Source organism: Sturnus vulgaris, chromosome 8, assembly GCF_052056855.1.
Source record: "Sturnus vulgaris isolate bStuVul1 chromosome 8, bStuVul1.hap1, whole genome shotgun sequence".
NCBI classification, from domain to species: Eukaryota; Metazoa; Chordata; class Aves; order Passeriformes; family Sturnidae; genus Sturnus; species Sturnus vulgaris.
In genome coordinates this window covers 30,332,894-30,463,881 of record NC_142250.1, presented here as the reverse complement: position 1 = coordinate 30,463,881, position 130,988 = coordinate 30,332,894, and the positions used below count along the sequence as shown (strand labels likewise).

General features: G+C 46.2%; 3 protein-coding genes across 10 annotated transcripts; 1 reads left to right on the top strand and 2 right to left on the bottom strand.

Moving 5' to 3' along the window:
* Positions 1-13,020: 13,020 nt before the first annotated feature.
* Positions 13,021-78,492, top strand: AFAP1L2 (actin filament associated protein 1 like 2). Of its 7 annotated transcripts, none has more exons than XM_088169358.1 (20): positions 13,021-13,121; positions 52,952-53,080; positions 53,609-53,686; positions 56,662-56,753; positions 60,829-60,919; positions 64,272-64,355; positions 66,635-66,837; positions 67,393-67,572; positions 68,152-68,241; positions 69,012-69,096; positions 69,739-69,843; positions 70,371-70,582; positions 72,281-72,426; positions 72,957-73,068; positions 73,730-73,966; positions 74,055-74,232; positions 74,446-74,610; positions 74,884-75,065; positions 75,674-75,802; positions 76,161-78,492. In XM_088169358.1, exons 1-20 carry the CDS (start codon positions 13,106-13,108, stop codon positions 76,185-76,187), a joined length of 2,541 nt encoding a protein of 846 aa, XP_088025484.1. In that variant the 5' UTR covers positions 13,021-13,105; the 3' UTR covers positions 76,188-78,492. The 7 variants fall into 7 exon arrangements, with proteins under 7 accessions (XP_088025484.1, XP_088025483.1, XP_088025482.1 ...); XM_088169357.1 differs by having other exon boundaries at positions 66,632-66,837; positions 74,449-74,610; XM_088169356.1 differs by having other exon boundaries at positions 66,632-66,837.
* A 2,604-nt stretch (positions 78,493-81,096) lies between these two features.
* VWA2 (von Willebrand factor A domain containing 2) lies at positions 81,097-110,185 on the bottom strand. 2 transcript variants are annotated; one of them, XM_088169355.1, is made up of 14 exons: positions 109,988-110,185; positions 105,200-105,416; positions 104,526-104,600; positions 102,464-102,597; positions 101,047-101,156; positions 91,951-92,145; positions 91,008-91,138; positions 90,211-90,343; positions 89,721-89,776; positions 88,772-88,879; positions 87,410-87,991; positions 86,538-87,089; positions 83,442-83,564; positions 81,097-82,726 (listed from the first exon to the last, which is right to left on the bottom strand). In XM_088169355.1, exons 2-14 carry the CDS (start codon positions 105,246-105,248, stop codon positions 82,590-82,592), a joined length of 2,385 nt encoding a protein of 794 aa, XP_088025481.1. In that variant the 5' UTR covers positions 105,249-105,416; positions 109,988-110,185; the 3' UTR covers positions 81,097-82,589. The 2 variants fall into 2 exon arrangements, with proteins under 2 accessions (XP_088025481.1, XP_014727939.2); XM_014872453.2 differs by having other exon boundaries at positions 105,200-105,411.
* A 1,373-nt stretch (positions 110,186-111,558) lies between these two features.
* TDRD1 (tudor domain containing 1) lies at positions 111,559-128,602 on the bottom strand. Its single transcript, XM_088169354.1, has 22 exons — positions 128,459-128,602; positions 127,210-127,328; positions 126,030-126,094; positions 125,686-125,833; positions 125,192-125,297; positions 124,836-124,875; positions 123,194-123,242; positions 121,625-121,705; positions 121,125-121,301; positions 120,522-120,629; positions 119,850-120,020; positions 119,351-119,599; positions 117,841-117,963; positions 116,846-116,956; positions 116,496-116,666; positions 115,339-115,584; positions 114,712-114,828; positions 114,389-114,499; positions 113,965-114,132; positions 113,413-113,634; positions 113,194-113,240; positions 111,559-112,601 (listed from the first exon to the last, which is right to left on the bottom strand). The coding sequence occupies exons 2-22, from the start codon at positions 127,277-127,279 to the stop codon at positions 112,509-112,511; spliced, it is 2,673 nt and encodes an 890-aa protein (XP_088025480.1). The 5' UTR covers positions 127,280-127,328; positions 128,459-128,602; the 3' UTR covers positions 111,559-112,508.
* Between the last annotated feature and the right edge of the window lie 2,386 nt (positions 128,603-130,988).

Sequence of the window (130,988 nt, the reverse complement as noted above, 5' to 3'; positions counted from 1 at the left end):
TCAAGAAGAGAGCTCTCGGAGAGGTGAGATAAGTGATCAGAGCAAGACAGCTGACATTTACAGGTTTGAAAATTGTCACAAAGCTTCTTGTAGCTAAACCACTAGAAATAGATATTAATGCAAACCACATAGAAGTGTTAGTTTTGTTGTCTGTTGTGGTTTAAAATTACTTGAGATGCCAGCAAGGTCAAATGGACCATGCTGTTGTGCCAGCATCAAAGGCTGAATTGTTTCCTTTCTTGATCTTTGTAAATTCAGCTAAAACGTTAGTCCCCATCTCGAAAATGTTTTATATTTTAAGTTAGGTGTTGGCTTAATCATCTGGAGTTTAAACCAGCCCAGCCTTGGTGTGGGTGTAGAAGGTGGGGGCTGATGCCACCCAAGGAAATTGGGTGTTCATCACACCCATCATGTGCTGAACTCCTGGGGGCCAGCAGACCATGGTGGCAGCAGAATTAAGCGCACAGCACCTCCGAGGATGCACAAACCCTGCACAGTCCTTGAGCCTCCAGAAAACCCCTGCAACACCCTGCAGATACCAGGTTCTCCATCTTCTCTCCCACTCCTCAAGCCTCTGAGACTCCCCCCTTTGACCTACCTTGATATTCTACACAGGTTCTCTCTCGTGACAAAGGTAAAGCTTCCCCAGGGTTTTACTTCAATGTGCTGAGAGTGTTTAATGGCTGAGTCTCAGATGAGATGAAGACTCAGGTTCCTGCTTGGAGAGTAACAGCTGGGGAATTTGATAGCACTGGGAAGTTATCCCTTAGCAAGGTTCATATCTGCCCTATCCACTTCCCAGACCGTGCCTGGATTTTTGCTGTGTTGGGTGTGTGCTGTGACTTGCACAAGAGAAACTTCCCTCTGAACAAATCCAGCAAAACAAGCTGGTGGTAGTTAGAGGTGTCCTTTCTTTGGATTGCAACTCTGGGCATCTCTTGTTAACTTCTCTGGGCATCTTCACTCCTTTAGGAAGTAAGGAAGGTCTGTGCATGAAGCACCTGCTTAAAAAAACACAAGTGTAGGTCTGTGATTTGGCCTTGGAACTTCTCTTGAAAGTTTCCCAAACACAGAAAAAACACAAAACCCAAAGTCTCCCTTCTGAGTCACTCAGTCTCTTAAAAGTCCACCAGCTGGCAGTCAGCTCCCTCCCTGCAGCTGCAGTGCAGTGCCAGCCCTGGGACATGTCCTGCCAGCCCAAGCTCTGGAGATCCCAAGCAGCAATCCCCTGCTGGGGATCACTGACCTGGCAGTGTTATGGAGCAGTTGCTCCATTGCAGCCTCCCCCAGACCAGAGCATTGGGAAAATTATCCCTGATTGCACTTCTCTGTGTAGAGCAAATTCACAAGGATCCGTTCCAGTCATCAGCCCCACAGTTTGACAGTGCCAGCCTGCCTAAGCACGTTTTTAATTTCTCTCTTGTTAAATACACAAGGCCACTGAAATCTAAGTCTAGGATTGCTTTTTCCTTTTTTTAATAGTTAGCCCATTTCCCCCTGCTCCCCTCCTCCCCACAAGTAATGTGAAGTTTATGACCCCTGAGTAATGACTGTGGAATGCTCTGCATCCTACAGCCATCTCGAGGCATCTGGCAATGGGAATCTTCACAGCATGTAAAAAATACACAGATAATACCATTGTAAATAACTCAGATCAAAACGAGTCAAATGTCAATGCTAATTTGCTGTCAAGTATAGCCCAAGACCACTTCCTCCTGCAAGAAGAGAGACCCAGTTCCCAAGTGTTTCTTGCTCTCCACCAAAAGAAGCTTATTCTCCACCAAAAATCTCCCCAAACTCTGAATTAACAAGAGTGGAGTTCTTTCCCTTTGCTGTTTTATTTTTTCTTTAGCTTTTGTGCTTGTCTGCTGCAGAGTCCAAGGCTGGAAAATGAAACTTCAGTTTTGCCTGACATTTTTCTATTGTAAAAAAGGACTCTTGGGAGAGATATTTACTGTTTTCTATGGCTCAGTCAGAGGGCAAGAGAGAAAAGTTGTTCCAGGAGTCGCCATTACAAAGCATTTGTTCACTTAGGCTCACTTTTATTTTTTAAAGGCTGGGAGATTAAAGAGCCGGCAGCCCTGGAACAGGAAGTTTGCTGTACATCCAAGGGTCAGGTGGGTCTCAGACAGCCACTGCTTCCAGCTCTTTTATATACACACTGCAGATTAAAATGTACATCCCAGGCTGGATGTAGCCATGGCAGTGATGGGGGCCCAAGGTTTGGGGGGAAAGGAAGAGAGGAGAAGCAGGAAAACAGCAGAGCACAGCCTCTCCTCAGGCTGGGATTTCATAAGACAAAGCACTGGGTGGCTGTTCAGCCAGCTTAAGGTATTCCCACGCCCCCACAGCTTTTTCCTGCCATCAGATATTCAGCATGACTGCTTGTGGGGTCACTCTCAGTGACATTTGGAAACTGATCCTTCTTAAAAAAACATGTTTTACTTTTTATTTCATTGCACAGCGTTTTTGGGGTTTTTTTAAAAAATCTTTTTAAACTGAGTCAGTTCCCTGCTTTGAGTTAACCTCTCGGAATTATTGTGCTGGGCACAAAAAATGGGGTGGGCACAAGTGAAGAGTGGTGTCTGAAGAAAAAGCAGAGCACAATAAACTGCCAGTGATACTGCACTCTGTGTGTCATGAAATGTCTCAAGTCCGTGGCAGAGAGGGCAGCTGGTGGCATTCCCTTTGTCCCTCCAATTCCAGCAGTACCACCCCACCTTCTGTGACTGTCCATTTAGAAGGGTGGCATTGTCTCCAAGACCTTTGAGGGTGACACTGCTGGAGTCAGGTATTTGTGCAAAGTCATGAGTGTTTCAGCTGTTGCCCCAGCATGAAGGAGGGGAAGGAGGGAAAGAAGGGGGTGGACTAAATCCCACCTTCAATGTTCACCAGATCAGGGTTCAAAGACATTGATGGGAGCTCCATAAACATCCTGAATTCCTGCCAGTACTCCCACCAGGTGCAGACCCTGAGAGCTGCATGGACTGTGCTGGGTTGGTGTTTGGGGCAGAAGCTGGGATAGAGCCTTGCCAGGCACACTCACTTTGTATTAAAATGTCTTTGCTGAAACTGTGGCAGAACTCTTTGGACATAGGTCAGGAGAAGATGATCTCTGCAAGGTTGAGTTCCTCTTAGTGAAATTCCCAGCCTTCAAAGTTGGCAAGAGTAAGGGGCTGGATGTAAATTAATAGTGCATCCCATGGCAGCCAGTGGAGAAGCATCAAAAGGTGAGCCAGGTCTGGCAGGAGCAGGCTGACAGATTTGGAGGCTGATTTTGCTGCTTGGGGTCTCCACACTTGGAGTCATCTATTTCCCATAATTTGGGCTATCCCAGCCCCCACACCTCCAGGCCAGTGGAGAGAAGAGTCGATGGCAGAACCAAACCTCTCTGCAGGAATAGCCCAGTAAGGCTGCCAGAGGGAAACAGGGCTCCCCCTTGGCTGCCTCTCCTGGATTTAGGCTAGATACTGCAGAGGAGACAAAATGCAGCTGACGCCATTCAAGGAATTCATTGACACAGGCTCTGAGGCTTTATGTGAACCAAAGTGATTGCTGTGAAACAGGAGACAAGGTAATAATTGAATCAGGGCACACAATGAATGAACTGCTGCTGAGAAATGCCTACTTTACAGCCTTGATATACTCGGGATGTTCAATGACTGCCAGGAGCAAACTCTGTGGTATCTCAGTTAGCTCTTACCCTAATTACCACAGAGGAGTTGCTAGATGAATGAAGACTGCAACAGAAAGGATTTTAGTAAGATTTATTGATGAGACTACATGAATAATTCCCTTTGCAATGATGCATTTAAGACCACAGATATCGTGGGAGGAGGAAAGCCAGTGTTTGATATTTTGAGTGATTTTAAAGTGTGTGCTTTATTTTTATGTTTCAGCTATTGCGATTCTAAAAAAAAAATTCTCCTGCCACCTAGGTTTGTGAAACAATAGTAGGTAATTGAAAATCGGTTTCTTCTGAGGCCAGTAAATATTGGATCATATGAATGATTCTATGATAATTGGTCTGCCATGGTGCTCAGGCAGCCCAGAGCATAACACTTCAATGCTCTGATGTTGCTCTGACCTCTTGGCACTCAGAGTTTGGGTTTTCCGTAACTAACTAATTGTTCAGCTTCCTGTAAATCACGTTTGTGCCCTTTCTCCCTTGGGAGCAATCCTAACAGAGGACCCTTTGGAGAATTTTCCTGGGCCTGGCCAGTTTGAGTGAATGCAGAGATACCACCAGGGCAGATCACCTGGGGGGTAAAACTGGCTGGAAAATTGACCCTGTGAAGAAAAAGCAAGTAACATTTAATCACATCAGCAAGCCTGTCAGCCTCCACATGCAGCCAGCCCATTGCCCATGCTGACATGAGGGAAGGGATGAGGAAAGGCATTACCACTCTGTGGCAAGTTTCACCAAAGCAGAATTGACCCCCCTGCAGATCCCAGGATTTGACTTCTTCTCCTCATGGGGACACCCCAAATTAACTGAACTTAAATAAACCAAATTTACTAATCATCACCCCAAATGCCTTTAATTAGATTAGCTCACTGTGGAATGGATTTTAAGACACTTGAAGTCTTAGTTTGGTAGGATGTTCTGCAGGTCTCTTGTGAGATACTAAAGCTGGCTCACCAGTTCACCTCCCCTCCTCTGCTGTGTCACCTCCTACAGCTGCAGCACTGATGATGTGAACACTGTGTGCAAACACTTGCAGGTCACTTCAAGAAATGTTTCTTGGTGGTGCTGTGGCTTAGTGTTGAAAATTAAGTGCCACAACAATAACAGTATTTGGTGGGTGAGAAGCAAGTAGGGGACAGAACAGGCAGATCTCTTGAAACAGCTTCACTTCTGAGAATTGCCAACCAGCAGAAACCTCTTTCACTAGCAGGAACCCACAAGTCCCCTTCTATGTCTGTCTGTGGGAAGACCAGAAATGTGTCCAGGCTGGACCATGTGCACCTGTACAGTCACCTCCTCTCCCACACAGTGTTGTGGCTGCAGCCCTCTGCTCCCTGGGGATGGGCAGATGATGGATTGAGTGTGCAGGGGCTCAGGCACTGCAGGACACTCTTCCCTCCTGCCACTTGTGCACGAGGTGATGCACACACCCTTGCCCAGTGCAGCCCTAATGGCCCATGGTCCTGGGCCACTCTCCCAGTTGCTCCTCTCCTCCAAAAAAACCATTTCTGGGCACCTGGCCTGCAGTGTGAAACAGCCTTTGTGTGATATTTTGTCAGCTACAAATAATTGAAAAAGGCCTACATAAAGTCCTAATTGTGTCACAGAACAGGCTCTTCAGTCATCTATCTTTCTATTAAACTTGTGAATTTCAGCTACTCAGCCCTGTTGGAGTTATTTTCCCCTTCCCCTCCTTCCTCTTTTAAGCTTCTATTTATATTCTCTCAGTTGTCTCTGCCAGAAGATCTCATGTGGATACATTAGGCCTTTTCAAAAGGAAAGTTGGATTACAGCGATTTTTCTCCCCGTAGGACACAACAGCTTCATCATTCATAACAGAGCAATACACTATAACTTCATTATAGATGGCATGAAGCTGGCCTATTTAAACAGAATACTTAATGATGGTTGGGAAGGCAGGAGAAATTCAGCTCCACAGCTCCATGTGTGAAAAGAGAAGCTGCATTTTTTGGTATTTACCATGATAGATTTCTTAATTCTTGATTAAATCTCTTTTCACGGGAACAAAAGAAAAAAAAAAAAAAGTGGAAGATTCAGCTGACATGGGTGAAACTTATTTATTACCTGGTAGTTAATTCCACTTTGGCAAGTAGTTTGGCATACCCTAACATCTAATGTTTATAGCAGGAAAGGAAACCTGGACTCCTCCATAATGCTCAGCCTCCACTGAATCAAACTGCAGTTTATTGGTGCTGTACGACCACAGGCTCTCATTCTTTCCCCTTGCCCACCTCAGCAGTGCTGACCACAGAAGCTCTGCTCCTTGACTTGGACTGAGTAGAACTGGTTAAAGCCTAAAGAAAAGTTGCAGACTGAAAAACACTTTTTTTGGGAAAGTGCCAGAATAAATAGCCTTCTGCAAGCTCACAGCTGACATCAGACCACAGTGATGATGGGGGAGGCTTAAAAAATCCCAGTGAAAATGTAGCAAGACATAAAAATTAATGTTTTCCCATATTTTGATAAAATTAGTTTTTCTTCTTACCCAGGTAAGCTTTCCTGGTGATGAAAGGTGCCAAGAGTTCACCTCTGTTCAGGCAAGTCCTCCATCTACAGCTTGAGAGTCCGCACTGATTTTTTTTCCTGTAACTTGGGAGAGATTTTGGTCAATGCTGGTTTACTGGTGAAACCTATAAAAGTGGATGAAGTCTCTAACTCAGCTGAAAGCCATGATTTCCTATCCTATCCCCTCAAAAATAGCACCATGTTGTCATGAATGAAAGTTTTGGTCACCTAAAAAATCACCAGGAAAGGCATCAGCAAAAGTAGGTTTAATATGGAAGAGAAAGTGCAACAAAGTTCACTGACAAGGTTTACTCTAGTAGTTCCTAGGTTATTAAAGCATACAGAGAAAAAGCAGACTAAAATCTGAGGTCAATTAATCTAAAATCAAAATCCATTCCAAAATTATCCATGTGGAGCCTGGGAGGAGGGGATGGGGAAAGTGTAAGGATAGGAAAGGGTAAGGATAAAAAGGAATAAGGGGCACCCTCCCATTGAGCCACAAGGTTCACAGTGCACCCCCTTGCCAAAATGAGCCCCAGAATTCACCAGAGGTTTAGGCTTAAAGGTTTAACAGCATTTAAACTTAGTATCACTTAATCAATAGCTCAAGTTAAACAATTTAACAAAGCATTCTTATAGAATTTACTGTAAGCACAAAAGCAACTCACAGGCCTAGCTTGCTTAAAAATCTAAAGAGTCTAGGACAGCAACATTCCCAGTACATTTGCTATGGCATATTCCCACTTACACACACACAGGTCTAAAGGAGTCTGTACAAGGTGTATCCCTGTGAAAAATTCCCCTTGAATTCAGGGAAGCACTCACGTTGGCTGCCTTTGCATCTTTTGAACAGGTGAGGGGTTGAGCCTCGAGGATTTGGGGGATCAGCCTGGGATTTGCTGGTGTCTGGTGCTGGTCCTCCAAGAACCTCAAATGTGGGAATTTGTGGCTCTGAGAGGCCCCACTACAAGGGAGGTGTTGGGGCAGCCACTGTGCTCCAGGAGAGCTCAAAGGGCCTCCCTTTGCACTGCTGCTTGCAGGGTCACAAGAGTTGGCTTTCAGTCATATTCCATCCTGGCTGCAATTCAGGCCAGTGGCTTTCTTTGAAAGTTCAATTATAAAAATGCTGTTCCACTTGGGCTGTTATTCAGGCAAGAAAAATAAGTTTCCAAGGCTGTTTGTAAAAGACAGGAGCTCTTAGACAGCACTGATTCCTGGGAGCAGACAGGGACTCTGATAAGCTCCAGAGGAGCTCAGCCCAGCTGTTCCTCAAGACCAAGACCTAAGGAACATTTCTGAGATCATAGGGGGTGCATGGGGGGATGATGCACCACCACACAGGGCTAAATACACATCAGAACCTTATATCAGAAACTCCTGGGGAGCTGCTGGCCATGTCCTGAGGTGCCTGGGAGTGCTACAAGCTGCAACACAGTGCACTGATAACGGGGGAGGTCTGCTGGTGTGAGCATCCCCATGTGGAGTTTGCAGGGAAGGGGAACAAAGGATGCTTTGGACTCCTTTAACTGATATTGAACATTGTCAAAGGAAAGCTGAGGGGCTTCTCTGGAGTGGGTAGAGAGTCTGGGGTAGTAAAAAAGTACGAGGAGGAAATAGCTTCAGGAGGAACAAATGCTGTGGCTGTTGAGCACACTGGTCAGCATGCCTCATCCTTGGCCACAAGAAGGTATTCTATCTATCAAGGGAAAGAAAACAATTCAAGCTATTAGGACTCCCTGTAATTTGGCCTACAAGCAGTTTGGACTTAACAACTGAAAAGGAAATGTCAAAGAATGGGAAGCCAAGAGAAGCTCATCAAAAAGACATCTGGTCCTGCTGTCCTTAATGGGAAATCCCCCCCTCCCTCCAGCCACCCTCTTCCCAGCCACGCTCTTTTGAAACAGTTAATGTCTGAGAGAATCCAAAACATTGCTGGAATGTATCAGTGATGAAGCTTTTGTATAGCTGAGCAGCTAAACAGCTCTGGTTTTGTTTGTGTTAGGGTTGATCGTCTTGCCTTTCATCGGTGAAAGTCAGAAATGGCTGGACAGAAGTCAGTGGAGCAACAGTGGTCTAAGACCAGCTTCAGCTTCAGCTGGGGGAGAATTTTATGGCTGGAGTCATGAAATGCTTCACAGAGAAGCAAAAATACCTCAAAAGAGGCACCCATGGCAGCATACTTGCAAATCTGCCGAGGTGAAGGATTCATCCTCTCCAAAAGAGAATTTAAGTGAGCAGCTTTGCTTGGCACAACCGTGCTGTCCTAGTGACCCATCTGCCTCTCTGTTTCGTCTGGCCCTTTTTTCACTGACTGAACCCTGGCAGGCTGCCAGTGCCTTCCTGGAACCAAGGAACCAGTCTGGTCTGCAGTAAGGCACCCACAGGGATTACTTGTGGGGAAAGATTGCTGTTCATGCTCCTGAGTGGGTAGCCCAGGATCTTTAACATGTTTCTGCACTCAGCCACGTGGCAATGCCATTTATCACAGCCCCTCGCAGAAAATCATGTTCCCAGGGCCTGGGTGGCTCAGAGTTTCAGCATGGGGTGCAGAATGTTTGATCACATCAATCAGGACAGCTGGCAGAGTCCAGCTATTTAGACCTCCTTAGGGAATATGCAGAGGACTCCACTCAAACTCCCAAAACCAACTATTCCCTTCATCCCTTAAATAAAAAAATCTGGAAAACCAGCAGGATTCACCAGATCAGGGTTCAGAGACATTGATGGAAGCTCCATAAACATCCTGAACTCCTGCCAGTTCTCCCACCTAAAAAGAAGACTGGGGGGACTTTCAAAGACACAGCTGAGTTGTGCTGATGATCGCTCTTATTTAGTCCCAGCTGTGTGTTCCCAGATGCTCAGTGGTCTCCTCCTTCCATCCAGCTGCAGGTGCTTCCCATTTACCTGGTGCTGTCCCAAACCTGCCTGGCTCTACTGCAATCCAACTGATCCTCCACAGGTGTGACAAGAATATGCCATTTTAATTTTCTGTCATTTCAGCATGGAAGTTGGCCCAATAACTGGGAAAATGGCACTAGGAAGAAAAAGATAATTTGGCCAGAAGCAGGGGGAGGACAGAGATTTCTCCCTGTCAGAGACAGCAGTGTTGTTTTGCTGCCTCAGCTGTCCCTAGGTCCACAGGCTTTGCTGCTGTCCAGAGGGATCCACAAATGGACAAAAGGAATTCTCCCACCTCAGATTATTGGCAGCATTACAGCCCAGTATTGCAGCCAGGGACTCCAAAGTGAAGAAGTCTTTGGCTTCCTCATTTCTTGGCATTTTGTCAGCTTTAATCTCAGCTCAGATCTGCCACAAAACCCACCTCTGCTCAAATCTCTCTGAAAAAGTTTTATGTCTGCTTGACCACAACTGTCCACTACTACACCCTTATCTAAGTAGGTATCCAGGTGATATTTGGAAGGAAAGACACAATTGCAATACCACTGATCTGAGATCTCCCTGCTAACCTCAGGCTGCCAAGCCATCTTATTCCTCCATCTGTCCTTCTGTACAGGTCCCTGTACAAGTGGAGTATTTGACACAACTTCCCATCTTTCAGCAGCTTAACAAAACCAAGTTAACTCTACCTCCGACTGAACTTGGTCTTGTTGAGTAAACTCCTGAACTAGGTTTCTACAGCATTGATAAGTGCATGGGCAAGAGAGAAAGAAAAACCTCATGAAACAACATACACAGTTCAAGTGTGGAGGAAATTCCTCCCTTTTGTTCTGCCAGATGGAATATGTTCCCTGAAGAAAGGAAGAAGTCTGACCACTAGGGACTGCTGCAACTGGAATGAGCAATATCTGAGAGAAAATACCCCAGAGAGCAGCTCTGACACTGGGTCAGGTGTGATTTTTCCTGACAGTCTCCATCAAGCACAACTCCCCTGAAGTCAGTGGGGGGCACCTGCACAGAAGTTCTCTTGGCAGGGTTCCCTCTAGCTTTCACCATGGAGAGGTCAATAACTTTCACCATACTTTGAGACATGCTTAAACCAGGAAAAAAGCAAAATAAATGCAAGAAAGAGAAGAAAGTCATGGCAAAGATTTAGACAAATATAGACGTTAAAGACTTTGCTAATGCAAAAGTAGGTGTAAAAATCAATAATAATAATCAACAACATTAATGAAACAATATACACCTGCTTTGTGTACTTAGGGAACAAAGAAAAGTGTTTAGCATGGCCAGTGGAGAAAAGAGAGGATCAGCATCATGCTACTACAGAAGGTATTTAGCAAATCATTGTAATTGTTCATAGAGTTTGTTTAGGCTTCTTAATTTATTCTTCATTCCTGCTCTGTTTCACAGGAAGCAAAAGAACTTAAAGGCAGTAAGTCCAGAGAAGCAGAATGACATCAGCTGAAAGCCACAGCATGGTACAGGAAAACTTTAGCTAAAGTGCCAGTTTCATTAGCAGACAGACTGCCTATCAATGCAGCAGGAATATGCAGGGGAAAAGGGATCAAAACATGTCAACTATAGTATGAACCTCTGCACAGAAGGATGTCAGCTACATAAAAAAGGAATTAAAACAAGATGAGCTTCACCCTCCAGGCTTTTCACACCTGAGTCATCATTAATGATAATAATCATCATCATTAATAAGCATCACTAATAATAAGAAGGAAAAAGGCAAGGAATACATGGGTGTACAGGCAAATGGCTGTTATTTTATTGGCTTCAAGAAGCTCCACCAGGAAAACCAGTTTGCAAGTGTTTGCTCTACTTGAGCACAGTGGTAAACATTGATATTTCAGCACCAACGCTGGGAACATTAATTCCTCATTCTAAGCAAGGTCTGAGTATTTCCCAGTTTTATTAAACCCCAGAACACAACAGCCTGTTTGAAAAAGAACACTCCAAAGTATTTTAGGTACTTCCTACGGCAGGAGGAAGAGGACAAACAGGAAGAACTTGTATTCCTCTGGCATTACTATTTGTCCCATTGTCACTTGTCCAGCAATTGCCATGGGACTAACCAGCAGTCCTGGAATTCCAGAGCATCCTTATCGTGGGAGGGGAAGGAAGGGACAAGCAGGGAATGTAAAGGCTCTGGGTCCTGAAGACAGGAATCACAGGTATCTGATGTTTTGATCTTTCAAATCATCTTTAATTAGTTTGTGTAACTGGTATTATCCTTAATTAGCCTTGCTCAGTTCAGAATGCCTGCTCACCTGCTTCAAGATAGAGGCACACCTCAAAGGTTTGCAAGACCAAGGCCTACCTTGCTAGATTTTGAAAGCTATAGCCAAGAAGCAGCTGGGAAGAGCTCTAAGAGAAGTGTTCCTACATGGCAGGCATATTTATTTATTTTTCTCTGGTTATTGTAGACTGCTATCTGCTTGCTGGATTTGGTGGTTCAGGCACTTGGCTTGCCTGTCTCTGTGTGGTGGGTATGCACTGGCAAGAGGTGAGAGATGCTCCAGCCTCATCTTCCTTGAGTGGCAAGAGCTCTTTATCCAACGTTTTTCTCGTATAGAGAGTTCCCATGTGCACAGGTCACCTTCTGGCTCCACAGAGATCGTCTGAGAGGTGCCACCCCTGCCAAGCACTGCCTGGGAGGGTGGGAACAGGAGGGGCACACAGGACCCAAAGAGTGTCAGGACATTGCTCTTCCATCCAGCCTGGCTGCCTGCTTTCCATGTGAGCCAAGAGAACCTGCTTATTGCTATTTTCAGAAAATGTAAGGAAGGCCATATGATGGAGGCTTAAGGTTTTTTCTACACCAGTGACATTTTCTACAGCAGTGACATTCCAGGCTACCTTGGACCATGGATGTCAATGGTTTGTGGGCTGACAAGTCCAAAAACTGGGAAATACGGATTCTGTGAGCCATCTGTTGGCTTTATCTAACAGGGACCAAGGAGAGCAGCTCATTTTCTAGGTACTGGTTACATATCTTTCCACAGTAACAATAAAGCTGCACACCCAGGTCAGGCACTCAGCCTCAGCTCTTGCTATAAAGGCCCTGTAATAGGCAGGTATGGCTCCCTTGTCCCCACACCAATGCTACTTTTGAAAAGAAAATTTCTCCTATAACCCTCACGGACTTTGCCGTTTGTTACTTTCAAGGTTCTCATTCTTGATATACACATTAAATTCCTTCAGTGTCTCCAGAACTTTAGCCTGAGGACAGATTGTCACCTGTGCCTCATATTGAGGTCAGACTGGATGCCCACTTCTCCACGTGTGACTATTCGTGCACTTTGGACATGATAGTTCTGGCTGCCATGTATTCAGACAAAAATGTCACTGCAAACCAAGGAGAGGGACACATTCCTGTGAGACTGGCTCTGTCCAGGAGCCAGGTCCTATCAGGAAGCTTTAATGAAAAAATCACTGGGAAGCAGAGTGCACTTTCAGTGGCTCCGGGATACAGTCACCCCGGGCTGGAAGGAGAACCCAACTTTCCAGCCTGCCAGCAGCAGGGAGGACGTGGGTCTCTGGCACTCCCACCTGGGTTCATGGCACCGGGACCACACACGGCTATCCCGGGATAACCAGGGCTTTTCTCCCAACGCGCCCAAACCCTCCCTGCAGCCCGAGATCACCATCCCAAACACCGGGCACCCCCGAGCATCCCCAGGAGCCGCCCCCCGCCTCGCCCCAGCGCCCTCCTCCCCTGCCCCCGGGCTTCTCCCGGGGATCCCCGCCGAGGGAGGGTCCGCCCGGCACTCCCAGCTTTCCATGGCAGCTCCAGGTCCCGCTCCCAGCCCGGGGCCGATCCCGGCCGGCTCCGCGGCTCCGGGGCGGGGCGGTGCGGGCGGGGCGGGCCGGCCGGGGCAGCCGGCGCTGCTGGAATTGGAGGCTGCGGAGCCGAGCCCGCTGCGGGCAGCGTCGTGTCCCGGAGCCCTCGGCAGTCGCTGGGCTGCGGCTCCGCTCATCGCCATGGAGAAGTACAAAGGTGAGGGGAGCGGGGCGTCACGCGTGTCTGTGTCCCGGGACAGCCTCGCTGGGGACCGCCGGGGGACACTGGGGACCCGCGGGGACGGCGGTCTTTGGGGAGTGACAGACACGATGGCACGGCGGTCTTTGGGAGGGTGACGGTCTTTGGGGGGGGGTGACAGACCCCGTGGCACGGCGGTCTTTGGGAGGGTGACAGACCCCGTGGCACGGCGGTCTTTGGGGGGTGACAGACCCCGTGGCACGGAGGTCTTTGGGGGGTGACAGACCCGCTGTCCCCCCGCGTGGGAAAGCGGCGGTGGGATGCGGGGGTGCCTCCCGAGGCGATGTTTCCCGAGAGTGGGAGTGGGATCAGCCGCGGGGAAGGGGGTCCCTGCGAGCCCGGTTCCTGGGAACGGGAGGTTGGGATTGTCCCGGTCCCACTCCTCCCGCGGAGGAGAAGGCGGGTGGATAATGGGGACAGGAACTGGCTCCAGGGAGGTGATCTCCGCGAGTGGGGCCAGGGATCGGGGTCCCCGCGAGAGAGGCCGGGGTCAGCTCGGGAATGGAGGGGAAGCGATGCCCGCGAGTGGCGCCGGATGGGGGGAGCGATGGGGATGGTCCCAGCCGGGGATGTGGGACAGAGCGTGTAGGTCCTGCTCGGGGATGTGAAGTCCCTGCGTACCTGCACCGGGTAGGAAGGGAAGGAGAAAGAGGGAGATGTGGAAAAATTTCGCGTTTTACCCGATCCGGAGATCGGGACCTCTTTTGCCACTTAAAAGCAGCGTCTTGATGGGTTTTCTGCAGCCGCTCAGTTGTCTGACATTGCCCGCTCCGTCTTTCGTCCTAAGCCGCCCATCTGCGTGGGCTCCCCACCCTCCCAGGCTGAACAGGCACACCGAGTGTCCTGTTTTCTAAACGCAAATAGTTCTGGTGGTTAGGAGAGGGTAGGTGAGCAGCTCCCAGCTTTCTCCCTGGCAGATCTCATCCGGGCTGGCTGTCACCCACAGCCCATTTATTTCCCCTCAATCAATGGCTCTGGCGCTTCCTATGTGATGCTGCTTGGTCATGAACACCGAGACTGGCACATCTCAGGTCCGTGCTGCTATGGGCACTCTTGGACACTTATCAAACATGAGCTGTCCTTGCCAGCCGAGAGGAAGGAGGTGGGATGAGGTGCCCGGGCACGGAGCACTCGGATGTGTGCGGCTGCTCTGTCATTTCTGCTGCTGCTGGTGTGTAAAAACCTCCCCTGGAGGAGGCGGATCCACCACCTGTGTAGCACAGAGTAAGTGCGGTTAATTTTACCTGTTGAGAGGAAATGGGACTCTCCTGGTAACTGCTGTCCTCCTCACGGAACTCGGACGTTTAAGTGGGGAACTTGGTACTAAACAAATGTATTTCTGCCAGAGCCCGTTTGCACTTATTACTGTCATACCAGAAAGGTTTGCTTAGACCTCATAGATGCATTTGAGCTAATAGTTCATTTCCTAATCCTGCTTTGATGGGGGCTTCATATGCTGAGGTATCATACTGTGTGAAGTTAACTTTTGCCAGGACTGTGTGTTTTTTTTTCCATCGTGCAATACTTCAGCATTCTGGCAGGGCTGGCACTCCGCTGCCTGTTGCGTTTTGATCCTTTTCCTCCTTACAACTGGTGCTTTACAGGCCTGATAAGCACCATAATGACACACTGCAAAAACGATCTTGAGGATTATATTACAAGTCAAATATTGTGTAGTTGGTTCGGGTTTTTTTCCCATCCTGGCAGGGTCTGCACAATTCCATTCAGTTCCAGTAGCAAAGCAGTAGATTCATTAAGATTCAGCTATGTTTTGTATATTGTCTTTTTAAATATGCACAGTGCTCCCTCGGAGCAGCGGGGATGTTCTGCACATGTGTGATGAATAAATAGCGAGCAGGACTGATGGCGGAGCCCTGCCAGAGCTTTTTTGTGTCGGTGCTGATGGAGCGGGGGTGGTAATGAGGCACCGCCAGCCCTGCGGGGCAGCCACAGGTGACGGTGACACAGGTGTCCCCAGGGTGGGGGTGACTGCACTCACCTGGAGCTGCTGAGGTGTGGGGGAAGGGAGTTGGGAGCCCTGAGGAGCAGCTGGAGAGGGCAGACAAGTGGGTTGTTATTAATAAGCACGGGGGATATGTGCCCGTTCTGGTGGGGATAACTTGTTGATGCCTTGCTATGGGAAGTCTTCATCCTTATCACTAGCCAGGCAGAGTGCTTGTGCAGGGACATTCTGTAATGATAGAGGTGTAATGGGCTCAAAGAGGGCTGTTGAGCAATGAATTGGTGTTCTGGGGAAACGAATTTGACTATAAGATCTGTCCTACTAATGAAATTAAGTTTGCAAGCATCAACAAACAGCAGCATCTTTCCTTTAAACACAGGTAGGGATGTGCAATAACCCAGGATCTAAGGTGGCACATGCAAGTGTCTCTCTTTCAATGGCAGCTGAAGCAGCCACAGGAATCTGGCTGGGTGGAGCCTGCAGAGCCAGGTGGGCTGGGAGGCTGGGGCTGGTGGCTGGCAGGGTGGCACCGATGGAGCGGGAAGAGCTTGGGCTGTTGGACTTGCATGGTGGGAAGTGAAGGAAGAGATTGTGAAACTCTCCTGGGAATGGATTTCCTTTCCCAGCCGCTGCAAATGAGGTTGCAAGGCCAGCTGCATAGGAGGACACTGCCTCTTGACTCCTCTTAGGCCGTTGAAGCTCTGATGTGCAAGAGGGTTGGGGTTTTTTTCTGCCAGACTGCCCTAAAGACTGTCTGCTGTTGGTGAAGATGCTGTTTAAAAAGGCACCTTCTCCCTGTGATTAGGGAGCGTGTGTGAGGCATAAAGAGAAACAGACCCTACAGGACAAGGGGTGAAGAGGGAGACCTGCAGAGAGCAGGTGTGACCGAGGGTGGTCACTGTTCCCACAGCCGAATAGTGACAAGGACAGAGCTGCTGGTCTCTTGCTCTTGCTCCTCTATTTCCTGTGAGTGCTCTCGCCCCCTTCCCATGTTTCCCTTTAAATATGGCAACTATCCTAACTTGTGCTCCCTGTTCTGGAGGCATTATGACTTCTTGCCTACTCCTACCACGCTTGTCAGACATGGCTGGCTGTCCATGAGCAACCATCTGCAGATCCTGGGAGGGGAAGGGGTGCTGAGTGCACTGTTACTGGTGAGGGATGTGTTGGTGACACCTTCATTTACCCACCATCTCTGTCAAGTCCTCTCAGACTGACACCCTTGTCACTGCAGTCATCTATGCTCATAGTGTAAAATGTCAAGTGATGTGAGCCTGGAGAGTTTTGTAAGATTATTACTGTATTTTAAATGTGTTAGAGGTCTGTAATGGAAATCAGAGCAACTTCCAGCCCAGTTCTTCAAAGAGAAGTGTTTGGCATTCATGTTTTACTATCTCAGTTGAGCAAAGATTCAAGCTTCACCTTCCTTATCAGAGGGTCCTTGCAAGTGTTTGCAGTGCTCCCCCAAGGAGATGAACATTGTTTGCCCATGAAGGAGAGGTTGTCTCTTAACAGAAACCATCAGGTGAGTGTTGATAAGGAGTAAAATGGTGACTTGGTAGAAAGAAGTGTTTGCTTGCTAAGTTAATGTGTTTTAACTGAGAGGGGGAAGGGGATGGATCTGTTTAGGACTGGGGCATGTGTTCTTCTCCACATGTTCTTGCACATACAAAGGGATATGCTTGGGGTTATACTGAAAAGTGGAGACATGAATGAGAGACATAAGCCCTGGTAACAATCTGAGGTGCTTTTATAAATTGTTAATCAGAGCTGGATATGAATTGATTCATATGAACAAAGTCTGGGCTCTCTGCAGACATATGTGGTTTCTCCTCAGCTGATTGTCCACACAGCTGTTGTGTTTAACTCATTGTCTTGGTGTGGCAACTGGAGAAAGCAGGGCAGTGTACTGCTCTGTGCCAAATCCACTACAACTTTCAGCTGCTGGGCTGAGCCTTCTCTTAAATGCAGATGAGAATTAGTGTCATACATAACATACACAGAAACTCTCACTTCTGTGAGAGGGACCTTGGTTAATTTTGGATAATGAAACTGACTGGGAAATAGGCAGCAGGAGTGCAGAGTTATTTACCCTGCAGGGCTTGAAGACATGAAACATTTTTTTCTGTGACTGAAGCCACAGCCTGTCTCAAACATCTGCCATGCCCACCCTTCCAAGCCATCCCACCTGTGCCAGCATAGTACTTCTGTCTCTTCTAGCACAGCTGCATTTCTTGTTTAAACAGGGCACGTGAGGGTGCTCTGAGTTGAATTACACACACACAAGGCTCTCCAGTGCTCTCCACAGCAGGACAGGCTCCCTGCAGATGGGCTGTAGGGATGCTGGCTTCAGCCCCATTTCAGGAGCAGTGATGGCCCTTGGGAGGTGTGTGTGTGACTGCCAGGTTTGGGGTGCTCCTTTTGCTACCCCCAGAACTATCACTGGGGCTGGCTCCATCTCTTGACAGTAAGGGGCAGAGATCCATGCAGTGAAGGGCAGGGGAGCCCTGCTGCTCTGGGGTCTGTGCCCCGTCTGTGTCATTACCAAAATTGCCAAGAGCCCTGCTCCTAAAGCCAGGAGAGATGCTTTCTTCCTAAAAGAAGGAAGAAAAATAGGAAAAAAGCTAGCTCCCAAACTCTGAGCCTTTGGGCATCTGCTTTTGGAATGCACTGGACAGGGCACGAGCCCTTCCTTTAGCTTTGTGTGTAAGCAAGTCTTGCTCCCCTTCCTCCCCACACCTTCACCTCTGCTCGAAGCTGGCTCTGTGTGCCTGACTGGGGACTGGAGACACTGCCTGAATGAGTTTATTGTTCCTGGGTTCTCACTGATAGCTTTCACTGAACGCCCACAGCCAGGAACACAGGGAGTGTCTATGCAAAAATGCTTGTACTACTTTATGCTTTCAGCTCCCAGCAGCAATGGTGGGCTGGGGGCAAGCAGGGAATTGGGCAGCTCATTTCACCCAGGCTGTGCAGGGCTGTGCACCAAAGCAATACAGGCTTTAAAATCTGAATTCTGGTCACCTGCTCAGTTGCATACTTGTTCCTTAATGTTTCCATCTCAACATACAGAACACATGAAGCATTTAGTGACTTGACTGAATCCTTTAAGATTTCATGGCAAATTCATGATGTGAATCCCAAGCTCCTTCAGCAATGGCCAATGCTGTCCTTGGAACCATCCTCCCTAGATCATGGGAAATTAGGGATGCTGTTCTTTTGAGAAGTCTTTGTAAACTCTAATTTGCTGTGCCCTCTGGAAAGGCAGGATTCATGTAATGCAGGGAAGTGCATCTTCAGGCAATAGCCTGAGAGAGCCAGAGAGCCCTGAGCTGTAGGGGACATCTTGGGGAACCAAAAATAAGAGGTGCACCTGTCATCAAAGGGGATGCAGAGCATGTGCACCCAGGGCATGGGTGTTCCTCTTTGAAGGTATTTGGCTGAAGCACAGATCCAGACCCAACAGGTGAATTAGGATCCTACAGTCACACAGCCAGTTTGATGACCTGCATATTATTGTTTACTTCATCTTGGAAGTTGAGTCATTTGTGCTTTTCTTTTGGGTCAACAGACAAGACAGACTGGTCCAGTCTGTGCTGCAGCCTGTCAGCACAGCTCTGTGGGTCAGAGATGTGTCTGACAGGGCCTTGTTCCAAGGAACTGCTGGTGCTGGTACAGCCTTTCTGGGCTGGAGCTGCTGGGCTGGTGGTGGATTGGGAAGAATTGTCAGTGAACTGGCGAATTCCCTGGCAGTAGCTGAGAGGAGGAATTTCCATTGTAAGAGCTATGCTGCCCTGTGAAGAAGAGGGGTTAAATTTGGGAACTTCTTGCTGTGTGCCACGGTGCATGGCTGAAACCCTTGTGTGAACTGGAGGAATGACTGTAGAAGTTTGCAAACGAAAAATCTGTTCAGAAGCGTTCAGTAGGAGGCCACCAATCTCCTGGTACCCGACGTTCTTATTAAAAAAATAAAATAAAATTACTAAATTTACTTGAATCCAGGGAGCAGAGCTTTAGGAGGGAAAAGCCTCCAAAACAAACAGGAGTTGCTAAGGGTGGCCAGAGGAGCTGAAGCTCAGCAGTGCTGGAGCTGTGCCTGCCTGCACCCCTTGAGTGGGGCTGAGCCCTCTCTCCAAACCCAGCTCCTCACTCCAGATTTGGGAACTCCAGGGCTACAGCAACCCAGAAATGTGCTGGGTTGGTCTGAAGTTGAAAGGACAAGGGCCAAGGCTTATTAAAATACATTTCTCCTCTGCCCCTCCACTGACCTGTCGCTTTCTTCATGGGCAAAATTCCATAGAAAGCAAGCCTGAGGATGGTTTGGAGCATGGCAGCTCTACCATTGGTTGTAAACAGCTCTGTCTGGAAGTAAATATCTCAGAATTACGGGATCAGACTGAAACTCCCACGTAACATACAGACTTGGCCACTTGAAATTTAATGAAAGTATTTCCCCTCCTTGGGTGGACTGTGTTCTGTGTTGCATAAAGTTTTTCTGCTGTTTTTCTTTCTTCTTCTTCTTTTTTTTTTTTTTTTTTACACTTTGGATCTGCTTATGATAAAAGTATAGCACACAAAGCTTAGCAAAAGCCTGGGAAATAGGGATTCATAAGACTTAGTTGGCAGTTTAGCCTGTGGGCTTCTAATTTCTGAGTGTAGGAGTCTCTTCCAGAGGTAACCAGGAGTAGTAGCTCCCCCAGCACTGGTGTGATGCACGTGGCATTTTTTTACTTCCTTTTCTGTTGCAGAAGACTGAATCTTTTAAAAAATATCTTTAGATTCCCAATCTTGCTAATAATTAATGAGGCTTTCCAGAGCTGGCACAGAGTTTGGGGTGTAGAGGTGGCAGCTAAAGCAGTTGGGATGCTTTTTGAAGAAGTTTGCATAACACTTTGGCAGCAGTGCTTTGAAAGAGGTGGGTCTGAGCCAAGAGATTTTTACATTTTGTGCTCAAGTTGTGGTCCGAGCCCTTCCCTCTTGCACTGGGTGAGATGGGGAGCAAATCTTGGTCTGCTGCAAGGGGGGGGGAATCTCTGTCCTGCAGCCTCTGTGTGTTCTGGGGCAGCCAGCCCAGGCAGATGGTGAGGGGAAGTGTGTGCAGCTCCTGTGAGATAAGGTATCTGCAAAGAGATCTCAGATCCAAAGTCACTCTGCAGATCTCATCATTGCTATTTGTCACTGCAGAGCTCGACAACTGTTAAGGCTGGGAAGAAAGAGCTGGCTCACAGAGAACCTGAGTTGCACAAGGTTATGTGATGTCACAAGTGGCTTTTGCTGAAAGTCCTCCACAAGTGTATGTGAAATTTGGGGCTTTCTTCTGCTGAGGAATGCAACCGAGCCAGCTGCAGCCCCACAGCCCTCCAGTAGCACTGTCAGTTTGTCATCTCTGGAAGGAACCCATGTATTTGTTCAGACAGTCCCAGTGCCAAACAGCTCTGACTTCTGATGGTCCTGCTGTGAACGAGCTGAAATCACTGAAATGCAGAGAGATGTTTTGATGCCTGCTGGTAGCAGGTAATTGCAGCAGTTAGGGGGCCAACATTTGTGGTAGCAAATTTATCACAAGTCTGGAAGTTGGGGCTGACTTTAAAAGTGGAGATGTGTCCTGCCCAGACTTGTGCAGTAGCCTGTGACAGCTGGAGGCCGTCTGCTCCATCCATCCCATCAGCAGCTTCATCCAGGCTGCTTGGCTGGGGAGCACATCCCGTCTCCTTTGTATAAATCCAGCATCCTCAAGGATCTTTTGTGTCCTACTAGTCTCTAAAAATGTGCCACGTAGTCTTGAATGGTGGGAACGTCTGCTTTTTTTATTGTCATGCTTTTCAGACTTCTCCGTGGCTCTGGGGAATACAGCATCAGGCAGAGAGCTGAGATTGTAGTGTGCAGTTCCACATCTGCTAAAGGATTGCCTGATCATGATAGCTACTGAATGTAATAAAGAAGAAGAGAACAATCTGACAAATTGAGCTCAGTTAGCAAAGCAGCTGAGCTGTCTTTACTTGCTGTGGTAGAGGGATGGGATGTGCATTCGTGTCACCCAACCACAGCCAGGTTTTTAGTCCCTGTTGGGAATTCAGTACACCTGCACAGGGGTGCATCTCTTTTGCTAAGGTATGAGCTGTGTGTGAAGTTGTATAAACTAGGTCTGGGTGGAGATGCCAGGCAAGCCTGGTGGTCAGGAGCCCTTCTCCCCTAGCCTGAGGTCACAGGCAGCTGGGGACATGCTGGACAGGCTGCCTCTGGCTTCACCATCCACTGCTGCAGGGTCTGGAATCTACTGGGCAGCACGGTGACTACGTGCTTTTTCTCTTGGATTTTTTCAGTCCATGTGGGTTGTTTACCTCATCTGGGACACGTTGCCCTTGGTGCCTGGGGCTCTAGGTGTAGCCAGTGCTGAGCCTGCAGGTGCTTTTGGAGTTCAGCAGCCTCACCTGTCTGGTGGGAAGATGGTCACACGTGCCCCAGAGCTGTGCAGTCACCAGTGAAATGTGCATGTGACATTTTGTTTTGGGTGCTTTTGGCTTTCCCCCACACCAGTATTTGTGCTGCACACTTACTTGTGTCTTGCTCCTCTGAGCAATGTGTTAGAACTGAATATACTGGTGAGCCTGTGCAGGGTCACAGTGACCTAAAAGCCAGTGACCTCTGGAATAAGTCAGTCATGTCTGCAGAGCAGCTTCCTCACCCTTCACCCTCCAGATCATCCAGCAATAGCTCCTCCAGCCAGGCTGTGAGAAAGCTGTAGGAAGGCATGAGGACTAAACTTCTCATGATAGCCCTAATCAAGGGTTACTGGATTCTGTCTATAACTTAAGTAGTCAGAACACTAAGGAGTTAATAATATAATCAATTTCTGCTAGCTAGGGCCTGTTTTGTTTCAATGGTAGTCAGCTACCAAGCTATTTAGCTAAGCAACACTTGTAAATGATTTATTCTTGAGTTAAGCATGGTATTATTTTATATAAACACAGGTTTTTATTACTGCTTCAACTTTATTCCATTTTCTCTCTACTAGTCGTGTTACAGGATACACAGAAATATCCATGCACAGTCTCTTGCCTTTCTCAAATGAGCAGTACTAGCTGATGTTATCTAGTTGCCTACATGTCACATCAGGTTAATTTGCTATAGCTAGAGCTTTGAAATTGTCCCCCTCATGAGATGATGCTTCTTGAAAACTAGATTGTCTTCTAGGTGTTGAAAGGAATTATTGACTTGTTTGGAGCTGGCTGCCCTAATGCTGTTCTGTGCAGACCCTGTAACTGATTAAAGCATGTCAGAGAATTATCAATGCTCCAAGTGTGGTTTGGCTTATGTTTGAATCTGTGTGAACTCCAAGGTCTGATTCTAGGAAAATTCACCAGTAAATCAATCACAAAGCATATTAATTATGCCAACATATACTCTTGATTTCTGGGATATTGAACTGTAATTCTGTCTCTGAGTGTAATCCACAGCTCTGGAGACACTGTTGATGTAGTCTGTCATCTGAGCACTTGGATCATGGTAGCTTGTCACACTCTCAGCTCAACGGGCTCTTGCTTTAATCACCAATATATGCCAAAATACTGATGGATGCTCTTTATATGGGTTACACTGGTTATACTGAGCCAGCATAAACTGGCAATGTGTGAAGCAGAGCAGACCTGGGCGAGGATGCAGATGCTTGAAGCCTGTGCCTGTTGGCATCCTGCACTAGTTAACTTCTGTGAGTGTAGTTTTCCTATCAGGTTGTTCAAACAGATGCTCTCTAAGCGTAGAAGAGATCTATTTCTGGAAATTGAAGTGGGAGTTGGCAGAGTGGGGGAAAGTGAAATGGCAATCAAAATTCCCATACTTTATCCTAAAGGCTGAATTCCCACGTCTGGCTGAGAGGAGAAACAAATGCTTTCTAGACCCAGGAGGCTCCACATTCCCCGAAACAGAATGATTTATTTTTAATTCTGATAGTTCACTGGAGCTCTTAAACCAAAAGAGCAGTGACAGTTTTATTATACTACTTAGAAATAAAGGCAGCAGGCTCTGGGCAGTGCTGAGGTTGGAAAACTTGGAGTGTTGTAGGAAGGGGAGGGCAGGTTCATTCAGACATTTGACCCCTGCTATGTCCAGCCCAGTCAGAGCATGGCCTGAATTGCAGGGGCAGCACCCAGAGGCAAGGTTTGACTCTGGCTGGAAATCTGTGTTCAACAGCACAGGATTTCACATTAGTGTTTCTTTGGATTGGCTGCGTCAGCCTTCCTTCAATTCTTTGGCCTAAATAATGGCATCCCCTAAGCTTATATGCTGGGTTTGGGTTTTTTTTTCAGTGTTGTTTTTTTTTTTTTTTCGTTTGCTGCTGATACCATTTCAGCTATAGTCAGTCTTTTATCCTTGTGATGGTCACAGGAATGCCAAAGCCATGGGGCCTGAAAGGAGCACAGGTGGGTGTTGAGCACAAAGAATGGTACTTGTGTGAGAGGGACTGAAGATTATAAACAGGGTGTCCTATTAGTGCTATTCAGGATAAAATGGACCATCCTTGCAGTTAAAGTAGGCTGTTGGCTGTCCCTTTGAAGCTGGCATTGCCCCAAAATCAGGATAAGAGCCATGGACTGTTGGGTACCACTTCCAGGTCACACATTCTTACACCTTTGGCTGCTCGGTGTCTCCATTAAAAAACGTGTAGGTCTGGGTGATGCTCCAATGCTTTCTTAAAGGTTTCTAACATTTAACCTGATCAGACAATCTTACTCTGACACTCCTGATCAGCTACACAATCTTTGTAGTTTGCTTTTGTTCCCATGCTGGATTGAAGTTTTTGTTGGAAATGCTCTGTTTCCAGCATATGTTCTTGTTTTTCCTGCTAAACATGCATGTCTGTTGGCCCACATTTAGATGAGGTGGGAAGGGCCAAATTAATCCCTGGTGTCATTCCAGCACAGTCAATGGGCTGACCACAAAGATCAAAGTGGGTCTAAGATTTGCACTGGATTGATTGCAAGTTTTACCAATTTTTACTAATATGTTACCTAACTGTATTTCTGGTGCAATTGATAAAAATGCCTTTGGATTTAATATAATTAAAGCTGGTTTGTGGTAGAGGAGGGATGTAGAGCTGACAGCTCCTTGGCCAAGCAGACATGCTCAGAATTCCAGGTGCTAATAGCACTGATGTGGTTGACCCTTATTCCAGACCAGGGTCTGGACTGTGTTAGTTATTTGGACCATGAATGATGAGGAAATTCTACCACACTGGAGACATGCTTTATGAAAATGCAGCCACATCATCTGTGGACACTTCAGCCAGCACATCTTCACCTTCTCTGATCCTCTAGGCTGAAGTCTTTCCAGCTTCTGATGAAATGGTGCTCCTGGGAATGCTTGCTTATCTCAGATTCTGGGATGGAATTTCAAATTTTCTCTCACGTGTTGATCATACAATTTCCTCATTCATGCAGTTGCTTTTTGTTGGTTATTCACAAATGTGCAGGCCTGCTCTGCCGTCACACTGACAGAAGGAAGGGAAATGTTCCATTTTGAATATGGAAAGGGAGTTGCTGCTTAGTACAGACAGAACTGGCTTCTAGATGAAAGAGTCAAATACCAAACTGTTTTGTTTCAGTTTGAGCAGGACAGGCTTTGATCTAGAGGAGATGACTCAGTCAGTAGCAGGGAGCAATTCTTTATAGTGCGTTTAGAAATAAAACCTGAAGATTTAGGCTATGATGGCTTTGACACGTCAGTCATAGCATAGATTATGTGAAAATGAAAACCATAAACATCTGAAATGAAGTGTGGAGGCTTTTCTGAGAGGGAAAGAAAACATTTCTGATACTAGTTGCCAAGAGTTTTCTTCAAGTCAGAAAGGACTGGGTGTGGGGTAAGATCATTCCTACTGAGATAGGAATAATGAGCAGTGTGGACAAAGCAGGAAGGGGAAAGACTTCCTGCAGTGCAGCTCAAGCCAGAGGTGGGGCCAGGATGAAAATTGGGATCTGCTGGCCTCAAGTCAGGCTCCATAATCCATCTGTGCTGCCCACTCTTCACCCTGCCTCGATGCATCCTCCCCTCTGTCACCTCTCACAGCGCTCTGGATCAGAAGGCGCCGAGGTCAGACCCCGCTCGGTCCCTGGGCTGGCTGCAGTTGCACAGAGCAGGGATGGCCAGATTCCTGCTCCTGAGCTGCTTTTATCTGGAGCCAGGTGACCGGCCCTGGTCAGTGCAGCTGTGTTTTGTGGCACTGCAGCTGGCCAAACAAGCACAGCTGGAGCGCGGCTGGGTCTCTGCTGCACACACGCGTGGAGTGAGAGCCCTGTGGCGTGGCCAGTGTCCTGGGGACGTGGTGAAACACATCTGGCTCCACACAACGGGCTGCTGGCAGTCCCCAGTGTGAAAGCCAAGTGTCACTGGTGCTCATTATTTCTGCAGCTTTATTGTACATCCAGCCCCGACCGTCATTTTGTTCTGTGCCACTGTCCTGTATAGGCTAAGAACAAATGGGTCTCTACCTGAAGAATGTTTCTTGGTTCTTTTTGGTGGCTGCATGCAGGAGGTGATGGGGGCTTTTTTGGCACAGTTTTGGCAGAGTCTGATTAGGTGGCCCAAGCTGTGCAGGTTTGGAGGTGACATACCTCCTCCTGGAGAGTGAAAACATCCTTGAAGTCATCTAGTTCATCCTATGGTCTGGAGAGTTTGCATCTTCTGGTGTTCTCCCCATTTAAATGCAAAATATTCCCAATGAGGTGACTTGCCTCGGTTCTTCTAAGGATTATTCCATGGTCTGGAAGGTCCTGTTACTCTTATAGGTGTGATGTATAAGGGCATCAGATTACTCAGATTGGATGGATATAAGGGAAGAATCAGATAATTTCCTTGCTTGGCATGGCAAACAAAAAGCCATTTTCACTGATGCCAGAGAACAGCCAGAGCTGTGATGTGAGAGTAGAGACAGTGTGTCTGTACCAGGAGATTTGCTGAGGATGGAGCTACCCACATTCCATGGTGTCACCAAATCAGAGCTGTCCTGGCTCTGGGTCACAGCCAGCCTGCACTCAGCAGTGGCTGTCCCACTCTCATGTCACCATGCAATTTGTCAGGCTGGTGTGAGAGTGAGACCAGAGCTTGTGCTTGGAGAGGGGTCAGAAGCTCAAGGCTGGAAAACAGGAAGTGTTGAGAGTGTGGCTGGAGGGCAGCAGGGTGCTGGCCAGGCTCTGGCTGAGCTTCAGGCAGGCACCAGGGCTCACCCGTGACAGGAGGGCTCTCTGCTCCCTGCAGCTCCTGGGGATGCATCCAGGGCAGCCCCAGCAGCCTCTGCTGGGTGTGCAGGTGAGGGACTGACCTCTGGCAGCTGTGGAACAGGGCTGGAGGATTGTGCCCCTTCCTTGAGGAGAAAGGAGCAGGGTTACAGGTGCTTTCATCCTGGGCTGTGTGGGAGGGAGGTGGCACCTGCTGTCCACCCTGCAGTGGAGAGGGCTCAGAGCTCCCAGATGTCATCACATCCTTCTCTTCCTCTCCAGCTTCCCATTGCACATACCATTATGATGATTTGTTTTGCTGATGCGTTTCCAGGAACTAACACCCATTTTCAAAGACCTGCAGAGGCAGAAGGAGTTCCTTTCTGTGAAGGAGCAGATGGTTAATTTTGTATTTTAATAGTCTTACTGTGGGCAGTGGTTCTCCTGCCACAGAAAAGACTTCTTCAACCCAGGAATCTTTCTTTTAGATTGTCTTTCCCCTAAATCCCAGTTTTTTCAATAGAATATTTTAAAATGTGGTTTTGATGTTGCTTTATTCCAGTTTTCTCCTGTCTTGAGTGCATAGAACTGCCTTTGTTATAAAAGAAGATTGTGAAAATTAATGGCTTTACCCAGTGGCATTGCATGAATGTTAAAGGAGAAACATTTTCTTGTGAGTAGCACTGGCAATGTATATGTTCTCAAAGAGACTGGAAATGTGGGCTCCAGTCCTCCAGGAAATGGACTGAACCAGAGGTGTTGCTGGGTGTTTTCTGAGTGAAGCTGCTGAGGGACCATGGGAGTTTTACAGATTCTCTCTGTTGGGTGGGATGCATGCAGTGAAAATTTTCACCTACAGTCATAAAACTATAACCTTTACAATCAGCTGGGGTTTTTGGACAACATTCAGATCTCATAAAACTGATGCTTATGAATTATAAATAACATTAAATGTACCTAAAGGCTTGGGTGCCATTATGGTTGTTAGCTAATCTTAATGTATGTTGTAACAGAATGTAATCTCTCAGCAGAATTGGAGGCAATCCTTGAAGCTATAGGAGTGTCCATACTGCAGTATGGTCATGGAGGTCTCTTGGATGGAAGGAGACTAATGGGATAAACATATCAGGAAACAAAAACCTAAAGAATCTCTAGGAATTTCTGCTTGCAGCAAAGGCCATACTTTCTAAGCATAGGACAAAGAGATAATAAATTATAAATTCAGTAGGGAACAAGGAAGTCATGTAGCAACTGCAAAAGATCCAAACATATGGAAAATTCAATTCTGTAGAGAGTTAAGTCACTATTATGTAATCAGGATCAATGGAAATGAGCTGATGTCAGTATTGGACTGGCTTAATGCATGGGTGGAAAATTGTGTTGTCTCAGAGAGGCCTGCTAATAGGAGTGGCAGCTCCATGTATGTCACATGTCCATTAGCTGTTGTTTTTTTTTACCTAGGAAGGGCCTGATCCAAACCCAGCAGAAGTAAATAAGCTTTCCACTAACCTGAATTTCATTTGGGATCTAGAGGCAGATGTATGAGGTGGCAAACAGTAGGACCCTGGGATGCACATGTACCTCATACTGGTTGATCAGGGTGAAACTTACCCCCTTTTTTTCCATCTGTGTGAACCTTTTGCACTGCAGGTTACCTGTCTGTCCCTCCAGGCTGAACCACAGTGGCCTTACAGCCTTGCCCAGGTGGGGGCTCAAACCCCCCAGCTGGACTGGAAGGGGCTGTACCTGCAGGAGGAGAGAGAGGGGTGTCCTCTGTGCCCAGGGCAGGGGACTACAGAAGTGTTGGACACTGACAGAATTGCAAAACTACCCAAAGACCCTCCTGACCATCCAGTGGCATGTCTGTGACCCTGTGAGATGCAGCGTGTGGTGGGGAATGGATGCAGAGCAGAAGAAGGGCTCCTGGAGGAGGGCAGGCAGCCAAAGCACCTGGCAGGGTCCTGTGCTTGATGTTCTGTTGTGACAGGGCTTGGCAGCAGCAGCAGCAGCTGAGCCTGGAGCTTGTCCCTGAAAAGCAGCCATCATTAGCCTGGCAGCTGTGCAGGGAACAGCAGAACCTGCTCCTTGCCATGAGCGTGCTCTGGTTGGTGACTGTCCTTGGGAAGGAGGGGCAGCAGTGCACGGTCCTGGCTGTGCACACGTGTGCACAATTGGCAGCACAGCAGTGCACCCTGCCAGAGAGCTTCCCTCCTGGAAAAGCTGCCTGGGCTCAGCAGGAACAGTCCTCCCTTGGCCACTGCTGTCGGCCACTTTGCTGGTCCTGAGAGCCCAGCCGAGCATTCTTGCTGCTGGTTTGAGAGCCAGGAGGAAATTCTGGGGAGGTTCTGAGTGTGGTGGTTTTGTGGGGATGTTTTTATGGTTGGTTGGTTGGGTTTTGATGGCTTTCTTTTCCGGCTTGTACATGAGGTTAATGGGGAGAACAGAGCCTGTAAGGGTTTAGTGAGAAGTGCTCTGGGTACCTTGGACACTGTGGCAGTGATCAGGACACTGCACTAGGACTTAGGAAGGTGTGTTTGAGTGATGGGCATCAGGCACATTTAACTAGAAGAGACCTGCTGCTGGGAAGCAATGGGCTTCATGGGAGACTTTTCCCCACATGAAATAGGTTTGATGTTCTGGAGTGTTTCTGTGTGTAAAAACATGTCTCTGAGACAACAGATTAGGGAAAAATGTCAGCTGTTAAATGTTAGTGGATGGAGCTGTCACATGAACTGAGTGTGTGGGTGGTTTCAAATTAAGAGATGCCAGAGGTAGGGAGAGTAATGAGATAAAAAGTGGTGGGAAAGTCTGACCTTGACAGTTTCCAGTCCAGTGAGAGCCTGAAGGGCAGGTTGAAGCGAGTGAGGTTTCTAAGTGGGTCATCAGAGTGCAGGACCCGAGTTGCCAAACACTTGTGAAGCGCTGGAAAGGGGAGCTGCAGTACCTGCTCTCCCCTTGCCAGCCACTGCTGCTGATTGTTCTGTGCTGGCTCTGACAGTCAGACCACCCTCTGAGCTGATTCATCTGGCCAGCCTGATGGGGGAAAAAACACCCACGAAACAAACCAAAACCCAAATCCTTTTGTTGCTGCATATATTTTCCCCTGAATGGGAATTGATGAGGCTCATCCTCAGCTCATGGGGGACACCACTGTAAGTGCAAGGAAGGGCTGAAGCCCTGTAACCAAAGGCAGGGAAAAGGAAGAGGACAGAGTAGCACATGGATCTCAGTAGCTCTATGGCTTCCTTATTTGGAAGGTTTACGAGTCTGTGAAATGACCTTGATATTTCCCAAAGTGAATTTATTGAAAAGATACAGAGAGAACTACAACGTGAAGAGAGCAAACAGTTCCTTGGATATTTCTTTTGCATTTCTAGAAGGCCTGTTTATCTTAACTCAAGAAATATTCTCTGTGATATGGAATAATCCCTCCTAAAATTAAGTTAGAGAGGTGAAGACACCCCTGACTTTTTTAACAGGGTTTAAGTGATAGTGTCTACTTGCTGCCCAGCAGCTTTGCAGGTTCATCGAAAGTGTCCAGTGTCTTTCCTGAGAAACAGCTGCTTAGAAATTTGGGAGGAAAAAATATTTTATTCCTCACATGTTGGTGGATTTGAGGATCACCAGCTGGTGGAGAAGCCTGCCAAGGCTCCTCACTGTTGTGGAAATGTACAGTAACTGGGCATAAGTAGCTCTAAGCCCTTTTTGGACTGAGGGGTGAAAATGTCTTATTAATTCTGGGAAGCTGTTGAATGTCTTTTTCAATGTAGAAATAAATCAGAAGGGAATTGTGCTGCCTTTGCCAGCAAATAAACTCATTTTGGGGAATTTACTGTCCCTGTTTCCACAGGGCCTCTTATGCTCTGCCCATCGGCTGAAGCTGTCCAAGCCCTCCAAGGACCTCATGATGTTAATGTCTGTGTTTGAAATACAATTTTCAACCTGAAAAACTGCTTCTTAATTTTTTTTTTTGACTGATTGTATACGTAATCTCTGTTATTGCCATCTGAGAACCAAATTCTCAGAATGTTGATGAAAGTCTCTTACTCACTTCAGGGAAACTGGGCCCTAGATTTATCAGTCTGGGTTAAACCAGGAAAGACAAACAGAAGATCTCTGTCAAAATGACTTTGTGCTAGAAAATGCAATTTCTGTGTTTCCCTGAGTAAACTATTCTGATTTGCTCTTTTCCAGCTCTCTTCCTACCCACAACATGGAGAGAAGTTCATATGAAGTATTTTGACCACTGTATAGCAAGGATTTTGTTAGTTTTGTTGTTAGTTAATTGAAAATAAATATGTTTGCCTCGGTCTTAAAGCTTGTTTTTGGATGGAAAAATGAATATTTCCTGGCTTAGGATGCAGTGGGGGTTCTCAGCCATGGGGAAGGTCTTGTCCAGCTCAGATATGTGCCCAGACTGGGATGTTATGGTCCAAGGGGGTGGGCTGGCAGATAGGTGAGGAACTGCCTAATTTTGGGGCTGAAGAATAAAAAAGATTGTGGTTTGTGTTCTACCTGAACTCCTGGCTTCGGGGTGTGCAGGAAGGGGGGAATGGCTGGAGGCCATGTGAGCTGTGCTCAGCCCTTCTGTGAGTCCTGCCTGCACACCAAGCCTGCTCTAACTTGTCACCAGGAGCTGCTCGTGTGTGGCTCTCACAGTGGGACAGAGATTGTGGGGGCTGTCAGAATAGCCAGAGTTCTCCAAGCTGACTTCCTTCCTCTGGTTGCAGCAGGTCAGTCTGCTGGTAGCAGCCCTGTCCATCGGTGAAACTCAGATCAAGGCTTCTTTAATGTGGAGTGGATTGTTCTCTTGGGATGAAGCTCAGGCAAGAGGCCAAGAGCCCAAGACTTTAACAAAGAAGCATCAACCTGTTTGTATGATTTTTTGTATACACTATACAAATCATCTGAACAAGATGTTCTTCTAACCCCATGAAAAGGAAGGCCAAGAGAGAAGGTCTGAGGCATTCAGATGCTGCCAAAATGGTGTGATGTAACTTGACACAGTGCCAGTGTTTCTGCTGTAAACTGAATGCAGGTGAATGCTGATTAAAATGAGCCTGCACAGTATCTATCTACAGCATCTGTTGTTTGGTTTGAGGCAGCATCTAGAAATACAGGTGAGGGAGCCAGATTCTGTCTATCTGATGATACATGGGTATTCTTATCTCTGCATTTTCATCCTGAAACAGAAATACAAACAACCCACAGATACACGATGTTGCTCGCTCTAAATAACCTAAACACACCTTACTACTTATGTTTGGGTTTTGATGAGTAGAGAGCTCAGGAAAATGTTGGTTTTATTTGTTACACCTCATTGTGTCACAATCTTGATGTGTGTAAAACTCCAACAACAAGCTTGGTAAATGAAGAGAGAGCAGTGGGTGTTTATTGACTTTATTTCAACACTCTCCTGTAACATGCTCCTAGGCAAACTGGTGAAGTAAAAGCCAAGTAGTGGATGGTGAGGTGAGGCAAAAACTGGCTGAGCTGCCATGCTCAATGGATTGTGGCTGGAGACACAAAATGCAGCTGGAAGCCTGTCACTTCTCCTGCATTGATGACCTGGTTGAAGGGACAGTTTTGTAGATAGCACCAAAATAATAGGAGTGGTTCATGCACCAGATGGTTGTGCTGCTGTTAGGAAGGGCCTCACTAGCCTGAAGGAAGGAGCCAACAGGGATCTCCTGGAGTTCCAGAAAGAAGGGCAAAGTCCTGCCCTTGAGAAGGGATCACCCCAGGGATAAGGTGCTGGGCCAACCAGCTGGAGTGCACCTTGGCAAAAAGCCTCTTGGTGGGCACCAAGATGTGCATGAACCAGCAGTGTGCCCTCATGGCAGCAGGACAACAGCCCCAGGAGAGGATTTGTTAATCTGGGAGCACACATTAGTCCAGTCCTAACACATGCTGGTGTTTGATACACCCTTGGTAACTGAGGAGGAATTTTTAAACAAATTTGGCACAAGCCATCCTCCAGTGCTTCTCCATGGTGGCACAATCTGTGTCAGTCAAGGAGTTTTAGCTTCTTGGAGCAGGGCCTGAGTTCCTGTAACACATGGCACAGCTGCGTGGATGAACAGCCATCCCATTCTGCTGGATCTGCTTTTGAAACACTCCAGGTATCTGTGAATTTGTGTCTAAAGCTATTCTACAGATGAAAATCTTGAGTGCTGGCAGTTTGCTGTCAGGGCTGGAAGATGAGGCTTTTCTGTGCTAATGGATTTACTGCCTCCCTGATTTTCTCAAAGTACTGCTAAATGTGTCATGCAGAAAGGTGATTTCCTTAGCAGTTCTGCTTGGCTGGGGGAAAACCACTCTCTTTATTTGGTTGGTTCAGCATGAAGTGTCTCTTGGCAGGTCAGTCCCTTCCCAGGCCCTCCCAAGCTGCTCTTTTCCATTCCTGTGCTGTGAACAAAAGGTGAGCTCCCACCCCTGGCCAGCTGTGGCTGATGTGGGCAGAGCTGCTGGCCAGGTTAGCTCCAGTCCAGCCCAGCACAGTGTTTGCCATGGCGATCCTCCTTGGCTGCCCTCTGCTTTTGTAGGTCTGGAAGTGTCCCTGGGATGCTCCTCACTAGAAGATCTGGCACATTAGGTCTCCTACACACTCTGGAGAAGGGAGGACTTCTAGTGGAAAGGAACATCTGTTATTCCTTAAGTGTGACCACTGTCAAGCTTTCCATCCCTCCAGTGAAGCAGTTCTTAGCCAAAGGCCTGGTAATCTCTGACTTTTTTTCAGGAGGAGAAGGAAAGTAAATCTTCAGGACGATTTTTTTTTTCAGCTGAAGAGATGAGTTTTGTTTTAAATTACGGTATATTGAGTCAGTGTCTTTGACACCCACAGCTGCTGAAGGGCCTGGCCAGGCAGGACCCTCGTGTCTGCTGTAGCTTTGTGCAGGATGCACCTTGCAAGGCTTGCACAGCCACTCCTGGAGGATGATCCATGCTCAGCTTTGCTTCTCCAGCTGGAGCATTCCTGCTGGAGGCCGTGATTGTGCCCAGCAAAACAAATGACATTGTTTTCACATGGTGTAAAACCACTCCCTGCACCTTCCCCTGCACCACTGCCCGTGTCCTGGCTGTAAGTCCTGAGGGGAAGCAGGGCTGAGTCATCTGGCCCTGGGTGTATTTATAAATCAGAAAGGCTGGAGCACTGCAGAGTAAGGAGAGGCCAGCACTTGGAAGATCTTGGCCAGTGACAGTGGGTTCCCCCCAGGCCACATTCCTGTCCTCAGGCTTGGTTATTGACCCAGATCACCAGGTTTGGGCAGTGAGGGGATCAGTAGGAGCTGCTTCAAGGAAACCATCGATGTGGCATCAAACTGCTGAGCTAATTTGCTTTCTTTACAAAACCTCACACGTGAGCTCAGGGCAGAAACAGAAGAGTGGAAGGAAAAAGGCTTGCACAGGGGGAGAGCTTTGAAGATTTGCAATGCTCAGAGCTAAGTTGAGCTGGCTGGTTGCACTCACCCTACAGCACCCAAGGATGCCTGTGCAGTTCTGGCCATTCTGGCTGGTTCTTGCCTTGGCTACACCTGCAGCAAGGTGATTTTGATCTCACTTGCATGAGAGAGCACCAGGGCTGCTCCTGGGGGCACTTTGGAGTGGAGTAGCCTGTGCTGTGGCACAGAGGGGCTGAGCTCAGCCTGGTTCTGTGCTCAGGGTTAAGTGGTTGTTTTTCAGCCTCTTCACATTCCCTTCCATCCCCTTTTCCCCAGAATAACAACATCAGAGCAGGGAGGATTGTGGGTCTCTCCTTTGTCCACCTGCTGTGGCAGCTGATCTCCTCTTAATGAGCAAAGTTGCCTGGGGATGCCATTTACCCAGGGGAGGCACAATTGGATTGATTTTTTTTTTTGTGCAAACTGCACGTCCAGCCTTGCTTGCGGGTGCTGTTAATTCTGTCCGTGCCTTCCCTGGAAAAGCTGATTTTCGACAGAAGGTCTGTGTTTGCAAATCTTCCCCCTTCCTGGAAGGAGCAGGGTGGAACAGTTCATGATCCTGATACTGTGTGATGGAGAAGTAGAGACAGTAGAGGGGGGAAGTACAGAGGGGAGGGATTGCTCCTTCCCTCTCCATACATCCCACACACACTGTGAGAACAGGGAGTTTGCAGCTGAAACAAATGGGCAGGAAATGGGAAGGGAATAAAGGACAGGGCTCCTTCACGTGCTGTGAGTGTGACTGTGGGACGTGGTGCTCAGGCCAAAGGATTCCTGCTGGTAACCTTGCTGGTGAAAAGGGCTGGCTACCTGGATGTCACCTCAGTCTGCCTGAGCTCAAAGCAGACAGTCTGAATCATGCCTTCCTTGTGACTGGGCAGAATCACCTGCACATTGTGCTGTGCTGAGACCCCAAAATGCAGACCCTGTGCCTTTCTTGGCTGTTCCAGAGGTGCTGCCTGTGAATCCACTCTTCTGTGGAGCACCAGGTATTGACTCAGGTTTGCTGGTTTCCACCACTGCTGCATTTCTCTGGCTCCTCAGGGTCCTGGTTGGGGATTTGAGGCCAGGGGATTTCTGTTTGTTTGTTTAAGAATGTTATATTAATAAATTCCTAATCACATTCAGTTCTCATCATTGCTTAGGCTGTGACTTTCAGCTATCTTGAAATGAAAAGAAAATACATGTTTGTCTTCCAGCACCTTGGGAGCCAAGGGAAGCCTTAACCAGAGCCAAGATGTAACGTGGCAGTACAAACACCAATATCTGATGTTCCCCCAGATTTGTAATTAAAAGCTGATGATTTTCCCAAGGTTACCAGAAGGACACCAGCCTACAGGACCCAGTTGTCTGGCTGCCATAACACTAAACCTGTTCCTATGGCAATGAGCTGATTGCTGTTGGGGTTTGTGCTGATTTTTAGGCCTTTTTTTCAGAGTGTATTTTTTGTTTTTTGAATGAGTGCTGCTGCACATCTCCCTTCTTCCTGGTGCAGCCAGGATCTCAGCACGATTTCTTGGCACTGCAGCATCATCCCACAAGGGCTGCAGGCAGTGCCAGGCACTCTGCAGGGATGTCATGAGAAGCAGCCCTGTTCCCAGGGGACCCTGAGTCCTGATACCATCCCGGAGATGAACGGGGCCAGTGCAGCTCCAGTGGCTTTTGCAGGGGTTTGGGGCTGCCTCTAGGTCCTTTTTTCTCATAGTATTTTTGTGGAGGAATGCACCTCCTGACCCACTGCTTGCAGCACTGCCTGGGAGAGCAGAGTGCTGGGACAGGGCCAGCAGTGTTCCAGCTGTGAGTCTCCAAGCTGCTCCTATTTTGGGAATGGCTGGGTGTTTCCAGGTCCCCTGGGTACTGCTCAGTTTTCCTTCTTGCCTTTGTTAGTGCTGCTTGGACAATAATGAAGACCTGGAAACCAGCTGATTTATGATCTTTTTATTAGGTAAGAAAGAGACAAAATACAAAGCAAGAGATCCAGATCTCCCCTTTTTGCAGAAAGAATGCCTGTTTGAATGGGAAGTGTGCAGGGTGGGCTGTCTTGGTGCAAGTACCAGCTGTTTTTTTCACCTGGTTTGTGCTCCTAAGCCACCCATTGTATAGCAAGGGAAAGAAAAGATAGTTTTGTCCTGTGGAAAATTTGGATCCTGCTTCCTGCCTGTACTGGAAGGTGAAATATGCTAGGAATGAGCACTGTGTACATCTCAGGAGCTCCTCTCCTCTCTGTAGCTGGGTTGGATGTTTTAGGAGGTTTTAAACTGACTAAGCACAGGCATGCTCCTGCCTGCTCTGCTGCTGAGACATCCCTCCCCCAGCCTGACATGGTCTCAGAACCCACCACAGACTTGCTCTAGAGTGGATTCAAGGATGTGCTGTGTAGGGATGGAGATAAGATGTCAAGCACATGGTTTAGTTGGAGCAGGGCCATCAGGAAGTCAATCACTCCAGTGCTTTGTACAGGTCTGCCCTTCTGAGTTGCCAAAAGATGGAATTTTAGTGATGGATTAGGGGAAATAGATGAGTTGAACACAGCCTTCACATCACCCACCCACTGTACTTGGTACATGCAGGGGCTAGAGGACTGTGCTTCGAGTTATGTCCAAGTCCCTGCTGAGCAGTAATACCCATGAGAATTCTCCTTTTGGGGCTCTCTAACTCTGTCTCTTCATCTGGCTCAAAGACTGTCCCAGGCTCCTCATTTCCCACTTCTTGTGGCATTCTGAAAAGTTTTAGTCCAGCACAGCTCCCAGCTGAAGTCTTTCTGGAAACCAGATGTGTCAGCTCAGCAAGACATCCTGCCTAAATATTTCCAAAAAAGAAGTTCAAGGTTGCCTTGTGATTCTTGGTTTGGGTGTTGTTTGTTTTTCAGCACTGGTTTTCAGTCTTGTGGCTGTGCCTCGTAATTCCCAGCTGCTTAGGGCTTTTTGGGCTAATGCAAAAGGGCCATAAACTCAGTCTGCTAGTGCAGTTAACAGGAGCTGCAGGGCTTTGTAGCACCCCTCCAGGATGGAGTTGCTGGAGCTGCCCTGATGAATCTCACCCAGGGAAACTCTACTGCCACGGAGAATTCTGATCCTGGTATTCTCTCACACAGCAAGTAGAAGATTTTTCTGCATCCTGACCTATCAGGACAGTGATTTTGTTTTTATTATTTTTTCTTAGTGAAGCTGCACAGAAGTATTTTTCATGAAAGTTCCTCGGGTCCTGGCTGGTATATCTGATCAAAAATAGCCTTTGTGGTGATGGTAGTGTCCAGGAAAGCCAGGTCCCCAGGCCTGAGCCTCAGAGGTCACCAATTGTGTTTTGCAGGGACTCCTACCCCGAGGAGCACTAGCAGCATGTATACATGTGTGTATAGGGAGTTACTGAAATGAGAGGAAATGGGAGAGAGCAGCTCCAGAGGAGCTGGTGTTAAGTGTGCAGAGGAGTTGCCTGTGGTGCTGTCCAATGTGAGTTTGGTTTTGGTCCTCAGTCCCTCCCACCCTTGAGGAGGGCTCTGCTAGCCTGGTGAGGTTTATTGTTCAAAACAAACAGAATCCCAAAGTTTGGGCTTCCCATTGAACATGGAGTGGTTTGCGGTTTCCTGTTTCAATCAAGTGCAGCTTTCATTTGTTTTGCTTTCATCTTGGTTTTTCTCTGGTGTTTTGGAATCCCCAGAGCTGGACATCTGCATCTAATGTGAACTGGGAAATTTCTGCATTGTCCATTTGTTCCTTCATAAACCTGGAGTTTCCATATCTGGGCTTAAATTCAAACTCTAGTAAGCTTCAGTGGGGCTGCACAGATCTATATGAGATGAAGGTGTAGCACCAGTAGATATCTGTGGTGGTTGCACAGCAATACTTGTGTATCTTCCTTTCTGTGTTCTCAAAGGAGTGTTCCTTTCATATTCTAAATACAACCTTCCAACTTCAGTGCAAGTGCAAGAGCCCAGGAGGACCAGCTCAGCCCATTGAGCTGACACCCAAATCCTGGCACTGACTGCAGAGGTGAGCAGGAGGACCTGTGTGTCCAATTGCCTTTGATTCATGGCTCAAACACCCACCTGGCTGCCTCTGCATGGGCCAGGCTCATGGTATCACTGATACCTCCTGGAGCAAATTTTGAAGTGGTGTCTTCACTTCCATAGCAAGAAGCTTTGCCAGTCTGTTGCTATGTCCCAAAATATGGTATTGTAGACCTTCTTGTGAGGAGTAGCTGCATTTGTACAAATATTGTTATTTTTCCCTCGAAATTGAGTCAGGAGTTTGGGAAGGAAAGTCCCCATGAGATCTGTGGGTGTAAGTGACATCATAGGATGAAAACTTTTATTCCTTTGAGATTATGGTTGCACCCACAAGCCTGAGGCAGATGGAATCCAACACAGCTTGAACTAAATACATAAAGAACATTTGAATGCCGAGACAATTTTCAGTAAATATGTTGTGTTATGACATCCTGTGAGCTTCCTCACAGTGTTACTGGAAGCCTGTTTAAGCTTGCCAAAATCCCAGCAATTTTTTTTTCCTTGCCCACTTGATAGATGAGCAATTTGAGAGCCTTAACTGCAGTGACCCACTGAGGAATGGAGCAGCCAGCAGTGCCAGGTGCTGCTGCTGGAGCTCATTCCTCCAACCTGACTCACCTCATCTCCCCTGCACCTGGTACCTGAGACAGCAGAGCTCTGTCTGTCTCTGTTGACTCAGTTGTCTCTGTCACTGTCTGAATATGAACTGTTGAGTCTCTACTGTAGGGAAAAAGTTCAAGAAAATGGACACTGATGTCTTCAGGTGGAGAATAGATGCTGGGAAGAAATGAGTCTGGTGGAGCACCAGCTTTGGCTTCACTCCAATGCTGCTCCCCTTCTTCTGCCCCTGGATTTTATTGCAGACCTCTAGCTTTGGCCTTTGCTTTCCCAGAAGTGTTGAGATCTCCTGGTAGAAGGGGCTAAATGCTGAGTTTGTTGTGAGCTGCTTCAGCTTTTTGGGGAAAACCAGAACAAACATTTCTGCTGTGGCTTTGCTGTTGCAGCCTCACATTTGTTTGAATCACCAGTTCAAAGCCTCCATAGCAGAGATCTCAAAGCAGCAGAAATTTAGCAATGATCCTTGGTGACTGGAAACCACCGAGTTCTGTGTGCAGTTAGATCTCTGACTAACATCACACCTCTCCAGTTGGAGCAGTGCTCTTGACCTGGCAGGTCACTCACCAGCAGAGCAGACATCAGTGCTCACTGACCCTGCAAGCCTTTGAAGCCTTTGCTTGAAAAAAAAAAAAAATTAACTCTTCGATGAAGGAAGATAAACTGTGCTGTATACAAAACCCCTTGTCTAAGAAATGTCTTGTCTCTGAGGAGTTTGAAGAAACTCTCTCCTCTTTGGAAGTGATGAAAGCAAGACTGCTATTAATAAGCTGGAAAGAGAAATGGGAGCAGGAGGCATCTAGCTTTTGATGGTGGCATCTTTCTCGTGTTTTCAGCAACTGCAAGGGTTTTCTGTAAAAATGTTTTGAGACAGATACTCATGAAACTGCATTTCTAATGTGGGCTAGAGAGAGCTGGGAAAGCTAAAGAAACTTTTTTGGCATCAGTTCATCTTTCATAGCCTAGTGTACTTGTCCAATCTGTGTCCCTTTTAAATTCTAATTACTTCCTCAGGCACCACAAACACTCTGGCCTTGTCACTTCTCCTTTTGAAGTTTGCTTCTCATAATGCAGCCTCTTCTGAAGTGCTCATGCTGTCGGTCAGCTAACTAGTCCAAAACATTCCACTGCTTCAAAACCACTTAATTCTTCTTCAAGTACAAAGAACGTCTTTCTTTGTTGCTGCCTGCTGACTCATGCGAGAAAGGTAGTGTGCCTTGTGTCAGCCAGGAGAGCAAGTTCCTGCAGGCACCTCACAGAGGCAGAGAATGTGCAAAGTGTGGTGGCCAAGGTGGCAAGCAGAGGTCTGGATGCCCAGAGGTGTGTTAAGGGAAAATACATCTTGGTGAAAGCAGTCTGAGCATCAGTGAGTGCTGAGCGTGTATCTTTGCCAAGGCTTAGGTGATCATCCCCACCTCTGCAGTCATGTGCTTTGGCATAAAAGGCTGCCTGTGATGAAGGGCAGATGAAGAGAGTGGACTTTTGTAAAACCTCTGGAATATTTAATGCACAGTAGCCTTTTCAGGTTTGCAGGACAAACTTCCCAAGCGTTGCCCGAGGTGAGTGTGCAGTTTTATGGGGATCCTTGCATGGCAGAGAGGCAGAGCTCCTGAGCACTGTGCTGTCCTGAGATGCTGTTCACAGCACCCTGGCATGGTCTCTGCATGGTGCTGCATTGTGTGAGCACAGCAGGGCAAGGTGGATGATGTGGCACTGAGGGATACAGCTGTCAAAGGAATTTTTCTTGTCTGATCTTTCCTTCCACTCCCTTTATTCCCATTACATCTGCCTGCACCTAGCTAGGGATGGGCTCTCTGGTCCTCATTGAGGGCTCTTGGCCTGTGCCAGGGATTTAACTTCTGCTGCTTTATACCAGCACCCAACACTCAGCCTCAAATGCCCCTTTGATGTGCTACTCGAAGCCAGGCACACAAAGGATGTGGGTGAAATGTGCTGGAGCACTGCCTCCAGAGAGCTCTGGATAAGGATGAATAAACATGGGCAGGGAAAATGAAATGTATTATTTTGTTACTGAGAGGGTCCTATAGGTCCAGTTTGTTTTCTACAGTTTCCTTCACTTTCCTTGCCCTTCAGGAGGGCGAATATGTAAAAGCATAAATCGGCGTGTCCCACATGGAAATTTCAGACAGGTGTTACTCAAAATGGAGAGGAAATTTAGAGTGCACGTTTCATGACGAAGGAGTTGATGGCCTGAACAGCCCTTGAGAGCTTGGCAGTTTTGTGCCTGTGTTTTGTGTGTGCAGTTTGTGCAGTGTATGACCTGCTCAGCAGCTTGCCCAGGTGGCAGTGGCAGATGTCCCTGCTGGAGGCTGGGATGGAGCTGATCACTGCTCCCTGCCCTTCCCACCTGCCTGCCAGGCCAGGCACTTTTCCCCTTTGGGTGGTTTTTCACACAGGTGAGTGTGGGATGGTAGCAAACTTCTCCTGGTGTCAGTGTGAGAGAAATTGCTGTTCTGGGGTGAGTGCCTTAAAGAAACCTCTTTTTGGGAGAAAAAAAAGGTTGTCTGTTTTTCTTTGTAACCAAAGGTAAGTGATGGTCCCACAACACATAGAAGATTTTCAGTGGAACCAAAAGAGACTTGGTAGTTACATCCCAATTGATGTTTGATTTTCTGATGGGAGAGCTGGAGCTTTTTACCCCCTGTGGCAACATAAGTAGGTGAAGCAGCCTCCAGAGAAGATGAATTCAAATCCCTTTGGTTAAGGATCCACTAAGGATGAGAGGACTGCCCCAGGGATCTAGCCTCCTCCTGCCCCCTCTATTTTTTGTCTCTTTTCCAGAAACAAAGGAGGTAAATCAATAGTACTGGTACTTTATCTTAAAAATACCCAGCTTTTTGTTGTCTTCACTGCCTTCTGCAACAAAATATGCCTGGTGCTAGAAATGGGGAGTGTTTTACTTAGTCATTTATCTTTCCTTCACCTGCCTGTTTCTTTCTTAGAAAGGCTGGGCAAACAGATAACAGTAAAGCAAAGGAAATTGCAACAAACCACAACAGAAGCAATCATTGTGGTTTTCTTAAGCCAAGAAGAGTGAAAGGTTCTGTGTCTTTGCCTTTGGGGCTGGGGCTCAAGCTCAGAATTGGTGGAAGGAAAGACAAAAGGTTGAGTAGGGGTTTGCAGTGGCAGCCTGTGATCTCTCTTGAGCCATGTCCAAGATGTACTGCTCCTCTCTCTCTGGGCTCTCAAGTTGAATGGCCAGCAGTTTTCTCTGCAAAGCAGGGAGGCTGGCTGTGCCTTACCAGCAGGTTTTGCTGAGGATGTGCATCTCATATGCCTGTGAGTACTAGAAAACTGTCTGGAGGGCAGTTGCTGCCTGCAGGATGCTCCTTGTGTCCTGACTGAATTGCTTCCAGCACTGCAGGCAGAGTGGTGGATTAGCCAGGCTGCACTTAGCACTGTGTAAACACAGAGTTCCTTCGAGTTATTACTCTCATTAAAGGTTATTAATTCACTATGCCAAGGCTGAACTATATTCCATTCATTTTCTGGATGGAAAGCACAACAGTGTGGTTTGGAGTGAGGGTGGTGTGGCCTGCCCAGCCACAGGGAGCCAGGCATGAGCTGCTCATCCCAAACCACTGCTCCACAAATGATCCTCGGGTGCCAAGGATGCCAGAAGTGTTTATTAGCATGTAATGCTGGGAAAAGAGAAATGCCAGCCTGGATAGGTTATAGCCAAGCTGCAGGGATGCCTCCAAAGTGTCTTAAGAGGGGCATGAAAGAGTCAAAAGTGCATTTAGAAAAGCTCCAAGGAAGCTGAATTTGCTGGAAAGACTTGAACTCATTCATCAGCAGTTTCTTGTCAAAAATTTTCTGCTGAGATGGTAAATGAAAATACTGATCTCATTTTTAAATCTGTGATAGGATTAATGATACCTTTGGCATATTTATGCATGGGTTTCAGAGGTTTAATTCAGAGTATTGTTCCCAGTCTGGATAACTGGCTCTCATTCATGTAAACAAAGTGCAAGCAAGACAAAGTAAAATCTTTTTTTGTCCTGTAAATGGTTTTGCTGTTTAAGAGCTGTCTTCCACTTCCCATGCCTCACAGTCAGGATAGAAAGGGAGAAGTTTTCCAATTCACATGGAAAAAAAAAGAAACGCAGGTCTTTGTCCTGGTTTTTCCACTGCATCAGCCCCCCTGGGCTCCTGCCAGGCTCTGCTGGGCAGGGTGGCAGAGGTGCCATGGGGTGGTTTTGTCCTGAGCCTCCTTTTCCCCCAGGACATCTCTGTGAGCCTGACTTGCTGCTGCTTGGAGATGAGCTCAAGTTCAGGGTGCAGATGATAGATCAAGGTTTATTGCTCAGTCTTGGCAGAATTTTGGGTGTTTACCTCTACATTACCTTATAAGAGGATCCCCCATGCAGTAAAGCATCCATGGGCAGTGTGGCACAGCTGTCACCATGAGTCAAACCAGGAGCCCTCCGTCTGGCCACGGCTGAAGTTGTTCATCTCAGTAGGTAAATGTCTGTGGCTTCTCTGATGTGTGCTCCATTAGCCAGATCACACCATGTGGGGCTGGATCTGTACGGAGACAAGTGGAGCTCATGTGTCTCCTCCTGTCACTTGTGGTGACAGCTCCCCTGCTCTCCAAGTAATGACAATTCTGTTTTAGCAGGACACATTGCTGGCACATGGATGGGCTTCTGAGATTAATGTGTGTGCAGCCATTGCATAAATTGGGTGGCCTGGGAGAGCTTCTCTTCTCTTTCTCTTCCCTCTCCTCTCCTCTCCTCTCCTCTCCTCTCCTCTCCTCTCCTCTCCTCTCCTCTCCTCTCCTCTCCTCTCCATGAGCAACACTTGTTTTTCCCAAGGCCACCAATATTTGTTTTCATGAGTATTGGACACAGAACCTCCACAAAGAAAATGTATTTGGCAGTTTCTCGGCAACAGGAATTAATAACACAGATGATAAATGGCACCAAAGACTCGAATCCCATTTGAAAACCTGTCGAGTGATGAAAGTGATGTGTGGGGTGTGAAGCAGGGCAGAGCCTCTCTTTCTCTGGGCATCACTGCAGCATTAGGACAAGACTGGTGTTTCCTAACAGGGCACACGTGTCTTGAAGCAGCTCATGTGGTGCCCAGCTGCTTTGTTAATCCATAGCAAACAGGGGAGCTGCCTGTTCCTGGGAGGCTGCTCTGCCACTGTGACCTAGTGAAATATCATTTTGGAGGTGTGGGAGAGGAATGAATGTGGCATCTCTTGAATACAAGAGTGAGGAATGTCCTCAGGTCACCTGGCAGGTGTGCCTTCCCCTCACACGTGGGACAGTGGTGCGTGGGAGCTCCTTTGGTGGCAGATGTTGGATCCCTGTTGGGAGGTACTCACTGAGCAGTGGTGACTCATGGCAGGAGAGGGTTTGTGATTTGACCTCTTTGCAGTATTACTAAAGCTTTCTATGCTTCTTAATCCTAATTTGAAGTGTAGTGAGCACTGATTTGCTTTGAATCTTGCTGGGAAGGTCCTTACTGATGTCTGTAGATGGGGGAATTTGAGGGGGGGAGGGGAAGATTTTTTTCTGTGTAGAGCATTGGTATTGGGGATTTTAGCACTTTTCTCTGCTGGTGATTAAACACCAGATTTCCAGAGAAAAAAAATCTCAGGTCTGTACATTGCTGCATCAGCACTGCTCAGTGACTCAGCTGCATGATCTTCCCTCTTGGTGTTTAGGCTTCCAGATTACCTTGAGGAAGATGGATAAGGACTGCATGCAGTGTCTGGACAAGGAATTGAGCAAGATTATTAAGAAAGAAATCTAGCAATCAATAATGATGTTGTTGCAGGCTCTGCCAGCCTACTCTGATACACTCAGGATAATTAAAAAACCTGTTCTACCCCTGCACTAGTGCAATAGCCTGGTGTGGTCATTCTGCTTTTCAGCTGTAGGCACGGAGCTCCAGCCCTGGCTCTTGTGGGTGGTGTGGCTCAAAAAGCCCTTTCTAGAGAGGAAACAGCAAGGAAAGACTCGGGACTCCAGGGCTATGTGTCTGTCTTTCTGACCCCAGAGCTCTTGCTTTTGCTTTCTCAAACATAATTGCTTTCCCCTTCTGCTGTGTTCCTATTGTTCATTGGAGAAATGATGCCATTAAATCAACAGAGAATGGTGGGAAAATGCTTTGATATGAGGCCTTGGGAGGGCGTGTGCATGTGTGTGTGTCTGCTTGTCCTCTCTCAGAAAAAACAGCACAACCTTATGTGTATCTGGCAGCTTCCTTTAATTTGTGTCTTGCCTGTGAGAGAGAAATCCATCTCAAAATATATTTGGCAGTTAACCTCCTTTATTTGTATTGAAGTGGCACAAACTGTGGGTGTTGTTCCAGGGCTGTCATTCCCCATCATTGTGATAGTTAATCTCTCCAGGACCTTGCATTTTCTCGCTCGTTGTTTTGGGAATGAGGTATCCCAGCCTTCCTTTTTCCATGGGAAAGAGGGAGTCCCGTGGCTGTGGGCTCAGCAGGCATTAGGGACTGTTGTGTGCCTCTGTTCTGCTGCTGCTCTGTAGTGTGGATAGGGATGGAAACGTGCTTTCCTCTGGATGCAGCCGCGTGGAGTGATGAGCAGGGATGAGGCAAAGTCTGCCACAACATTTTGACTAAAACCGTGCTCCAGGAGCCTTGGCAAAGACCTGAGGTGAGGTGCAGGGAGCACGTTGCCTCATCCCTGGAGCAGAGACTGCATGAAGGCAGAGGAGGGCAAGGCTGTGCTGAGCAGGCAGCTGAGGATGCCTTCTTGCACGAGGTTCCAGCAGCAGAGCCCTGTGTATTTGTGGTGTTGGTTGAGTGTTTGGGGTGTTTATTTTTCTTGAAGGCAGCTGTTCCATTTGATCAGCCACCTCTTGGTAGCCCCTTCCTGGGTACAGCTGTGCATTGCATTGGGCAGCAAACAGCAGATGTGCTTTAAGTTGTAGGTCAGATGGTCACCAACCCCTCCAGTGAAGTCAGCCCCAGAGAGTGCTGGAGAGGAGAGCAAGCCTTCACAAGGCAGAAGAATCCCAAACCAGCCTATCTTAGCTGGAAGCTGAAGGAGTAAGGGGAAAAGTAGCAGAAAAGACTGTGGGGACAGAAGGGAATTAGTGCTGGCAGCTTCTCAGGAAACAGTGTCTCTGTCGTGCCACTCTAGGATTCAGCTCTGGGGCTTGGCAGCAAACGTGATTTCTGCTTTGTAAAAATTCTTGGGATTGTTTTTCTCCCCACTGGGAAAGTAGCCCACCAGGTCCTGTTCTTGGGGATATTTACCTTAAAAACCGTGTTTTCTTAAATGTCCTGCCCTGTCTGACTTGGTCCAACTTTTTTTAACTGACGTCTTAATTTGGACTGATCATTACTTTCCCTCTTGACTACTGCACTGATGTTTCTTTGGTTCCTTTCTGTTTTCCTAGCTGGGTTCTGTCCCAGCTGGAGTTACTGTGTGTGACCTGGTGCCCTGCACACTGAGGATGTGGCACTTTTCTGATCCACCCCAGGTCCCAGAATGGTTTTCCATGGCTCTCTGTGATATGTTCCCATCTGCTGAGGCTATGAGCATCACTGAGCACCTGAGCACAGACCTGCAGTTTGTAGGTTAGACCAGCTTTGGGGATCTTGTGGGCTTGATGGGCAGTCTGCTAATGTGGTCTGCTCCAAAGGAAGGGGTGCCAGCATCTCTTGGATGTGATCCCACAAATTTGCTTGGCAGTGGGGGACCTCCAGTGACTCACCACTTGGTCTGTCATGGAAAGGCTGAGACCCTTTGCAAAGAAACACATCACTGTGTTGCCCATGAAGTGTCAAACATACACCCTCCATTGCATACCAGATGATCTTTAAGGTCCTTTCCAACTCAAACTCTTTTATGATATAATAGAGCAGTATGGCACTAAAATGCAAGAGTGCTCAGTAAAATCTCCTTGTGACATGGTAATTTTCATGTTTTGCTTCTCTTCTCTCTTCCTTCTTTTTTTTTTTCTTAATTTTTCTTGGATGCTGTTTCCCACCTTCCAGTGGAGGGAGGAGGAGTCTGTTGTTTGCTCAGCTAACTGAAAAAAGCTTTGTGTGCATTTTCTGCTGCCGTTTTGTTAAAGTTCAGAGTTCCTGGGTTAGAGCTGCCACTTCTCAATACGAGTCTTGTTGGAACTTCCAGAGCAGCCCACGCAGAGCTGCTTGGGTTCATCTGTGCAGTTCACAGCCCACAGCCAGCCAAACACATTGTTTGCCTCTGTCCTTCCATGAATCATATTTTGCAACAAAGACCAGCCTAGTGCTCCCAGCCAGAGTGTGAATCCAAGCGGTGCTGGGTTTTAGGTACATTAATAGAACAGTCTGGGTGGGGATTTTTTATTTCTTTCTTCCCTGTGAGCACTCATTGTGTCTGAAAATCAGACAGCTTTGTGACAGTGGTTATAACTGTCTGACACTTGTCTGGCTTATTAGGAAAACTCTGATAGGAGTTCTCCAGTTGTACAGTTTTCTTATTTTGAGGGATTTTAGCTTGTCTCAGGATTATGAATTTCGCTTTTTGTTTTGTTTAATCTAGCAGTGATTCTCCAATGAGAAAGTTCATTGTTTGCCAGAAACTTAGAGGGGGTTTTTGTGGGTTTTCCTTTGATAAACACAGCACTTCTCATTTTGCTGTGGGGAGATTTCTTTTTTCTACAATTATTTATATATTCATAATTATTTTTCTGTGGGAAAAAAGAAGTTTTCAACTGGACAACAGTGGGTTGGGCTTTTTATTCTCTTCCCATGAAAAGCAAGAAGATGGAAGGCTGGCCAGTTATTGCAGGTGCAAGTGTGAGAAGTAAATCATTGTTTCTGATGGTCAAAACCAAGGTGGTAAACCTGGTCTCACTCAGTCTGAGTGCCTTGGTCTGCACTTCATTTATATGAGGTTTGTTCTGCTCATCACCCTGGGTGAATGCTGATGGAGTTTCAGTGTGATGGGGATGCTTTTCACAGGAGCAGCTTTCTGTGATTCACCAGAGATGTTGATGCTTCTCAGTGTTTTTGGATGAACCATCTACCACCTGTCTTCCCCTGCACTGCATTGCCAAAGCCAGCAGCATCTGGAGCAGGGCAGAGGAGCTGCATCCACTGCAGAGGAGCCAAAGCATTGCTGTTCCCTTTTCTTCTCTGCTCCTCTGCAGCCGGCAGGGTGAGGAGGGTTGGTTTGTCTGGGGAAGGATCTGCTTAGCTGTTCTGGAAGGTGTCCCGGTGTGGGGGTCATCCAGCTGTTACAGCTGTCACCATCCACACATCTGCCTTTCCTCACAGCTGGGGAGAATGGCCTTCTCTAACTGTAACCGTGGGTGACTTTTCCCTCTTGCAAAGCCCAACTGTTACTGTAAGACTCCAAATTAGCCAAGGAGGCCTGGGCTGGGTCCTGCTGCTCTTCTGACAGCACTTGCTATTCAGCAGCCTGAATGCTGCCTCTGTGCCCGCCTGTCCTCTCTGCACGCTCCTCAGCTGCCCTATTCATTCCACGCAGCGAATAAAGAAAGAAAGCAGGGCTAGAAAGGAACTTCTTTCTGCCAAAGCAGAAAGCAGCCCCTGGGGAATCCCAGTGCTGCCAGCCAGGGCTGGGCAGTAGGAATGGGGGCTGAAAGGCTGCCATGGGATGTAGTGCAGGGTGGAGGCAGTCTGGGTGGGGGCAGGTACCTCAAGATACTCCTCAGGAACCCCTCTGCTCCTGGGGGCTGGCTGTTTCATGATTCACAATGCTGTTACCAGTTCTGCTATCTCTGGAGTTTCCAAGATTTTTGAAGCAAGAAGCTTGGCATGGCACAGACTGCAGGTATTTATTTGGTGCCTGAATGGAGCTGTTTGTCAGCAGCTAAGCCTAGCTCCTTCTAGGAAGGAAGGGTGAAGCCAAAAGTACCAAACCCAGAATCTGCTTTGGGCAGGAGGGTAGAATATCTCTCAGCACTTCGGGATACATGGTTGGAGAGTTGGAAACAAAATCTCCAGGCTAGGATGTGGGAAAGCTAGTTTATATTCCTGATCTGCTGAAGAATATGCCCATATCCCTGGACAAATCACTTAATCTCCCAATGCCTTAGTTTCCCGTTAGCAAATGATACTCCTTATCTTTCACCTCTCATCTCAGCAGAGGAAAGAGTTTGTCTTTTAGTATATATCTCATTACAGTTCTTTGTCCGGTGGTTGGGGCCCCTCTACCTTGATAAAATAAGTAATTGAATTTAGATTAAATGGTCTAATACAATCCTGCCCAGTGGTTACTGAAACACTTGAATGAAAGTTCATTCAGAGCCTGTCTTCCCATTTCCTCATAAGGCCAAGACATGAAGTAATTAGATGTAGACATAGGTTGTTATTGTAGCACAATGACAGAGATCGGTGGTTATTGGTAGGAATGGCTTTTATAATCTAGTTTAATGGTCATTTACCTTTCAGTGACCTTGGTGTCAGGCAAAATTGGCAGCTCTTTTGCAAGGAATGTGCTTCCTCAATGAAGGCTTTGCAAGCTGTTTCATTTTTGGCTCTAGCTTCGCATGAGCTAGGATAGACACTGCTGCAATGCAAGAGACTTTCAGCCTGCAAAGAAAGGCACAGACTCCTGCCAAAAGAAGCCCTTTCAGTGCTGTCCTGCTGCCACTGGATTGCTGTTGGAACAGATCAGTCGTGTTTAAAGCATCTCTTTGCTTATTGCTGTGACCAGTGTAGCAGCCTTCAAACTGAGAGAGCCTGTGCTGGTCAGGGCAGCCCAGGAGTTTCTGTAAAATGGGTTGCCTTGTCTTGGAGTAAAAGAAGGGAGAACATATCTCATCATCCAGTTAAGTGTGTGCAAGAAGAAGGAGCTGGTGATTCTGACTGTAACTCCCACCCTGAAAGCCCTTATTACATCAGTAAAGATGTGATATTTCTATATATTTCAAAGTACCATCTTTTCAGTGATGATCATCCACTCAGTGAAGATGCAAATCACTCAAGTTTCCCATTGGCTGTGATGCTCCTATACCTCTCTCCATCATGTATTGAGAAATTCCTACAGGTTTTAACCAGTTACTGATGTCTGTTACCATGGAGAAGAACATGACATGAGCTGTGCTGTGATTTCTAGTGGTACCCCAGGTCTGTGGCCGTGCTTTTAGGGAACTGGAGTAGGTCATGTCCTGGTGCTTGAGGGGACTGGATTCAATGCAGGTATTCACAGTGACCTTGGCCAAGCCTCTTAATTTTTCTGACAATCTACACCTTGGAGGTAATCCCTGTTTTCTGTGTAGGGGGCTGAATTTTTGTAAGATCTGTGAAGCTCTTTGTTTGAGGTAGTGCCAGAAATATTACTTGAGTCACAAAGAAGTGCTGTGAGAGCTGAGAAGAGCAATACGGCAGTGGAAAAAAGTTTTAGAAAAGCATCTGAGAATTTCTCTGCCTTATGCAGGCTTAGGATTCTGTCTACTTCTCATCCTGCTGCTTACAGCCATACGATTTTTCAAATACTTTCCTTGCATCTGTAAGTATTGCCCTGCAGAGCAGGAATAATTTCTTTATGTGCTCTCATTTTTGGACTGCTAAGATAAGGAGAGTAAAAGCATGCAGCTGGGAGGGAGAAGCGTTTGCCTCAGGCTGCTTTGAAAAGCCTCCAACCTGGTTTTACCATGAGCGTGTTCCATACATCACCAGCACAGCATGATAGGTCTGTAGCTGAGACCAAGCAGTGACTTCCAGCACTCAGAATGCTGAGATGGTTTAATGTACAAGGGCTCTCAATTGTTTTTAGTCCTATTGACCTGCTGGGACCTGCTGTGATAGTGGCTTGATCGGAGGATCTTACAGACCCTCATGGTATTAATTCGTTTTACTTCTCACATTCATCAGTCTCTGGTAAGCATTAGCTTGTTCTCCCTCTGATGGGAGAGAATGAATGGTGAGTGGAGGGTTTTTTTTGCAGGTATCAGGTTTGGATTGGGAATGCCCAGCTGAGATCAGAGAGATACTTGCATAGAAGCAGATGGTTTATATACTGCTTCTTGCAGAAGAAGAGCAAAACTAATTTCTCTTGTGTCCCTGAAGTCTGAATCCATTGAGGTCTGACAGAGTCTTTCCACTGACCTCTGTGCCCCAGGATCACATCCTAAATGAGCTGCTTTGAGTCACTGGAAGCCTGAGTTCAGCTTTGGTGGGCTGGAAAATGTAACCTACTGTATGGGCTGTGCTGTTCATAAGCGCTCAGCCCTGTGTGTGTGCTAGCTGTGGATGCCTGGGAGAAGAATAAAGTCATTTTCTGCAGTCTGGGGGTGGAGGAGGGAATGGGAATTGTACCCCTGTCCCTGCAAACCCACTGTAATGACAACTATGTGGGCAGCTGTTGGGAGCTGTCCTGCTTCTGGAGCTTCAGATTAAGGTTAGATGTCCTTGGTGCTGTTTTTTCTGATATCATCCCTGACACATGAATGTCCTGTGCAGCTGGCCTGACCAGCAGGGCTTTACCTCAGTTTGAATTTTCTGAAGTAGGCCACTGAAGCAGATGAGTATAGCAAGTCTGTGGTTTACCCTGGGGGGTTTCCTTAAACTTGGAAGAAACAGGGTCCCTGAAGCTTTAGAGAAGTGTGTTGTGAGTAGGTTTGACACAATTCATTGCTTATTGGCATCCAGTATTATTATCTGCAAATGCTACCTGTTTCCTCATAGCTTATGGAAAAAAAAGCTGCAGTTTCATGAAGTGATTCTTGTTTTCTCTGGGCAAAACAGAAGCTAGCAAAGACATTTGAGTTAACACAGCATGATGAAGGTATTTTCCATTCCCTACTGGTCCTAAATCAGACCAGAAGAGATTTAATCTGGTGTAGAGGGTATAGAATGATGTGTGAATAGCTACAAGTTGATTGGTTCCTCTGGAGCTGTTATTGATTGATCTGGAGTCATTAGGCTGTTTTACAGTCAGGTCTGGTGAAGATTAATTCCATTTGAGAGCAGTAGCATGTTTTTTTCAATTAACGGCTAGCTACATAAACCTTTACAGTGTAATTTATTTATCGATCTTCTAACATGTATTTACTCCAGGAAGGTTGCCTGGTGGCTAAAGATAGGTGAGTAGGAAGGTGATGGCTTTCTCCTCCTTTGAAAAGGTCTTTGTGATCTTAAATTTAGTAGCTCTGAACTGCTCAGATGCTTTGTATTATGAATCCAAAACGTTAACACTTTCCTAGTTCATGGGTGTGAACTGTGACTCACAGGAGTTCCATGAGATCCCCCAGTGTGGGAACGCTGTAAGGAAAGGGAAGGGAGGTTTGGAAAGGAAGCTCAGGTTATCCCTGGGTTCCCTGGTGGAGTGCTAAGGAGTCACTGCCTGGTTGCAGGGTGGTGGTGGCAAACCCAAGCTTCACTGCCCATCTCCTCTGCAGATCCTCAGCCCCAGGGAGTGATGGAGAGGGGCAGCAGGGGAGCCTCCAAGGGGCAGGAACAGTCCCAGTTGGCTTTGGCACGTTTTCCCTACACACTGTCATTCTTGTGTGGCGCTTCCTCTCTCCACATAATACTCTGTTATTTCCTCCTCCTGCCCCTGCTGCTAATTAGGCCACGATAAACTCTGGTGTGAACAAAAGCAAGCAATTAAGAGTCTGCTGCTCCAGCGTGAGCCCTGTCAGAGCAGTGATTTGTTGGTGGCAGGGCTGTGCAGCACGTCCTGGGCAGGAAAACAAACCCATTAGCCTGGCTCAGCTGCTGGTGCTGCCAGTGACGTGTCCCCCTGCTTGCTTTGGGGATGCAGGGATGCTTTGGGTGCAGCAGGGCTGCCTGAGGCACTGGGAGATGCTGCTCAGTCTTGTGCCTTCAGTTGCACGGGATACAGTGGTCTGTGTGGTCACTGCCCAAGCATGGTGGCTTGAGAAGTTACTGAATTGTGATTCATGTATGTGAGGAGGTGATGGTTTTTGTGTTTTGTTTTTTGTTTTTTTTTTTCTTTTTGGAATGCACACATAAACATTTTCAAATTAATACAGACAGAGAAATAATGGTAGAATGAAACATAAAATTGTTGAGTGGTTTGTGCTGGAGGGGACCTTAGAGATCATTTAGTTCCAACTTCCTTCCCATGGGCAAGGACATGTCCCACTAGACCAGATTGCCAGGGCCCCATCTCTCCCCAATAAGGAGGAGGCTTAAAAGGAGGAAGCAAAAAGCAGGAGTTTTGTTGGTCCCAAGCCAAATGAGGTTTGAATGATATTTGCCAGGACTCAAGGTGCATATATCAAGACCTTGCAAGATGCTTTCATGTAATCTCAGCCCTAATGCTCAAAATCTCCTCAGGTTGTCTTTGCTTGAGCAAGAAGTCCTAATGGAAGAAGAAAAGGTATTTACACGGGATTTCACTGATGTGTGAACAGACTAAGGGAAGTTGGAGATTTTTTGGTTTGAGACTCATTTTCTTTCCAGAGCTAGAGGCAGGGTTCAAGCTGGAAAATTAAATATGAACTATTCCTGGGCAGAAAAAGCAAAGGACTTTGGAAAGTATGGAATTAACATCCGTCCTCTTGTGACACACCACCCAGCTGCTTTTCCAACACTTGTCTCTGTTTCTGTTGTAGCTCTTGAGCAGCTGCTCACTGAACTTGAAGATTTTCTGAGGATACTGGACAAGGAGAACTTGAGCAGCACTGCTGTGGTGAAGAAGAGCTTCCTGTCTGACCTTCTGAAAGTCTACACCAAGTCCAGTGGTACAGATGAGGAAAACCAAGGATGGGGTGGTGGGCTGTTATGGGAATTGCTATGGGGTCTTGGAGCAACATTTTCCTGGCAGCTGGTGGGAAGAGGAGACATGAAAATTAGCAGGAGAAAATGAAACTGAGTTTATTTTTGCAGTGAACTCTAATTGTTTATGTAAAATCACTATAGTTATGTGTCCAGCTTTACAAGCAAAGGATTCCCAAGATTCCTGATCCTTTCTGTTTTCTTTATTAAACCTTAAGTTTATTTAATCCACTTTGTAAGATACACAGGATGTACTGTTTGGCCAAGTTAATGTTTAAGTAGAAATTTTAACTTACGGAATTTCCTGACCATAAAGCACTTAATTTTTCTGCTTTTTATTATTGCTTGGGATTTTTCCTGCACATTGCCTCAACCAAAGTGCTCTCTCCAAATGTGCTCAGCAGAGACACTTTTTACATCTGCCTTTGTGGAAAAACTTAGCGGTGTGAAAGCAGTGTGTGGGTAAAGAGTTCACTTTTCCCTTTGTTTTGCAGGTGGTGATGAGGAGTATATTTATATGAACAAAGTGACAGTCCATAAACAGCAGGGTGACCAAGAGAAACAAGACAAAGGTAGGGAGCTGAAGATTAATGGTTTCATCGTGTCTCAGGGGATGATGAAGGCACACAAGGTTAGAGCCTTGCTCTGGCAGCTCTGAGGGCTGAAGCAGCTGCTGGTTGTGGAAGGGCCATTTTCATAACATTCCCTTGGAAATAGTAGTCCTTGCCAACACTGTGAGCTTATTCCTGGAAGTAGCACTTTGGAGGTCTTTATTTTGGGATAAAAATGTTGCCTTCTAAGGCTTGAAGCTCCAGTGGCTGAAATATTCAAGGAAGCCTTCATGCTTTCTTTGGCCACAAAACAAGTCACTTTTTGCATCTTTGAGACCTTGAAAGTGTATTTCTGGTTAGCTGTGTTGCTCTGCTCTGGCCCAGAGGGTCTGTGTTGTCACAGTCTTGCAGAGTGAGTTTGCAGGGCTCAGCCCTCACCATCTGCATGGGGCAGAGCACCTTCATCTCCCAGAGATGTGAGAGTTCTGCAGAGTAAAAAGCCGAGAAATCAAACCTAGATAAAATATTCATTTCCAATTGAGTTTTCCCAGGTTTTGAATTTGTAACACGGCAAAGAACATAATTGTCTAAAAATGTTCTTCCTCTTTGAAGTTCACCATGAAAGAGGTTGCTGATGATGGCATGGAGTGAGGGTGTTAGTGACACACATTTTTTAAATGCACACCTAGTCAGGGGCTGATCCTACCCCAGAGTTTCCAGTGCAGAGGGATGAGACAAGGACTCATCAGTGCAGCCTGCTGCTGATGTGCTGGTCCTGCAATAGTTGGGATTGTTCCACTTCCACAGTTGTTTGTTTTGGTTTTCTTTCTTTGTAGGGTGTTTTGTTTATTTGGTTTGATTGGTTCTTTAAACTACCTGCAGCCAAACCTGGCCTAACATCAAATGCCTCTGAAGACAGGATGTCCTCCCAGATTACACGTGCAGCCCCAGTGTGACCTCCAGACAGGGCCCTCTGGGTGATGCTGTAACGCTCTATAATAAGATCACACAGCCTCCCAGTAGCTCCCAGCAGCTGAACAGCAACAGAAACATCTCTTTATATAAGCTCTCATTTGGGTGGATAAAGCAAAGCTTGCACTGATCCACCATGCTCAAACACAGGGAAAATTTCAGACAATTTATTTTTAGAGGTGGCTTTTTTATTTCAGACTTTTCCCTATCAAGGCCATGACCCTGCCCACTCAGTCACTCCCTGTGGGACCTGGCACTTCTCTCTTTCTGTTTTCAACAACCTCCCTATTCCAAGTAAAACTTCTGAGTTATTTGGAAATGCTGAAGTCGGTGAGACACATGTGTGGGATCTTAGCCACAGCTGCAGCTGGGTGTGGAGCCCTGATCCTGCCTCTGGAACTGGATGGGGAGGTGCCTGCAGGTTCAGCTTTAGCAGATGGAGGGGCCCAAGTGCCCACTGGTGTGATATTGATCTTCCAGTGATTGTGCAACTCCCTCTGTCCCTTTTATCTGCTGCGATTCCATGCCTGTAGTGGGACTGGGGACCACACTTTCGTGGCTGAGCTGACAGGACCTCTGGTGCTCTGCAGAGCTTCTTCCCCACAACAGCTGTGCTCAAGTGTGCTCCAGCAGCACAGGGTGAAATGCTTTCCAAAGTCCATCAGCTCCAAAAATCACCCCTCCAAACTTTAAAATACGTAATATCTGCACAAAAATGTATTTCCTGCTCCTTGTATCTACTTGCAATTTCAGCGGTAAGGATTTAAGCAGAGCAGACACTGCTTTTGAGATGCCTTCCTGTGGCTCAGTAATTGAATTCCCTGCACTGGGTGATGAAGGCACCATCATTTGCTGGATCTCATTCACCTGAGAGATGGAGCAAGTCCCTGTCCTGCAAGTCCACGGGGCTCTTCAGTGAGCCAAATGCCATCTCCTTCTGGAAGTCAGCACAAAGGGGCGGGAGTCTGGGCAGTGGGACTGACATGAAGGGATCCTGGTGTGGCCACTGCAATCCTCTTAGCCCAAATACCAGGTGACATTCACTTCTACAAGGAACAGAGAGTAATAGTTAGATGTGGATTTCAGCAGGATTTGGGATGGTTTTTCTTTTTTCTTCCTTCTTCTAAATCCTCTTCAAACTGCAGGTTTTAGAGAGGCATCTTTATCAGAGGACACCTGCAAAATGTTAACGCTTGTCCAGAGAAAAATATTCCTTCCCTCCCACCCCAGTAAGGAGACAGTCTGTGCTTTGTGATGCTGGCGTGTGTAGCTGGAGAAGGAAAGGGTTTATCCATCACTGCACTATCTCAGAGGTCATGGGATTTGGGCACTCTTTGAGGCCACCCAGGAGTTCTGTGGTAGGAGAAGGAGGACTGAGCACAAGTTTTCTGAGCCTGCAATGTACCCTCCAGATACTAAATCACTCTGCATTCAGCTGCTTGGAAAATCTAACTTTACAGAAGCAGACAGATCACTGGAGCACTTCTGCTGCCTTATGCCCATACACGTTTGGCTTGGGCTGCTTCAAGAACAGCCTTCCCCTGAGCAGTGATTACACTGCTAATCATGGCTGGCTCTGATAAGCCACCGTGCACTTAGCTAAGCAGCCCCCTTTGCTAGATCCATTTTTTGGGAAAGGTGGCAGAGGAGCAGACAGTCACTGACAGCAGCAGGGATCAGAGCTAGCAAGGACTAAAATGCCATGGGTTTCTAGACACTGTGAAGTGTCTGCCCATGCTGCTTCTCAAGACCCTTTAAAGTCTCAGCACTGGGCTACCCTTCCCAGTTTTCCCTCCAAAAGGAAAAACATGCCCTAAAACCAGAGGTCAGCTCTTCTGCTTGGTCACCCAGTGCCACGTTCCTGGCTATGGCCTGAAATGACACGGTGGCCCTGCAGCCCTGCCTGTAATTGTCACTCTGCTCCCCACTGAAATAGCATCTTGCTGCTCCAGCACAGCCCAGGGCAGCAAGTGCTCTGCTGGGAGATGCCACATGTCATCTGTGTAATTGTGTCTGCCTCGCAGTGCTGGATCAGAAGGACTCCCTGACCAATGGAGACTCAGGACTGCATTTGTCACCTCCTCAGAAGAGCCTGCCAGACCTCCCCCCTCCAAAGGTAAGTTTTTCACACCCTTTGCTTTTCACTACCTCAGCTTGGGCCTCTTAACCCCTTGAGGCTTCGCTTTTGTCAGGTCCTGTGCAACATGGCTGAATGGAAAGACCTCTGCCTGTGTATGTTAGTGAGACAAAGAATCCTGTTGATCTTTATTTTAAAAATTATAACACTGCAATGGGGATTTCCAGCTATATGTTTCATGTTTACTAAGACTGTAGGTCAGTGTGTGGTTGGTGCTGCTGGATGGTGGCCTGGGGTGGCTGGACACCCAGGAACCCCTGTGGTTCCAAAAGCTGGTGCACAGGTGGAGCAGGCAGCTGTGGGAGCTCCTCCTGACTGTGCAAATAGGGCTGTGCTCCCTGCCAGGGAGATCCACACCCACAATGGCCCTCCAGGCTCAAGGACAGAAAAGTGAGGTTTTCAAAGAAAGAGAGGTGGTGATGACTCTCAGCTGTTACTTTGGAAATCTCTCCTGAGTTGTAAATCAACTGTGCCTGGGCTGCTGACATGACCTTAGAAAAGCCAGGAATCCCTCAGCTGCAGGGTGGTGGGGAGGTGCCTGGGCAGTACCAAGACCTCCCTTGCTGCCAGGGCCTTTCTCATTTTGGCCATTACCAGAGGTTTGCTCACAGCTGGAGCACCTGGTGTTGTTTGTGCTCTAGGTGCTGGTGTTGTTCTGGTTGTGCAGCCCACGGGTCTGTGAGGAGGAGTTGCTGGCTCTGTAGATTTTACTGTAGGGCAGCTCTGAGTCAGTTAAACACTATCAGCTCTCAGTGGGATGGTGTCTGTGTGTCAGCAAGCCAGCCCAGCTGTCCTAGACACAGGTCATCCTCGAGACCCTGAATGTTGCTGTTTAGTAGTTGATGCAATGTGGGAATTGCTGTTAGCTGGGGTTTCAGGATGTGAAAGGAAAGAAGGGCAGGGAGCATGCATGGGGAGGAGGAGGAGGAGGCATGGAGGAGGATGGAGTGGTGCATCCATCAACCACGAAGGGGGATCTGTTATTTTCCCAGGAAGGAGGATGCAGGGTGAGGCCCCAGGACTTTTGCCCAGGGATCTGTGTGGCTCAGCTGGAGTTAGCTGGAGGAGCTGGGAAATCAAGGGGTAGGATGGGATGCAGCTGGCAAACCCTTGGATGCAGTGTGATTGTCTGCTGGGAGCTACTCCAGCCCCAGAGGGCTCTGCCCATGCAGATGCTGGAGCTGGAGTGCCTGGGAGCAGTGGCCGGAGCAGGAATCTCTGTATTTCATTAAATCTCTGTTTAGCTCTGTACTTCACGGTAGGCAGGAGGTAGAATGAAGGCACCACTGGAGAAGCAGGAGCTGGGTGTCCCCAGGACATTTCTCTTGGGCTTGGTGCAGCCCAGCTTTCTGACTGGTCAATCAGGAAGTTAAATGAGGAAATTTGAAAAAAAATATTCTTAGATTTTAGCTGAGAAGGGCACCTGTCTTCTCCCAGACCTGTGCTGGGAATTTCTTCTGCCACCTGCTTACCACTGGAGTTAACCTCCCTTGGGTGCAGCAGTCAAGTGTCTCCTCACTGTGAGCATCTGAGTGTCAGTGAGCTTTTGGCAGCAAAGATATCCGAGTGTCCTTCAAGGAGCAGGGCTGGGAAGAGCTTTAATGAGTAGAAATTGCTGTTAGGGGGAAATGGATCTTCCCTGTCTGCATTTGTAGCTCCCAGTGCAGGCAGGACCCACAGCCAGCTGGGCAGTGAAGGGTGGAGCACAACTCCTGGCACAGAAACTGGGAAGTTAGGGGAGGAATTCAGATTAGATCTGTTTTAGCTCTGCAGAGTTTTCTGTGGTTTGGTGACACTCAGGCATCCTGTGGTGTTGCTCTACACTTGCCTTTTGAGGCACAGGAGAAATATGGTGATAAAGCTCTGCACAGCAGATTGTCCCTGGCACACACAGACACCAGCAGTCACTGGGCAACCCAACAGGGGTGGCCCACCTGGGTCCACTGATTCGTTTGGATTTGTCCCAAAACAACCTTTAAACAATGAGTTCTGCAGGCCATGGCAGAACACTGGTGACCTCTCCTCTGCTGCAGCCCTGGCAGCTCTGCCTCTTCCTGCAGTCACCCACAGGGAAGGTCCTGTGGTATGGATGCAGATGCTCAAGGTGATTACATTTGCATGCTCGTTGTGCTGTAATGCAGCAGGCAAATGTTCTGCAAGGGCCAGTGTGGTTAAATAATAATATATAGCCTTTGACTTCAGTTAGAGAATAAACCACTCCACACCCCTAGGGAAAGAGGAGGCAAAACAAATACCTTCTGGGGCAGCCAAGGTGCACCCTGTTGGCTTTCATTGTCTGTAGGAAACAAAACAGAGCAGCCCCTTTCCCTGACAGTTGTGGGATGGTGTCAAAAAAACCCACAGCATTTCTTTGTGTAGGCAATTTGTTTATGGTCACAGCACAAAGTAAGCAGGAGGCCACCACAGATGGCAATTACAGGCATATTTCCTAGCCAGGAAGGGGATTAAGTAAAGCCCTGGAGTGCCTGGGTTTGTTTTTGTTTCTTTAATATAACACATTGGGACAAGAAGTTCCTAAACCTTTTAAGTGTTTGGAAGGCAAGTATTTTCCAGCAGTGTTCTAGGTGCCTCTGGAAGGAAAGTTCAGTGTGCTCACAGCATCTGGCAGACCCATGTAAGGAGGAGTTTTAGCACTGGAGAAGTCTGGGAGGTTGGCAGAGCCATGGGCAGCTCGCCCAAATGGGAACAGACTCGTGACTTTGGTGTGGTCAGGGTTCCTCACTCCCACAGGCCCAGCAGCTTCCCTTTGTGGGCAGCTCTTGGCCAGAAAATCTTTTCCTTCAAAGCTTCCTTTCTGCTTCTGGGCATCAGTAGCTGCTGGTGGAAGCATCCAGGGCAGGATGGGCAGTCCAGCTTTGCACCTGCATTTGGTGGTGTTGGCATGACCTGCACATGGACTGATCTTGCCTTAGGCTGCTCTGCTCTGCTGATGCACAAGTGGCCCCTCTAGCCCAGGGAGCAATCCTGGGCTGGCACGATGCAGGATTTGTGACCTTCAACATCCCTGTCTCTGCAGAGAGACCTGATTTTGTGCCCCTCCTCCTGGGGGGAGTGGGGCTTTAACCCTGGGCATCCTGTCAGGGTTTGCACAGCCCCAGCCGGGTCAGGTGAGGCACTGCAAGACAAAACATCCTGGTGTCAGATGGCTGGTGAGATGGTTTGACCTTGGTGAGGAGTAGGGACACCTCACTGGGGAACAGGAGAATGTCAGGTCAGGGTGGGAGATGGGATGGCAGGGATTTGGGGAGAACATAAGCTCTGTGCTTGTCCTACTGATCTGCTCATGCTGCTGCTCTGCTGTCTCATGTCCCACATCTGTGTGAATCACCTGAAAAGTAAAAAGTTTGTTTTTTGACTTAATTTTTTTTTTTTCCTCATGTATTGATATTTCTAAAGGATCAAGGCATGTTTTTCCTGCCAGCCCTTGCTTGTGTTTAGGGAGGGGTTTGGCAGGCGCCACAGGGATTTTCCAGCACTTGGACTCTTTTCAAAGGCTTATTTTCCATTGGTGTTGTTTATCCATTTCCTTCATTTTTTATGTTAAGAGCACAATTAAAGATTCCCAATATAGTTCCTAAAGCAGAGATTTTTAGCTGTTAGTTTCTATCAGTCATAGACTTGGAGACATGACCAGAGATTGCTCAGGTTAAGTTTTCAGTGTGAAGCCAGGGTTGCACCAATTGTCTCCCTTCTGGTTCCCTGATAAGATAATGCATAGCACAGAGGACCATCCCCAGTTAGGATGGGCAGCTTAGGAGGGCAGCAGGCAGAAATCTCAGTTCAAGGTAAGGCTGATGGGTTGCAGTTGTTGCTATGAGTTGATCCTCCCAGGACTTTCAGCAACATGAAATAAAGTAACATGATGCAATTATACAGTAATTTCAATTTATATTTGAGCTAACTGTACCACATCTGAAAGATTCCATCCACTGGGATGCACTTGAGTGCTAAAAAAAGAGAAAAGGATGTCCTGTTGTTTTGGAGGATCTCTTTTTACCTTAAATCATGTTTCTTTTATGTTTTTATTCTGCAGATTCTGGAAACAAAACAACCTCCGATCCCCAAGATTGAATCCCCAGAGGGATATTACGAAGAGGCTGAGCCCTATGACATCTCTGTCAATGGTATATCCCAGCTAACCCTTGGGGGGGCTTCATGTGGGAGATGGAGGGCTTGAGGTTTATGAGAATCACTAAATGAAAGCACAGATATTTCATACGGCTTTTGGGACAAATTTGTTTTCTGCTGCTCATCACACTTGATATTACAGACCTAATGCTAGCTGGAAATCAAAGATTACTGAATTACTCCAATTTTTACTTTCCTGTAGAAGTTAGTGATATGCTGGGGTCAATATAGCATCAGTGCAAAATATCAGAAACTATTGTGGGTTCTCTTTGGTGGTTTTCTTGCAGATAGACTGCAGTCAAACACAAGTTTCTATTCAGGACTGAGTGGTGACTTGCCTTCGTGTCCTAGCGCTCTAATTGTCCCCCTGGGGCTCAAAACCCATGGTTCTGCTGGTCTGTTAGGAGTGATAACCATTTTTATAATTGGCTCTTTATTCAGCTCAGTCTCTTGTGGCGGTTGAACCATCTGTAAACTTGATTAGAAAGCTGTGCTTCGTGTGAGGGGAAAGCGTGTGGGTTCCCTTGCAGCCCCTGCCATGTCCTGGAGCAGTGCCACCCGTGCCTGTCCCCTGGGGGATCCCCACCCCTCTGGGAGGAGGCTGCTGCATGCTGAGCTCATTCTCAGCGTCCTTTTGCTGAACACCCTTCCCTGAGAGATTGCCTTCCTCTGATCTGATAGCAGAGCTGATCTTGTCATCACTTTATAATCCATTTAAGCCCATAAAAGATAGATCGTATCAGCCCACTGCAGAAGCAGATCTCTGTTATCAGCCTTGGCTGCAGCAGTGTGTGGCATGGGCAGAGCTGAGTGGCAAGAGTCCAGGCAAGCAAAGCAGTGAGAGTTGAGGGTGAAAGATTTGTATCTAAACCCTTGGCTGTTGAATCTGAGCTTCATCTGGGAGAAGCTGGGTCCTCTCCAGCCCAGTGTGAACTACTGGGCTTTGAAGCTCTGTGTCAGTGACCAGGAAGATGGTGCCCAACTCAGATAGGAAAAGGTTCAGGCTCATTGTGGCCAGGGTGAAAGGTGCTGTTCAGTGCAGAGCAGAGGCCCCTCCAGCTCTGCCCTGTGTTTTCCTGAAAGGCTCAGGGTCATTTGGCTGAGGTGGGGGCTGTGATGCCCTGTGAAGCCCTGCTGCAGCTGGGGCAGCCCACAGTGCTGCAGCCGCACCCCCTTGCCTGCAATGTAAGATAAAGGAGATTTCTTTTCCCCCTGCAGCACACCGGGAAAGTGGATAAATTGTTAAGAGCCATGGCATAAAAAGGCATATGGTGGATTAGCTGGAATACAGCCATGGATCCATGTGCTGAGATACCCAGCTTGTGTTATCCAGGCAGCTCCATGAACTCGCCCTCAGTTCAGAGACTTGGCTGGCAGGAATGATAAATGCACACCCAGCTCCCACATCTCCTTTTCCTTGGTAACCTGCTGCTCTGAGATGCAAATACACCCACCACCTTCTGAAATCTAGGTCAATCAGGTGCCTAAGGAAATGAGAGATCAGAGCTCTGCAAAAAGAGAAAAGCACAAATGATGGGAGCACTGTCCAAATGAGGCAGCTCTGGGTGCCTGGGCGGCTGCTGTGATCAGCTGTTGTGTTTTGCTGAGCACTATCACAGCTCTGAGTGGAGATAGAAGCCTGTGAAGTCTGCAGAGATAGGACAGAGGATTCCAGTGATTCCTCACCACTGAGGTGTGTAATGCCTTTGCATCCTGTGAGTGCTCAGCCACTGGTCCCTTCTACAGACCCCAGCACATCCCTTATACACAAACCTCCTGGTGTGCTACGAAGCATGTTCTGTGTGAGGAGGAAGGAAGCATCATGAGAATCTCTGTGCTCTTTGGCGAACTCATGTTGGAGGTGTTTCCTTTTGGGGTGAGCCAGAAGGAGCCAGAGAGGTGTAGAGCAGCAGGTATATGGCAGGAGAGGCTGTGGGGGCTCAGGAGAAGGTGAAGTGTGCTGTGCAGAGGGGAGCTGGGCAGTGATGCTGGTGCCCTGGTTTGCCTCAAGAGATCAGGCTGCAGCACGTGGGCAAACCTGCAGGTCCCTATCCTGCCCTTTGTTTCAACAAGCACGGGCTCCCCATTCTTCCTCCTTCTCTGTGCCCTGTCAGATGTCAGTAGTACTTTGTACCCATCCTGCACAGTGATGCTCACTGCTAGCAAATGATCTGGGGCCTTGGTGTGACTGCTACTGCTAAAGGGCAGTCTGGACATGCATGGCTTTGCCCTGGCCAAAGGTGCTAAAGCCTGGCCCAGTAACCCTCCAAGCCCTCTATGCCTTTCTCACAAGCTGCATAGGGAGGGGCTGGCAGTCCAGGAAGCTGCTGATGGTCTTTCACAGTATCATGGAATGGCCTGGTTCCTTTAGAAACCATCTCGTTCCAACCCCCCTGCAGTGTACAGGAACACCTTTCATTAGACCAGGTTGCTCAGAGCTCCAGCCAGCTTTGCCTTGAGCACTCCAGGGCTGGGGCATCCACAGCCTCTCTGAGCAACTTGTGCCAGATCCTCATCATGTTTGCAGTAAATATTTTCCTAAAATCTAAGCTAAAACGTGTCTCAGTTTGAATCCATTTCCCCTTGTCCTGTCACTGTAAGCTCCTGTGCAAAGTCCCTCTGCAATACTGTTTCTGACAGCGCTACAGCATGAGCCTTGGAAGACACCCATGTGTCCCCAAACAAATGGGTGTAGCGAAATCAGACAAAAATAGCAACACCACAAAAATAAGTGGGTGCACTGCCAAGAAAGGACATCAAAGCAAGCCTCCAGATGGGCTGGGGAGATAGAGGTTTGCACCAGCAGAGGTGGGACTGCGAGGCACTGCAGCCATCCGTGGGTGAATTAATTAAAACGAAGCAAGCGGGCGAGTGTGCTGGGTCTTGGGTCCGTCTTTCAGCAGCACCATTCCCACCCCTCCGTTGGGGATGCTCTGCTTTTCATTTCCCAGCTCCAGCAGAGGCTGCTGCTTCCCTTCCCTCTTGGGCTGAAATGTGTTAAACCCTTATCAGCAGCCTTTGCATAATTGGAGGGTGGGATAAGGATTGGAGTGAAAACTCGAGAGGGGTGGCGTGGCTGCCAGCTGAGCAATAATTATTCTGGCTGAAACAGCTCCTCAGCCCTGGCTGCTTTTAATTACGATGACAAAGATTCTGTTTTAAAGGGAATTGCCTTGTTTGAGGGGATGGGTTGTAAATGCTGTCCCTGTTTGAAGTCTCAGACTAGGTGTGGCATGCAGGCATGGGACAGCCTCACTGGCCAAGGGGATTGATGCCCTTGTTCTCTGCATTTGCTCATCTGTGGCTTTCTCTCTTTGTCTCCCTTTCTCTTTCTTTTTGACTGTGCAGGTGTTTTTGGTAGGCTTGCTGCGGCTGGACCCAGGCCAGGGTTGCAGGTTACTGAGGGCGTTATTTATGCCACAATAACTATGGGTATGGCATGCTTTCCAAACCTGAAGTGCCTTTTTTAAACAGCAACCAAAAAAAACCCCTAAAATACCCCCAAACCCTCAGTTTTAGCAGATTATCAGGTACCTCCCCCTGGATTTGCCTGTTACATGCATGGAGGTAACCACTTCTCCCTGTCTGTTCTGCACAAAGCATTATTTTTGTGGCTTTCCCTGTGCTCAGGATGACGATGAAGAGGACTTCCCTAGCTTTTATCCCCCTGGTTCTGTCCCTGGTGTGGAGCTGATGGGTGGTAATGTTGGCTGTATTAACAAGTCTGGTGAATGATTGAAGGTGCTCTAGAGGCAAAGGCAGAGTGGGAGGATAAAATGGTCTGATCTCCCTGCATCATGGTATTGATTTAGCTCCCTGGGAGCTCATGGGAAGACCCAGAGGAAAGCAGAGGTGGATTTAGATAAAGATATCCACGACTGTGGATGCCACCAATGCCTGAGCTTTACGATTTGGGAGCCTTAGTGGTGAGCACAGGCTTGTCACAAGCCACCAGGCAAGGCTTGTCCCAGTTTGCCAGCTGCACAGCCTGGTAAATGCCTTTCCTTCGTGAGGCTGTGGCAGTGTCACCAAGCCAACAGTTGCTGCAGCTCCTCAAGTAGGGAAGAGCTCATCTCATGAGGAACCACACTTGTGGTTGTGGCTGATGCACAAAAGAGCATCCCGGGCTTCCCAGGAGTAAGGTGGCAGCCTGAGACCTACTGGTTAAGTGGGTGCATCAGACTTCCAAAAAAGGCCAGAGGGATGGTTAGTGATCCCCATGTGGATAAGGAGGGAGTTTTGAAAGATGAGGCTCCCTTAGGCATCCTTGCTGCTGCATATGGAAAGGTCCTGTAGCAGTGCAGAGGTTCTGCTTCTTGGTGTTTGTAGGGTTGAGAAACGCCTACACTTCTGCTCCATCTGAATTTCTGCACAGGGTGCCTATGGACAAAATCTGCACAGTGAGAATGCACTGAGGGGGGTAAAGTTTTTCCATAAAAGATGGACAGTTTGATATGTTGAGGGCATGGAGATGGTGAGGCAGTAGTGTGCTCCATTCAGGGACTTTGAAAGCGAGTACTTGATTTTTAAAAAGCTTGTTTAATTGGTGCAGTTTTGATCTCTTGAGGGAGGCTGTAGAATGAAATTTCACTGGGAGTAAGAGTGTAGTTTTGTTACTGCATTTCAGTTCCTTTTATTTAAAGAATAAATAAACCCAAGTAAAATGTTCTTCAGTGAAGCTCCTAATGTGCCTTTTTCTTTCTCTTTTTTGACTGCTTTTCTTCTTTTAATTTGCACCAATCTGATAATGTTATTTTTATGTAGATAGTAGGATTTTGTGAGAATCCAAATTAGATTAAATTCCAGTGAGAGAAACTTAACAATATTTCCTCCATGCTGTTTTGGTAGAAGAATGTCAAACCCTTGCAACCACAAATGTTTCCCCAATCTTACCATCTTGCTCTGTGAGCTTATCTTGTGACTTAAATGCCAGCAGAGCATTGCAAATCCCCCTGCAGTCAGGAATAAAATTTTCAGTGTTTTTGATGAGCCTGGTATCAGCTGAAAACTCCAATAATCTGCAATGCCTTAGAGCTGAGTATTGAAAATTCTAGCTCATCCTAGTAACATAGCAATCCATTTAAGGGTGGACATAAAAAATGTTGTTACTGCTCCTCACATTTGCCACTTAGGACTAATTTTTGGTGCTGCAAAGTGTATTACTTCAAAGCCCCATGGTGTCCCTTAGATGCTGAGCAGAGACAGAGGGACCTGTTAGACCAGAGAGGGAAAGTGAATGACATCTCAAATACAATAGATCATTGCTTGCTGCATGGCCTTGCAAATACCATTTTTACTTCTGGCATTTAGAGGACAAGGGCTGATTGTAGCTTGCTCTTGCCTTAAAAATTGTGCGTGTTTGGCTTGAAGTGGAAAGTAGTAAAAGCATCTTTGGGGGGAAAGCAGCAAACATCAGGAAATGTCTAAGGGAATGTTCTCAGAGTTGTGGTTAACTGAGAAGTGTCTTTTGAGTGTTTGCTAACAGAGGCTATTAGGCACAAAATATTGCAATGAGATTTGTATTGGGCTAGAAAGAAAAAAGGATCTCGGAGGGTAATTTTCCTATTAATTATCCTCCTGTAGGAGAGCCTCAAAAGACACGTCCCTGCACTGGAAGCTTGTGCATGTGTGAGCATGGCTGAGGGAAGCATTTGGCTCAGAGTTATTCTAAAAATGGATTTAATGACAGAGCTTTGCATTTGTTATAGAAGATGGTGAAGCTGTTAGTAGTTCCTACGAGTCCTACGATGAGGAAGAGAGCAGCAAAGGCAAGTCAGCAACCCATCAGTGGCCATCCCCAGAGGCCACCATTGAGCTGATGAAGGATGCCCGCATCTGTGCCTTCCTGTGGAGAAAGAAGTGGCTGGGACAGTGGGCAAAACAGCTGTGTGTTATCAAGGACACCAGGTTGCTGGTGAGCAGATCCTCTCTGTCTAAAATAATCTGGTTTTATGAGCTGAGGAAGGAAGTGGCACCTCAGACCATGTTAATGAGCTGACAAAAAATGAAGTACCCCTTGAAGCAGTGCTTCAAAAATTATGTCCTGGAGATTTGGGGATCTTATTCCATTTTCAGAAGAAACGTGGGCATGGGATTTCTGAAGGGCGCACAAGGACACATTTGTGACCAAAATCCCAATCCCCAAAAATGTCTAGGGATACTTTTTGGGGAAACTTTTTGAGGTGGTTGGGCAGAAGGGGTATTTATCCCAGAGCTAACCACATAATTGATCCTGTGTCAGTAACAGGTAATTCAGACTATATATGCATGCAGTCCAGTGTATGTGTTCCTGTACATACAGGGATCTCCTGTGTGTAGACTGTGCAGACTTTTTAGAACTGTAGGACCTTCTTGTGTTCAGTGCACTTAATGCATGTGGCTGCATGAGTCACTTATGGGGCTGAGCTCATGCCAGTGAGCAGGAAGGTTCCTCCTCTGCCTCTCACCTGTTCCCATCTTCCTTCTCCAGTGCTACAAGAGCTCCAAAGACCACAACCCCCAGCTCGATGTGAATTTGCTGGGCTGCACTGTCATTCACAAGGAGAAGCAAGTGAAGAAGAAAGAGCACAAGCTGAAGATCATCCCCACAAATGCTGATGTCATCGTGCTGGGGCTGCAGAGCAAAGACCAGGCAGAGCAGTGGCTCAGGGTCAGTGACACCTTCAGGACTTGTCCCACTGGTGCTGCCATGCTTTGCTGGGAGACCAGGTCTTATCTCAGCCCTGTCCTTGTATGCTCTGGCTCCCTTCCTCACTGCAAGCCTTTATACAAATATACCACTTCATTTTCATGTCCTGGGAGAGATTCTTCCTGCAGCTCCCTGCTGCCTTCAGTGTGCTGGAGGCCACATGGGGACCTGGTAGCCGAGCTGCTGTGGCTGGGGGAGGAAATATCTGGGGTGGATCCCCAGCATGAATTGGCTGAGGGCAGGGGTAAATGTAGCCCTTCCCCCGAGACATCAGCAGGAGGAGGAGCCTCCTGGAGCCCAGGACAGCCAGGGGGGCTGTGAGACGCCAGGGCTGCCTTTGCTGGCAGCCTCTCCTTGTGACTTGGAGCCAGCAGTTTCTGCTGGATGCCTGATGCAACACCAGGACAGTCCCCAGGGTCACAGGGACAGTAAACCATGGGTCTCCCACGCTGATGTGGTTTTGCCTGTCCTAGTTGAGGTAGATGAATTGATCCTCTTACTGCAGCTCTCTCACAGGCTTTGCCGTCCCCTTCTGCACAGGTAATCCAAGAGACCAGTGGTCTGCTCTGTGAAGGAGGCAGTGAAGGCAACCAGTACATCCCAGACTCACAGCGTCTCAGTTACCCAAAGGTACATCTTGTCTCTACAGACAAAACTAGCACTCAGGCTTTCCAGCCCTATTCCTTCAATAGATAGTATGTAGGTGCCTTAATTTTAGGTAAGCAGACTGATATGAGTGTAACCAGACCCCTGTGCTGCTGAAAAGGAGCATTCTTGGAACCACCTTAATTTTCCTTTACATCTTAATTTTGTTGCCATATCTTCCCTCCCAGACTAGCTCAGCATTTGGCTACCCACTGTCCAGGGCAGCAGCTGCTCTCTCATCCAATGGGATGGTTGTGTTCACCAAGAGCTTGGGGAGTGACATAGACCCTTGGATGCTCGGGCTTGGGCCATTTCTAGCCCAGATTTAGGTGACAGTCCCCTGGGAGCAGCTTGTTCCAGAACAGTGGGAGGACAAAGATACTTTGCTAAGTCTCTGGTGGACACCCAAAATTGACCTGTTGGGGCACCTGGCTGGTTCCTCTGCTCATGGCCCCTACAGGGACTGTCAAATGTCCCCACCAGCCAGGCTGCAGGGTTCGAGGCCATAGGGTGGCACCAGTGGTGCCACTGTGTCCCCTCAGAGGTGAGCCCAGCTGGGGTGGGGCATGTTCAGGATCAATGGGAAGGGCACAGTGTGAGTGAGCTGGCTGGGGATGTCTGGGTGAAAGCATCTGCTGCAGAGAGAGTGGGACCTCATAATATGAGAGAAGGGGAAAAAGGTCCTTGCAGCATGTTCTGGCTGGAAGAATGAGTCACCTGCATCTGTGGAGCTTGTGCCTGGTGCTTGTTGACAGGTGGAGGTGTCCGAGAGATACTCTGCAGCCTCCGAGAGTGGGAGCAGCACCGACGGCCACACTGACACAGCTGAGACAAAAGATGGTAAAACTTTGCCCTGGGAATGACAGAGAACACGGGGCCTTGACCCTGCATGGGGCCAGGGCTTCTGTAGCTCCTGCCAGTGCCACCTCAGACCTGATGGAAGTTGTGTGTGCATTCATTGCCTGGGAATTTGATATTCTTACCAGGATTACCTGTTGGTTCCATGAGCTTATTCACACACTGACTGATGGGAGAATGTTGAAGAGGCCCTTTGGACACAAACTTTCCCCCCTCCCACTTTGTGTCCCTGTTTTAGAGAGGAAAAGACTTGAATACACTAAATATTTATGGGTAATGGTTCTTAATTAAATTGTTCATGGTGTAAGAAAGTGAAGGGAGGTTGGTACCTGTCCAGCAAGAGCTATGCAAGTAACTCCCACTGCTCCTGCAGTGACTGGCCTTGGGTCAGAGCCAGCCCACGTGTAAAGCAATACAGATTAGCATCTTCCACAAATCTCTAACTGATCTTACTGGTGCCATCTTGCTCCTGAACACCCTGGGCTTTGCACTTTTCCAGCCTGTCCCTGAGTTGCAGATTTGCCCTCTGCAAGGGATGTATGTGAGATGGGGGCAGGACCCTCAGCTGGGACAGCAGGCTGGGAGCTGGGAAAGCCACACAGGTGTCTTTTTCATTTCTGGTAGTTAAGAAGAAGGGCACAACTGGCCTGAAACTGAGCAACCTGATGAACCTCGGGAGGAAGAAGTCCAGCTCCATGGATAGCCCAGAGAGATCCCTGGAGACTTCAAGTAAGTGGCAGCATGAGCCCCTCTGCAGGATTTGTTTCAGGGCTGGATCTCAGTGTGCAGGGCAGGATGAGCACCAGGCATCCTCCTCCTCAAACGTGCCCGTGCTAGGTTGTCCTGCCAGTAAATCCATGCGGATTGTGGTGCCTCTGGCTCTCAGGGTGACCCAAGAAGAACAGTGGGTAATACCAGACATGCCCACACAGGGCATTTGTGCTGCCCAGGGTGTGGGAGCCTGCAGGGAGAGTTCTGAGGGTCCGCTTGTATTTACCACATGGAACCAACTTTGTCCAATCACCTCTAGCCAGCTTGCTGCTCCAAACCTATCCCGAATTTCAAGGGTCTCATTTTCAAGGTTTTTACCTGTTTTGTATGGATAGGACGGCTTGTCTTTGTCTTTTGGTGTTTTTTGGTGCCTGTGGCTTTGCATTGTGTGGTGATCTCATAACTTACTCATTAGAAATCCCCAGGCACACAAATTCATATGTATTAAATGGAAAATGTGTCTAAGCAAGCTGTGCTTACTGCAGGTTACCTGAATGTGCTGGTGAACAGCCAGTGGAAGTCACGGTGGTGTCAGATAAAGGATGGGCACCTCCATTTCTACCAGGACAAGAACAGGAGCAAACTGGCTCAGCAGCCCCTGAGTTTGGCAGGCTGTGAAATCATCCCCGAGCCGAGCCCTGACCATCTTTACTCCTTCCGCATCCTGCACAACGGGGAGGAAAGGGTTGTTTTGGAGGTAAGGTGTATATCTCTGAGAAGGCTCTGCCTAAAATCATCAGCTTGGGTACCTTGGGAAGTCTGAATGCCAGTGAGTTCCTCCAGAGGAGCCTCAGTCCAGCAAAGCAGAACCTGAAGAGAGGGACTTGAGTTCATCTGCCTGTGGTCATCTGCAATGTGTCCCACCTCGCTGGTAATCCAGGCTGTGTCTGATGCTGGCACTTACTCACATTCAGCCTCCATCTTAGGCACTTACATTAGGGTGGGACATGGGGTCCTCTGGACATTCCCATCTCTCTCCCCTGACTGCAGGATAACCTTGGATAATTAAGTTCTGTGGAGGGCATTGCAGATGGTTAATGTTAGATGAGCAGAATGCCACTTTAGGGATTTAAGGCTGTGGTTAGGAGGAACAGAGAACTTCATCTTTTGACAACAGAACGCCAAAGCCATGGGTCACACATCCCAAGTAAGCCTAACACAGATCTGCCCCTGAAAGTGCAAGTGAATTCATCTCCATCTGTTACTTTCTTTTGCCTGCATCCAGGATTGTTTATCTCTAATCTTACTTCTCTCTGACGACAGCATGATTATAGTAGGAGGTGGACAATGTGAGCAATTTCCTGTATTTTTCCAGTGGGTGGAATATTTATAGCTAAACAACTGACTTGGAGGGCATGCCGTGAAATTGGAAGATGTTTTTGTTTAGTTTGTGATTCAGGGCATGTCTGTACCTAAGAAATTTTGCCCAATTACAGATGTGAAGAAGAGGTGCTGAGAAAATTTACATTTTATGAATGGGAGAATCTGTATTTTGTTGGGATGTCAGACTCAATGTCAGACTCAGTGTGCGGACTGGCTGGCTGGCAGGCTTCCCAGGGACTGAAGTCTCTGCTAAATAAAACAGACTGAAAGCTTAAAATATACTTCCCAGTTTGGAGAGTGTATATATATACATATTCACTTGCCCTGAATTTTACTTTGTGGTTACTGCTCTGACTCCTCAAATCAATGCAAAAAGTGGCTGCATCAGCCAACTTCTTGCTTCAGGTGGAGTCCCTTGCACTGGGAGGTGCATGTGGCTATTTGCTTCAGCTGACTTCATGGCACAGAATTTAACTCTTCATGTTGCAAAATGTCAGACTGTTCACTGCCACTGGGAATTGGGTACTGACCATGATAAAGCAACTGACTCGGATGCTTTAAGCTCTTCCCTTCTCCTCTCCCCTTTGTAAAGAGCCGTGGAAATGGTTTGTGCTCTGGCAACGGGACCTCGAAGGCTCGGGTCTCCTTGTCTGTTTTGGCAATCCCATTGCTGCACTCTGCTGGTGCAAAATAAAACCCGCACACTTTCCTCACTCAAAGCTGCTCCCTGCCAGCACCTCTGGCCCCAGAGGCTTCCCTTACTCTTGTAGACAGCTGAGTTGATCACCCCTGAAAGGAAAATGGAGACTGACTAGAAATTTTAGGAAGGAGCAGGGCAAAGAGCTGCATTTATGCAGCTGCCAAATTTTTGAATCAGTCCACACATAGAGCTGTACTTTTAACGTAGCCTTGGGTTTATTATAAATACCCAGCAGTTTCCTCTTTGCCCTTGGAAGCCCAGAGGATTGCCAGCATGCTTCCCTACCCAATCTAAGCCGGCATCAGCCCTGTGAGTTCAGAGAAGGCACTGCTGCAACCTGCCTGTCTGTCTGTCTGTCTGATCACCCTGCAGGCAAAGTCCTCAGAGGAAATGGGCCACTGGCTGGGCCTCCTCTTGTCAGAGTCAGGCTCGAAAACAGACCCAGAGGAATTCACCTACGATTACGTGGATGCTGACAGGGTTTCCTGCATCGTGAGCGCTGCAAAGAATTCCTTCTTGTATGTCACTGGTAATGGGTTGGGGCTGCGTGGGGCTGGTAGAGAGAAAGCAAACCAGAGCAGGGGGCTCTCCCCTTGTGGGAGGTTGGCTGCCATGGAAGGAGGTGGTAAACTCACAGCTGCAGCTCAGTCACTTTCTTTTGGGACTGCAGAGCACTTCCTGTCCCACCAGAGTGCATCTGGCATGAGCTGCAGCTTGCCTGAGTGTCTACTGCAAAAGCAGGTTGGGCTCTCAGCCCCCCAGTCCATCATGCCCCTGGGGCAGGGTCACTGTGCTGCTATGGCTGAGGGCTGGGCGAGAAGGCAAAGAGCCAAGGGGAAATACAGTCACCACCACTCTAGTGGATGCTGCTTAAGGGGCAGCAGCAGCAGTGACCACTCTGCTTTGTGTGGCTCTGCCTTCTCCTCTGCTGCACCTGACCTTGCCCGGACCTCAGGACTGCTGTTCTCAGGTGTCCAAAATTGCAGCACTGCAGAGCCATGCAGCAAATCCAGTCCCCCTGATGGGATTTCCTGCTGCCTGTTCACAGCCTAATGCAGAGGAAATACTCTGAGCCCAACGCCTACATCGACAACCTGCCCAAGGGCAGGGTGCAGCAGGACGAGCTCTACGATGACGTGGATCTGCCAGACCTGCCTGTGGTAAGACATGCCCTGCTACAGGGAGCTCTGGGGGGACCAGGGCAAACATCTGGGCACTGCTGGGAGTTTCCAGCACTGAAAGGCGGGTGTTTCCCAGCACTGCTGAAGGGGATTCCCAGCCCCTGGGGAAATCCTGGTCTTTGCAATGGAGCAGAATCAAGTGGTGGAGAGGAGTTGCTAAGGAATGGGAGAGGGGTTTCCAGAAAGGGGCTGTATGGATCCTCAGGCAGCTGGGATAAAATTCCATAGTAATCATCAGCAAACAGCATGGACTGTTTGGTGATAGTGGGCTTTTTGGAGTCTAGCCTTTCAAAACTCCTTTTTATGCTTGTAAGAGCAAGTCCTGTGTGAAAGGACAATGGGTCATGCTGGGAATGGGACTATTACCTCAGGAAAGGCAAAGAATGTGGCATGGATTGCTAGATGTACAACAGTGTGATATCTTTGTGTGGGCTGCTGCCAGCATCAGAGAGACCTATTGAAGGAAAATAGGAGAGGCCTTCCTTTCAGTACTTCAAAAATCCTCTGGGGAATGACTCTGAGACTAGCATTTTAGCTCCTCTCAGATTTTTGGAAAATACTCCAGATTGCCTGAGATAGTGCTGCTCTGCAGTGAGATGTTTCATGTACTTCTAGTTGCAGCAGATGGTCTCTTTTGCAGGAAGAAGTGCCCAAGAGTGAGAGCAAATCAGAGGGGGATCAAGACAGAGTGTATCTGGATCTCACCCCAGTGAAGTCCTTGCTACACTGTGCTGGCAAGATGTCCTGCCAGTCTTCACCCCTCAGCTCACCATCTCTAGAAAGGGCTGCCAAGGCTGCCCCAGAGAGCACAGCTGAGACAGCCCCCATGGCTAAGGAAGCTGAGCCCTGTACTAAGTCAGCAGAGACCTCAGAGCAGGTACTGTCCAAACTGTGATGCCAGGCCAGGCTTAATGACTGAGCCAGTTCCCTACACCTCATCATCCCACTTCATTTCTCCTTTCCAGAAACACCCAGAGAAGCCAGAGCCCGAGGAGGCTCTGCCACGGGTGCCTGCTGTCAAAATCCAGACCCAGCAGCAGAACACTGCCTTCCCCCAGGTGGCTCCCGAGGTGCCAGCGGGCACAGTTCCAGTGGGCAGCCCCCAGCTGGTGCCTGCACACCGGCCCAAGATGCCACTGCCAGGTGAGTGTGCTGCTCAGGAGGCCCAAGGGTTCATAAAGAGAGGTGGTGCCCTGTGATTTCGACTTGCCTCTGCTCTACAGCAGTCTGTGTGCTCGCTGAAGTGGTTGGTGACTTTTCACACCTTGCCTTGTTTTCTTTTCAAGCACCTGAAAAGGTTTTCTCCCTCTTGCTTTTTTCCCCCTGACTGAGCTTGTTGGTGGGCTGTGTTTCCAGCAGCAGTGGAAACCAAGCTGGGCAAGAACAGGACAGAGGCAGAGGTGAAACGGTTCACAGAGGAGAAGGAACGGCTGGAGAAGGAGAAGGACGAAATCCGAGCTCAGCTCACCCAGCTGCGCAAGGAGAGACGGGAGCTGAAGGAGATGCTTGGTAGCAGCACAGGTAGAGCAGGGCAAGGTGGGATGTGTGCAAATGAGCCAAGGTGGGGCTGTGGAGAAAGAGGGGGCAATGAACCTGGCCCTCCTGGCACCAGAGGAGATGGGGAAAACCTGGTGCTTTGAGCCAAACTACATAAACCAGATTGCACTAGTGCAAGAGCCAGAGTTCCTCTTGGGGCTAAACACAAGGAAAATGTACAGGACATGCCCTGATCCCTGCTCCCCTCGGGAGCTCCCCAGATTCCCAGCAGGCACCAAGATTCTTCTCCCCTCACAGACAAAAGCCTGGAGCAGAGGCTGAAGGAGATAGATGAAGAATGCAAAAGGAAGGAAAGCCAGAGGGTGGACCTGGAGCTGAGCCTCGTGGAAGTGAAAGAGAACCTGAAGAAGGCCGAGTCCGGCCCAGTGACTCTGGGCACGGCTGTGGACACCACACACCTGGAGAACACAGCCCCACGGGTATGTGGGGCACCCCTGGGATGCACAGCAACTTTCAGTCACACAGTCTCAGCCTGCTTAAAAATGTCACAATTAATAATAGCATCATTAGTGTAATATACAATCTTGTGTAAATGTATAGCTTCATGTATGTATTATTATATATGTAATATACATAATATAATAATAATAATCCAATGAGGTATCAGCAGTAAGGGAGAAGTGAAAGGAGGACGGGGCTCAGGAGAGGGGTTGTATTTTCCTGTGGGACCTTGAGCAAAACCCTCCAGAGCCATGCAGGTCTGGGACTCAGCTCCTTCTACACTTGGCTGAGCTAAGGGATGGTTTTTGCAGGAGGAGATTCAGGAATCTAAATTCCTTCTTGGAACTTGTTTCCCATGAACTGGAGATCTCCACCACCTGCACCCTGCTCTGTATCTCTAGTTCTAGAGTCCTCAAAACCCAAACACACCACAAACTCCTGTGGTGTTTTTTTGAAATTGGTATGTCACTGAAAAAATGTAAATCCATGAAAATGGGATGACACTGTGACTAGGAAATGGTAGGAAAAGGCAGCAGTCTCTGCCAGTAGTCTGTAGTGATAACCATTTCCATGATTTTTATTGTAGGTTCAGGCAAAAAGTGCCAGTGCAGCAAACAGCGCAGAGAACTCGCCGGTCAATTCAGCAACGGCTTTAAAAAACCGGCCTTTATCTGTTATGGTCACAGGGAAGGGAACAGTCCTACAGAAAGCCAAGGTAAGGTACAGCAGGAAAATCCATCTGGGACAGCCACTGCTTTTCCCTTCTGGCAGTGGAGCAAACTGGCTGTGGTGGGATGGGGTTGTGGGGGGGTGTCATGTCTGGGAATCACTCTTGACCAACACAATTCAGAGCACATCAGCCTGGTTTTCCTCTACTCTTTGCACCTGTGTTTGCCTTGCCTACAATTTAAATGAATAAATATATGCATTGTTTATAACTTAAAGATATCCCTGACCCACCCTGCAGCCAAAGCCACTTGGGGACCAGACGCTCATGTTGGTCCCGTGCACATTATGGCTGCTGTGGCTTGCCTGATTTGCATTTCGACTAATTTGCCTTTATTCCTTGGCAGGAATGGGAGAAGAAGGGAGCTAGTTAGAAGCACATTGTTCAGAGATGGACTAAAGACTCGAATTGCCCACGCATGGCCCAGGGGATTCAACCATCTGTCGGTGGAGGTTGGGTGTTCAACAGCCCCACACACCAAGTGCCTCCTCCACGGCGCGCCCGCGGCTCCGACGCAGCGCTGGAGTCAACAGCTGCTGATACCACTTATCCCAAATGAACTTCTTCTTTCCAGACAAATCCCAATCGTGTAGCTAAAACAATAACAACCAGTGGCAATCCTTCCATCAAAGTCCTAACCCAGCTGATGTAAACAAGAATGTTACTGTAAATAGGGGTGTTTTGTGTATTTCTACTCTGAAGGTTTATCAATGAGTTATTAAGGTTTCTATATTAGTGACTGTAGTGGATTCAGAAGGGACCTCTGCTATTCCTCAGCCTGGTGAGTTTGTATCTGTCCTGATAAATTTGAGTCAACTAAAGTCTCACCTGTCTTGCTGCCAGTCATCACTCAGCTGCATTTCATCCAGCCTTCAGTCAAGGGCTATCCCCACATGTGAGCAATGCTTCAAACATGAATAAGAAAAGGCCTGTCCAGGGCATTTTTAATCAGTGTCCTGGTGCATTTCCAGCATCTCCTACCAGCTCCAGCTTTGCTAGAATATTGAGCTGCTTACCTTCTCATGCTGTAAGATGTGTTACAGACTGGAGGCACCAAGAGCTCTGGGCAAAGAAGATCTGCCAGGCAGATTCAGTTAACTTTCTTGAAGTTCTTACTTTACCTAAGGAGTTTGTTCTTTAAAAAAAAAAAAAAAAGTCATATTTGAGGGCTTGCTCAGCTGTTTCATGGGAAAGTTGGATCCCAGTGTACCCTTCAGGGGTTGTTGCCCTTTCCCAAGAGAGGGGAGGTAAAGCAGTCCCCATGCTCCTGCCCCAGCTGTGATGGTGTCTGATCCTCACACAGCTGCAGCTGAAGCCATCCCTATGCCCCTGTGTCCTCCACACTGGGGGGGCTGAGCAGCCTGCCCTGGTAAGGCTGCACTGCCAAGGCTCTGCTGAGCTGCTGGCCATATTGGTGCTGTCACCCTTATTTCCTGATCATTAATACTGCCTTTGGGTCCTGGCAGTATGGCCCACAAAGCCAACCCCTCTCTACCCTAGACATGCTTTCTAATGAAAGATGTTGGATGTTTGGAACTGCTTAAACTTAAGAGAAATTGAATTTTGAAGGGTGGTAGTGGGTTGGCAGGAATCTATGCACTCCTCCCCTCCCTGTAACATGCTGACATGTCTGAGGGCCTGGAGACACCTTTTCCTGTCTCCTCTGATGGCCCTTCAGCGCCCAGGCTCAGGAACTGGGTTGACTGGATGGGCCTGGACATGTTTTCCAACCCTAAAAGTTTAAGCAGCACCAGTTTCCAGGATGGGTTGTCCCTGGGGTCCTATGGCTACACTAAAGCCGAGGTAAAGGCAGACAGGAAAAATGTTGTACCCTCCTCACCCTTGAAAAAATTTGACAGGCCTGAGACCACCTCTAGAGGGCTGTTATTTCTTCACACAAAGAACACACAAAGGTCAAACAGCCACTGGGATGCACAGGGCTGTGACAGCCAGAGCTGGTGGTGTCATTGGGGTGAGTGAGAATATCCTGACAAGGTTTCTGGGCTTGCTCCCCCCCACCACAGAGCCAGGGTGCAAAAAAACACTTGGTCATGGATCCTGGAAGCAGGAAACGTGACCATGCTCCCATGGTTTTTTTACTCTAGTTTCCACTGTGGTGCAGATAGAGGAATTGCTAATGCCAGCCCTCAGGAGCCTCGGCTGTCAGGTTGTCCCTGTGCAAGGTTTTGCACATAGGAAAAAATCATGCAAATAAACTGCTGACTCTTCTGGTTCAGGATCCTGGGGACTTCCTTCTCCAGAGCACCAGAAGGCCACAGGCTCCATGAAACTTTTGTTTTGGCCCATCCTGAGCTGGCAAGAGCCCCTCTCTATACCCTAAATATCTGTGTAGTACCACACCTCACCATACACCCCGCTGTCATCCTCCACAAGTTGTCCAGACATTTCACAGTGTTACTGAGACAGCGATGGACAAGAGCAGCTCTGCTTTCCCCTTCACAGCCCAGTCAGCTTCAGTGGTCTGGTCCTGCTGGGATGGCTCCATGAGGGAATGGTAAACACAGGCAAGTCCTGAACACACTTTCCCCAGACAAGAAATGTTAAACAATGTCTCTGTGTCCCCATTGTTTTCCTAACTCAAGGCATTTCCTTTGTTGTAACTGTGACCTATAAAGTGGCGCTTTAGAGGGTTTTATAATAAAATGTTGAGTATATTATGTTACCAGTGTTTTTCTCAGTAATGGGGCTTGTCCCTACTTCACTTTCCAATAGATTACAAGTACACCAAACCCCCAATACCCTTAGTTACTATAAATCCTTAGCTGTGCAGTCTACAACTGCAGTGAACTGTAGCTTAAATAGTAGTGATTGCAGCATCAAGCAAAACAATTTTCAGAGATCTAACCCACTGAAAAATAGCACTAACCCCGACAATTTACATGAATACATGTAAATACATGTCCTGCCTGTATTTCTGTAGCAGTCCTCTTGCACAGAGCCAGCAGTGAAAAACCTTCCACTATCTTCCTCTGGCCACTAGATAGCAACTGTGTGCAGGCTTAGTGCCTGCTGCAGTCTGAGAGAAAACCAGGATGGGCTTTAGCTGGAAAGGAAGGAAAAAAGTTATTAAACAGTTGAGGCTTCACAAAACAGACACCAAAACAGACACATCTGTGAAATATCTCTTGCTGGCCCCACTCCCACAGAAAGGTTGGGGAGGCACTGTAGCTACAGCACAAATTCCTGGGCAAAGTCCCACTCCCTGGCCTCTCCTAGCTCAGCCCTTGACACAAACCTGCCAAAGAGCTCCTTAGTGTCCTGTCAGCCTCTGAGCCCAGGAATCCCAAATAACTCCATTTGGGGGGCTGGTTCTGTGCACTGAATGGACAGCAGCAGCAGCAGCTGCTTTTGTCCTTCTCCAGCATCGCTGCCCCATTGCCTATAGCTGCTCTGGAACACCCCTGTACCAGCTCCAGCTGATAAAGTTCCTGCTTTGTTCATCATTCCAGTGCAATCCTCTCCTGTGCACACTGCAGCCAGGCCAACACGGGGCCTGAAGTGCCCCAAGCAGAATTCCATATTCTTCTGGAAGGAAATTTTCTGCTACAAACCATTTTTCTTAGTGAGTTTCTCACTTAAGTACCTCCACATTTCTCGCTTTGGATACACAGAACAATCCCACAAAAGCTCCTGGGTGTTCCTGACTAGCACACCAAGGTTGCTAGCAGGCTTGTTGATTTTCCAGCAAAACAGAAGTGGCAAATTTGAAAGGAAAAAAAACCTATCTCCTATCAGTGGAAAAGTTGGCCTGAATGTTTATGTAAGATGTCTCAGCTATCAATCAAATTAATTTACTTCTACTGCAGAGTGAGACTGCAGGGGGTTTTGAAGGTGGAGAAGGCAGCTGGCTTTACAGGGAGCATCAGCAGACTCCTGCAGGCTGGCCTTGGCTTTTGGTATGCAGGGAGAACAGCACAGTGGGATCAAACCCCAGCTTCCCTGCTGCAGCCTTTACAGCACAGGTGCCATTCAACATTTACTTACCACAAACAGGCACGGTTTTTCTTGCTGAAGGAATGTAAGACTAAAGGGGGTGAAAATCGTGGCATTTACTTACATCCCATTTCTTTAAAGGAGACACAGGCTTTCTCCTGGAGTCAGTACATAGCCCTGGACCAGCCAAAGCTCACCCAGCAGTGAGAGTAATTCACAGCTCCATTAGTAACAGCAGCCCAGACACTAATGACAATCTGGCACAGACAGCATCCTCTGAGCTCCTCTGATGCCAGACAGGATTAGTGCTGGCTTTGAGGGTCCCCACCTCCTCAGTGCCTGTGCCAGCCTCAAATATTGACCCAGCTTTAGAGGAATGAGCTCCCATCAGGTAAAGTCTGATTAAATATTTCTGACTGAATCAAGGCAGGTCTTTGAGAGTGAATTTAATAAGAGATCATGTCAGAGACCCAAACCACTTACTTACTTACTTACTCTTTTTTTAATTAAAATTTACAAGAGAAAGGGCCTAGAAATTAGCCAGGAACTTCAAGTCAAATTTTTTAAAAGAAAAAGAAAACAGCTCAAAAAACTTCTCTTCAGTGTCCTGTTTGCCTGTGGGTCTCTCCAAGACCATCCCATATATCCTAATTATCAGGCTGGCTTTTCCCATCTCCTCCCAATGCCCCATGACCTTCTTACCTTGCAAAGTGCTTTGTCACACACAGAAGGAGAGCTGGTGGTTGCTGATGCCAGATAATGACTGAATAACTATCCAAGGCTTCAGGAATCACCTGCTTTTTGGAGAAATGCCAGGACGAAGGTCACAGCACATGTAGATCCCTGACATGTGGGGATCCCTGGGGCACTCTGGGCACTGAAACCTCAGCCAGATGTACTCAGAGCCCAAAAACTGGGTTTAGAAACCAGCTTTCTTGAGCTACTCCATGAGTTTCCAATCTCTCACACCATTTCTACTTGACGAACTGATGCACAGAGATAAATAAATCCTGTCCAGCATTAAAATGTTGTCTCCAGCATGAGCTTTTGCAGTCTGTGGTTCCCGAATCACACAGAGATATTTGTGTACCTGTGGTGCTTAAAACCAGCAGGATGGTAAAAATGCAGGGTTTCCCCAGCCAAGGACCCAGGCAAGCCTGCTTTGTCCCTCATACAGCCCACACATGCTAAAATATACTTAATACCTGTGCATTAAAATAAAGAACTCACAAACAGATTACACCACATCACATCAGCCACAAGATAAAGTGCTCAGCAGCAGCACTGTACAAACTGTCCTGCACACAGCATAAGGAAAAGGCTTTTAGCACTTGCAGAAGGCCAGGAAGGCACGTCCCAGCTCCAGAGCTGTCCCAGGCAATGTAAATACTCTGCTGTTTGACAGGGTGGGCTGATCCCACAGGGGACAAATGCCTGTGAGGGGTGAGCTGATGACACTGTCAGGCAAAGGATGGCAGAGAAACCCCCAGGGGTCTGCAAACCCAGCAGGGCAGCAGAGTGACAAGAGGGGTCCCTTGGACCCTTCACACAAATGAGGATGCACAGGGAGCTTTGGAGAGCAGCCTGGCTGGAATCCAGGTAGCTCCACAGGCACTTCTGCACCAGAGCATGAGCCACATCTTCGGTGTGAGTCTGATCAAGCCCATTCTCCCCACATGAAGAGAAGATTGACAGGTTAACAGCAGAGGCAATGCTGAGCTACAGCCATGCCTAAGTAACATTAGTAGATTCGTTTCCCTTTGTATCCCAAATGTCAGCCCTTCAACTAAGCCTCTATTCTGCTGTGCCTTAGGACACAGACAATCTACCAAAGTGACAGTGAAAGAAAGCAGAATTTCCTCTTTCTCCTAGCCCGGTTTCTCCCACAAGGCAGGACAGTGCTTCTCCTGTCTCAGTGCCAGCTTTCATCCCTGAGAGTGCTTTCAGTCCATTCTTCTTTTGACAACAAACCTGCTGAGCAATTTGTGTCTCTCTTTGTCCATCTAATGTTACTATTCAAACACGGGACCAGGACATCTGGGTGAAGGATTTTTCTTCTGCTGGGAACAATAGACACTATTCTCATTTGCACTGGCAGTCACAGTTAATATCTCTGCCTTGGCTCTCTGCAGACCTGGTTGTGCTCTCCTGAGGTGACAGACACCATGGGAAAGTCAGCAGACAACAACCCAACACTGGGAACCATGGGCTTTAGGGGAGCAGTTATGTCAATTTTACAGGCTTGTGGGCAAATTGATCTAGTGATGAGGTGAGGCTGATGCTCCAAAGGATGCAGGCATGTGGCCAAACTGTCCTTGGAGACAGGAGCCATCACAGCCCAATAAATTCAGAGAAGAAAGCAGCATGAACATAGGGAACAGAATAAAGACTTGTAATCAGTTCTCCTTCCTCTTCCTCTGTCTTCCTCCATAACAAGCCATTCACTCCAGCACCTGGCTTCAAGTGCATCATCTGTGTTACACCCTTCAGCAGGAGCTCCAGAATTTCTCAGACTTCTACATATTTTTAGACTAACTCAAAGATCTCTCAAAATCTGTTAAAAAAAACCCAAAACAATCACGACCTTAAGACCTGGATCAGGAAACACAAAATGTCAGAAAGAAATACTTAAACACAAATATTTACTTCAACTATAAAAGAAAGAGAGTGCTGGAAAACCCAGTTTGTGCAATGCAGGAATTGGGAACGGCCTCAACACAGTCCCTGTGCTGGAGCAGCTCCATCCCTGCCACGGGCTGTGCTGGATGGTGCCTGTGAATGGCAGAAAGTGTTCCTGGATGGAGAACTGGAGCACTCAGTCTCAATGCCTCCTCTGATCCACCTGCCTTTTGCTGTGCTGCAGGGCTCTGGAGAAGTGCTGCAAACCCCTGGGACTCCACTGCACATGGGAACGTGGAGGAAGGGCTGGAGATCTCGGAGAATCACCTCGGAGAACTCCTGTGGCAGAAGAGAAGCAGAGATGTGGGGTGAGGGCTTTAGGACCAAGGGATAAGGTCACACTCAGCCCACAAAAACCAAGCAAGCACTCCCTTAGCTTTAGCTGACAGATGTTAGAGGCCACAGGCTGGAAGTCAGAATTCCTGAGCTCAGGTAAAAAGGCGAAACATTGGGCAAGGGGAAAGCCCACTTAAATAGAGAACTTCATGCTATGGGCACAGGGCCACCTCTAGGGAGCCAGAGCCTCCCCACCTCCTGGCCATTGCTCCCTTCTGAAGAGAAGAAAGGCAATGGGGAGGCTTTTACACCGTGGACAGCATTGAAAGGAATAGAGAGGGGATCTGCTCCAACAGAAACAGCTCCCTCCCACTGAAACAGTCAAATCCTTCCACCTGGGGAACCTAGGAAAGATTGTTTCTTCTAGCAAGGCAGAGGGAAAAGGGGAACAGAACAAAGTGGAAGATTACCAAAATTAACAGACCTTCTTGGGCCCCCCTCACAGTCAACTCACTTAGTGAATGTATAAAAATTCACAGCTTCTTGAGAGAAGCCCTCGCTCCCCTCAGCAGCTCAAACCTCTCCACTTTCCATAAGATAGAGACCACATCTGCACCAAGACCTGGCCACCAAACAGCTGCCCAAGAGTTACAGCCACTTCTCTGCTTCAGGGGAGGTGGAGATGTGGGATCAGTGCAGGGGGGCTGCTGATCCTTACTGTTTTCACAGTGGGGTCCCTCCCAGCCCTGGCACTCGCAGCGGTAGCTCCCTGGCCCAAGGATGCACACGCCCTGGTTCATGCAGGGGTTGGGCTTGCACAGGTTCACGGGGCTTCTTGCTTCTGCAACACACACAAGCAGAAGAGCAGGTTCAGGCACATCTGCATTATTACTAGCTAAGACCCACATCCATCAGGAATGCTGCAAAAAATGTCATCAAGGGCTAATGGAAAAACATAAAATCATGGAAGAGGGTGCAAGCCACAACTCTGTCTTGACACTTCAACCTAGAGAACAGAATGGCTTTTCTAGGTGTCCTAATCTGGAGGAGAATATGCCTAATTAAGCTTAAAATAGTAACTTAATGATAGGCTGCATATCACAGAAAAGCAAAATGGAGCATCTGCAGAGCTGTGAGCACCCCCAGACTCACCACATCCAGACACAGACAACACAGAGCAAGACACATGCCCTGCTCTAACAAGTTCACAATCCCAAATGCCACTGAAGTTCAAACCTCACTTTGCCCCAGAGAGGATAAAAGTTTCCACTAGAGAGGAATAAGGAGAAGTTGCCAGCTGGGAAGCAAGGATGGCATGAATGGAAAACAGCACAGGGAGAATTTCTGGGCTTCTTTTCTAGGGGGTTTGAGAGAAGCCTGCAAGCACAGCCCAAGTTATTAGGCCTCTTGTTATGAAGTATGTGACAGCTTTCCCAACCCTCTCAACACAACAGAGCCCAGCTGTCAGCAGGGCTGGCAGTGTTCCACGCTGCCTTGCTGCCAATACATTAGGTTAAGTAGCAGCATCCCAGGGGAATTCGCTTCCAGTCTGCTGGCAACACCACTATGGTGTTGGTGAGGGTGTGAAATTCCTCTGCTCAACAACTACGTGGTGTAGAGCTGCTTGCCTTACTCTTTGCTCCGGGGTAGAAAAATCACAGAGAAAATAGAAAAAAAGGAAGAAGAATGGGTAAGAATATTATCCCCTAACTGTCAGGGAGTTTTCTACAGCTTAACAGACACGCTCATTCTCTCTCTACACATCAAGTTTCAACCTATGGGGGTGTACACCTAACACTGGCAAAATTATAACTGAAATTCCTTGTTTTTTTCTGACAGTCCTAGACATATCAGTCTTTAGCTCCCGTTGATTTTATAGGGAACCAAGCTGGTTCAAAACCATTTTTGTCATCATGGGACTTCTGAGATGGGGTCCTGCCTGACAGTGTAATCCCAGGGATGAACACTTGTTTTCATTAGGCTGGAAGAGCCAGTGGCAATGAAAGCTGGATCTCTTGGACACACCACTCATTTCCTAAGTCCTGCTGCTCCCCAGGGAGCTGTTCCATGGTGCTCAGCTCTACAGGTCATGTGTCCACCAAATCCCCCTGGGATGCTCTACAGAATAACTTCACAGTCCCTGCTTTGGGGAATCATTCTGCCCCAACAACATTTCTCTGAATTCAAGCCTGCTGTTAACATACTTTAAGGTTCTTGCACTTTGATGATCCCAATAACTTGTATTTCCATTAATCAGATTCATATATATTTAATGCTTGGGAACTTTTCTCCTAAACCCTGGGTCCTTTTTTTCTGGACTTTTTTCAGATGAGCTCCAGAACTAATACCATATTTCAGGTATACAGAGGCAGGGTCTGTTTCTCAAATACTTTTATAATAAATCATAAATTTTTAAAAGTCCTTTCACAGACAATCATTCTGTTATTAAGCCTTGGACTTGGGTGTAGAACACTGAGTGAAGGGCTTATCTTTACATCACCCTTGGTCTCAGCCTATCTAGTACAAACTGTGATTTACCTGCACATGAAATGAAAGCAGCAATTCAGTCTCAGGAGATGATGTTATTACCCTGACTCTGAACTTTGCTGTGTCTTCCCCTTCACCCCTGGCATTTCAGCTAATTTCAAGGTACAGTACATTGGCTTTGTAGTAACACAGTTGAAAGTACCACTGCAACAGAAACACATAGAAAAGCTCCAGGTAGAAACCATCTGCAGAGCCTGCCAGGAGAGCAGCTCCTCACCCCAACGAGATGATGCTGTAGCTCCTTCTAAGCCTGAAGGAGACACAGGCATGCCCAGAGGTGAAAAGGACCTCTGTGCTGAAGCTCATGCTTCTTTTGATCTTATAAACATGTTAAAACATAACAAAAGCAAACAGGTAGATGTTAAACTTAGGCTATTTTGAATGAGAAAACAAGGCATGGAATTTTAACTAGGAGCACTTTCATCATCACTGTCTGAAAACCTGGGCTGCTGTCCTTTCTGAAAAGCTGATCTCTAGACAACATGCAAGTGTTTCAAACTTAATATTAGAGCCATATTTTTCCTCAGCTGAGGACTGACACCACTCATGACTCAAAGTTTTGAAGAAACTTCACCTTACTTTTTCAACCCCCAAACATGAGTTTTTACACAAATATTTAAAATTCTTCCCTTCTACTTTGAGGGTAAGGTTTTGGTCCTACAAATAAGATTAATCACAATTTGTCTGAAGTTTAACAGTCTGAAAAATAGATTCTGATTTTAAGATTAAATATGACGCAACACACAATCTCAAAAGCCTACATGGTAATTTCAGTAGTGGGATATTAAAGGATGAACAGGAGTGATGAGGTTGCAGACTCACCACTTTACAAACACCTGGCCACAAACCTGTTGAACGAGAAAGCAGAGACCTTACTCAGGGAACAGCACAAAAAAGGAGCCCATTAAGCACCCTCCTCCCCAGCAGCACTGAAGGGGTAACACAGAGCAAATTCTACAGATTTAAAGCAACATCAGAAAAAGAGCAAACTTCTTTTTCTTCCTGAAAAAGCAGAACCTAGATCTAGCAGGGCTGGAAAGAGCCAGTCACACTATGCCCACTCTCACCCACTGGACTGAATCCTAGGAAAGCTGGTTACTAATTCCTCCAGGATTGCTTTGGACAGTCATCAGATCTCTGTGTCATAGTTTCCCCATCCATAAAATGCAAAAGACAGTATCGAGTTCAGTCAGTAAAACATCCAAAAAACCTATAATAGCAGCAGCAGGTGGCACTGGCATAGAGTGATGACTGGAGGCTCTCCTACCTTCACAGATCCTTTCAGTGATAAGGCCTTGGTAATACTGCAGATCTTCATAGGAGGAGATGTGGACCAGATAGTTGGGAGACCCAGCAACTCTCAGCAGTGTGTCCCTCTCTGTGTCCCCAATGACAACCACAAACACCAAGATGCCGTTGAGCCTCAGCTGCTGAGCTGGGGCAGCTGCATCCTGCATGCCTCCCCCGTTGGTGAGCAGCACCACCACCTTGTTGACACCAGGTCTTGCTCCCTTCTGCACAGTCATTACTTCACTGTAAACATGCAGCAAGGCACTGCCAGCAGAGGCTGAGTCCCCAAGGAAAGGCACCTGGTCGATGGCCTGGAGAACAGCAGAGTTGCTTGTGTGGGTGTCCAAAGCAAACACAGTGTGAGCTTTGCTGCCATAGATCACCAGGGCGATTTGGGTCACATCCCGGTTGATGATGAAGTGCAAACAGCTGCTCCTGACAAAGTGCCTCAGATGCAGAAAGTTCTCCAGGCCAACTCCAGATGAGGCATCCACAACAAATGCCAAATCAAGGGACTGGGCCTGGCAGCCTGTGAAAAGGAGCACAAACATGGTATCTCTCAGAATATTTATCTACTCCTTTCTGACTGGAAAACAGCAGTGAGAAGAAATAGTGGGCAAAATTCAACACTGCTGATCACCAATTGTGAAGGGTGATCTATGTCTCTTTCACACCCGTAGGTAGGGGTCCATCACAAAAATCACTCATGGAAAGTTAGTCCCTGGATCTGTGACTGACAAACATAAACAAGGATATCTGTCCTTCTGTCCTTCCCTCCTCCCTGTTGGAACTCAGGACACCTATGCATGGTTTGGCAAACTTGTCCCACAGTGCCCAAACCAGTCTTACCTTCAGGATTGCCCACACTGCAGATTTTTCTCTGCAGCTCTGGCATCCTGTTGAACAGGTCCTGAGGGTCTGAGTAGACAATGGTCTGCTGTGGGTTGCCAGTCACCGTGGCCAGCTCTGCTCTCATGAAGCTGCTGCCTATGCCAATCAAGAAGAGATTCTGGTCCTTTGCATACTTAGCAGCTTCTGCCACCGAATCCTGGGACTTGGAGTCAGTGAGCAGGACAACCACACGTGGGAGATCATCCTGCACGTCTGCAAAGACTGGGGTACTCCTAAAACCATGCTGTGCAATGTATTGCAGGGCTCTGCCTGTCAGGGTTCTTCCTCCTCTGAAATTCAGGGCATCAATACCCTTCATGAGCCTGAACGTGTCCTTGTGTTGGCCCAGTTCAATGGCCATCTGGACATCATCATCGTACTGGGCTACCCCCAGGCTCATTGGCGAGTCCTGGCCCACCATGGCTTGGAGGAATCTCTTGAGGAAGGCCTTGAAGCGCAGGAACCCCTCCAGTGTGACCCCTGCTGAGCTGTCCACCAGGAAAAGGAGATCCACACTGCACTCGAGGCTCAGCTTTGGGGCTGGAAAGGGAGAAGGCAATTAGTCACTTGCAGGGCAACCCCAGCAGGGGCCTGCTGGAGCCTTTGTGTCCCACAGCCCAAACATTTTGCCATTCATATCATGAGCTGGAGGACAAATGAGCCAGGAGCAGGCTTTGTTTTGGTTGGATGCCATATAAGCCTTTAGAGACAAGAAATATCTATGGGAATTCATGAGTTTTTGGATGGCAAACTTTAAATAAGAAATTACAACTCCACTCTCGTAGTGCTGTGGGCAAAACACTCTGAATGACACAATCTCACCCTGGAGAAAGGAGAGAGTCAAAGCACCAGACCCTCACCTATGACACCCTGAGGCACTTTGAAGTTGGAACCTTGGCTCTGGGGAAAGTAAGTACAAGGTGTTTTCTAATGATCAGGAGGTTTTGGCTTTTTTACATTGAACCCCCAAAACCAGGAGCTCCTGCTGCACCCATGTGTGCAGAGAGGGAACCAACAGGCACATCCATGTCTCACCCAGTGACTCTGTTCTCCTGATCCCCTGGCACCTGCATTTAGACACAAAGGCAGCCATGCCAGGGTGAGACTGTCAATATTGGTGCTCTTCATACCCACACAGTGTCTGAACAGCAGGACCCCATCACTGGGCCAGGATGAGCATGAGAGTAAACTCAGCCTGCCTATTGGAGAAAATCCCAAAGGCTGTGGCCCCACCCCAGTTGTCCCCAGGGTGGCACAAATGGCATCACAAAGGCAGGACTTGGCTGAGGGGGAAGGAGACAGAGCACAGCTCACACCTACCACAGTGGATGTCTCCTCCATACCCCAGCAGGCAGAGGCAGTGGTATCTGTCCAGTCCCTCTGGGACACATGTGCCACCATTCTGGCACGGCTGGGAGTCACAAGGGTCTAAACAGGACAGGGAAGAGAAGGACAGGTAGTCAGCAGGGAGCCTGCCCCTCTCCATCTCTGCCAGCATGAGCATTACCATTAGTGGGAAAAAGGTCACAGCTCTGCCCCTCTTTCTACAGAGTTTGAACTAACACAGGGCCATGTGTTCCTCACCTCCAGGGCAATTTCCATTTGGGATGGCTCTTCAGCAAGCTGTGACAAGAAAGCAGACTCTAACTTCATTTGATTTGGAACAATGTCAGTGACTCTATATTCATATAAACAGAGAATTGCTAAAGGACCTGCAGCCCTGACAGATTTTCAGCAGCAATGAAGGGGTCAGGGTCTGGCCTGCTGCTTGGACAGTGTTATACTGATAAAGAAAATAAGGGTGCTGTCACCTGAACTTGCAGAAAGGACTGAATGACCACAGCTATTTCAACAGCCATAAAAATTGGCTGGTGATCAGCATGTGTCAGGCTCCCCAACAACCTGATGCTGCTTATGGTACCAAGTGTATGACTGAAGGCATCACTGCATGCTCCCCTAGCTGGAGAACAGGGAGAACTCCCTGCAGGCACTGGGAAGCAGTGCAAGACTCTGCCCCCAGGACATGAGCAGATGAGGATTCACTGGCTCCTCTAGTGGAGGAGAAATTACAGGGAGATATTTTAATCCAAAAGAACTCTGGCCATAGATACTCAGGAGAAACAAAAAAGTGGATTGAATATCTACTGATCACACTCTCTTACTCAGAACAAAATTTCTGAGAAGTGAAAGCAAACCCCTATCTTTTTGTTCTTTAGTTATTATATTTTCCTGTTTCATAAATAAAAGCTTTGGAAAAGCAAAATCCCACCTGGACATACAGTTCGGAAACATCTGGATGGGTGTTTTATCAAGACTCGCTTCCATCTGAAACAAGAAGTATAAGACCTGCTATGAATTTAAATATTAACAAGGTGCCTTCAAGGTGGACCTTACTGTGTTTTCAATGGAACAAATTTTCCTTTGAAAACACGGGTCTTCAAAACAAGTACTTAAAAAATAAGTCAATTCTAAATGAGATGGCAAAAAGCATAATTTCATCAAATCTACCCTTTTGTTTTTGAATTCAACTGTAATCTTTACATTTTAAGATTATGGACGTATTTTTAAGACTCAAAAAATTATTTTGCTTGCTTGCTTCTCAGCCAGTGACCAGAACAGAGATTGGGACTAGAGATTGTATCAGTCTTCTGAGGGATCTTCATCCCAGTAAAGAGTCAAGGTCAGATAAAAGCCTCATTACTGTATTCGTTATCTCTCTCAGCCCCACTCATTTTTAGAGATGTGGGTGCCCAGCTTACCTGATGAAAGGACACAGTGAAGCCTGCACTGCATTGGGCTGCTTTGAGCCTTTCCAACACACATAGCTGCCAGCCAGCTCTTTCACAGTCTCCAGGGTCCTGCGTTCACAAGGGTGGGACTCAACTTTGCAGCCTGTAGCAAAGTAAAAGGCAAGTTAGCATCGATTGCCTGAAAATACAAAGGCTGTAAGAGCAGACAACAATTTTCAGCTTCCTGGCAACAATAGATTGGTCAGAGCTTCCAAGAGTCTCTGTGAGACCCCAGAGGAGAAATTTCCTGTTGAAAAGATCACCAGTCTACTCCACTTTCTGGGGACCTAAATATTCAGCCTCCTTTGCTTTGCTATAAACCTCACACTGCTGAGTTCATGGTTCAGTGACAGCTTTTCAGCCCCTTTGGTGCCCTATCATTCATGTGTTTGATTTTCTGCTGCCTCTGGACTACTCTAGTTCTATCCTTTCTAACTCCTGCAAGTGCCAGGTGCCTCCCCTTAACACACAGCCAAGTCCATTAGAAAATTTAACACAACTGTGTTTATCCCTCAATCCCCTGTCACATGAGCAAAATCCAGTATTCCCATTTCCAGAGGTGAACAGGATGCAGAAAGATTTAGGATTCTGCAGCTTGGAGGTATTTGGAGAGCATACCATCCAATTTGGGCACCAGAAGCAGGTCACCTCGAAGTGCAACACCTGCTAATTCCCCTCTATGCTTCCTGACACTGCCTTGTCTTGCTCACTCAGTGCCATGTCCAAGCCAAAAGCAATGGGCGTGGAGGTGGGGCCAGCAGGGTCACCTGGAGCGGTGGCAGTGCAGACAGGGTCACTCAAGGTGCTGTACAGGCCATTGGCAGCATCTTCAGCATCTCCAGCAAAGAGCAGGTGCTGCTCAGGGGGCTCGCTGGCCAGCACATGCAGCTCCTCCCACCTGCCAAGCAAGGCACGGGTCAGCTGCTCAGTCTACCCCCACAAAGATTTAAGAGTCAAAACCAACCCTGTGCAACAAATAGAGTTGATGCAAAGCCATGAGCCTCCTCAGTTTCCGAGATCCTGCACAGCTCTACTAAGTGGAACAGTTTCCTTCATCAACTCTGGTGCTCCTTCTACATCAGCCACCAAATCAGTGCTTCCCCCGTGCCTGTATTACCCTGCAAATTCCTCTTTGTCATGGTTTAAGCACCATATTCCCAAATTTAGTGCTCTCACTGAAACCAGAACCACACCTGCTTTCCCTCTCACCTCTAGCTGGAGGAAATCTTCCTGGAAAGAAACCTTTCCAGGAAACATGAAAGGCAAAGATCATGTGGATTGAGATAAGAACAATTTACTGGGAACAGAAATGAGATAAGAAATCAGGCAGTAACTGCAGCAAGAAAAAAATATTAATAACAGAAGGTATAAGACAAAATCGATTTACTTGGAAAGTCCATCTCAATACTGACTGTTTTGTCCACCATACTTTCTCCCCTCCTTGGAAGGAAGGATGCCCTTCCTCTCTGAAGGAAGAATGTCCTTTTCCCCCACCCTGGCAATGATAAAGTGGCATGGCTTATCTTCTAGATACAACCACAGCTACACCCCCTCAGATACAGGAAAAAAAATCAAGCCTGCTCTGGCAAAAACTAGGACCTTTTCTCTTTCCAAAACTCCCATCTAGCCCGAGATGACTCCTCACTCACCAGGACTGGCCATTTGGCCAGCTTGGTGGGTGTCTACTTCCCACTCTGGAGAGTTTCCTACCTTGGAAACTTGATTCCCACTGCAAAAACTGTGATGTGTCTCTCCTTCACCTGCATGGCAGGCACTGCAGTGCTGCCCTGGGACTTTCCATCCGAAATGATGATCAGGACTTCAGGGACACTTGAGTTTCTGCCACCAGGGAAACCTTTGTGGAGAATGTACTTCAGAGCTCTACCTGTCTCTGTGCTCCCACCTCTAGAAAGCAGGGATATAATCAGAAAAAAAGAAATCAAAATTCCTCCCCTGCTACTGAATCTACCATTTGGGTTTCAAATTTTTACCTTCTGGTAACAGGAAATGTAGCTTATTTCTCTTATTGCCACACAGCATATCCATGGGCATGTCTAATCCTGTCATTCTTCTCATCTTTCAATCCACTGGTCCCATCTATTCACCCTTAGGTCCCTACTCTCCAACTCAGAGTGGTCTCCAAGAGACTTCTACCATACTGCAGAGTGTTTATGCAATTGGTGCAGTAACCAGAACTCTTGGATATTTGAATTTTATTTCTATCTTCAGCAAATATCTCTCTACACCTTCTGTTTCTCTGTTGGATCCCAGAAGCCTGGGATTTTTGAGCTTTCTGTGCTTTCTGGCACTGACCCCCTGGAGAACACTGCTTTTGACCTGAGGCCTTGGAAAAGGCTTCCAAATTTGAGTGATGAAGTTAAAATCATGGGTGTGTCTCTGATTTCACATGGTGAAGGGTTTTGAATTTGAAGGTTTTAGAGTATACTAATAGGTATGGGACAAGATGGAGGATTTTGGGTGTTGTTTCTGTGTTTTTCTTCCTTCTTCTTCATGATTTCAGGTAGTAGTTTCTGGTTGGACAGTTCGTGCTGCACTGCAGGTCACAGGAGTTTGGTTATTAGGTCAAAAGTATAAATAATACAGGTGTTATTTCTCTATTGGACTGTTTAGCTTTAAAAGACCTTGTAACTAGCTAGATTCACCTCCATTTTGCTCGCTTCTAGCTGGTAGCCAGAAGTGTTGCAGAACTCTCTGTACCTTAGATAAGATTTAATAAAACAACCAAGCCCGAACATGAGAAAATTCATCTCCTTCATGTCTTTAATCCTGACTCTGAGTGAAGACAGAAGAAACTGCAGACAAGCCACTGAGTGGTGCAGATAGCACCTTTGCATTTCTCCATCTGAAAACTGGGGTCATTTCAGCTGCTGAAGGGGTGCCGGGTGTGGCCCTTTGTGACACAGGTGTTGTGTCAGGGCCCTGGGTGATGAGGGACACTGTGGTGCCCAGGAGCCTTTGTGACATGGCAGAGCCCCACCCTGCCCTGCCAGGGGGATGTCCAGTCCCGTGGGAGCTGCTCACTCAGGAGGAAGCAGCTCCCAGGATCCCTGTGTGCCAGACGAGGTCAGATATGGAGGAGGACAAGGTGAACCCCAACTCTCAGCCTCAGGCAGTGGCTGGGCACAGGCAGCAGCTCAGTCCTGTCTCTGTCAGACACTGAGGAGGAGAGGGCCTTTGCCCACATGGATGAAGACTGGGAATATGACATGGATCGAGAGCTTTCCCACTGTGGAGGTGCTACCTGCCAAGAGCTTTGCCTCTGGGAAGAAACGACAGTCCAAGAGTTTTACCAACAACAAGAAATGATGATGCAGGAAATTTCCCCATGGGGAGTGGGGAGACACCAAGAGTTGAGGGAGGTAGATGAGAGAGTCCAGTGGGGACATGGCACACAGCAAGAGCTGTGCCACTGTGAAGAAAGTGTGACATTTCAGGAGGATAAGACATACCGAGATCTGTCCCTGTGGGAAGGAGATCTGACATACCAAGAGCTGTCCCAGTGGGAAGGGCAGGTACACCAGGAACTGTCTCTTTTGGAGAGGTCACCTTTTCTGCGAGGTCATCTGCACGAGTTCCAATGGGAAGGAGACAAGAGAGACCCAGAGCTGTCCCAAGTGGGAAACAACAGGGACAAGGAGCTATCACAAGGAAAAGACTCCAAGATCCAGGAGCTGCCCCAAGGCAGTGCAAGGAGTGACCAAAAGCTTCCCCAGTGGGAAGGAAGTGTCAGCACCCAGGGGCTGTCCCACTGGGCAGAAGGCATCAGTTACAAGATATGGGACAAACCCTTGCACAAGGATGTTCAGACTTGTGTCCAGCAGGGGCCCAGGTCTCCCAGCAGTGTGAGCACCCAGGTGGCAGGAAAGGCAGCCCCTGAGCTGCCCAGCACCTCTCCTGCCCTGGGCAGCCCCATGGAGGACGAGCTGGCAGCTGCTGCTGCTCCAGTGGGAGCTGCTGAGGAGGAGGAGTCCCTCGAGCCTCTGGCTCCCGAGGTGGAAAAGGCATCAGGTAATCCTGCCCTCGGGGCGGAGGTGGCATGGGCGGGGACAGAGAGCCTGATCCCTGCCCCATACAGCCCCTCGCCCAGCCCACTGGGAGCCCAAGCCCCCAGTGAGGAGAAGGAGGAGGAAGACAGGGGATCAGTTCTGGCAGTGCAAGAGACTGAGGAGGCAGCCTTGGCTGCAGAGCTTGAGCATTCTCAATGCAAAGACGAGGAACACACAGAGCTGTCCCAAGGAGAAATCAAGAAATACCAGGAAGGACCCCAAGGGGAAGCCAGCTTTGAGCAGGAGCTGTCCCTAGAAGAAGCTGGTAGGTATCAGGACTTGTTCCAATGGGAAGCTGGCACTAAGCAAGAGCTGGCCGAAGTGGAATCCAGTAGGTTCCAGGAAAGATCCCAAAAGGAAGCCTGCACTAAGCAGGAGCTTTCCCAAGCAGAAAACAGTAGCTACAAGGAAGGGTCCCAAGGGGAAGCCAGCTTTGAGCAGCTGATGTCCCTAGAAGAAGTCAGTAGGTCCCAAGTAAGGTCCCAAGGGGAAGTTTGCACTGAGCAGGAGCTGGTCGCAGTAGAATCCAGTAGGTTCCAGGAAGGGTCCCAAGGGGAAGCTTGCACTGAGCAGGAGCTCTCCCAAGTGGAATCCAGATGGTCCCAGGAAGGGTCCCAAGGGGAAGACTACAGTGAGCAAGAGCTGGTCCAAGTAGAATCCAGAATCCACCAGGAAGGGTCCCAAGGGGAAGCCTGCACTGAGCAGGAGCTGTCCCTAGAAGAAGCTGGTAGGTACCAGGACTTGTCCCAACAGGAAGCCAGCACTGAGCAAGAGCTGGCCAAAGTGGAATCCAGTAGGTTTCAGGAAGGATCCCAAGGGGAAGCCTGCACTAAGCAGGAGCTTTCCCCAGCAGAAACCAGTAGCTACAAGGAACGATCCCAAGGGGAAGCCTGCACTGAGCAGGAACTCTCCCAAGTAGAATCCAGATGGTCCCAGGAAGGGTCCCAAGGGGAAGACTACAGTGAGCAAGAGCTGGTCCAAGTAGAATCCAGAATCTACAGGGAAGGGTCCCAAGGGGAAGCCAGCTTGAAGCAGGAGATGTCCCTAGAAGAAGTCAGTAGGTCCCAGATAAGGTCCCAAGGGGAAGCCTGCACTGAGCAGGAGCTCTCCCAAGTGGAATCCAGTAGGTTGCAGGAAGGATCCCAAGGGGAAGCCAGCTTTGAGCAGGAGCTGTACCTAGAAGAAGCTGGTAGGTCCCAGGAAGGGTCCCAAGGGGAAGACTACAGTGAGCAAGAGCTGGTCCAAGTAGAATCCAGAATCTACAGGGAAGAGTCCCAAGGGGAAGCCTGCACTGAGCAGGAGCTGCCCCTAGAAGAAGCTGGAAGCCAGCACGAGCTCTCTGACTGGGACGAACACATCACAGAAGAGCTGTCCCATGGCGATGTCGGTAGCTACCAAGAAGTTTCAGACTGGGAAGAAGGCATGGAGCAAGGCCATCCCCAAGGACAAACCAGTATCTCCCACAGTCTCTCTGACTGGAAAGAAGATAGTGAGCATGACCTGTCCCACAGTGATGTCAGTAGCTACCAAGATGCTTTAGACTGGGAAGAAGGAGTGGAACAAGACCTTTCCCAAGGAGAAGTCAGTAGTTACTACAGCCTCTCTGACTGGGAGGAATACAGTGAGCATGAGCTGTCCTATGGCAATGTCACTAGCTACCAAGAAGTTTCAGACTGGGAAGAAGGCATGGAGCAAGACTTTTCCCAAGACCCTTCCCAAGGACAAATCAGTATCTCCCACAGTCTCTCTGACTGGGAGGAATACAGTGAGCATGAGCTGTCCCACAGTGATGATGGCAGCTATGAAGAAGTGTCGGATTGGGAAGAAGGCACGGAGCAAGACCTTCCCCAAGGACAAGTTGGTATCTCCCACAGTCTTTCTGATTGGGAAGAATACAGTGAGCATGAGTTGTTCCATGGTGATGACAGTAGCTACCAAGAAGTTTCAGACTGGGAAGAAGGCACGGAGCAAGACCCTTCCCAAGGAGAAGTCAGCAGCTCCTGCAGTGCCTCTGACTGGGAGGAATACAGTGAGCATGAGCTGTCACACAGCAATGTTGGCAGCTATGAAGAAGTGTCAGATTGGGAAGAAGGCACAGAGCAAGACCTTCCCCAAGGACAAGTCAGTAGCTCCCACAGTGTCTCTGACTGGGAGGAACACAGTGAGCATGAGCTGTCCCATGGCGATGTTGGCAGCTATGAAGAAGTTTCAGACTGGGAAGAAAGCATGGAGCAATACCCTTCCCAAAGAGAAGTCAGTAGTTCCCACAGTGTCTCTGACTGGGAGGAATACAGTGAGCATGAGCTGTCCCACAGTGATATCAGTAGCTACCAAGATGCTTTAGAATGGGAAGAAGTCAGTAGCTACCACAGTCTCTCCAGCTGGGAAGAATACAGTGAGCATGAGCTGTCCCACAGAGATGTCAGTAGCTATGAAGAAGTGTCTGACTGGGAAGAAGGCATGGAGCCAGACCTTTCCCAAGGACAGGTTGGTATCTCCCACAGTGCCTCTGACTGGGAGGAATGCAGTGAGTGTGAGTTGTCCCACGGTGATGTCAGTAGCCACCAAGATGCTTCAGACTGGGAAGAAGGCACGGAGCAAGACTCTTCCCAAGGAGAAGTCAGCAGCTCCCACAGTGTCTCTGACTGGGAGGAGTACAGTGAGCATGAGCTGTCCCACAGCGATGTCAGGAGCTATGAAGAAGCGTCGGATTGGGAAGAGTCCATTGGCCAAGAGGTTTCCAAGAAGTGTTCCTCCTGCCTGCGGCGGGTGCTGCGGAGGCTCTTCTGCTGCCCCTGCCTGGCTCCACACACCCAGGATTAGGGCCCACTGCTGGCACCAGCCCGGGCCCCACGTCCTGAGGGAGCCACACGGGCTGCCTGTGCCTGCCCACGGCCCTGCAGCCTCAGCAGTGCCCACCTGCTTTGGAGCATCCCAAGCCCATCTCCCCAAAAGCAAATATTGCCCGTATGGCCAGCCCCAAATCAGCACCCGTGGGGACACCTGGTGCCAGGTGACTCAGTGGTGAAGGGCAGAAACTCTTCAGGGTGGGAAGAGACCTTGAAAATCATCCAGTCCCACCATCACCCTGGCACCAGCATCCCCCAAAACCATGTCCTCAAGTGCCACATCCAGATGACTCTGGAACACTTCCAAAGACAGAGACTCCACCACCACCCTGAGGAACTTCTTGCAATGCCTGACCACTCTGTCAGGGAAAAACTGTTCCGAATATTTCATTGGAACCTCCCCTGGTGGAATCCAAGGACATTTCCTCTCATCCCGAAAGGATTACATGCTGATCCTTTGGGATTTTATCCATGATGAACGGGCACAGACAGGACTCAGGACTCCACTATGCACTGCATGACTTTGCCAAACACAATTTGTCCAAAACACAGGGAATCTGGGTTTTAGAAATAGTAAAAAACCACAAAAACAAAACAAAACCCCACGAAACAAAACCAAAGAAACAAATAGAAAGATAAAAAGAATAGAAATAGGACTAATAATAATACAAAGAAGATTGAGAAGATGGAGAAATAGTAGTAGTAAATAAGAAAGGAATTAAGCATAAGAACAAGAAAAAAAAAGAGTAAGAATGAGAATAAGAAAAAAGAGTAAGAATAAGAGAAGGAATAAAAAAGATTAAGAATAAGAAAAAGAAAAAAAGAAATAAGAATGAGAAAAAGAACACAAATAGGAAAAGGAATAATAATACGAAAAAGAATATGAAAATGAATAAATATAATTTAAACAAGAGTAAGAAAAATAAAACAAAGAATAAGAATGAGAATAAGAAAAGGAATAAGGACAAGAATAAGTTGATGCAGAAAAAGAGACTGTAGAAGTAAATACTAGGAAGAAGAAGAAGGAAAAGAAGAATAGGGATGATAATAAGATTATGATAATAAGATTATGATGATGATGATGATGAAGAAGATGAAATAATAGTAGTAGCAAATTAGTATTATTATTATAACAGCAATTAAACAAGCAATTATAACAGCAGGTTAAAATACGCATTCACACATCCTCTAGCATCACAGAATTGTTTAATTTGGGAAGGACCTCAAACACCATCTAGTTCCAACAGATATTCTTCTGCTCTTTTTCTCTCTTGACCTCTTTCCTATTTCTGTCTCTCTCCCTCGCATTTCTTGCAAAGAAAATCCATGTTAAATAAAATGTGTATATTGTCATCATATGGTCTCATTTGCACCTTCATTTGGGCAGAGGCATCTCTCCCTAAAACACATTCTCTGCCCAGCCTGTCTTCACAGCAGAGCTTCCCCAACCCTGTGAGGATCTCAGCTGCTCTCCTCTGAACTCATTCTAACAGGGCCACGTCCTTCTTGTGCTGGGGCCCCCAGACACAGATGCAGTGCTCCAGGTGGGGTCTCAAACAATGAACTAGAGGGCACAATCACCTCCCTTGGCCTGCTGCTCCTCACTCCTTTCCATGCAGCCCAGCCCAGGGGTGGCTTTCAGCTCACGCTGAGCTTCTCCTCCATCCACACCCCAAGTGCTTCTCCTCAGCCCCTGCCCCACTCAGCTCCTTCCCACACATGCCACAGACCTGGGGATAATAAAGCCACTAGAGCAGAGAGAACATTTCCACCTGTCTTCTGATTTGTCCAAGGAGTCATGCTATAAATAATTTCCTGAAATTGCCCTTTAGGGCTGCTTTTATTGCTGTCCAGAGCAATCCAGGGGAACCAAACCACAAGTGTCAGTCCTTCCTTGGAGGATTCAAATTCTTTGTCTGCATTGACACAAACACAACTCATTTGCTTTCTGAACATCCATCCTTTGCCTTAGCACCTGATTCCTGACCTGGCTGTTCTAGAAGAGCATTTCATCATGCTCAAGTTCACTGTTTTTCCATTTACCCTCTGATTTTCACAGAAACTTTTTTCATTCAGTACTTGCCACGTCTCTTTGCTTTGAACTTCTTCCTCCTCTGCACTCCATCATTTCCAAGCATACTTAGTGACCATGTGTTCATAGCAAGTCCAAATTCGTCTTTTTCTGACCAGATGTCTGTGAGATGTTTCAGTGAATAGTGCTTTGCACAAGGAAAAATGCACTGTGCATAGTCAGTGTGGTGACTAAATCTTGATTAACTCAATACACTGTGCCCATGTGAGCTCTGAGGATTAGAAAAGGTTAATAAAGAGCTCATTAAATTCAATTGCTTATTAATTTGCCTTTGGAGCTTCACTGGATTTTGACTCAATGGAAGTGTGTTTGAGGCATTACTCCAACAATTCAGATTTTTTCTGAAGTATAAGGAGATCTGGACTTTACCTGCTGTCTTTCTTCAGGGACAGCACTAAGAGCTGTAACCAGCTGCTGTATTTACATGAAAAAAATTAAAATGAAACTTAGCTTGAGATTATCACCAAGTATGGCTGGAACTGGCCAACGAATTCCAAAGTTATTTGGACAGCATTCACAGAGAGAGACCAGCAGTCTCCAAATAAATCACAAAAGCTTCACTTCAGTCTGGTGCTGCCTCCTTCCAAGTGCTGTCAGCTCTGGGCTGAAGTCAGGAAATGCCTCACTGGCCAAAGGCTCATCAGAAGCACATCAAGGAATCTCTCAAGCAAGATGTCAAACACCCTTTTTTTTTTTCAGAAGCCAACTGGAATCCATCCATAACTATTTTATCTACTTCAAAAAGTCAGCTTTTCATTTAAACTAGATGAAATAGCTGGGCAAAAAGTCACTATTTCTGTTTGATCTGTCAGCATCCCTCTGTTGTCATCAAGGAAATGCAGTGCCAGACAGCAAAGGCTGCTTCACTTTCTCTGTTCTCACAGACTTTGAACAACAACCAGAGAGGAGGAATGTGGTTTTTTTTTCCTGTAAGTTTTTCCTGTAACCGTACACAAGAGGTTTTCTTGATTTGCTAAACTCATCAAAAGGACTACAACAAAATCCAGCCAACTGATCTTGCTTGAAAAATGCAAAACTGATCACATTTGCTTGCAATATGTACAACATCCTGAGAGCAACAGATATCCATGGGAAATGTTGATCTAACCCTTAGTCCTAATGCAGATCAGCTAAAAGAGTAGACATTCACAGGCCTAACCAATAGCTCATCTATCATCAAAACAAGTGTTATTGTGGGGTGATTGTCACATCCTTGGTAGATCCAAATGTATTTCTCCAAGATGGAAAGTTTGGATTTTGAGAGGCTCTAAGGACAGCTCTTCTTTGGGCTTCTGGCTCCATTTCCTGGGGTCATGGGAAGATATCCAAGTTTTAATATTCAGAAAGAAAAAAGGTTTCCATCTGAAAACCTGAATTCAGCAAGCACACATAGATATCTACAGACCAGCAGTTTGTCACTAACTCATAGGACAAAGGAAATTGTAACCACCAAAAAATGAAGCAGCACACTGTGCTGCCTTGGCTCAGCCATGAGGGAACAACATACTTGCTTTTCCATGGAGGATGTAACCCACTGCCTGGCTCAAATAGACAGAAAGACCTGGAAAACTCTCTATTTACCATGCCATAATTTGTCCTCTATCAGCTTTCACTAAGACAGACCAGGTTTCACATTTTTAGTGGATTGTGGATCATTGACCACAGAGTTCATTTACCTCCCTCCCTGGGGACATCACACTGGTGTAAGCACAGCAGAGATTTCTAAACCTCAAAAACCCTCTCAATCCAGAGATTATTCATAGCCCAGAAAAACAGAAGAGCTGTAAAATAAGCTGACCTGAACACAGTTCTCTTGATTCTCTCCTTCACTTCTTGTTTGGTTGGATAAGAATCCAGTGGGAATTCAAGGTGAGGAGTTGAGCTAAACTGTATCATTCCTACACGAACCTAAAAGAAAAGGTTATAAAAGGTTCTGAAAGGTGTCTGTGAAAGTTTTACTCTTTTGATCAATTTACAAACTTGGGAAGACTAAATTGGATAGAGGCAAACTATTTGCTGTTGAGCTGTGGGCACTCTAAATGAACTTAGAAATAGAGCAGGAGCTCCAATATTATCTATACAGACTATAAACAAGGCAAAATAGTTTATCTGGAAACAACAGGAGCCTCTGCTGCTGTTAGAGGCAGCTCAAGATTTATCCACTCAGAGCAGCTCACAGCCTCAGGGACAGTAAGTTTATAAATAACATCTTCTGCACCAACCCATTTATACACTGTGCAGGCAATCTTTCCATTACCAAGAGCAGCTCCCTCTGGCACTGAGCACAGCAGGCAACACAAACCAAAACTTTTTCTAATAGTTCCTCTAAAACCATTTTCTCTAGTTGAAAATGCAAATAGCCTAAATGGTCTGCACTGGGCAATACATACAGAATACTTCACTGAAGTCTTACAGGACTTGTAATGTGACCATTCCAAAGGTGAAAAGACTACTAATTTTCAGTCCAGTCTATGTGAGGATTAAGTGAAAGACTAGCAGAAAGATGGCATTTAAAAAATAAAACAAAACATACCACCAAATCTGGAAATATTAAATATTCACTGACACAACCTTCCCAAAGACCTGATACTCATTTGGAAAGGCTCTGGCATGGAATCAAGTCCAGCAATAATCCCAGCCTGCTCCAAGGCCCTCAGCTGAGGTAGTGATGTGGGAATGATGCACACCTGGAACTGCAGCCAGTCTGGCTTGAAATCACCTCAGACATGAGGATGTCTCATTCAGGCCCAGAGGTGCCTCAAGGCTGACTCCACGGAGCAAGACCTGAGACTACAGCAGCACAGCACCCATCTCCCTTTAGGGGAATCAGAGCAAGCAGACTATATCATTTACATCTGTACAGAAACTGGTTAACTTCACAGAGATTAATTCTGCAGCTTTCCAAGGAAAAGCAAGAGGAAGATCCAACTAATCTATGAGCTTCCAAAATAAAATCAGTTAAAAAAACCCCAAATTATAATCTTTAACCTGAAGGACTATGTCTTTTCTCAAATTCAAAAGGAGCTGTTTAAAATCTGAAGAATCAAGAAGCATCCTCCAATCACACTGCTTCACAAACTGCATCTTTCTGAATAAATACTCTGCCCCCATGGCAGCTGGCAGGTTGACTTCTGCAATTTCACTCAGCACGTTACCACTGGCCTTTAGACACACTGCCAAGTTGTTTGAAAATTGAAGATATTCCTGATGCTCACTCTGTCTGGATGGATGTCGAAGGCATCACAGAGCTTGCTTGCAAAGTGCTTGGACCTTTCAAAGCTTCCTTTGCCAATGCTGTAGGAGCCATCCAGGAGGAAAAGGACATCTAATGAGGCAGAGCACTGCATCACTAGGAGAAAAAAATATATACACTGTGAAACTGCACTCTGTTAGCCCTACTCTCTGGAAACAGGCAGCCAAGAGGTGAAAATCCAGACAAATTGCAGAGGATGGACAGGGGCAGCCCAGTGTTCACAACCCAAAGCCCACATGCACCCCTGCTCTGGCCTGCAGCAGCTCCAGCTCAGCTCTGCCAGACTCACCTCGGAGTTCAGAGCCCCAGCCTGGTCTCAGTGACAGCACAGGAGCAGCCAGTGCAGTGAGGGATCACCAAACACAGCAGAGATGCTCTCTCAGAGAGGACATGGAGGGAGGGGTGAGCAGCAGGGAAAGGCAGCCCTGCCCAGTGGGACCTGCAGGCTCTCCCAGCCCAAGGCACACATGTAAATCCAGGAGGCATTGCAAAGTCTACCAAGCCCCACAGAGCCCTGTGTGTTTCATCTGCAGCATATTTTTCAAAGCAGGCTCTTATTTTCCTAAACACTAATTCACTGAACAGCTCCCAGACATTGACAGAAACACTTTTCATGAAAATCTGCCTTTTATCTCCTCTTCAGAGATGTGTCTTTGTATCACCCCTGCCTGCATGAACACGACTGCTCCCAAGTATAAGTTTCTGAGGTGCTTTTGCTGTAGTGGAAACCCACAATTTCACTGACATAAATAAATAAAAGGCAGATTGCAGACTATGAAGAGTCATTTTCAAAGAATTTAAAGGGAAATTTTAAAGCCTCTTCTGCAGCCAGAATCAGCTTCAAGGGAAAAATAATCCAGAAGTTCAATAGAGATCAAGCACACCCACCCCTTAAGAGCTCTTTTGGCCAGTGACATTACTCTACCCCCATTAGTATAATCTTCTCATTACCACTACTTTTCCCAAATCATTCCTGCTAGCCAAAACCTGAATTTATAATTAGGGTTTTCTAATACCAGATTACAGGGATTGAAAGTTGTGAGGCATTCCCTTCTGGGTCACTGGCTCTCCTAACAGGGCACCCAGCCCTGGCCTGGGGTGCTGTGTTGAGGACAAGCTGGAGCACAGCCTCCCTGCCAGCACGGTCCTGGCTTGTCAGCCTTGCTCTCGGAGCTGGGCTGGACCTGGAGCTGCAACAGGGCTGTAATCCCTGCCTAAGCATGCACAGGGAAAACTGCAGAGCCCCCAGCTTGGGCTCAGCATGGGGAAACACTCCTCGGGTGGCTGTGCAGCTGAGGGCTGCAATGCAGCTCTTCTACAGGGATATGGATGTCTGCCCCCACCAAGGGACTCTTGGGGATGTGCAGCAGGGAGAAACACCCAAACACCCATCCTCAGGATGGAAAGTCTGAGCTAAACACATGGTGCTGCAGGATAGAACTGGAGGGCATGCCTGGCATGGGAATAAATGCAATCTATTCCTTGACAGACAATAGAAAAAAAAGTGGCTATCATGAGAGAATTCACCATAGAGTTTATCAGTAACTGATTGCAAGAACAGCAAGGGAGCTGCAGGTGAACATGTACTGGCCGCCAGAGCCCCATCACCCCTGATGCCAACAACCTGACTGTGCTGGCTGTACAGCATGAAAACACTACCCACGTGGGAGGTCTGATCAAAACTGTAATTAAACACAGCTCTTTAGATCAGGATTGCTTGGATCAGACTCTGAAGGAACTGACAGAAACACCATCCAGCTGGCAAATAGCCAATTTGGGAAAAACAGAGAAGATCATGTCCCAGAAGAGCTTACACCAAGGATGAAAGCCAGGCTAGGGTAGAGGCAGCCACAGTGCTGTGATTGCCAGAGCATTGCTGGGGACTTCATGGACTGAAGAGAGGCTAATAAATGTAAATAACTACAACAACAAAAAGTTTTTAAAACCCCCAAACAAAACACACCAAAACCAAAGAAAGAGGGAATTCAGAAATAGAAAATACTTGCTTTATAAAACAAACTTACACTGGCCAGCAGCTGAGATCTTGCCAATCATCTCTTGGCCAACATGGATTTGTTGTATACCCAACACCAGTAAAGCTGTAGGATCAAACAGATAATCATCCATGAACAAGACATACAGGATTTAACCTATAACAGCAAAAATGCTGGTTTGCTGTATAGGTTTCACAGTTGCAAAAAAAAATTTGGTGACACAGCAGTGTACCTGTGTCAGATACACAGCAGGGACACAGAGAATGAAAAATGACAAGGACATGACTCCAGCACACAGGACAGTCTCTCTGCTCACTGCATGCAGGGTCACAGTGCAAGAATGAGAGCTAGGCCAGCCTTAGGCTTCTGAGATTGCAGCCATCAACACTGGATATATTTATGCACTTTTAATATCATAGCATCAGCTTTTTCCACATCAGTTAGACACTTTACATATAGATCAAATTCTCAGATTCTCAGAAAAAAAATCTCAAATTCTCAGGTGTTCAAATTCTCAGAAAAGCTATTTCTCCAGGTACTATTTTCTCCCCTTTTGTGTGAAACTATGTTTCAGAAGTTTTTCCCTAAACCTCGTGGAGAGGCATTGACTTGGCTTTCATTCCTCAGAGTGAAGAACTGCAGTTGGAGACAGGGAAGCACCCGAGACAAAAAACACTGATGCAAAACGGCAGCTTTGAACATACCTTGGGAAAGCAGGAAAACGCAGATGGACTCAAATGACAAGAAGTTCATGGTGACAAATCTGGAGGAAAAAAAAACAAAAAGAAACAAAAGGGGAGAGGAATAGAAATCCAGTTCCTAAAGCCAATTTCTTTACCTGCAGCTGATCATCTTCGTCCTGGGTGTTTCAGGTGATGAGTTCAGAAACATTTTATCTGAGAGGCAAAAGTAACTCCTGCCCTGGGGAGAAGGGTGGGGAACAAATAGAAAGAAAAAACGTGAAAATGAGGGAATAATAGAGAAGGAAATCTCTCAACATACTCCTCTCCTTTCCCATCCGGAGAGAGCAGCCCTGGGGAGGGAGGGACAGCCAGCCCTGCCTCCTCTCCCCTCCCTCTTGTGTGCACCTCCCTTTCCCAGCTGAGCCCCAGCAGGGTCCCGTGTGCCCGGGGAAGCCGAGCAGGGCCGGGCAGGGCTGGGCAGAGCAGCTCCGGAGCTTCTCCGAGCCCAGACCGAGCCGCGTCCCCCGATCTCCCCCAGCAGCTCCGGCTGGGACGGCCCCGCTCAGCTGAGCCCAGCTCAGACCTGGCCCTCGGCTCCTGCCCATCCCCGTCTCGGGTCTCCAACAAGACACAACCCCAGGCTCTTGCATGCCTTGTGTTTTACAAGGATTGGCTTTCTGGGGAGATGTTTTTTATACATAACTGTCCAGCAAACTCAATTTTCTGCTCATTTTTCCTTTGAAATCTGCAAGGCTGCCATCACATCATAGGTAGACTTCAGTGACACTTTCAAGAATGCCCAGATTCAAACGAAATGTATCTAGTAGAGCTGTTGGCTTTCTATTTCAGACATGTCTATTTATTTTTTCTCCAGATTAAAAGCACTCACTAGACCAGATTCCTGATGGGTCTCTGCCCCTGTCATTGCAAAAGCAGATTTTCTTCATGTAGTTGAAGACAAGCAAGTGTGTTTCTTGATAACCAGCTCTAATCATTGTTTTTCCAGAATCCAGGATGGATTTTTCTCAGGAAAGACTTGTCTCTGCAACAAATGATATATCCCTCACATCAGACAAGGCAAGATACCTAAAGCAGGCCATGCTCAGTTACCTGCATGGGTACAAAATGAAGAGAGGATTAAGAAATCCCCTCTGGGATCACCCCACTAGAGATTACAGACATAAAAACACTGTCTTGCAGTGCCAGGTGCATCAAGCATCACCCTTCAGCACATCCTCCCAACACCCCCACCAAATGAACAGGCCAATGTCCCAGGCTGGGGTAAGCAAAGGGAGATCAACACAGAACATGACTTCATTGGGGAAGCCCCACTGTGTCCTACAGGAGCTTCCAGCCCTGCAAATGCCACAGAGGAAAGGTCATTCTCCTGCCATGCCTCAAGGACATTCTTCCTAGGAGCTGTTTGCAGAGTGCACATCACCCAAAGCCAGACAGGCCTCTGCTTGCAGTCAGGGGTTGTGGGATTTCACATTGTTTTCATACAAAACATTGACAGGTCAAGATGTATCAACAACTTGGTTTTATCTTGGGTTTAAATCAACTAATCTGCAGGATGAATTCTTTGCCTTTTAGCCCAGCCAGACTCTGAGCAACAGGAATTGAAAGAAAACTTCATCATCACCTGCTGCTCATCAGCATTAGCCCAGGATTAGCAGCAGCAACCTTAGCAGCTTTGGTGGGGGGCAGGGTGTTGAGTGAAGGACATTTTCATTTTATCTTCTCAGCCATTAAGATAGGGAATTTTAATAGTGTCTACCTCAACAACGAGTCAAAAATATTTTTTTTTAAATCACACTAAATCAAAACTCCTATTTTTGTACCGAGATTCTCACTTGTACACATCAATATGATGGCAACTTACTCAAAGCTGAGTTGTAACCATGTGTACTGTGCTTGGAGGAGTGAGACCAGAGATGGGAAAGAGAGGTAAAAGGGAGAAAAGCTCCTCTTGACAAGTACCTTCCCAATATGACTTTCAACATTGCAAAATATCACTTATTTGAATAGGGGAGAAAGCAGGAAAGATGACACTGCACATTCATTAAACCACATTCTCAACAAGCCGAGCAACCTCCTGCCACTGCTGAGGAATGGCCCCAGCTTGCTGAGGGGAGATCACTGCTACATGTTCATCTGATGTTCAGATGTAGGGAGGAGAGAACAGATCAATCTTCCTGTCTCCTTTTTCAGTCTCTCTCAGCTCGTTTTCCATAAGTAAATTTTATTTTTTTCTTCTTGCCAAGGTTTGGAGGCAGTGGGCAATTACTGTTAGGAGCCCCACGCATCCCCTCTGCCCAGCCACGGGCATTGCTTGGGGGCAGCTCACAGTGGGATCTGAAACTGAAAGGGTAAGAAGGAGGACAACGAAAAAATGTTTAACTTCTCCTTAAAACAAACATTGCAAATTTCCGTCTAAAAGTTTTGACAATGTTTTTCTCCAAGGGATAAACAGGATCAAATTTCCAGAAGATGCTCTACAAAGCCAGTTTATTTATTCTCCCCCACCCAGTTCTGCGACAAGGGTGTTTTGAGAGGCTCTTTTCCCCTGTGCAATAAAGGCTCCTGGACATAAAGAGACCTTGATCTTGCAGCCTTGCTCACGTGGGGTACTGTCAAAATCAACATGCTGCACATCAGATCCTGTACAACCCATGAGTTACAGAATAAAAGACACTTTTCTGACCTGACAGCTGTTGTTTAACTTACTGTGTAGTTTGTTCTGACAGAAGTGCTTATGCTACTGACTTTGCTTTGCTAAAGTAGCAGGAGTATCTCCATGAATGTGTCGCCTTTTTAATCTTTTCCCACATGCAAACCCACCCAGTGGAGCCAGAGCCTGCCTGAGCATCACAAGCACATGATGCTTGCAGCAGTGGGTAGCCAGTATGGATGCTGGGAAGAAATGTTTTATGGAGTGGTTGAGAAAAGGAGGAAAGTGATCTGCAGGAATTTGGTGTCCTAGGACAAAGAACAGCATTGAAAATAAACAGGCAAACAATGTAATTATATTGAGGTTATAAAAGCATACATGTAACTTTGTCACACACCGCAGTGAGAACTCATTCAAGGCTATGGGTTCTGGAGCAATTACCGTAATTGGTTTTGTCACCCCTCACCTGAGCTGTGCAAAGCTGGGCAGGGAATCTCCAGCTGGGTGTCTGGCCTGACCTGCTCTGCTTTGCACCAGCCAGAAACATCCAGACCTGAGGTGGATCAACTACTGATCTACCTATGACAGGAGCAGGTGTGAATGGTTCCCAAAGAATGGAGTGGGAGAGCTGTCACCTTCAGCGATTCCCTAGAGGAGAGGCTGAAGGGAGAGGAAAAATCCTTTTTTAATGTCTCTGGCATTCAATGTAATTCTCAGAATATGATACGTGCCAAGATCATCTCATACCTACCCCCTATTACAAAACTAACCCCAAAACTAACCTTATCTTCCTGCTGCATCTCTGTGAGCCCCAAAGGACAAGCCACAGCCTGGGAATTATCTCCAGGGTGTCACTCCCACAAACAGGTACAAGCTGTTACCTGCATGCATTTTCAGGACAGTGGCCTGTGCACCCTTCCTAAAGGCCCTACTTCAGAAAGTAGGGATCTTTCACTTTTGTTTTGGGGTTTTTTTTTGGGGGAGGGTGGGGAAGTTGTTTTGTTTTGGCTGTTTTTTTAGAGCTGTGATAGGGTCAAGAGACATGTACTTTCTAGGCCATTACATCTACTTATTCCTCTTAGAATCTTCCTGGAAGACCCAGACATCTTTAAGAGCACACACTGAAGATGACACGGTTGATACTCCAACATACAGAAGATAAGAAGTGGGTCAGAACACACTCTGCCTGTCCACCACAGCCCTTGCTGAATAAAGTGGGAAAATCTGATTGCATGGAGAATTTATCTCACAGTGATGCCCCATCTTTACTGTGCAAAATAAACAAAAAGGCTACTTCCATTTCTTTCTTGAATTATCTGGACACATTACAGATATCATCCCAGGCCCTTTTTTCCTTTCTTGATTATCAAGTCTTGATCACGTTATTGTGTCTTTTGCAGAAATATTCCTATTACAGACATGAGACACAACCTGCTGGAAAGCCTGCCCTGGCAGGCTCAGCCTTTTCCCCTGGCCGCACCCCAAAAGTGCTAGAAACAAAGTAATTACAGCACTGGAGAACGGGCTGAGTCTGGTTTCCTGGGTGGTGTTTTTTGGTTTTTTTACTAATGCAGCATGGAACTATTTATTTATTGAAGAGATTCACGCCGTTTTCCAGCCAAGCCTCGGCGATCCCCGCTCTGAGCTCGGGATTTCCTGCGCGGGGACCAGAGGCACAGCGGCCGGGGCTCCTCCAGACCCGGGACAGGACTTTGGCTGCGGAACCCTTTTGGGTGCCTCCTGCCCCGTCCTTCCTGTCCCGGGCTGCACAGGGGCTCTGAGCCGGCTGCGGTATCTCCGCTGCCCGCGGACCCCGTCGACGGGACAGCGGGGTGTCCCCGCCAGGAGCGCCCGGCCCGCTGCGAACCAGCGCCAGCCCCAGGGGGGAAGGATGTCCTGGGCTCTCCATCGCCTCCCCGGGAAGGCTCTCCCGGGCTCTCCATCGTCTCCCAGCCCTGAGGAGGCAGCGGCCCGGAGCAACCGGAGGAGGAGTCGGGCAGGAGCTGCCCTCGAACGCCGCTGAGCGAGCGAACCCCCAGCACCTCTCAGCCCTGCACGGCCCCTACCCTCCCAGCCGGAGGTTTAAGATGTTCTCAGTCAAAAACGGAGGGAAAAAAGCTCTGCGAGTCGCACTTTACCTTTTCTCGGCAGACAGCGCACCTGCGGGGGTTATGAGCAGCCTTCTCCCCACCTGGATTTACACCGTGTCCTGCCTCTGTGACAGCCTCTCCTCCACATCCCTCACTACGAACTGGGGGATGGGGAAACAACGGCAGGAACACCCACATTGCTGTAGGTTACGTTCAGGAGGAACATCGGTGTATCCACTCCTCCCATAGACTCCGTACAGCCAAAAATGTCAGCAGCCCTGGAGCCCAGCCAGCACGTCTGGCAGCAGCACCGAGCAGTACAGTCACACGGCCACTCGGCCTCACAGCAGCCCCAAAGAAGCTTCATGTAGGATTCAATTTGTTTTTGAGAATGCTTTTCCTAATGCTTGTTTTTTCCACAGAAAACTGTTCTTGACCTGTGGGTAGAAGTACCATATTCACACCTACTACATCTGGAGAATGTAAGGGGCCTGTTTTATGTTTTGATATTAGCCTTATTATTATTATTCTATGCCAGTACTAGTAGTTGTACAGAACTGGGCTCTTTCAGTCAAAGAAGAGCTTTCACACCTCTTCCCACACAAAACCTAAACAGAGATCAGTAATTTTTGCATTAAGCAAAACACACCCTTGTGTCTACTTCACAGTATGCAGAGTTAGGAATGGAATGCATCAAATGCTAAATAATAAATAATTTCAGTCAAACCCAGTAAGCAAAGTATACTCAAGTTCTTCCAACAGTGCTTCATAAATTAAAATTATCTTGTAAGGATAAAAAAGCCTTGTTGTTTTGCAGTGCTAGGTAATTGTTTATTAATTTCATACTGCTGTTCTAGACTTCCAGTTCACTTTTGTTTTTCTTGTTCAGAAAGGAACAAGGATTTTATTTGTAAGAGCATGCACGTTACTGTCTAAGCATAGATAAACACAATCCATAGGTGACAGTTCATCACTTCAAGAAAAGATTTCAAGTAGAGATTAAAACTAGCAGAGAAAAAAACAATGCAAGAGGAACCCAAGGCCACATGAGGAACTCCAGTGGGTTTTCCACACTTTTTTCTTGATTTGTTACTATATCAATTCTCCCAAGAGTTTATCTGAAAAGGTGTGAACTAAGTATCTGAACCACATGAAGTCTCTTCTCCAAGTAAGCATTGGCATGTGCCTTTGCAAAACACCAACCACTGCTTTCCAGTTTTGTTTTTTTACCCAAGGAGAACAAGCAAAAATTCACTTTTCCTTTGTCCTGCTTCTGAAATGCTTTTGGCTACTGCATTCAAACTCATCTTCTGAAATGCAGAGAGAAAGTGCTAGGAGAGGGAGGATGTGGACAAGTGAACAAGAGGTGTGGGAGTACTAGAACACCAGTGAGGTGCTTCGCATGGGGGCAAATGCTTGTGCAAGTCACTCTGGTCCCAGGGAGTCAAAGGACGCTTGACAAAGCCACAACCAGGGGCATGAACAAAACTCTAGAAATCCAAGTGCAAACATTCATCTAATTATTAGTAACTGCAAGAATAGGATGCAACAAAAACTAAAGACAGGAAAAAGAAATATGAGGCAATTCGAGTGTAATAAAACATAAAGTCAAAGGAAAATATTTTGCAACAATTTTAATCTCAAGATTCTTCCAATCTGCAAAAACCCAAACTTGAAGTATGTGTTTTAAGTGGACAAAAAGGCTGACCCTGCAGTTTTAATCAGCAAATGTCTACTGTGTTCCACAAACAGTAATCTGACATTCCTGAATTAGTCCGAAATGACAACTAGGTATTCAGTTGAAGAAACACTGAAAATCTCTTAATAATTTGATTCAGTATTTTTGTAATAGCCCAGAATGAGTTTTTTTTAATTATGATGTGAACACTTGATGGGGTAGAAATCCTGATGATGTAGCTACACACAAAACAGCTTCAACACAATTCACTTCAAAATAACATTCACTTCAAAATAACATTCACAAATGCGTATTATACAGCATAAGTGTAAAGAAAGAACTGTGCACATTAAAGTGTTTACTGATTTTAGAGAGAACTACCTGTATGCAGTCCAAGACAGCATTCAACCTTTAATGATGCTGAAATCAAGTTTATGAAGAACAAATCTCTGTCTAACTTCAGACCAGAAATTAGGTTGAAAGATGAGTAATCAAAAAAGATAGTTTTTCAAGTAATATAAATGGCACCAAAGTTAAGTGAGCCTTACAATTACAATAATTTCAAATGCAAGTCTGCAGAACAGACTCACAATGTAATGGCCATTCCATGAACTTCTGTGCATTCAACAAGAAAATACAAGCAAAAAGTTTAGTAGCACATGGTGCAATAAAACGAGAACAGAACAGAAACTCTAGCTTGCAGCTTTTCAATCCTCTAAGTTACATACTTGTGTCACAGTAACAATCCAAGCATACAGATAAATGCAGGTACTTAAACAGCACAGTTTCTACAAAGTGACTCTCATTTTTTAACCTGATGCTCTTGATCTTCTAAAAAAGGAACTGCAGCAACTTGGTGGACATGCAAAAGAAATCGTGCATGTCAGAGATTTACTGCTTCAACAGATTTTTCATATCAGTGAATCCATCTGGATTCCCAAACTTGTTTAAAAGAAAGAGTAGGACTTGCTTATGCTTTTCAAGCTGTGGAATAAGCAGAAAGAGTTACATGTATACAATTCTGGCTTTTTCTAATTACAGATTTCAGATCACGGTAGATGCTAATATGACAAACTCAGCCAAGTACTGTATTAATCCAATAAATATTTAGTTCCTTTCTTATGTAAAATATTCTGGAGGAGGATAAAAGCCAACAGAATTGTAGCTGACTTCCCTTTTTCGATGTGTGTCCCTCCCCTCCTTTTTTCTCCTGAAGCAGCTTCCTAAAACCAAACTGATTAAATACTCAAAATTAAGATTGAGATTAACATCTTAAATTTGACAACAGAGAAAGTACCACTCCTGAGACTTCAAACTCTAAAAAATTGAAGTAAGAGTTGTCTTTGGGGCAAAGTACAGACTAATGAAGTCTGTGTGCCCTAAACACCATCCTCCCTCAGCTTCAGGATGCTCCAATTATTACCGTATATAAAAAAACCTGATAAGAAGTGTCAGGATACATTTCACAACACTTCCATGTTTGAGTATTCCCCCTACTCCCATTTGCTTCCTACAGAGAGTTTCTTTTGAATTCTGGAAACATAAAAAAGAAAGTATTGCTTAGAGTGAATCTTACTTGGACTTTTAATTCTGTGCAGCAGCAGGTGGTCTCACCTCCATTACCTACAAAAACCAAAGTGAATGAGCAAAATACACACATACTTTCCTTCCCTAATTTAAGAGGCGATACGTGGCATTGTCCAGGATTTTTAGAAGGAAAAGTCATTTAGCCACCCCCCGTGCTTGCAAGTTCCTCAGAATAAGCAAACTGAAGTAATCAAGCCAAAGTATGTACCTTGATGTTCACTATGAGATTTTTCAGCAGTGCAGGATGTGACCAAACCCTCCTTCAGCAGTTTGTCAGCTATATTCACATAACCATTGTCCAAGTGTTTCTCCACTGTTACTAAATTAACATTCCCATTAATCCCTTTCACTGTAATTGTGACGTGTTGCTTTAATAATAGTTTTTTCAACTTGTCAAGCACTAATGGAGACCACTCAGCTTTCTCTATTCCTACAGAAAAAGGAAAATCAAGTTTGTTATATAAATAATTCCTTTAAGCTGTAACTTAAATCGTACATACATGTTTTGGAAAATACGATGCTAAATTTTCCTAATATAAATAGCTTGAATTCTAAAGATAACGAACTAAAAACATGTTTTCTAAACCAGCTTTTACCATGTTTACCAATATACCATTTCAGGAGATCACCATGCTGTTTATCAGTATTAAGGAATTAACACTACCAATCAGAAGAGGTACAAATTTATAATGTTCAAGAAAACCAGTCAGGGGTTTCTGGGGTGGGGTTTTTTTTGCTTATTTTGGAGAGGTTCTTTTACCTGCAAGTGAACATGTAATTGTCTGAAAAGGCAGCTTTAAATAGGAATCAGTGATTGGCAGCACCTTTGAAAGGGGTAAAGTTTCTGTGCTGCCATAGTCTCCATACAGTACTTTCACTGCAGACTGGGAAGCTTCCAGAACAACAGCTCTGTACCAATTGCCATTACCTGAAAAGATTGGGACAAGAATGGTCACGTGTGAAAAATCATCTTATAAAAAGAGTTTATCCTGAGAACAAGAAACTGTAGAGTTTTCCAGAATTTTTATATACTCTGGTGGATATATAAAAGGCCAATTGACAAGAAGCACAATTAAGAGATCCATAAGCACGTTCAAGTTAGTGTTTTTCCTTTGTCTAAAGCAAAAAATGAAAGCTGTGTTTTACATTGGCCAAGGAAATGGAAGGACAGACAATTGTCTCACCTGAAAACTGAGCACAACAGGCTTCACCCAGTTTTGGTTGGAAGGGCTGCTTGTTACAAGATCTACAATAGTCTTCCAGTGAAATCAGCTCCTTCAGGAGATTCTTTTGACCTGCAGAGAAAGCCCACATTCACTAACCACATCTGGGTACAATGAAGAGCATACTTCAGGCCCTCTGCTCCCACCTTTCACATTTTTTATGTTTTCCTACTGTCCAAGATAGATTTCTACACTGTTCAGTTCACTACACACATTCACTTTATTAACTAGCTTGCAATAGTGACTTCTTGATGGTATTAGGAACAATGAACACTTTTTCTTACCTTTATTTGGAACTGGTACAGCATAGAACAAGTCTGGGCTTACAACTTCTGTTACCCAGACAGACATGGTTTCATCTACAGCCAATTCAATTGACTTCCAGTGCCCAAGTGAGATTTCTAATAAAAATTGTAAGAAAATGCAGTGTTATCACTAACCTCCAAGCATACATTTATTTTAAGGAAGTATTATATTATTTGATATTTATGATAATTTTTTGAATTTTAGACACGACTATGTGTCCTTCCGTTCAGGAAGACAAGCCTAAACCAAGATAACTGATGCTTATTTGGCTGTTCATAAACTGTTGGCATATAAAAGTGGCTAAAGTAAAAAACACCTCAGAAAAAATAAGATCTTGAAAAGCAAACATGAGAAAAGTTTCAGTCATAAAAAACTTCTAATTTTCTGATTCCCAGAGAGTCAAACAACACACACTTAAAACAAACACAGCTATTTTTATCTTTTCCTTTTTGTCTGTAATGCCACCTGCAGGGCAGCTGGTGTTCAGCTGTAAGAACTGAAAATATAACCAAATATTTTCTAGTAGTTGAACAAGAAAATAACAGTTAAAGGCTGGAATACTGAAAATTTTTGTTAAATCTAAAAGTTAACATTCCTTCAATTACCTTTTTGGTCAACAGACTTGTTTGGAAAGTAATTTTTATCTTGTAGAACTTCCTTTACAACCAGTTTTTCTGAAGTTAGTATCTCATTGATCATTTTTGGACAATCTGTGGAATTATCAGTAAGCACTACACCTGCCCCATCTTCAGAAAGGGAAGTTACTGTGGCTTGAAGTTCTAAGCCTGAAGTGCACATATGAAATCTTCTTGTAGCTTCTGGATTCCATTTGCTATTTCCAGGCTTTACACCTAGGAAGTAAAATAACTGTTAAAATATCTCCATTCATTGACTTTCCTCAACATTATAATTTCCTTTAAAAATACTTTTAAAAAATTTCTTTAGAGCCTACCCTGAAATATCAAGGCTACTTTTACTATCCTAGGGCAACACATTGTCCTTCATCCTGTTAACTGCTGCCTCTCTTCCTCCTTTTTTCTAAATACCCCCATTTCCTCAGGACTCTCAAGTTTCATCTTCTATATATTATGATTCAAGCAAGTAAATCCTTTGCCTTAGCACAAACAACGTTATTAAGACTGTTTTTGAATCAGTATAATCAGGCCTTTTTATTGAAGGAGCAGACAAAAGCTAAGTGTTTTAAGGGTGGGTGGGGGAATAGCAGAAGACACTTGAATGAAATGAGGCCTTGAGCTTTTTCCTGTTTCCACATTTTTCATTTTTAAATCAAGCAGACTACATCAGAAACAAAGAAAGGTTCTGCAGAATTTAGAATGGTGTGGAAAAGGAATTTGCAGAACATTGAGAAACAGCAGTACAGTGCCAGACTCTTCAGGAGTCAAATGAAAGAAAACTGAAGGGCCAACTTGCTTCATTGAAACAGATTAGCTCCTTTGCCTGGAAAAATTCTGAGAAATGAAGTTACACAAAAAAAACCATTTACTCCTAGCAAGGCAACAACCAAAAACCAGTAAGTACTACAGATGAAGCAGAACTAAGCAAGCTCCCTTTGACCAATAAAGCAGTTAGCAAAGGCCATGCACATCACTCCAGAGATCTGGCAGGAGCGCGGAGAGAAAGCAAACAAACAAACCCAAAAGAACTGAGTTGTGCACAGTATTCCCTGTGATCACCTCCTTCCCCCAAAGCAGCAAGTCTCTAAATGCAAGAGCTCTTGTAAGAGAAAATTCATAAGATTCACCTGAGAGCCAGCATTTAATTGCTTGAAATGGAAGTTTTAGGAATGAGGATGAGATGTGTCGGATATTATGCAGTGGTACTTCCTCAGTATTTCCATAGTCCACAAAGCTCACTCGAACACTTCCATCTGAAGTGATACTTTGCACCACAGCACGATACCAGTTACCATCCTCTAATTTCAAAAGAGATTAAAAAGAAAATTAATAAGTACTTCACACATTTGCTAAGTCTACTAGCTTTCACTTGTTAGTAAATAAGTATAATTCTTTGTTGTCCTCTGCCACTGCAAACTATCAGCTAATATTTCATGTTTACCCTATAGAAACAAAACTATTTTAGTCTGTTACTTGCCAGAGTAAAAAGCACAGCAAGGGTCTCCCTTCTCAGGCTCAAAAACATCTGGTGGTGTTTTCTGACAGTATTCAGACAACGATTTGTTAAGCGAGCTTAGAGCAAGCAACTCTGAAAATTAGAAAGGAAAAAACCAAAGATGAGATCAATGAAATGAGCTGGCTTGAACTTTATCAGTGCTATTCACTCTATAGTTTACCTGTGAACCTTCAGATGTATTCCTTGACTACGTAAGTCAAGGAACAAACGTCCCTCACTTTTTAAGAGCTGCCCCATATTTTTTGTTTGAATGCCTTTAGCTCCCTCTTCAGCCACTGAATTTTGTCACATTCTTTTTCTAGCATTTAAAAAGCCAGTGGCTATCAGAAGTCTTTATACAAACTTCTGGTAGACAAACAAGATTACTTTTTAACTAATCCAATAGGAAGTCACATCCCAATGGCTGCATTTTCCCATTTTTGTGTTACAATTATATCTCTAAGTTTTTATAAATTACAAGAGCACACTAGAAGAGAGCTCCAGTAAATACTGTCTTGGCACAGGGAACATATCTCTTATTTGCTTTTGTTAATAGAATCACTAAATCATGAAGGGAGGAAAAGACCTTCTAGATCATTTAGTCCAACCATCAACCCAGCATCACCATAATGACCAAGTACCATATCCAAATGCTTCCAGACACAATGACCTCACCAGCTTCCTGGACAACTTATTCCAATGCCTGGCCACTCTTCCAGTGGAAAAAAAATTAAGATGTCCTTTGTCTAGGTTATGGTAACTCTTTCAATTTCCTCTACTGCTTATCTTCAACATTTTCAGATTTCAATACCATGATCCAATTTCTTTGTCACTCCACTTTTATTCTTAGATAAAAACCTCAAAGGTAAGCCTTCGTGCTGTAAGCTTACTTGACATAGTAGCTCATTAGAAATATAATAAATGACAAATCAGAAAGCAAAGAAACTATCAGAAAGAATTAAGCTGAATAAACTTACCATGGCTGTTTGAAATCTGACAGTAGAATTCTCCAGGACTGTAAACTGTACACACTATGACACTCAGTGTTTGGTTAAGAGTTAATTTAATCCACTTGCACATTCTTTTGTTCCTTGTGTCCTCTAGAGAGGACAGAGAAAAGCATAGAATTAAATCAAATTAAAGTAATTTTTACAGGAAAAAAACCATCCCGAATGCTCATTTGCATCCTCAAATTTCTTGTTATAAACTGTCCAACAGACTAATTACCAGTGAGAGCTTCTTTGCAGAGTAAAACCAAGTAGGAGAAATATGACAGTTGTTTAATGTATTTCTTCATTGCCAAAAAGAGCAAGCCATAGGTAGCAGGGAAGAATAATCACACAAAGAGGTAAAGACTAGCTGGCAACAGCCTATGCAAGAGGGACACTGAAAACTTTATTTCCTGGAAACAAGGTAGGGAGCGTAGAAGAGGGAAACACCTGCCACCAAGACTACTGGAAACAATCTAAGGAGGAAGAGCAAAAAAGATTATTAGAAATACTGGTTGCAGAAATTTGCACTGTATATTATACTCAGGTACCTGAAAGAAGCTTATTATTTAACACAAGCTGTACAATACACCATGGGAACACTAAATCATAGCACACTGGAGAACACACTGTTTAAAACCTGCATTCAACAGCTCTGCTCAGTAATGGAAATTACAAGAAGGTGAGAGATAACCAGTAAACCAGTGAAGAATATAACAGGTCCTCGATGAAGGCCATAGATCAAAACGTGCTTAGATACAGAAAGTTACTGTTTATTTGAATTTTTTGTAAGATTCCTTACTCTTCTGAACAAAGACAAGGAATAATTGTGTCCTGGCCACAAAGCATCTAGTGAGAAAGACTGAACTTATTTGAACATAGACTAGACAAAAAAAGTTTTCAGTACCAATGGATCAGAAGAGAATACATATGTTTGCCAGATACAGTATGGAAAAAAAGGAACTTAGCATGCTTCATATGAGAGAAGCCAGGAATCTTCCCCGAGATTTCAAAGAAATCCAACATAACTTTTGCAAAAATCTCTCCAATTGAAGCTTTGGCCACTAAATTTAAACAATGCAATTTAAGCATAGACTTGAAGCTTCATAAGCTATTACAGTCAAATTTTCAAAGACTAAGTATGTGGGTTTACATGTAAAATATAGGACAATGAAAACAAAGGAAATATTATTTGCACTTAATGGATAAGGGCGTAAGAACAAGCAGGTAATAACTTACTTCAAGTGGAAATTTTAAGACTTCTAACCAGACTAAGTACCAGCTTTCAAAAGCAGGCAATTACAACTTTGCTATGCCTGACACACACATTCAGACACACAATTTCTTTGTGGCTAAGTTGCCATGGCTAAACTTTGGACTGGTGAAGGCTAGACTTGATGAGCCAGACTGAAAAGCTCTTACCAGAGCTTGCATTCTCTGTACCCACCCTAACTGGGGGTTAAATAATGCCAGTGCAGCAAGATGTGTTCATACTCACCCTTGGCTTGCTCAACATCACTCCCTCTGGCTGCTGGTAAGGCCATGCTCAGTTCCTCAGCTGCACAGCCTTCCTCGATGAGAAGGCTCGATATATTTATTGCTGGAGTGCCTGATGCATCTGTAAGCTCCACCACAGATCTAGAACTCTCTTTATCCACTACTTTTACTGTCAACACTTTGTCTTTCACCAGTTTTTTCATGTAAGAAATAGCTTCTGAGGTCCATGTTCCTAATGGTGGCTTTACACCTAAAAAGTCACATAGTATGGAAAGGTTCTGAGGTCAGTCTCTCACCAATGTGTGGACAGGTACAACCACTGCAAATATTTTTCACATTTTATAGATATGCCATGACAGGTAAGAATTCTGGAAATAATGCCAACCATTACCTCTATCCTTCCCCATGTTTCAATGTGAGATACTACAAGTGTGATGGTTATGTAATACCACTTGTTTTTCCCCTATCTAGGTTAAAACTGTTTATCATTTACTTCATACCTGCCAGGCTACATCTTATGGCTTGAGCTGGCAAGTCCATTAAGCTTGGAATTATAGGACGAAGTCTGGTCAGTGGAAGAGAGTCAGAGTTACCATAATCCATATAGTCCACCAAAACAGTGCTTTCAGAAGCATAAGCTGTAACAGCAGCACGATACCAAAGGTTGTCTTCTAGAAAAGAAGATACAGATGTAATGTCTGAGAACAGAATGATTTTTTTTTACAGAACAATATAAAAATACATGCATCTCAGTACAGCTCAGGACTACCAGGTGTTGGCTAAGTAGCATTTTGAGAAGCAGTCCATCAGAGCAGCATCATGACATATAGTCCCATTTCTTCTGTGTTTCTGTTGGGGACTGAAATTTCAAAGATATATTTATTTCCAACCCTGGGGAAATAGTACTTAGCCACGTAAAATCCCCAATTTTTCCATGATCTCTTACAAAACTATTCTAAATAATCAGAATTCAGAGTTATGAGTTTGCTCAATAAAGGAACACTTTGAAATAGATATTTTATAGACATAATTTTTGAAATCACTACCACGCATTATCCACAGCTAAAATCAGAGACAAATAAACTCTACATGAAACATTTCTAAACATAATTATGTATCTATTTGGTAATAAATTTAAGTGACATAACTTATTATTTTCACTCCATTTTTACCTGTGAACTGGGCACAGCACACATTGCCAGCAGCAGGACGGAAAGATGGACTACTGGGAAATTTGTCACAGTATTCATTAAGAGATGCTTCAAGCTCAGCAAGTTGACCTGATGTTAAAATAGATAGGTTTTGGTACATAGCTTGTCTTGCAATTATTACAAAATAATTAAGCTCAAAGCCTGGAAGAACATCTTGTAGTCTAATGGAGATTATTTCAAATGTTTAACATTGATCAGACTAGGACTATTCAATCATTAACATCCAAGAGAGTCCTCATATGTGTCTGAGGAATGACAGCAGTGAACAGACAGGGAAAACCAGTGATGGATTTTTTCAGCAAAGGGACAAAGCTGAAGCCAATGCAAATTGAAAGCAAGCTAGTGGAGTCATGCCAAGAAACTAAGGAAGATAGCTCTTCTAACAACAGGCAGATGATGAGGTCATCTTGTCTTCCCAAAGGACACACTTTCATACTGCCTACCCAGAATTAAAAGGCTGCATATGCCCACAGAAGAAAAATCCACCTTCCTCCAACCACTCCCTACCAATGAGAAAAATGCCATACTAGGCATTCTAGATCCCATTTCCAACCTATCACTTACAGGCACTTTGCATCCGCTGACAAAAAAAGGTGTCTGGATTTTGAATGTGGGAAACCACACCAGAAAATTCATCTCCAATATTTAAAGAGACAAACTTGGCAACTGAATTAGCACAGTGAGGAGCATCTTCAACCTCGGGTAGTTTTTTTTCACTTCTCTTTGAATGGTTTTCTGATTCTGTACATAAAAAAGAAAAAAGACTGCCAATCAAAAGCCAGCTCACTTTAAAAATATAAACATACTGAAATAGTTTATTCTTTTTATTGATGCTTTGGACTTTGAAGGCTCCTGTCATATTATGAAATTAATTCCCACATAATAATGACTATAGAAATGTTTTATACTATTAAAATATGTATGAGCTGATGTCAGTAGTGACCTGAAGGAAGCTCCATTAGCCAACATTTTTAAGTCTGAGGTGATGCTAGTGAGCAGCTAGAGTATCATGCAGCACAGGAGGACCTATAATTCCTCAAGTTTAGTTTGATTTGCTTGCTTACCTCTTGGAGAGTATCCTTTGGCATCACTCCCTGAAGTTAAATGAGACTTCATTTCTAAGGGAACTTTCTTTAGGCCGTCTTCTAAAACACAGATGCAAGAATAAATGATTTATCATACAAAATAGCCATTAGCTAGTTTCACTCCATTCTCTGAGCCAGATCTATATCCCTATCACATAGTGAGCATGTTCTACTTATTTGTTCAGCACTTAATGTTTAAAATGCAAAACAAAGGTAATTTCAGAGTAGCTCAACTATTTGAGTTCTCTGAGCACATTCACAGCTCTAAGACTGTCTGACTTTATAAAATGAGCAAAGCAGTAACAATCAACGTTTACTTGCAGTCACTAAAGACTGTGAGCTGAAAAACTGATTATAGCTTTTCATACACAAGGATTCATAACTTACCTCATTATTTACAACACTGAGTATGTAATGATTTAGTCAAGATGTCTTTGTAAATCTTGGTTTCTCAGCTATTACGTACTCAATTTCTGATGCATGAAGCAGTATTCCAAACTTTCAATACCATTATTTTCAAAACAAAACCTCAATACAGGTGTTTCAGTTGCTTATAAAGTCTGGAATGAATGCATGGAACATTTCAAGAATGCAGTGATATTTATATGATCTTCTCTCCAAAAGGCTGGCAGGTTACACATCACTTCACCACTAGAGTACTGTGAAATATGCCCAGCACAATCCTTAACCAGTTGAATTTACAAGGGACTAAAATGAACCATCCTTTGACAGACTGCACAGTATTGCATGGAGATAAATTTCCTGCACATGAGCAAGTTTAGCAAGCTAAGAGGATCAACAACCTGAACATTTCTGTGGCCCGCAGATCAATGAAATTAATATTGTCTTGGCACTACATTGTTCCTGCTATGCAGCCAGAGGAAAACTAAACAATAATGTCTTCCACACGACAAAAGGTTCACCTGCACGTATTGATCTGTTTTGACAATCAAACCAGCTAAACTGAAAATCTGAATTCTGACTCTTCAAAGGTCTGGTGCTTGGCTTGTCTCTCACTGAAGCTTGCTAAGTTAGAAACAGAAATATGCTTATAGAGTTCTCCAGCTGGATACAGCAATATCCAATGATGGTTCATTCTTTGGGATACTTAGGGAACAGGTATGAAATATAACGAAAGCTGGTAAAATCTCATGTGGAACTAGAAATTGACACTGTAATTTTTTAAGAGTTAAAAATGCATGAGAAAGAAACAAAGTGGTACCAAATTTTCATGCATCTATTAAAACAGAAAAATATACAAGATAATCCAGAACACACTGAAGTTAATACAATTCTATTGTAAAAGCAACCTTAAAAAATTTAAAGTTATAAAGCTTAGCAAGGGTATTTCAGGTACTGACATTTTATGGAAAGGTGAAATAAAGTAGAATTGAAAAAAAATTAAAAGTCAAGGGAGAGGTTGGGAGAGTGACCAGAGGAAGGAGGGCAAAAGAAAGAACACTCATCTGTTACAGGTGTTGGGGAGAGGTGTGAACATAAAGGTCTTAATTCTCTTGGGTTTTTTTACCCACACAACCAAGCACTTACCAGAATCTGGAAGAACAACATCTACAGCAAAACTCAATCTCACTTCCTCCTGTAATGTATCAACATCAGTTAGTGAATAGTGCATTCCCATGAGCTGAGGAAAAAAAAGCTTGCAATGCCTTCATTTCATCTTTTTCCTTTTGGATCATAATGGGCAAAGAAACACTTAATGGACCGGAAATAATTATAATTAGACGAAGGGATAGCAGATTATTTCCCCCTATTTAAGTGACAAAATAATTAAGGCCTTCAGAAATATTGCCTTGCATATTAAAGCTGCTGTTGGGGCCTGAAGTGTTATCAATTCAACTAACTTCTGCACTCTCTTCTAAAGAATTGGGAAATTAAGATAAAAATAAAGAATTCCCAAAAGTTGAACTATTCTATTTAAAACAGGTACAAGTTATGTTTAATATGGAGCTGTTCAGCTGTAGTTCCTTGTAGTAACACAGTTCAAGAAACACTGCAGAGATATACTGAACATCAATGAAGAACAAGTGCTGAAGACTCACACATTCACCTCACAGCTGTTTTACAGGACAACTCAGCTAAAATTCCCACTAAGGATGCTCTCATAAATAAGAAGAATTGAATTCCAACTGCTTCCTCATAACCTTAACACCCCAGAGTAGATTATAGCTACTGCTTTATTTGCGGGCATCCATTTTTAAAAATTCTAATAATTTAATTTAATCTGCCTTAATATAATTCAACATGCAATCTAAGCTCTCTTACTTCTGCAGAACTTATGAGAGCTTCAAAAGGTTAACAAGATAAATAAAACCCCTTCTGCTCTTTGGAAATAAAGTGACTGCAAATCTTTTATTCATATTGTTTTATTCATATACCATTTGGTATATCAGCTGATCAGTTTCATTAGAACCCAGTCACAAGTACACACACAGGAACTAACAGGAGTCACATGATATGAAGTCTCCTTTCTAAACTACTACAAAAAGTTAAACAGATGAATAAGCCACTCCAAAGTATTACATTACAAAGGAGTTCTACAGAGCAAACACGAGGCTAGTTGGAAGTATGCAAACTTATTCACCTTCATAAATGTGATCCCAAAAAACCACAAAGACAGAAAAATCAACTCCTGTAGAAAAGTTCAAAGGAAAACTGGAAGAAACGTGTGGCTCAAAGTATGATCAAGAGAGGCTTCAATACACTACAAAGACCTGTGTCATCTTTAGTTCCTCCTACAGCAAAGAAACAATAGCTTATCTGCATCTGTTACTGTATAATACTACAGTAAATGTCCTTCTCTAATCAATTCCCATGGCTCTAAAAGTCAGCTCATGATTTTTTCGCAAAAACAAGACACCAGAAGTTTTCTGAATTGGACACACTACATCTGCTTCCTTCCCACAGTATTTCTCTAGCAACATCGTACATGTCTTGATTTTTAACTTTGTCACAAATGTTTTTATCAAAAAGAAGCAAGGTTGTCTGATAAGTGCTTTTAAGAGCTCTAGAAGTAACACTTTTCTGAATGCTTCTCCCAGCAACTTTTCATTTGAAGCACTGATCTTTCTAAAAAGAGCAACTTGTTCCTTTTCTGTACAGATAAATGAAACACACTGCCACTCACTCACAGTAGATCCAATCAAGACATAGTCAAAATTGTATTCCATACCTTAAGAAAAACTCCCGTCTTGGTTTTGCTATTATCTAAACTGTAATCAAAGAAAAACATGTCAATTTGAAAAATCAAAGTCTGACAAGTAGCATTAATAATACAACCTACTTGCAAATAGATCAAAGGCTGTGTTCATAATATGTGATTTTTGCCAACCCTTATCCACTAAAATGCAGAATTACAAATATGATAATTTAACATAATAATGACAGGCATAAGATAATGCAGTACTAGCCTAAAAATAAGCAACATATTTTACTGTAATAGTGCCTTTCCCATGGCCATTTATGTTGTAGTGGGAGGGACACTGTCTTTCTGTGAAGATTATTTAGCAGAACTTTCAATAAACTTACTTCTGTTTAAGGGGCTCACAAACTACTCTGTGTGCTGCCCAGTCTTTCTTCTGACAATCTGCAGAGCAATAGTATGTTTGCAGACACCGTGAACATCTGAGCTTTCCTAAAACAAACAAACAAACAAAAAAAAACAAAGACAAGAGAAGTCTAAGCAAAACACATAAGGAAAAACTGTTTAAATAACTGCTTTACAAACCAGCTCCCCCGCACATAAAAATAGGTATTTGTATCCACATACAGCTATTAGACCTTGCTGCCCAAATGTCCCAAATTCCTTCTACATTTAAGGGGAAAAAAACACACCACTTTTCATAAAGAAATGCTCTCTTCTGCTTGTCAGTTCTGTTACTCCAACTATATTCTGAATAATCTATACTCGTGTCTGAGAGTTAAAAATTTACATTAATTTAAAAATGTTTCTGAGCAAACCTGATGTGGTTTCACTGATAAATGTACTGTATGTCACAGACTACAGAAGAGCAGGCACTTACCAAACAGACCACAACGATGGCAAGTGCCTCCTTTAGGGGGTGGTACTAACAAACTCAAGAAACTCTTATCATAGCAAATAGAAAAAGCACTCTTAGAGGAGCATTGCGATTTCTTTGGCTTCCCATTAATCCAATTAAGATGTGACACCTGTGGAAGAAAAACCTGAAGTCATTCTTACTGGAAAAAAGCTGCCCATTAGGGTAGAAATATTCTAGTATACAAAAATATGACCACAAAAGGAGACAAAAATTCTAGGTTCTAGAAAGAGAAATACATGCTGATAATTCCCGCTATCTAGAAATGCTCAGAATACTTGGGGCAACTATAAAGTGAAATAACTCACAGTATTTTCTTTATCAGCTGCAGCTATGCAGTTCTCTCTACCAGTTTTGTCTTCCATAGAACTTCCTAGAAGCAGAAGTATTTGCAAAGGGATCTGATTAACAACACTAACACATACCTATGTTATGGAATATTTGCAGGAAAAACAAGGCTCTTGGCTACTCCTACTATTCTGCCAGCCCATCTGAGCAAACAGAGATGCTTAGACCATGACACACTCTGGAAGTCACCTGCTTTCATTCTGATACCACATTTATTCGACAATGCAATCAGTGGTATTATTAAAACAACAGTTTCACCTTCTGTGCTTATCACTCAATACTGAGAAACAAAACACTGAAACAAGAGATTCTGACTTTCCAGTGAGTGCCTTATAAACCCTGTGGTCTTTCCTGTGAGTTTTTCTTTACCGAACAACTCTTAGAAGACATTCAGCTCAGCCTGCATACCAATATAGTAGGAACTCTGTTTTTATCCATCTACAAAGAATTTGTTTCTGTTCTAGGCCACATATGCCATTCAAATCTTAGTCTGGCAGGCCTGTCCAAGGTCTCCACTGAGACAACATAAAGCTTACATGGCTTTTTTTCCAATCTGGAAGCAAGTTAATCTTGTAAACTCTGCCTGAGCTAAAACTCTTGCCTAACATGAAATCAAATTTCATTAACTCTCCAGACTCAAGATGTTTGTACATAAAGCTAGTTCAGATCTCCCAAAAGCCTTTCCCTCTCCCCAACTTGGAGTAAGAGAACATGGATCAGACAGTACAGAGGCACTTAAGAGGCAAGAAACATTGCTGAAGGAACTCCAACTCCCACTTATCGGTCCAAATTCCCTAACACTTCAACCATCCTGGTGTGTTTTTTTTTTTAGTTTCTGAGGCATTTCAGCAGGCACAAGTTTGGATAATTAGGAGTTGTATTTATAAGCCATACTCATACTGATGATGTGTATCAATAATAAAGCATATACACAATCACAGAAGAATAAAGTCAAGATACCTCTTTCACGCTTAGGACAAAGTCTCTCTTATTGCACTTGTGCTGCTGTTAAAACTTTCTGTACTGTTTCTACATTTGTTAAAAATACCCTGTATTGTTTGGTTACAAAATATTGGATTTTGTTAGACAGTTCAGAAACTCAGCCTCAAAACTAAAAGCTTTTCAACAGTAAGTTGGTACCTGTGACCCTGTTGCTTAAATCTGCATCTGCAACTTCATTATGTTGAAGATTAAGTGGTTCTGCCATCATGTAAAGGTTGCCATTAGAGTATGACCAAAGGTGGCTGTGGGCCAGGTAACTGCAAAAGCACGGATTTAAAGATTAATTCAGGCAGGCACACAAATTAAAGTATTTTTGGGTTATATTCTGAAGATATTTAAGCATTCATTTTGGAAGGCTAATTCTCTATCATTTATTTCTTTTGTTTGAACAGCAAACCACTTTCTGCATTCAAGAACTCAACAATGAATACTGCTGTTAAATGATGAAAATTTCTTTAGGAGAGGAACACACCGACAAGTAGGAGGGGCTATCAACACCTGCACGTGAAGCTCACTATGTCTCTGGAGGAGACCTCGCTGTACTTTTATTAGAGAAGTTTGTAGTAATAAAAAGCACACTCCTGGGTTCCTTATGTCCAGGAGTCTGAGGGGAACCACCACCCAAACAGCGGCTGCCTGAGGGGAAACAATGCCCTGAGCTCTGCCGAAATGCATTTTCAGCACTTGCTTTCCAAATGTTAAGACGCAATATAATTACTTTAAATGAAAAGTATAGGAGAAAACAAACTAAAATGAACCTGCGAATAAAGCAGAGTAGTCTTCGAAGTGACACTGCAAACCAACTCCACCAGAAACGCGCTTTCCACAACGGCAATTAAACAGGTGCTATTAAGTCACTTTAAGTAACTCAGAATAAAATCAGACAGCCCCGTCCCACAGCTTCCAGCCAAGCTCACAGCCAACGCCGCCACCTCCGGCCCTCTCTCCCCTCAGCAAAGCGCTCACCCCCGGCTCCTTTCCCGGAGGACAGCGAAGCGCCCGCCTCCTGCTCCTCTCGCCCCTCACAGCGCCGTTCACCCCGGGCCGCCCCTGCCCCTCTCTCCCCTCACAGCGCCGCTCACCCTGGGCCGCACCCTGCCCCTCTCTCCCCTCGGAGCAGCGCTCACCCCGTGCCGCCCTCTGCCCCTCTCAGTGCCGCTCACCCCGGGCCGCACCCTGCCCCTCTCTCCCCTCGGAGGAGCGCTCACCCTGGGCCGCACCCTGCCCCTCTCTCCCCTCACAGCGCCGCTCACCCCGGGCCGCGTCCTGCCCCTCTCTCCCCTCGGAGCAGTGCTCATCCCTGGCTGCCCCTGCCCCTCTCTCCTCTCACAGCGCCGCTCACCCCGGGCCACCTCCCGCCGCTCTCGGCCCTCACAGCGCCGCTCACCCTGGGCCGCCTCCCCGCCGTCCCACGCGGGAATCAGGGCGGGCCGCTCACTCGAGGACCGTCTGCAAGAGGGAAAGCAGCGGCCCCCGGAGGCCAGAGCCGTCTCCAGCCCATCCAGACGGGTCCGTGGCGCTCATTCCGCTCCGCCCAGGCAGGACCCCGGCCCTCAGGGGCGGAGCGGGGCCATGTGCTGCCTGCTGCCATCGTGGCCCGGGAGGCGCGCCCGGAGGAGCCTTCTCCTTCTCCTCGTCCAGGTAACTCCAAGCCCCAGTCAACCTGGCCTTGAACACTTTCCAGGGATGGGGCATCCACAGCTTCTCTAGGCAACCTGTATCAGGGCCTCACTACCCTCACATCAAGGATTTTTCCCCAATATCTAATCTAAACCTGTCCTCTCTCAGTTTGAAGCCATTTCCCCCATGTCCGATCACTGCATGCCCTTGTAAACAGTCCCTCTTCAGCTCTCTTGTATATTTAGGTATTGGAAGGTGCTCTCAGGTATCCCCAGAGTCTTCTCCAGGATGAACAGCCCCAGCTCCCAGCCTGACCCCATAGCAGAGGTGCTCCAGACCTCTGCGCATCTGTGGCCATAATTGCCCATTGTTGAACCAGTAACCCCAATTTATTTCATACCAATTCAGAAAATGGCTGTGAGAGCTATGTAAAAAGCTGAAATTTGATAAATGAAATTGATGCTGTTGTAAATGAGAGACAAAAGTCTCTATATTCAGCAAAATTTATGTTGTTTTATTTGATATAGACAGAGCAAGCAGCGCGCTGAGGAATGTGAGGGGTCACCGCCCACTCCACGCCCCACCGAACCTCGGTTTGCAGCCTCGTCTTATACTGTGGTTTCTCGTTGTAATCAATAATTATTTGTGTTTTTCGCAGTCATAATTTTGCCAAGTAAGCAGTGGTGGTTGACTAAACATCCTTACACAAATTCACAAAGCCTCCGGGCGATAATCAGTCACAGATAGCCATCTGGTCCTTGTAGATAACCACCAGAGAAGTTCTGGAAGTCTGGTCCTCGGGATAAGCAGTATTGATCAGACAAAGGCAGGAAGGGCTATTGGGAAGTCTGATTTTGCAAGCTGGTAGCCGATACAACTTATTTGGAAAACATAACATAATACAACATAATATAACAAGGTGATTTTAAACAGAATGATTTTATCATATAATTTCCTTTACCTAGTGTCTATGCTTCACTTCAGAGCTTAGTATTCTGGTTTATACAAACCCCAACGCTTTTGTGATTAACATGAATCTTTTATCAATTATCACAATGCATTTGTATTTTAAAGTATTTGAATTTTGCCCTGCAGCCAAGAACATGCATCACTTCATCTCCCATTTCTAACCTGTTCTCATTTTCCTTCATCCTTTTTCATCTTTCTTTTCTATACAAGGTGTTTTCCCCTTTTCTTCAACTCTTTTCCCACTTCTATGCTTCTGTTTTAATGGGAAAATACACTTCATCCTCAAGACTGCTGCAGCTTTATGCTACTACTCAGACATGATCTCAGGTGATCTCAGTGCTGTGCAATTAAGCTTTCACCAAAAATAATCAGATCTATTTTAGTGCCTACACTGTTGTACTTATTAAAGTGTATAAAATCACTGACGGATTTTATTGTTATATGTTCTGTACAGCAGGGAATAATTATCTCTGTTCACAGAGAAGTAGCTGAAGCATAGCTATTTTGCCTTAAGTCATTTGGCATCTGGCTGTGACAGCACTTCAGTCTAAATCATCTGTGTTTAAGTCTAGGATCCTGTCTGCCAAAGTAAGCATTCTCAAAAGAAAAGTGAACAACACAGCTGAGGGCTGCTGGGTTTTCTCTCAGTGCTTTAAATACCACCTACTAAAGTCAGAGGAAAGACTCTTCCTGGCTCACATGAACCTCCAGCCCCCAGCTCCAGCCTGAGCAGAAACTGGGTGGATCAGAGGCTGCTCTTACAAGAAGAAGGAAAATTGGGAGGGATTTGGTGGGATTTCAAGAAATCCACATGCCAAATTGCTCAGCATTGCATATCAGAGTAGGTACACTTGTATGTGGGAGATTGCAGGGAGACAGGGTTATCATGATCATACGGTCTTCATCATCTCCCTGCCCCTTGTTCCAGTGTCCCTAAGATTAGCCCAGTAATCCTCATGCCTAGGAAGAACTAATACCAGTAAGGCACTAAGAAATATTTCTCTGTCATTCAAATCTCTCTCAAAAATACTAGGTTTTCTTTGTAGCTTAAAACATCTCACAAGATGACACAGCGCCCTGTCCAGCTGAATCTTAAAATTGTTCAGCACTGGGGAATTCACCGCTTCCTTGGGGAGATTGTTCCAATGGCTGATTTTTCTTATTGTGAAACATTTTACTCCTGTGTCTAACTGGAATCTCCCCACAAATGATTTGTATCCATTACCCTTTGTCTTTTGCATGGGGGTCCATGTAAAAAAAAATAATTTCCATCTTCTTTGTAGCCACCCTTTAAATACTGGAATGTGAGGATAAAGCCTTCCCTGAGC

Excerpts from the sequence above, each read along its gene's own strand:
- AFAP1L2 (XM_088169356.1), top strand. Across the intron at positions 64,356-66,631 it reads TTATGCCACAATAACTATGG|AAGATGGTGAAGCTGTTAGT; the intron begins GTATGGCATGCT and ends CATTTGTTATAG. Across the intron at positions 69,097-69,738 it reads CACAGCTGAGACAAAAGATG|TTAAGAAGAAGGGCACAACT; the intron begins GTAAAACTTTGC and ends CATTTCTGGTAG.
- VWA2 (XM_088169355.1), bottom strand. The coding sequence starts at position 105,248 with ATGAACTTCTTGTCATTTGAGTCCATCTGCGTTTTCCTGCTTTCCCAA. Across the intron at positions 101,157-102,463 it reads TCGACATCCATCCAGACAGA|GTTCGTGTAGGAATGATACA; the intron begins GTGAGCATCAGG and ends CTTTTCTTTTAG. Across the intron at positions 83,565-86,537 it reads CACTGAAAGGATCTGTGAAG|AAGCAAGAAGCCCCGTGAAC; the intron begins GTAGGAGAGCCT and ends TGTGTGTTGCAG.
- TDRD1 (XM_088169354.1), bottom strand. The coding sequence starts at position 127,279 with ATGATGGCAGAACCACTTAATCTTCAACATAATGAAGTTGCAGATGCA. Across the intron at positions 121,706-123,193 it reads TGTTGTTCTTCCAGATTCTG|AAGACGGCCTAAAGAAAGTT; the intron begins GTAAGTGCTTGG and ends TCTGTGTTTTAG. Across the intron at positions 113,241-113,412 it reads ATCTCATAGTGAACATCAAG|GTAATGGAGGTGAGACCACC; the intron begins GTACATACTTTG and ends TGGTTTTTGTAG.